Genomic DNA, 143,001 nt, shown 5'->3' with positions numbered 1-143,001 from the left:
CGGTCCGTCAGGAAGCTGGTGATCCACTGACAGATCGAGGATGGTATGGAGAGCTGGGTCAGTTTGGCTGTGAGAAGACCAGGCATGATGGTATTGAAGGCCGAACTGAAGTCCACAAAGAGGATCCTTGCATAAGTCCCTGGTCTGTCGAGATGTTGCAGGATATAATGCAGTCCCATGTTGACTGCATCATCCACAGACCTGTTTGCTCTGTAAGCAAACTGAAAGGGATCCAGCAGGGGTCCAGTGATGTCCTTCAGGTGGGCCAGCACCAGTCTTTCAAACGACTTCATGACCACAGACGTGAGAGCGACAGGTCTGTAGTCATTAAGTCCAGTGATTTTGGGTTTTTTGGGGACAGGAATGATAGTGGAGCGTTTGAAGCAGCAGGGAACTTCACACTGCTCCAATGATCTGTTGAAGATCTGCGTGAAGACCGGGGCCAGTTGGTCAGCGCAGGCTTTTAAACAAGCAGATGAGATGCCGTCTGGGCCTGAGGCTTTCCTAGTCTTCTGTTTTTTGAAGACTCGGCTCACGTCCTCCACACAGACCTTAAGCTCAGGTTGGATGGCAGGAGGGGGGAGTGACAATTGGAGAACAGGAGGTGATGCTGAATGTGTGAAGTGCAGATCAGACCGGGTGTGTGGTGTGAATGAGGGCTTTTCAAACCGGCAGTAAAATGAATTTAAATCGTCAGCCAGGTGTTGATTGTCCACAGATCGAGGGGATGGTGACTTGTAGTTGGTAATGTTCCTCAGGCCATTCCAGACTGATGATGGGTCGTTGGATGAAAACTGGTTTTTCAGTTTATCAGAGTAGTTCCTTTTAGCAACTCTGATCTCCTTTGTCAATCTGTTTCTGGCCTGGTTATACAAGATTTTATCCCCACTTCTGTAAGCATCCTCTTTGGCATGACGAAGGTGTTTGAGTTTCCCAGTAAACCATGGTTTATCATTAGTGAATGATAAGAATGTCCTGGTAGGAATGCATGTATCCTCACAGAAACTTATATATGATGTTACAGTATCTGTGAGCTCATCCAGATCATTGGTAGCAGCTTCAAAAACAGTCCAATCAGTGCAATCAAAGCAGGCCTGTAGATTCTGCTCTGCTTCATTAGTCCATCTTTTCACAGTCCTTATTCCAGGTTTAGCTGATTTCAGTTTCTGCCTGTAGGTCGGTATGAGATGAACCAAACAGTGATCGGAGAGCCCCAAAGCTGCCCGTGGGACGGAGTGATATGCATTTCTTATTGTGGTGTAACAGTGGTCCAGTATATTACTGTCTCTGGTGGGACATGTAACGTGCTGTCTGTATTTTGGTAGTTCACGGGAAAGATTTGCTTTGTTAAAATCCCCAAGAATGATTAAAAGAGAGTCTGGGTACCTTTGTTCCGTTTCAGATATTTGTTCAGCCAGCTGTTGTAGCGCCGCGCTCGCGCACGCGTCTGGAGGGATGTAAACATTCACGAGAATGAAAGAGGAAAATTCCCGAGGCGAGTAGAAGGGTTTACAGTTTATGAAATGTGCCTCTAAATTAGGAGAGCACATCTTCTTCAGTGTTGTTACATCTGAACACCAACTTTCGTTAATGTAGAAACACAATCCACCACCTCTCGTTTTCCCCGTTAGCTCAGCGATGCGATCCGCTCGGAACAGCTGGAAGCCCGGCAGATGTATTGCGTTGTCCGGTATGGCTTCACTCAGCCAGGTTTCAGTGAAGCACAAAGCAGCAGAGTTTAAAAAATCCTTGTTAGTGTGGGTGAGGAGAAGAAGTTCATCCGTTTTGTTAGGAAGGGATCGGAGATTCGCGAGATGAATGCTGGGGAGTGCAGTGCGCAGGCCGCGCTCGCGGAGTTTAACCAGCGCGCCGGCTCGCTTCCCGCGTTTGCGTCTGACTGCGCGTTTGAACAACACCGCTGCCCCTCCTACGAGAATGTCCAGCAAAACGTCCGAATAATCAAAAACTGTAGAAAAGGTTTCTGGTGTGTGTTTCCTAATGTCCAGTAGTTCGTCTTTGGTGAAACTGATAGGAAAAGAATGACTAAACGCAGAACAAACGAACAAAAACAACACAATAGCTGGAGAGCTCCACACCGAGGCAGCCATCCGCGGCGCCATCTTGGAATGTTCTGGAATGTACACAAATGTTCTACAAACATTTGTGTAAGAATGGGTCGCTCTTTTAGGAGCTCAGGGAATTCAAGCGTGGTACTGTGAAAGGTTGGCACCTGTCCAGTAAGTCCATTCATGAAATTGTTTCACTACTAAATATTCCATGGTCAACTGTTAGTGGTATTATAATAAAGTGGAAGCAATTGGGGACAACAGCAACTCAGCCACGAAGTGGTAGGCCACGTAACATCCCAGAGCAGGGTCAGCGCATGCTGAGGCTCACAGTGCGCAGAAGTCGCCAACTTTCTGCAGAGTCAACACCTACAGACCTCCAAACGTAGTGGTGTAAAACACATTGCCACTGGACTTTAGAGCAGTGGAGACGTGTTCTCTGGAGTGACGAATCACACTTCTCTGTCTGTCAATCCGATGGCTGAGTCTGGGTTTGGCGGTTGGCAAGAGAACGGTACTTGCCTGACTGCATTGTGCCAAGTGTAAAGTTTGGTGGAGGGGGGGTTATGGTGTGGGGTTGTTTTTCAGGTGTTGGGCTTGACCCCTTAATTCCAGTGAAAGGAACTCTTAATGCTTTAGCATACCAAGACATTTTGAAGCAACTCCATATTAAACCCTACGGATTAAGAATGGGATGTCATTAAAGTTCATTTGCATGTAAAGGCAGACATGCCCAAAACTTTTGGCAATATAGTGTGTGTTCAGTTTGTTTTTGTTTTTATTGTGTTTTTTCCCTGTTTTGCCTGCCTGTGTTCTCTAGTTAATTCTTGTTTAGTCTTGGTTGTTAATTAGTTCCACACACCTGTTTCCGTTGAGTTGATTACATTCCTGGTGTATTTGAGTCCTCAGTTTCCTTTGTCTTTTGTGGTTGTGTGTTAGTTTGCTCCTGCAATCTTCTCTATGTTCATTTGTGGAATAATAAAGATGTGTTTGTTTGGATTCTCCTGCTTTGTACAATTATTACAGCCACAGCGTGACAATTGGGTTAGTTTTAATATTTTTACCCAGGTGCTGGTTGTATATAAATAACCCAGAAATGTTTTTCTTTTTACCCAGCATTTTTTAGTGATGTTTAGAGAAAAAGTGTGGGAAAAAAATAAAATAAAAACCAAGATGATTATAAATGATTTTCACATTGATAAATAAATAAACATTATACAAAAATAAACATATAAAAAAACATTTAAAAAGAATAGTAAAACTTACTAAATAAGTACAGTACTATAACAGCACGTAATGATAAATATATTTACCAAACAATATTTAGACATATTAATAATATTAATTTTTCACAGTATAAATTGGGTCTTTATACACAAAACTAAATGTCTTTTAAATTTTAGAATGGGGGTCTGTCGCAAGAGAATAATCATGTTTGGCATCTAAAAGATTGAAAACTCCTGTTTAACTGCCAGCAACATCACTAAACTATAATTTGAAAATTGACTGTGGTGTCCTCTGTCATCTTTATGATGACGTTGCTCAGCTGGGCAGCGACACACTTCTATGTGAAGAGAGTGAACAGCATAGGGCCGAGTACAGAGCCTTGAGGTGCACCTCTGTTAATTACGAGGGTGCTGGAAGAGTGTTTTCTGATCATGTTGGGATCTACCATGAGGAATCTCAGTATCCCGTTACACAGTGCAGGAGGTTATGTAGCCCCAGGTTATGCAGCTTGGTTATTAGTTTTGAGGGCATGAATTTTAAATGCCAAATTGTAAACTATAATAAGTAATCAGGCATAACTGTTCTTTTTTTCCAAATGGGTTAGAATTTAGTGAATGGTAAATGAAATAGCATCCTATGTGGATGTATGTGTGCTCTACACAACCTGCAGTGGTTCAAAGGATTCTGGTTTGGTGCTCAGGATGTGTTTCTTAATAAACACTTCATGAGAACCGGTGTGAGAGCTGCTGGTCTGCAGTCATTGAGACAAGAGACTGTGGCTTTCTGTGAACAGGGATGATTGTGGTGGACTTTAAGGAGAAAAGGAACTAGTCAGTGTGAGGGGAAATATTGAGCTAACAAACTCACATGATCAGAAATTCCAGGCTCTTACAACACTTACCAGGAAGAGACTGACTTCTTATTTCTCCTTTCTGTCATACTGACTTTGTCTCGGCAAAAGCAGTAAAGAATCTGCGATCAACAAAGAGGAAAAACTTTTAAGATTTGAAACGTTTGCTTCTTAACAGACAGCAGATTTTTGAGATTCTCGTGGTTATTAATTTTTGAGACCTTGATTCAGAAAGTAAAAGTATTGTTGGAGCTCAAACAGAAAATGGCTTCACTATCTGAAGATAATTTTTCTTGTCGCGTGTGTAACGAAATCTTCAAGGCTCCTGTTCTATTATCATGTAGTCACAGTTTCAGTGTCTTCAGCAGTTCTGGAGAATCAAGAAAACTCAGGAGTGTCCTGTCTGCAGGAGAAGATCCTCAAGAGATGATCCTCCATGTAATCTTGTGTTAAAAAACTTGTGTGAGTCATTCCTGAAGGAGAGAAATGAGAGGCGTTCATTAGGGTCTGAGGAGATCTGCAGTTTACACAGCGAGAAACTCAAACTCTTCTGTCTGGAAGACAAACAGCCTGTGTGTTTAGTGTGCAGAGATTCACAGAAACACATCAATCACACATTCAGACCCATCGGTGAGGTGGTTTCATCATATAAGGTAAGACGGATTTACAGATGAGGATAAACACTTGTTTAAGCTTATGTATTACATATAATTGTCACAAACTGCTCTGAGACTAGAAAGTTTAGATCAAAATGCAGCTTTTAATAAGATGGGGTGATCAAGACGCATAATCAACTGAACAGTCAAAACCCAGGTAGCCCCCCCCCCCCCCCCCATAAAGGAGCGGCTTCCAGACACTCCAACAATACTCCAGGAGGGAGGTGGAGCGGAGGCGGACTTGGTGGTGGGATGGAGGTCCAGGCCAGTGGAGTGGAAGAGGGCCTGGAGACTGAGGCTGTGCAGGCGGCCAGGGCGGAGCAGAGAGTTCGGGGGGCCAGGGCGGACCAGACAGTTCAGGGGACCAGGGTGGATCAGACAATTCAGGGAGCCAGGGTGGACAAGGCAGTTCAGGTGACCAGGATGGACCAGGCAATTCAGGTGGCCAGGGTGGACCAGACAGTTCAGGTGGCCAGGGTGGACCAGACAGTTCAGGGGACCAGGGCGGACCAGACAGTTCAGGTGGCCAGGGTGGACCAGGCAGTTCAGGGGGCCAGACCAGACAGTTCAGGTGGCCAGGGTGGACCAGACAGTTCAGGCGACCATGGCGGCGTGGCCTCCATGGTCCCATCAGGTCCCTTTCTTGGGGGCAGCTATGGGGTTATGAGCTGGAGCAGACACCGGCTCAGAAACAGACACCGGCTCAGGAGGAACAGACAACGGCTTAGGAGGAACAGACAACGGCTCAGGAACAGACACCGGGGTGGCCATCTTGTCCGAGGGCTCATGCGAGGTGGCGTCCATCTTGTCCGGAGTCTCTGGCTCGGCGGTAGCCATCTTGTCCGGAATCTCTGGCTCAGCAGACGTGATGTGAACAGTCTCTGGCTCGGCAGCCATGATGTGAACAGTCTCTGGCTCGGCAGACGTGACGTGAACAGTCTCTGGCTCGGCAGACATGACGTGAACATTCTCTGGCTCGGCAGACATGACGTGAACATTCTCTTGTGCGGCAGGCACGACGTGAACAGTATCTTGTGCAGCCGGCACGATGTGAACAGTCTCTTGTGCGGCAGGCACGACGTGAACAGTTTCCGGTGCGGCATGCACAACATGTACAGTCTCTTGTGCGGCAGGCACACCGTGTACAGTCTCTTGTGCGGCAGGCACGACATGAACAGTCTCTGGTTCAGTGGCCATGACGTGATGCGTAGGCTCGGCAGGACTGACGTGAAGTGCAGGCTCGGCAGGACTGACGTGAAGTGCAGGCTCGGCAGGATTGACTTGAAGTGCAGGCTCGGCAGAACTGACGTGAAGTGCAGGCTCGGCAGTACTGACGTAAAGCAGCTCAAGCTTGGCAGGACTGACGTGAAGCAGCTCAGGCTAGGCAGGACTGACGTGGAACGCAGGCTTGGCAGGGCTGACGTGGAAGGCAGGCTCAGCAGGGCTGACGTGGAGTGCAGGCTCGGCAGGGACTTTGACGGAACGAGACTCTGGAACTGTGCTTTTGGCAGGACAAGACCCCATTTGGCCGATCTTCTTGGCCATCCGTGCTGACTTGAGCGGTGGGTCCATCACGCTGGACATTAATCTGGAACGTCCAGAGACCGATCCGGTGATGGGCTTGATGGGTGGCATGATGTGAAGATTCTCAGGCTTAAGGCCTGTTCACACCGGGATGAATTTCGCGCACGATATTCGCCGACGTTTAATGCTTCGTGATTAAACAAAGGGCGCCAATGTGAGTGTCCATCCACATTCCAGAGGCAGTAATCCAAATGGGTAATCCAGAGGCAGGCAGGGGACAAGGCAAATGGGTAATCCAGAAGCAGGCAGAGAGTCCAAAAAAACAAAATATAGGGTACCAAAGAAATGCTCAGAGATGCAATGCAACAACATACAAAACTACGCAGTGATTGAATGTGAAAACCAGGTTTATAAAGGGTGAGCTAAACAAGGTCATGACAAACAGGTGAATGTGATCAGTGATGATGAGTCCGGGCAGTGAGTATGGGAAATGTAGTTGTGAGGGAAAAACAAAAAACTGAAGTGGAGTGCCCTCTGGTGGCTCTAAAGGGCACTCCAGCTGATGACCGTGAAGGATTTGATGGCGAACCAAACACAAATGATTCTTCCAGGTGATTCGTTCAAACATAATTCCACACAAAACTCAACATTCCAGACCCCAAAAACACCAGTCTAATCTAGGGCCATAAATGGAGTGGGCTCCACCCAGTTCTAAAGCTTCGATAGATGTGCCCAACTAAAGGAGAACGTCGTCAACGTTAGATAGTTTGGAAAAGACTGATTGGTTCAGAGTTAGCATGGCTCAAAACCCAACAAGATAACCGCAGAGGTTGTTTGAACCATGACAAATGATTTAAAACAGACCTCCTCCTTTTTAAGGACCTTGGAACGACCTCATGGAGGAAATCTCTTAAAACCACAGAGACTGAGACTTTACATATAAAATTACACTAAAAAATTACATCCCAAAACAATTCTTGACGGACTTATAATCAAACATTGTTCAACTACATAATCCTATATTGTATCTACAACCTCTGTATGTGTCTATTATGCTTAGATCACTATTAGATGTTTGAATGAAAGTGTGTCTTGATTCCTATCAGTACGATCATATGTTCTTATTTCAGAAGATGGCTTGATTGAAATCTGTGTAAAATGTTTCGTGTCCTTATAATAGGAATCATGTCTAAACTGTACCTTCTGAAATCTCTGCTAGAGCTGGAGAGTAAGGAGATCACAGATAACGCATTATTTATGATGAGAGGTGAAGAAAATGCCTCCTCTCAAATAAAGACAGTACCTAATTGGTCAGAACTCATCCAAAAGGCTGGACAAACAGCTGAGTTTAAAATCGTAGGACCCGAACAAAGCCAGAGTTTTAGTTGGGTTGGAAGTGTTTGGTTGAGTTGAATTTGTTTGCTAGAGCAGCTTTACAGAAGTCATGGAGAAGCCATGACTGGCAATCGGACAGACTTACCATGTAGACCAGCAGACAAAAGAACCCAAAATCAAGATCAGAAGAACATGGGTTAAACAGCTTCATTCAAGCCATCTATAACTACTCTTGTCTCACTTTTCTTTCTGTTTCTTCGCTTTATTTTATTTTCCGTTGAGAGTCTCAATTCTAAGTTAAGTTTAGCTGCAACGTTTCGTTTAAACGATTCGACTGTAAAGCCCGCTCTCCAAATTTTTTGTTCCTTCCAACTTTTCATCCATCGCCAACACACCACGTGATTGGCCGCCCAAGACATCTATCCAGGCACGAGGAGCCGCCAGCCAATAAACTAACCCGGGAAAACCCTTTTACGCGGACAAAAGGAATCCCCAAAGGAACGCAAAGACAAGCAAGTAGCCTCCAGACTCTTAACTGAACTGATGCTTTGATATAACATTTAATAACCCCGCCTAAGAAACGATAGAAGGGTTAAATTAATGATTGATGGTTCGTTCAGGTCATGTCTTATAAGTGCATAGAAACTTGGGATTTCATCATCTCACTCTTAAAACTCGTTCTTTCCTCAGTCTCTTTCTTTCTGCAACTCGTATGAATGTGTGTGTGTGCGTCTGATTGTGTTAGATATTAGTTAAAATAATCAATAAAGTCTTCTTTGTATGTTAAAGATAATTGTTCTTGTGTTATGTGCTCACGAATTTAATGTCTTAAACTGCTGATCTAAGCTACCTTGCTTATATATAGTGTTTCACTATAGTTATTTATATCCGTTTTAGAGCTGATAGTTATAGCCCGTTCAAATGAACGCTGGACGAGTCATTTGCTCGGCCGTTTAAGTGATTCATTTAAGATTCCCTATAAATTAATTAATAATTCCTTTTGAGCCAAATTGACCTGTTTGACCCTACATGTTTACTACAACCATTACAATAAGATCATATTAAAGAAATCTCTGGTGTCTTATAGATTTTCTCTTTAAATTCCAGGAGGAGCTCAATACAGCACTGAAGTCCTTACAAGAGAAACTTCAACACAATAAAAACATTAAAGAAAAGTTCACAAGAAAGAAAACCGTTCGACACATCAAGGTGTGGATTGATTCTTTTGAAATATTTACAAATTTGATTAGAACAACTGAATTGATTTGTCTGACATAGTTGCATGTTCCGTTGTTGACTGAAACACACACACACTCAACCATTTGTGTATAAAGATGATCAAGCGTGGAAACCTCTGTCAGCTGGTTGTTTAGCAGTGGATGGGCAGAAATGCACATATACAAAATCACAGTTAGAGAAAAATGTATTAATTTAAACAATGTAATAATTTAGTGCAGAAACAGTGAGCTCATTGAAGTAATGAATCCACCCAAACTAATTAGGTGAATTCATTACTTCAATGAGCTCACTGTTTCTGCACTAAATTATTACATTGTTTAAATTAATACATTTTTCGCTAACTGTGATTTTGTATATGTGCGTTTCTGAAATACATAACTTCCACAGTTACCTCTGATAACAGATCACTCTAAATTGTAATGTGGCATTTTTTGTAAAGCTGCCTTTAAACAATGAGTATTGTGAAAAGCGCTATACAGATAAATGTGAATTGAATTGAATGCAGATAATATGATTAATATTCATGAGCGCAACAAACTTTTAGCGCAACAGACACTGAGCTGCTGACATTTTGCTTCTACCTGAGGATTTGATTGATAATGTGTATTTTCACACTACAGACATAGAACATCTACTACTACAGTACTAGTACTTCAGAAAGTTAAAGTTGTAGTTAACTAACCCACATTTCCCCACTCACTTTTCATGCTGCTCCAGAATCAGTTGCGTCTTTGAGATGATTGAAGTGAATGTGATGTGATTTCAGTCTCAAGCTGAGCACACAGAGCGTCAGATTAAACAGCAATTTGAGAAGCTTCATCATTTTCTCAGAGATGAAGAAGAAGCTACAATCACTGCACTGAGGAAGGAAGAGGAGCAGAAGAAGCAGATGATGAAGAAGAAGCAGGAGGAGATGGACAGACACATCTCAGCTCTTTCACACACAATCAAAGACATGGAGGAGATGATGAAAGCCAATGATGTCTGCTTTCTGAAGGTCTGATTTTACATTATTGATTGATTGATTGATTGATTGATTGATTGATTGATTGAGTTCTTGATGATAAATGGTGTGTTTGTTCTGCAGGAGTTTCCAGTCTCAATGGAAAGGTGAGTGATCTGCTGGTGTCTCTGGTCTCTCTGGTTCTGATCCACTGCAGTTCTGACTCCTGAATGTTTTTCCAGAGTCCAGAACTCACATCCGGATCCACAGATGGCTTCTGGAGCTTTGATTCATGTGCCACAATACTTGGGCAACCTGCCGTTCAGAGTCTGGAAGAAGATGCAGTACATTATCCAAAACAGTGAGTCTGCAGAAGATCTGTGCTGTTACACACTGGAAATCACACATGGCTGGGCAGGTTTTTCATGACATGTTTTTCAAAAAAGAATGTTTATTCTTTCTTCATCTCCTCAAGTCCAGAACAAACTCAACAGAGTAAAAGTGAAAAGATACTTGAGGCTCCACTTGTTATTCTTGTGCTGATTGAACACGAAAGAGTGAATACAGAAGATTACAGTTTAGCACTCACTCGGAAGAGCAAGCTAACTAAACAAACAGCCCATCTATAATAATATAGTCCCCTCTTATGGCCATTATGTGAACTGCACTCTAATATAAAGTATTGTAGTAAGGATACCACATTTCCTTCTCCCTCCCCCATTTTGATGGTAGTATATTACTAAATATACTAAAATACCCACCAGAAGTAACTTTACTATTTAAGAAATAAGAGGAAATTATTTTATTACCTAATTATTATTCCCAATAACATTTTAGAAAAGAACAGTTTTTTTCAAGACATAAGAATGCAATAGCTTATCAGAAACATTCTGATAACTCATTGCAGCTATGTTTTCAGCTATTTAACATAGTCCAGGAGATGAATAGGAGTGTATCTTTCCCTTGTATAACGACGCAACTGTGGTACAGCTGGTGTGTCTAACTTGTCAGACGAGTAAAGCTTATCCTCAGCAACTGGCTCTGTTGTGTTCTGGCTTGAATTTACTACTTCGGTTACTGTCTCTGTTTCAGTAGAAAAGGGAATTTAGGGCAGCTGGGACCATTTGTCAGAGGGTACTGTTAACTGGGAGTCCTGAAACTTGTCCGTATGTCGAATTTGATCAACATAGCGCTTCAGGATTTGTCCTCTTCCAACAGCTACTGTATAGGAAACTGGACCCGAAGAAATTCACAATGACAGCAGGGATCCACTTGGGACCGTAACTGTAATGACGCAGTAACATGTCACCTCCAGTTGTGAAAACTCTTAAATTAGCATTTTTGTCATGAAACTCTCATTATTTTAGCTGCACTTTGGCTTTAATGTCTGGCAAGAGAAGATCAAAAGTAGATATCCGTTTCCTTGCCATGAACATATAGGCTGACGACACGCCTGTTGTAGCATGTGGGATGATCCGATAGTTAAACAAGTGACAATCTAGTTTCCAAGGTGTCCTCCTTCACTTTCTTCATGCCTTCTTTGAACATTTGGACAGCTCGCTCTGCTAATCCATTAGAAGAAGGGTGGAAGGGTGCAGATCTTACATGACGAATCCCATTGTTTTTCATGAATTTTTCAAATTCTGTGCTTGTGAAGCAGGAGCCATTGTCAAAAACTAAGATCTGAGGTAATCCGAAAACACTGAAGCAAGGTTTCTCTATGGTAGCTTGCGATATTGCTGAGTTAATGGGGTAAATGTCTATCCACTTAGAATGTGACGGAGAAATAGGAGCAAACAAAGGCTATGGCTCGAGAAAAAACCTCCTTCAGAACCAACCATGTCAAAAGGAATGGTATGATGAAACAGCCAGAGCCCGCAGCTTTGAAGAGGAGATGAGGTATTGGTACTTCTACCTACTTCAGAAAACAAGCTACTGGCCAAGTGGCAGGGCCCTTACCAGATTCAACAGAAGGTAGGCCCAGTCACCTATGAAGTCTACATTCCATTTAGAAGCAAGCCATTGCAAAAATTTCATGTTAATCTACTAAAATGATGGCATTCACAGCCTCCATCCTCTGTTTCTCCAACTGTCACCAATGAAAAAAGTCCAGAGCAAACCTTGTTCATCCGAGCGGTGGAAGATGAAGAGGAAGTAGAGGAACAATACTTCCCTGTTCCTCGCCAATCTGTTCAACTGGATTTGAGCCAACTGTCAGAACATAAGAAACAGCAATTACTGGACCTGATACCACGGGGTCTATTTAAAGAGACACCTGGTCTGACCAACAGGGTATCACATCACATTACCCTACACAGTTCTAAACCCATTCGCCAACCTGTTTACAGAATACCGAACGACTCTTGCCTGTCTCCAAAGAGAAGTTGGAAACCATGCAAGGTCTGGGGGTCTCAGAGCCATCTACCAGTGAGTGTGGGAGTCCACTCATCTTGGTGCCCAAGAAGGATGGCAGCCTTCATTTCTGCTTGGACTTTCAGAAGGTAAACAGCGTCAGTAAGTTTGACTCCTATCCCATGCCCAGGGTAGATTATCTTGTAGAACGACAGGGACAAGCTAAGCACATCAGCACCCTAGACCGATGTAAGGGCTATTGGCAGGTCCCATTGACCCCAGAGAGTCAGGAAGTGACAGCCTTCCGAACACCGTTTCCATTTCCGGGTAATACCTTTTGGACTCCCCAGAGCGCCGTCCACCTACCAACGAATGATGGATCAGCTCCTGTGGGGTACTGAGGGGTACGCAGCCGCCTATCTAGATGACATTGTCATCTATACCCTGTCATGGGAAGAACATCTGCTTCACCTGGAAGATGTTCTAGGGAGGATTAAAAGTGCAGGTCTCACCTTTCGCCCTAACAAGTGCTTTTTGGCCAAGCGAGAAACACAGTACCTGGAATTTGTTCTGGTTCATGGAGTGATTCAGCCTCAAATCAGCAAAATTGAGGCTATTAAGTCTGCTGGAAGGCCACAGACTAAGAAACAAGTGCGGTCCTTCATTGGTCTCAGTGGGTGGCATAGGCGGTTTATAACAAACTTTTCTGCACGGGCTGCTGCACTGACTACCCTTACCAAAAAGGACAAACAAGGTTGTGTGGACTGATGAATGTGAACTTTCTTTTCAGGGCTTAAAAGACACTCTCTGCAGAGACCATACTGCAGATTCCTCATTTTGAACAGGATTTTACTGTAAAAAACAATTCTTCCAAGTACGGTATTGGAGCCATTTTGTTGCAGGGAGAGTCAGGACAACTAAGACCGGTAGCTTACATTAGTAGGAAGCTCCTTCTCCGTAAGTCTAGATAATCTACGGTGGAGAAGGAGTGTTTGGCTATCAAATTGCCCCTGGACTTTATTGTTTATTGACTTTATTGTTTTAATACTGATGATTTTGGCATACAGCTCATGAAAACCCAAAATTCCTATCTCAAAAAATTTGCATATTTCATCCGACCAATAAAAGAAGTGTTTTTAATACAAAAAAAGTCAACCTTCAAATAATCATGTTCAGTTATGGACTCAATACTTGGTCGGGAATCCTTTTGCAGAAATGACTGCTTCAATGCGGCGTGGCATGGAGGGAATCAGACTGTGGCACTGCTGAGGTGTTATGGAGGCCCAGGATGCTTCGATAGCGGCCTTAAGCTCATCCAGAGTGTTGGGTCTTGCGTCTCTCAGCTTTCTCTTCACAATATCCCACAGATTCTCTATGGGCTTCAGGTCAGGAGATTTGGCAGGCCAATTGAGCACAGTAATACCATGGTAAGTAAACCATTTACCAGTGGTTTTGGCACTGTGAGCAGGTGCCAGATCGTGCTGAAAAATTAAATCTTCATCTCCATAAAGCTTTTCAGTAGATGGCAGCATGAAGTGCTCCAAAATCTCCTGATAGCTAGCTGCATTGACCCTGCCCTTGATAAAACACAGTGGACCAACACCAGCAGCTGACTGTGGGTACTTGACACTGGACTTCATGCATTTTGGCATTTCCTTCTCCCCAGTCTACCTCCAGACTCTGGCACCTTGATTTCCGAATGACATGCAAAATTTGCTTTCATCCGAAAAAAGTACTTTGGACCACTGAGCAACAGTCCAGTGCTGCTTCTCTGTAGCCCAGGTCAGGCGCTTCTGCCGCTGTTTCTGGTTCAAAAGTGGCTTGACCTGGGGAATGCGGCACCTGTAGCCCATTTCCTGCACACGCCTGTGCACGGTGGCTCTGGATGTTTCTACTCCAGACTCAGTCCACTGCTTCCGCAGGTCCCCCAAGGTCTGGAATCTGTCCTTCTCCACAATCTTCCTCAGGGTCCGGTCACCTCTTCTCGTTGTGCAGCGTTTTTTGCCACACTTTTTCCTTCCCACAGACTTCCCACTGAGGTGCCTTGATACAGCACTCTGGGAACAGCCTATTTGTTCAGAAATTTCTTTCTGTGTCTTACCCTCTTGCTTGAGGGTGTCAATGATGGCCTTCTGGACAGCAGTCAGGTCGGCAGTCTTACCCATGATTGCGGTTTTGAGTAATGAAACAGGCTGGGAGTTTTTAAAAGCCTCAGGAATCTTTTGCAGGTGTTTAGAGTTAATTAAGTCAAGTCAAGTCAAATATATTTATATAGCGCTTTTCACAATACAGATTGTATCAAAGCTGCTTCACAGTATCAATCAAAACAACTTAACAATGTTTGTTTATTACTGGAAAAAAAAGACATCCAAGTTTGGTAGAGCTGATCAATGGTATGATTGGTCAATTAATTTGAATATCCCCAACTGAGCAAGCCAAAGGCAACAGTGGCAAGGAACCGAAAAACTCCATCCAGTGACCTAATGGTGTCCTAACACCCCATCAAATGACCCAATGGAGAAAAAAAACCTTGGGAGAACCCAGGCTCAGTCGGGGGGCCAATTCTCCTCTGGCGTTTATGAACTAGAGGCCGAATTTACAGTAACTGTAAGATAAAAAATTTATATGAATGCCTGGCTAAATAGATGCGTCTTCAGTCTAGTTTTAAACTGGGAGAGAGAGTCTGAGCTACGAACAATATCAGGAAGGCTATTCCAGAGCTTCGGAGCTAAATGTGAAAATGCTCTGCCTCCTTTGGTGGATCTGGATATCCTAGGAATGACCAGAAGCCTCGAATCTAGTGATCTTAAAGAGCGCGATGGATTGTAAGGCGATAGAAGATCCGTTAAATAGACTGGAGCTAAACCATTTAGAGCTTTATAATTCAAAAGCAATACCTTGTATTTAATACGGAACTTTATAGGTAACCAATGAAGTGATGATAAAATCGGTGTTATATGATCATATTTTCTTGATCTAGTAAGAACTCTAGCGGCTGCATTTTGGACTAACTGTAGCTTGTTTATTGAAGATGCAGGACAACCAGCTAATAAAGCATTACAGTAATCTAGTCTCGAGGTCATGAATGCATGAACTAACTTTTCTGCATCACAGACTGATAGCATATTACGTAGCTTAGCAATGTTTCTAAGGTGGAAAAAGGCTGTTTTTGTAACATATGAAATATGCTTTTCAAAAGACAGGTTGCGGTCTAGTATAACACCCAGGTCTTTTACTGTAGCGGATAAAGTAACAGGGCATCCTACTATGTTAAAGTCGTGCTGTGAAGGGTTTTGTGGACGGTTTTTAGAACCGATAAGTATTACCTCTGTCTTGTCTGGATTTAATAAAAGAAAATTACCCGTCATCCAATCTTTTATATCATTAACACAATCTGTCAATTTGGATAATTTAGCGTATTCATCTGGCCGTGATGAAATATATATTTGAGTGTCATCAGCATAACAATGGAAACTAATTCCATGTTTCCTTAGAATATTACCAAGTGGCAGCATATATATTGAGAATAATAAAGGGCCTAACACAGATCCCTGTGGCACTCCATAGTTTGCCGAAGTTATAATCGATTTTTCTCCATTTAAGTAGACGAAATGGTAGCGGTCAGATAAGTATGACCTGAACCAGCTTAATGCTTGTCCTTGAACACCAGTGTAATTTTGTAGTCGATCTAAGAGTATTGTGTGATCTATAGTATCGAACGCAGCACTAAGATCAAGAAAAACTAATACTGAGATACAGCCTTGGTCCGAAGCTAAAAGTAAATCATTTGTGATTCTAACAAGCGCAGTTTCAGTGTTATGATGTGGCCTGAATCCAGACTGAAACTGTTCATAGATGTCGTTTTCTTGCAAGAAACAGCCGAGTTGAGCGGACACAACTTTTTCTAATATTTTTGACATAAATGGAAGATTCGAAATGGGTCTGTAATTTGCTAGGTTATTTGGATCTAATTGTGGTTTCTTAATAAGAGGTTTTATAACTGCCAGCTTGAACGTTCTTGGAACATGACCTAAAGATAAAGATGAGTTAATAATATTGAGAAGAGGCTCTTCCACTACAGGTAACACTTCTTTCAGTAGTTCGGTTGGTATAGGATCTAATAAACATGTTGTTTTAGATGAAGTGATAAGTTTATTTAACTCTTTTTGTTCTATGGTTGTAAAGCATTGTAATTGTTCTTGCGGGGTGATAATTGCAGCTGAATTATAAGGCGCGAGCAGAGATCGAACGTTTACGATTTTGATTCTGATGCTTTCAATTTTCTCGGTGAAGAAGTTCATGAAATCATTACTACTAAATTGTAACGAGGTATTTTGTTCAGACGACGTCTGTTTATTTGTTAGTCTAGCCACGGTATTAAATAAAAACCTTGGATTATTTCGGTTGTTTTCTATTAATTTGCTGAGGTGCTCCGCCCTGGCCGTTTTAAGGGCCTTTTTATAACGTGACATACTGTCTTTCCACGCGATTCTAAAGACCTCTAAATTATTTTTGTTCCATTTACGCTCTAAATTACGGGTTTCTCTCTTTAAAACATACGTAGTATTATTGTACCATGGTGCTATACTTTTTTCTCTGACCTTTTTTAATCTAATGGGTGCAACAATATCCAATGTTCTAGAGAGAATGGAGCTCATAGTGCTAGTTAGTTCGTCTAGTTCATCTGTTTGTTTGGGTTCAGGCAGCAGCTGGGACAGATCAGATAAGCTATTTGAGAAATGATCTATGGTGGATGGACGAATTGTTCTACCTGGTCGATAACGTGGCGCAGCATGACATATTATAGCAGTGCGTAATATGCAAGTTACCAAGTAGTGGTCAGTGACATCATCACTTTGCGGTACAATATCTATATCGGTTGGATCGGTTCCATATGATATAATTAAATCGAGTGTATGATTAAGATGATGAGTTGGTCCGGTGACGTTTTGCTTGACCCCGAAGGAGTTTAATAAATCTGTAAACGCAACCCCTAACGCATCATTTAAATTATCTACGTGTATGTTAAAATCTCCAACAATTAATGCTTTATCGACGTTGACCAAAAGATCTGATAGAAAGTCAGCAAACTCTTTTAGGAAATTGGCGTATGGCCCTAAATTAGTTGATTCAGATGATTAGGTTAATAGCTCGTTTAGAGACCCTTTTTCATGATATGCTAATTTTTTGAGATAGGAATTTTGGGTTTTCATGAGCTGTATGCCAAAATCATCAGTATTAAAACAATAAAAGACCTGAAATATTTCAGTTGGTGTGCAATGAATCTAAAATATATGAAAGTTCAATTTTTATCATTACATTATGGAAAATAATGAACTTTATCACAATATGCTAATTCTTTTAGAAGGACCTGTATATATATATATATATATATATATATATATATATATATATATATATATATATATATGTGTGTGTTCATTTTTCACCTTTTTGGGATCCACTGAACCTTTGTTCAGCTTGTTTAAAATTGTTCCCTTGGAATGCACTCTTCCATTTCTTACAGATGCAAATAATGCACTTTCTTTTGAAGGAATTCACATTTGTCCCTTTTTAGACGCAACTCAGCATCTCATAGCCGAGTGAGCACGGCATCTAAGGTTTGCAACTGCTTTTCATCAGTTACCCCAATGACCAATATGTCATCAAGATAGACTGCAACATGAGTTAATCCCTGCAGCAACCCTTCCATGGTCCTTTGAAATTTCGCTGGCGCAGAAGCCACTCCAAATGGAAGACGATTGTATGCCTTTGTGGGTGTTAATGGTGAGTTACTGCTTGGAGTTTCCGCCCATTATTATCTGGTGGTAGACATGACTTTGAAGCTTTGAAAAAGACGAGCACCCAGACAAGGTTGTGAAGAGGTCTTCCGCACGTGGAATGGGATATTATTCCAAAGGCGGAGTCTGGTTTATAGTGAGTTTATAATCTCCGCATAATCTAATGGAACCATCAGGCTTGAGGATAAGACAGGCGTTGCCCACTCTGAGTACTTCACAAGGGTGATTATGTTTTCGTTCAGCAGTCTGTTCATTTCCGCATCAACCTTAGATATAAGGAAAATGCAAAATAGTCTAATAACGTGTATTGTCGCTGTCATCATTGAGAGTTTCTAATTTCTCCCTAAAAAAATTCATGACGCTGCAGTACTTCTTTCAATTTCGGTTTAAGCGTATCCTCATTTTCCTTTATTCTCACATTTTATTTTTGCAGTGCCTGAGGAGCGATTGGAGGTTAAAGTGCTTTGTTCAAGTGATAGAGGAAGAGAGCGCTGTTCATTCACTCTGATTTAAAAGTATTTAAAACAAATACAAACACATTAAGACTCAGTTTAATGAACATGATCAGAGTTTTTACAGATACAGTTTTTCATCTCAACAGCTCTGATTGTTTGATTGTGATTTTAACTTTATGAGACAAATATTTGAATCACACATTTAATGTTTGTCGCTGATGCCATTAATAAACACTGATAATAAAAATGAGTGTGACACTAAAAACACTGACAGTGATTAGAGGAAAATGTCTGATGTGTTTGATTAATAGGATGAGCGTTATAATTTATAACAATCTGTGTTTGTTTCACTCGTGATCATTATATGAAAATCAGAATAAAAGCATCTGTTGATTGTGTCTCATCAGCTCCTGTGATTCTGGATCCAAACACGGCTCATCCACGTCTTGTCCTGTCTGATGATCTGACCAGTGTGAGAGACAGCGGGAACAAACAACCTCTTCCTGATAATCCAGAGAGATTTGATGAGCATTACTGTGTTCTGGGTTCAGAGGGTTTTAACTCAGGAACACACAGCTGGGATGTGGAGGTCAAAAAGAGTCGATACTGGAGTCTTGGAGTAACTACAGCATCAAACCAGAGGAAGGGAGGTGTTTTCTTTAACACTGATGTCTGGAGTGTGAATTATGATCCGTATGGACAGTCGCGTGGTGTTCATGTTGAACAGGATCTTGAGCGTGTGAGAGTTGATCTGGACTACGACAGAGGAAGGGTGTCATTCTTTGATCCTGTAACTAACACACATCTACACACATTCACAACCACCTTCACTGACACTGTCTTTCCATTCTTCTGGTGTTGGATTGACTCTCTGAGGATCTCACCAGTCAATAGTCAGTAAATGTTAATCCTCTGGATTGACATCTTGCACAGTCTTAATTTTTCCAGTATTTGTATGTGTAAAACTTCTCAGAAATGCTCTTAAAGGGATTGTTTATTCAAAAATGAAAAATCATTTACTAGTATGTTGTTCCAATCCTGTATGAGTTTCTCTCTTCTGTTGAACATAAAAAAAGATTTTTTGAAGAATGTGGATAACTAAGTTATTTTATTTTATTTATTTCATGCTATTTTTTGGGACCAATTATAAAGCATCATGAAGTGCTCATCACACATGTTCCTCCAATAGTGTTTCTGAAGTTTGATTGGTGAATGTTTGGAGTGAGAATCCAGATGAAAAAGAAACTCAAATATAAGAGGTTTCATTTGTTTCATATGTTTTGATCACTACATCATTCCCAGACTTCCATTTCTGTGATTTAAGAGTTTCATAGCATTAGTATAATTTTAAAATGTGTTAATAATAAAGAACAAAAAGATATGTCCATACTTTTGCCTGTATGTTTCATTTAAATATATTTCATTTATTCCACTTGCAGTAAGTGACAGACAGTGTCAGTGATGTTGAGCTGGTGCGTCCCCATTTCTCTGGATGTGAGGAACAGATAGAGGAAAGAACAGGATGTCTGACGGAGAGCAGGGCGACGGAGGCGGGGAATTGTCCGGAAGGATCAGAGGGACGTTAAGCAAACAGTCGCTTTGAGTGATGGGCGGCAGGAAGTGTGGGCGTCGGTCTCTCCTCTTTTGCACCTCCCATTTACATACTGGCTCCACCCTGAAGCCACGCCCACCAGAATCATTCCAGTGTCGTTCTGTGGTTTGTTCCCTCTTCCTGTCTGTTATTTCTAAACTCTGTATCCACTGGCTGAGTACTGATGCCTCGTTTCTGATTTTTACGTGTTTATTTTTGTTTTTTCTCGTCATCTTCGGCGTCTGTCCCCTCCAAACTTCTTCAAACAAGTACTCTTCCTTTTCAGTCCTAATTCCCACGTCTCTGCCACGGGTCCTCGCTGTAGCATTTAGCCTCCCCTCATGATGCCAGTGCTGAGTGCAGACTGTTTGCGGCTGTTTATTCATGGATGTCACATCTTTTTGAGGTTTTGCACATGAAATTTTGGGTAATTGCCTGTCTCGTGTCTGAATGCATTCAAGTCCGTTAAAGGGTGAGTTTCGGTGAGATCCACCTGTTAACGGGTCAGAACGGTCAACAGATTGACCCGATATGTTTCGGGTCGTGTTTAAGACTGAACGTAGGCGACGATGGGGTGGTAAACTAGCAGACAGACCCGTCAGACCCACCGTACGGAAGAGCGGAGCAGGCTGGAGGTTAACCATGTGACGCTTCCCACCGTTCACGCTAGTTTCATCCATGCTGGAGTCTGGAGGAAGAGTAGAAATCAACATTTTCAACTCCACAAAATCCATGTTCACAGATTAAAACTATTTAGATTCAAATAAATAAGGGTTCTCCTTCACACCAAAAACACTATTATTTTTATTATTATATTTATATATTTGTTAACCCAAATGATGTGTTCAGTCTGTTGGGTCATTTCATTGGTGTTACGTGTATGTTTAGTGTGGTTTTGTTTTCACTGTGTTGTATCCCTGTTTTGCCTGCCTGTGTTCCCTAGTTAGTTTCATTGGTTGTTAATTAGCTCCACACACCTGTTTCTGTTCAGTTGATTACCTTCCCGGTGTATTTAAATCCTCAGTTTCCTTTGTTTCATTGTCCAGTATTGTCTTTGCTTTATGTGGTTGTGTGTTAGTTTGCTCCTGCGATCTTACTTTGTAGAATAATAAAGAATTGATTGTTTGGATTCTCCTGCATTGTGTGATTATTACAGCCACAGCATGACAATTGGGTTATTTTAAAATTTTTACCGATGTGCTGGTAGTATATGAATAAGCCTAAAAATGGTTGTTTTTAACAGCATTTTTTAGAGTGATGTTTAGACAAAAAGTGGAAAAAATGTTAAACAAAAAATAAAAACTAATATTATTATAAAGGAGTTACACTTTGATAAATAAATAAACATTAGACTAAAATGAACATAAATAAAACAAATTGTAAAACTTACTAAATAAATGAGTACAGTACTATAACAGTACGTAATGATGAATATATTTACCAAAAAAATATTGAGAAAATAATATAAATGTTTCACAGTATAAATTGGGCCGTGACATACAAAACGTATGTCTTTTAAATTTTAGGGATGGGATGGGGGGGATGGGGGGTTGGGGGGGATGGGGGGTTGGGGGGGGGGGTCTGTCGCATGAGGATGATCATGTTTGGCATCTAAAATATTGAAAACCTCTGGGTCAAACTATAAGCAACATCCATAAAATATCATTTAAACATAGATTTGTTATTAAATAAACTTTCTGATTATCGAAGAAGGAAAGGACTTTTCTAAGATTGACTTTAGTTGCAATTATAAAAAAGCACCATGGTATTTCAATGTTTTTTTGGGGGTGCATATAGTACCATGTTAAAGCCATTTTTAGACTCTGATGGTAATAATGTAAAAACAATGATATATAAATATGGTAACAACACAGTACTCTGGTATATATTAAAGTAAACAGTATTACCATGCACTTTTAGTAAAGTGGTGTGACATTTCTGAATTAAATTGTTCTGGAAGCAACATCATTAATGATGACAAGAATAAAGCAGGTTCAAACAGTAAACCGAGACACAGCATGAGATGAGAATGAGAATTAAATCAAGATATAAATAGTTTAGTTTAGAAAGAGAAGCTAAATGAGAATCAAACATCTACCTGATGATGATGATGATGAGGTCAGATTTACACACAGATCAGCATGAAGACCCACTTACAGTCTGACGGCTTCATCTCTTAACAAACACACTCTGCATCTGTTGCCATGGAGTCCTGCAAGACCAATCAGCATCTCTCAATCTCCCTTCTCTCTCTGTCTCCCTTTCATGTCGTGCCCTTCACCAGCATGAAGCATGTGCAGCTCGCCTCTCTGTCTGTCCATCAATTATGAAACAGACGGCAGGACAGAAGCTCTGACCAACACAGTGAACTCACTCAAAATCCACATGATTACCGACTGACATCCACATGATCTCAGTCAAGAAACAGATTAAAGATAACAGAGATAATTTAAAACAGTCACTGCCCACCATTTTCTTTTACATTTATTATTTTTTATTGTATTTTATTTCCAACATTACACTCATTCGTTTTTTTTTTTTTTTTTACCATTTTAATCTTCCTTGCATTGACAATCTTCATTCATCCATACCTGCAAGGGAGAGACTTTCAATTACCAGCTAGGTGGTGACTCAGTGACTTTCTCTGATACTGTTGGCTTACCTGATTCATTCCTTGGGTTTGCACATTTCAATAAAGAACTTTTGAATCTGCTGTCTCCTCTTCTGATAGTGACAGATGACCAGAACCAAATCAAAATGGACTCAGCTGGAGTTATTCTTGAACCCGAGTCTTTCCTCAGCACAATATATCAAAATGGCAGGAAGATAGATGTGTATGTGGAGGAATTCCTGAAGTACTGTTACCTGAGAGTTTGGGATGATCGTATCCTGATCAACTGCTTCTAAGATGGATTAGATAAAAATGACTGCATGCAAACTGCTGTGAGCAAAAAACTGATGTGTGAAACAATTTTTGGACCTCATTCTGTGGTGGTGTGGTGCATCGTATACAGTTGAATCTTTGGTTTCATCATTTTGAGACTACAGTGTGCTCCCTTGTCTCCCCCCGTCCAGAGTCTCCAGCCGCTATGGCCGCTTTGCAAGAGTATCCCACTATTCCCCAATCCAGGAAACATCTCCACAGCCTTTCCCCGGGCCCGGAAGGCTGTGTCCAACAGTGCGGATCTTACATAGAAATTAGCGGATCCTCCCCTCATGTCTGTTAGGGTGGCCCTGAGAAATCACTCCACTCTTCAGGTTACACCTACAGAGTCCGTTACAGAAAAAGAGATTCAAGAGTCCGTTCCATAAAAAGAAATTCCATGAGTCCACAGCCTGCTTTGAGGTCAGAAATGAGCTATAAACCCTCTATGGGAAGACAGATATGAGTTCACTGGTGTGGTAACTGTGCTGGCCAACTGCAAAGACTGCCGGTAGGTAAATGAGTGGGGAAATGACGTTGGAAGAGACTCAGAGCACAACATGGTTTGTGAAGGCCTGCATGCTGTTACAGACAGTCCGTGGAGAGGACTGAACCTCAGTCTCTTCCCAAGGCCGACGATACAGTGAAAACTGAGGTTGAGTAGAGGGCATGGGAGCTCTCACCTGATTTCTTCGATAGGAGTGCTCTGTGTTGTAAGCAGCTGGCAACCACTTGTTCACCACGTTCCAGGAATACGGACTCACGGCACTAGAGGCTCTGTCACAGAAATCCTGGCAGCATATGATGGATCACCTCTCTGTGGCTCCTCTGCAGCATGAGGCATCATTGGCTGACTGATCGGTCTACGTTGTGCAGCTGTGAGATCATAGTCCTCGAGTTAGGCGGGAGGGTGAACATGGCATTGAGGTCTGCCACCATCTGCATTTACCCCTTCTGGTTGCATATTAGAACTGATCCACTTTATCTAAGAGCAATGGCCAATATCCGGCTCAAAGGACCAATTTTGTTATGCAGTTGAACTAGAATTATATTATAAGGTGATTCTAATATCTCTAGCCTTCTTCTTGGTGAATGTGCTAGCTTAGCTTTAACACTGTTTATTCTGACTATGTCCATAACAGCGGACAAATACCAAATTGACTCGAAATCAAATAGTAAGGATGGCCCGATACCATTTTTTTTCAAACCGATACGAGTACGAGTATTTACATTTGTGTACTTGCCGATATCGAGTACCGATACCGATATTTCTACCGCAAAAGTAACTATAGGCTCCCAGAAAAGAAGACAGAAGACTATTTTAGAACACAGGTTAGAAGACTGTTTTTATTTTCTTCTCTGATTGTTTTAACAAGTCTAAAAATAAATAATAATGAGTAAAATAATAAATGTATTAACACACAAACCAATGTTAATTTAACATAAAAGCAAGCAGTTACTGCGTGCATGGTCTGACATGACTGAATGCGCCCAAAGTGCGCTCCCTTAATAGTCTAATTCCTAAAAAGCTGACAGTTCATCGCGATCTCACACATCTGTTATTATCAATGAAGCTGACTGCACAATGAATCTTTCATAATATCCACACTTTGTTTGTTATAATTAGAGGATTTGCCAGCATACAGAATTCAGCACTGAACAAAAAAGTTTTGAGCAGTGAGGGGAGTCTATCTTAAATGCTTCTGATTAGCCATTGCGTTCAAGAAATCAACACACATGTCTGTGATTGGCTACATCGCTCAACGCTGCAAACATGTTATGAATAGAAACTCTGGCCTGTAAATCGTTTCTATTTTGTTTTAGTTGTTCTTCTTGCTTTTCTGCAACAGATGAATGAAAATCTATTAGTTTTAATATGTTGTATTCATAGATATGTCTAGTTTGCGGGAGTCCCGCGAATCGTTTTATTCTCCCGGAACCCGCACACACAGAGTGAGTGCATTACCGCCCGCGCCCGCACTTGCGCTCGGCCATCAGATCTAGTGCCTCGCCGCATTCTTTTGCGTTTGGAGTGCACGTCCCTATGCCTCAGTTCACCTCGACAAAGCACTCGCGGCGGCCAGTTTCGTTTCGCAAAATGTACGTGGTATCGGGGCGTGGTATCGGCGAATTTTTATGAGTACGAGTACGAGTATATGAGGACAGTATCGACCCGATCTCCGATGCCAGTATCGGTATCAGGCCATCCCTATCAAATAGTATGATTAATAAGGATTGTCTACTGATCAAAATGGGTACTCACAATCAGTAAAAGATGCACACTATAATTAAAGTTATTTCTCCAGGTCCCATGCAAGTCTCTCTGTTGCTTCATCCGGCTGTGTCAGGGCGATGATTGACGTGCGCTAAGCCCCGCCTTTCCAACACCTAATGGAAAATTCCAGTGTCGGCTCCAGCCCCTGAACCCGCTCCAGTGTCGGCTCCAGTCCCCGAGTCCACTCCAGTGTCGGCTCCAGTCCCCGAGTCCACTCCAGTGTCGGCTCCAGCCCCTGAACCCGCTCCAGTGTCGGCTCCAGCCCCCGAGTCCACTCCAGTGTTGGCTCCAGTCACAGTTCCCTCGTTACGGCCTTGCTGGTCGCCCTTGAACTCTCTGTGGTCTTTTTGTCTCATTTGGTCTGCCGAAATCGACACTCCAGACGTCAGCAAGTCAGTCTAGCAGGCTATGCCCATCTCTCAGCAAGCACTCCAGACGTTCTCAAGCCAGCCAATCCTCTAGAAGCCTGGATGTAATTCAATTTCCATGTCCGCACAGCTTTCAAAGTATACTCAACCACGGTTGACCGCGGATGGCAGAGTTCAACACATACGCAGTACTATTGTTGTGACTCTTCTGTCTTTGCGTATGAGCTATTGAACGTGCACAGTCCGCCTAAACCTCATAACTCGAGCGGATCCTCAAACTGTTGCCAAAACCTCATACAGTAGCTCCACTCGTAAATGAAGTCCAATATGCATTTTTGGAGACAATCTCTGCTTATTTGCAGTGCAAGGTTAAATAAATCTAATATTATAGTAATACAATATAATAGGGCTGTAACGATACACCAAACCCACGATTCGATTCGTATCACGATTTTTGACCCACGATTCGATTCGTATCGCGATTCTATCACGGGGGCGGGGCTTGAGGGGGCGGGGCTTGTGGTGAAAAAAAGAGATTTTGAGAGAAGAAAAAAAATACCGGTATTTTTATTAAATAACATTAGGAAAAACCTGTATAATCTAAACACCAAAGAACAATAATAACTATGCAAATTATTATACTATACGGCAGTGTAGGCTGCTGCTTTTGGGCTGTGTTCTGTACTCCAACTAAATTGATTTCGGGATGGTGCCGTAATATGCATCTGCATGTTGGACGTGTTGCCGGTCAATTGAGGATTAATTTAATGCACTTTCTGAGAATTTATATTTCAAGTTTTGGCTGCAAATTTCACGTCCATAATGCTGAAATTGCCAAATTTTAAATAATTTATCCTCAACTAGTTTTGTGGTGTAGGTCTACGTAGGCTATTTTATAATGTTAACTTCAAATAATACTAATAGTAATTTAAAGATGTGGTAGTTCTCATGGGCCTGAGGGGAGGGGAGGGGGGGAGGAGGGGGGGGGGATCCCCCCTTTAGATGATTCTCATGGGGGGGATTTTTTCCAAACAAAATTATTACATTTATCTTGCCTAAATGTTTGCGCTCATTGCATTTTTACAATGGGGTAATAGCCTATTGTTGTTAAGAATTTACACATCACAAGGAAGCTTGATTTAAATTGTTTAATTAAATTGAAAAAAGTAGCACAAATAAATACAATAGAATAAAGATACAAATAAAGACAATTAAAGAGAAAAGTTTTTGAATAGGTCTAACACTAGTATTTATATACAGATACTGAATAAAGTAATCAAATGGAAAATAACACTGGGTAGTATTTTAGTCCTGAATAAATTAAATACATAGGCTATTAATCCTGATTCCTTTAACTTAAAGCCATCTTTTGTTGTTTTGACAACAAAATTAATGACAGACACATATGGCTGCCGTCACTTTAAGAGCTAGTGCACGGATCCTGTGTTCATTATACTGGCATGCGTTTTATGTTTATTAAAGACAAAACCGACTATAGCCTATTTAGAGTATAGCCTACTCACAAAGACCGAAATTGACAATTTTGCGTGTTAAAGCAATATAATCCGCGAAAAATAGTTACTAGCCAGCTGTTTTTGAGGCGGATTTTCTATGAATGTGCGCATAGAAAATAATCTCAGAGAGCGCGCGAGCACTGATTAGTTTAAAATCGCTTGAATGTTTAAACTGGTAAGACTTAAAAAGACTTCAGTCACGATGCACTGCTGGCCCGATTGTGCAAGTGAATATTCCGTCATGTCCCGACCTTACAGTCTATGGTCCCGACTCCAAAACGCGAGTGTGTATTATCGCCGCAGCGCTTGATGCCTGCCTTGCACAAAACATTATGAGAAGAGATAGAAGACGCGCGGCACCGCTGAACACTCACGCTGTTTGTGAAATTGCGTCTGGAAGATAGTTGTTAAAAGAATGATTTTATTTTATTATCTGTGTGGATTACGATTGCGGGAATTTCCCACATTATAAATGGGAGACCTGCGGGAATGATTAGAATTATGCGCTATACCCGCGCCGAAATTCGAGCCCTGGTTCTGGACAGGAAGGATAACTCTGGGAGTTGGAAGGGGTGTGATCGCGATTCTGCCTTCTCACATCGCGATACAGGATCGTGGACCTGAGTATCGCGATTTCGATTTTATATCGCGTATCGTTACAGCCCTACAATATAAGTACAGTGTTTTCTTTAATCAAAACACTATGTGTGTAAAGGCTAATCTTTTATGTATTTGAGTGGTGGAGAAGACTGTCTTAGGTTGCCTATTTGCTGTCTAGTCTTAGCCAATACAGCCTGTGTGTAACACTTAGGCTAGTCTTTTATAACACAATCTTTTTGCTAAATATATTAAAAGACAGTAAAAACAGAGTGCCCACATGCTACAATAACCTTTGTAACTTGTAAGTTGATAAAAACTTAATGCGAAGCACTTGCTGCCTCAGATGCAACCCCTCTAATGACGGACAAAACACAAATCTCTGACATCCGCTGCATGGTGAAAAAACTCCATTTAAGCCTGATTTTTGGTCAGTGAAAAAGGTAATATTTTGACACCTACAAGTGTCTAATAATAAATAAAGCCACAATACTAATTTTGCTAAGTTAAAAACTATATGACATTCTATCTAAATTGTAGCCTATTAATATTATTTTATTTAAGAATCTATCTAAAATGTATATAATTTCTTATTTGAAATTCTAAATGATATTGCTGTATAAATGTTTATATTTTATTGCAATTGTAGTTTAATCAAGTAACAGGACAAACTGAAATTCCATGAAAATAAATATGAATGTCCAATATGATTATAAAAATCCAATAAAATCCAATAGGAAATTCCAATAGGATTCTTTGATAATGGTGACAACAAGGTTTAATCATTTTCAAAAAATGAATAGTAGCTACTAACCTGCCATTTTCACTGGTTTCAAAACACCACGCTGGATATGAAGTGAACTGCCATGGTGACATATCCTCGGATAAACCCCTGCGATCATCCCATCATCCAACAGCTAATGCCAACACACAATGCCTTGCTGAGCGCGGGCATTTCACTCAAGTTGGAAACGTCAGTCGACGTAACATATCTCAGCCGTACTTTTTGAATTCATGATTGATTGACTACCAAATTAAAATCTTCAACGGAATGGTCAAATAACGTTATTGAAGGCTTAATAGTAATTTCAAACAAGCGAATAATCAACATTACACTCATTAGATAAGAGTTGCAGGTTAATCGCATACACTGCGTATCATACTGCAGTTAGTCGTGGTCGCTGCAGTTCGTCTCCGCGCCGCGGGGTGTCGCTGTGACGCATCCACTCCTCCACGTGTGCGGAAGTGCGTCAGTGGTCCGTGTGACCAGAGGACTGTAGAGCTCACGGTAAGAGTTAATTTATGTCTCATAACTATCATAAACACACAAAACAACATTGAAGTTGAAAAAATCCGATTTGGCGCGTGAACATACGCGTTTATAAACTCACTAGGTTTGTTATAAACACACACACACGTAACAGATCAGAAGCTCAAAGTCACATGGAGGTTAAAACACACAGATTTACACAACCGCAGTTAAAACATGAAAAACAGACAGACGCAAATATACGCGCACAGAATGAGCGATGGATTTATAAAGGCTCATTGTCTGTCAGACTGTCAACAGTCATTCATAACAACACTCACATTATCTCACATTGAATAACATACTTGCTTCTTATTTCTACATTATGTTTGTCGAAAACACGCTAAATTGATATTATGTAAAAAATAGCAAATAGCATTTTTCAACGTTTAGTGCCTCTATATATGTGTGTGTGTGTTTTGCGCAATTATAATATTAGATATTATACAAATATTAGCCTATAATATAAACTCTAAAATGTGTAGGCTGTACAATACCTGTCAAAAGTTTGGAAATATTGTTTTCAATGTTTTTGAAAGAGTCCAAAACTCTCCATGGCTGCATTTATTTGATAACAAATACTGTAATATTGTGTAATATTATTATTTCTATTTAAAATAACTGTTTTCTATGTGAATATATGTTAAAGTGTAATTTATTCCTGTGATCAAAGCTGAATTTTCAGCATCATTACTCCAGTCTTCAGTGTCACAGGATCCTTCAGAAATCAGTATAATATGATGATCTTCTGCTCAAGAAACATTTATGATTATTATCAGAAGTAGTTGTGATTTAATGTTTATGCAGAAATGGTGATGCTTTTTTAGGATTCTTTGATGAATATAAAGTATTTTTTTGCATTTACAATTTATTTAAAATGAATTTTTTTTAGTATTTGTAACATTATAAATGTCATCACTGTCAATTTTGTTAAATATAATGCGTCCTTGATGAATAAAAGTATTCATTTCTCTCTCTCTTTTTAAATTTTACCACAAATTTCTGAATGGTATCACAGTTTCCATAAAAATATGAAGCAGCAAAACTGTTTCAACACTAATAATAATAATAATCATAAATGTTTCTTAAGCATCATTTCATCATATTAGAATGATTTCTGAAGGATCATGTGACACTGAAGACTGGAGTAATGATGCTGAAAATACAGAAACAAGCTATATTCACACAGAAAACAGTTCTATCTCTAAAGTGATATGTTGTATGATGTTGAATGTGTGTGTTTTCAGATGGCGTTCAGGCTCCTGGTGCGGAGAGTGTGTGGAGTGTCTGTGCGAGATCTCCAGCGTCTGCCGGCCAGTGTGTCGTTCTCCTCGTGTCTGTTCCCGTCTCCTGCGCTCCTCTCCCGCTCGATCCCATCTCTCCCGCTCCTCTCGTCCCGCAGGAGTGTGTCGTTCTCCTCGTGTCTGATCCCGTCTCCTGCGCTCCTCTCCCGCTCGCTCCCGTCTCTCCCGCTCCTCTCGTCCCGCAGGAGTGTGTCGTTCAGCGTGCAGGACCACGACGACTTCACCGAGAGGGTCATCAACAGCCAGCTGCCTGTCCTCATAGACTTCCACGCACAGTACGTACACACACACACACACACACACACACACACACTCACTCTGACGGAGAGAGAGATCATCTGTAATTCAAGGACTGCAGACGTAAACGAGTCGATGAGTTACTATGATATTATAAGTGTTAGGATCGATATTAACGCTGCTTTTGGAAAGAGTTTTTCATAGATGTGTCTGCTGAATTAATATTATTATTATTATAATACGGCTGTTTCAGCTGGTAAATGGTGATAAATAAATATTATTAAATTAATATTAGGCAAGGCAAGTTTATTTATATTGCACACTTCATACACAACGGTATTTCAAAGTGCTTTACATGGAGAACGAATTAAAATAATCACAATAAATGCATAAGAAATAAAAATTATCATGCATAATAAATAAAAATAACAATCGTATTTAACTTAAATCAATAAATTTCAATGTTATTAATATTAAAGTAATATTATCAGTTGTTAGCTTCAGTCTGCAAATGGTATATTGCAAATATGATTAAAGGTATTAATATTAGATACAATTAATATTATTAAAGAAGTTTCATTCAGTAAACCATAGTTTATATTAATAATAATATTATTAGTAATATCACTTTATTGAAATGTATATTATTTAACGGTAGTTACAGTAGGTAAACTGTAATTAATATAATATTATTAAAGTTACTTATTTAAAAAGATGATTATTAAATGGACGTTTCAGTCGGGAAACCGTAATTAAAATGTTTGATTTTGTAAAAAATAATTCTGAAGAAAGACGAACATAAATTGTGATGAAGACTGTGTAAGCCCGGCTAGATCGATATATCTACATCATTAAGTGTGCGTGAATGTTTGACTATTCTTTTTAACTCTTTACTGAAAATAATGTTATAGTCGATTAGAATAAAATCAAATGTTAACAATTTATTATGTCAGGTAAATGTATCATACCAATTGCATAATCAGATAAAGATAATAGATACAAACATCAAATGCTCTAGAATAAAGAGAGAAGATGCAATACCTTGACATTATAAAATACCTGATGTGGAGTGTTTTGCGTACACTTCGCATCACGGGCTAGTCTGGGTTACAGAATCGGGTAACACTTTATTTCGATAGTCCACTTCAGACATTCTTCTAACTATAAGTAACTTTGCAGCTACATGTCAACTAACTGTCATTGGAGTATTAGTAGACTGTCTGCTTAATATCTGCTAACACTAGATTTTGTTGATTCTACTGACTATAAGTATCAAGGGAAATTATGTAGGTTAGGATTGTTTAGGCGAGGCTTGCGTCTCGAATGCTGTTAATTTGCTTTGTTCTCTCAGAGAATTGCGCTATCTTCCAGTTCTTCCAGTTTCTCCAGACTTACAGCACAAATATTTTAAATGAAATTCAGTAATTTAATATTATTTAAAGATAGTTTCAGTCTGTAAATTGTAAGTAAAACTAATGTTACAAATAATACTTAATGAACTTTAATATTATTAAACAGAATTTTCAGTCTGTAAACACTAATTAATATTTTCTTATTAATTAATATCATTGAAAATATTTTTTCTATTAAAGCAAACTGCAGTTAAACTAATGATCTACAGTATATTAGTGGTGGAAGAATATGTTTTTTTTTTCAAATTATTTTATAATTAAATTGTTTTTAGTTTTGTCTATACTTTAAAAAAAAAACTATACTTTTAAAAAAATTTGTCCTGTATTATTTCTAAAATACATTCATCATTTTTTACTAACAGTGACACTATGATGTATTAAATATACATTTTTATGTCACGGCAACTGGGTTTGTTCAGATTATAAAATGTCATGTGGTGCGACTCACCAAAAACATATTTATTGTGAATTAATAATTTATGATATTTTAGATTAAAAAAAGGAATACTTAAAGACAATAGTTGAAATATTTTTTTCCTTGAAGAATGTAGAAAACTGTGAGAAACTTTTAAAAACGAATGCGCAGTCACACGTCAAACTGTACGGAAAATATCTTTCTATTTTTTACACCATGTTTACACCACATGACATCAAATCAAAACTTTTCTTTAAAAGGGTTTAAAGGTTTCTAGAAATGGTGTGTGTGTTCAGATCGGTGTTGATAGTGTGTGTTTGACGCCTCACTGACAGGTTTGTGTTTATTCAGTGATCATGTCAGCTGATCTCAGGTCAGTTTCTGCAAGCCTCAGTCTGATGATAGTTCTCTGAGTTGTAAATATGAAGTGTGTGTGGTAGGAAGCGTCAGGTAATCTGATTGCTGGTGTGTGTGTGTGTTGTAGGTGGTGCGGCCCCTGTAAAATCCTCGGCCCTCGGCTGGAGAAGGCCATCGCCAAACAGAAGGGCAGAGTCACAATGGCCAAAGTGGACATCGATGAACACACAGACCTCGCCATCGAGTACGGGGTACGACACGCGGTTATTAACACACATTAATTCACACAGATCCGGGCGATTAATATGCTGTGCAGTACTTGGTAGCCCTGTCCGCATAAATGAATTAGAAATAAACATATATTTATATATTTATTATAATAAACTTGTAGGCTATTGCAGTATATTAAATCGTTTTTTGACCTAATTATTTTGCACTGAAAAGACACACTCGAGTCTGTCGGCTCTGACAGCGTTGCATCACGTGCACCTGCGCAATATAGCCTATGATTTCCGAAAATAGTACTATGTCAACTAGTGATGTCAGCACAAGAACTGTTGAGGAATATGCAACATAATTTAGGCAATTGTTTTGTCATAATGTTATGATAACTGACAGACACTATCATTTCTGTGCATGTCCTCGCACAGCTGAAGCTCAGCTTCGCGGCTGAGACACAAATAGACTATTAATTTAAAGCTTTTACTCTTAAACACACAAGGCACTTCCACTTTAATGAAAAATTGCTTCCAGCGTGGTCTGGGTGTGTCTGGGGGATGCTACCGTCGTTGCGTGCGGGTGCGCCTGCAGCTAACTTATAAAACGATTATTTCTAATTGGCATATTTCAATGTTTTATGCCAATTCTTATATGTTCATTCATAAAGCAACTCAAAACAGACGGGGCAACTAAACGCAGACAAGTTAGCTTACCGTTTTTAGGTGATATGCCATGTTTGATGTCGAGCTGTGATATGCAAACTTTGCCTTCGACTTTTTTTCTATTTTCTATTTTCATAAAATACTGCCACACTCCCTATGTCTTTGACATGGTAGATTACTCTGACATTAAATTAAACGCTAAATTCAGCAAACCACCATGGATGATGCAGACCAATGCCTTAGTAGTTCTTTCTTCAATCTGTCTCCAGTGGGTTGGGCTAATCCAAAAAAGTGAAAACAAGGAGGGTGTTCTGAAGACAGACTGTTACCTGTGAAAAAGGGGTGGTCTGAAAACACCCCCATTAGCAATTAGTGATGAAATGAATGTAACGAAATGAATGCGGCAAAAGGCGACCAATCAGAATTTTAGTCGAGCCAGAACGTATCGACCAATTAGTCGACTGGGAGATTACAGCCCTATTTATTTTATATTTTATTTCCACCCACTAGATTTTTAACTGTTTTTTTTATTTCCAACAATACACTTACTAGATTTTTATTACTGTTTTCCTTTTTTATTTTTTTATTTCTAAAATTTCACTCATTAGATTTTTTTACCGTTTTATTCTATTTTATTTCCAACATTACACTCACTAGATTTTTTTTCACTGTTTTGTTTTATATTATATTTCCAACACTAACTACACACACTAGATTTTATTCTATCATATTCCCAGGACTACAGTCAGTTGAATTGCTGGTGTATCGCATATATCATATATACTGCATATTAGGGCTTGGTATTGACACAAATTTCACAATTCGATTAGATTTCGATTCACAAGCTTGCAATTCGATTTGATTAAATATTGATTATTTTGGATATCAGGTACAATACATGGCAAATTTTTTCAAGGAAAATAGGGATACTCCACTTTTTTTGGAAATAGGCTCATTTTACAACTCCCCCAGAGTTAAACTGTTGAGTTTTACCGATTTTGAATCCATTCAGCCGATCTCCGGTTCTGGCAGTACCACTTTTAGCATAGCTTAGCATACATCATTGAACTGGACAAGACAAAAAATGAGCAAAGAGTTTTGATATTTTTCCTATTTAAAACTTGACTCTTCTGTAGTTACATCGTGCACTAAGACCGACGGAAAATGTAAAGTTGCGATTTTCTAGGCTGATATGGCTAGGAACTATACTCTCATTCCTGCGTAATAATCAAGAAACAGCAGGCGCAATGATATGACGCAGCGCCTGAAAATAGTCCCCTGCTCGGTAACTTCCAACGTGACCGGGACTCATGGTACGTCAGTAAAGTTTCTTGATTATTACGCAGGAATGAGAGTATAGTTCCTAGCCATATCAGCCTAGTTAATCGCAACTTTACATTTTCCGTCGGTCTTAGTGCACGATGTAACTACAGAAGAGTCAAGTTTTAAATAGGAAAAATATCGAAACTCTTTGCTCATTTTTTTTTTTTTTGAGAAATGCTAATGGTCTTGTCCACTTCAATGATGTATGCTAAGCTATGCTAAAAGTGGCACAGCCAGAACCGGAGATCGGCTGAATGGATTCAAAAACGGTAAAACTTTCCCTCCCCCTTAAAGAGTATCACTTTAACTTAATGCTGTAAACTATGGGAGTCAGTTGTAGCCTATATGATTCATTAGCCTACTATAATATTGAAGGTAAAAATTTACTGATTTATAGCTATACAAAAACTTAAATTACAATTTTATTTATTTTTATAATAAGAAAGTTATATGAAATATAAACATTTAAATGGTGGCTGTCAGAAAAACTTGCCAGATTTATCCAAACATGCATTAAATATTGAAGAACATTACAAATTGTGATGAATATGGTGCATATATTCAGCAAAATGCTCCTCTCTAGAGATTATTTTTCTAGCTGGTCACATATGTTTTTTTTTAGGTAAATGTGACGTAACATGACATTGTTTACAAGCGGTTTTACTGACGTCTTTCCAAGGTTGAAACACTGATTGAGCGATTCCATGAGACATGATACGGATTTCGATGAGTTGTTCTCTATCTTTTAAAGTAACACTATGTAGTCTTTCAACCTTCATAATATATTTCCAAGACCCTTGTGATGGTACATCGACTTACAATAGGTTAAACGACACGTCTGCCATAGCTTGGTCTGTATCGCTTTTACTGGCACTATGTAACTTCGGGTTTCGGGTAGTAACCGGAGCACAAAAAGAACTACAAAATTCGACTGCTTTACGGCATACATAGTTTTTCTTCGTTTGTGATGTCTTTCATAAAATCATGCATCATACTCCACCTTGTCTGTGGCCATTGTTGATTCCAAAGCCGGTGCTGGATGAACAGCGAGCGTGCGCGTGCGACGGTAGGCTAAATTATTTACGACAGCGGTAATGGACAATTCCGCTTCCAACCTGTAGGGCGACCGCAGAAGAAAAGTTCCTTGGTGTTGTTTTAACACATTTTTTATGTCAGTAACTGGTGTTAAGGCGGAAGAGGAGATCATGTGCTGCTGCTTCTCTTGAGCTGAGCTGCGCGGGCCAGAGCGATCTCACGCCACAGCGCCAAAACCGTATTTATGTTTTTGAGTTTTGTAAGAAAATGGACGTAATTTTAAATCTGAGACTTTATTTCATATCAATAGTAACAAAGCACAAAGATTATTGCGTTTATTGGATGGGATGCGCGCTACAATGACTACGTTTACATGCAGCCAATTTTCGGGTTATGTCCGGGTTAAGGTCACTATTCGGGTTTCTGAAACATTAGGGATAACCCGTTTACATGCGTGAGCAGAGAGAGTTTCTCCTGTATACATGGAATTGCAATATCCCGATGTAAACGGCGACGCACGGTTAGCGTCTGGACGTACGGACCACCTTAAGACACAATATGCGTCATTTCCGATTCTTCTTCCTGTATCCAAAGACAACAACAACAGCAGCAGCACGCGGATAATGAATAGTTCGGGCAGATAGCGATCGCCTTTGTTTGCGCTTTGGTGCTGGTACTGACCTCGCTCCAAATGTACGCTGTGCTGCGTCTCGCCATGTTTACTTCCGGTATACTGCACGCGGGTTTTTGTATGCGCCGAGAAGTTCCTCTACTCAAAAGACCAAGATTCCTTGCGAATAGAACATGCGCAGAACACAAATCATTATGGGGATATGCCGATACGCGTTACATGACCAAAAATTCGGGTTAGAAAAGGGGGTACCCCAGGTATCATATCCTGGTTTTTAAAATCCAGGATATGAGCATATTCGGGTTTTTGCCGGTGTTTACATGGCCGTGCGTGACCGGGTTATTCCTAATATCCCGGTTTTGAACGGGTTATTGGCTGCATGTAAACGTAGTCAGTGTTTCATTCATTCATCAAATAAAAACAGGATGACTAATCGATTCTTGGGATTTAAGAATCGCTATCGGTTCGTAAAAATGAGAATCGAATAATATCAAGAAATCAATATTTTTTACCCAGCCCTACTGCATATAGTTTTCTTTTATTTATTTAGATATAAATATATACTCCTTGTATATTAATATTACTAAAAATAACACTAGTATGAGACTGGCAGCTCAGAGAAAAAAAAAACACACGCACTTTCATTACTAACATTGCAAACAAAATGATGTGTAAGTATTTTATTTCAGCGAGTGCCAAGGCAGTTTAACTCTAGTTCAAGTTAAACTAACTAAATCTTATACGCGAATACAAATTAATAAAAACATAGCAAATGACAAAATCACACAACCAAAATGACTAAAACTTGAACTAAAATGAAATCAGAAAATCAAAATATTAAAGGGTTAGTTCACCCAAAAATGAAAATGATGTCATTAATGACTGTGTCATCTTAAACTGTGTTCCGAAGATAAACGGAGGTCTTACGGGCTTGGAGCGACATGAGGGTGAGTCATTAATGACATCATTTTCATTTTTGGGTGAACTAACCCTTTAATATAAACTATAATAGTCTCAATGATACACAAATAACAGTGTTTCTTAGAGACCACAGGAATAAAATCTATATAGATTCATTTTTTTTTCACATGATAACTTTCTGATATATAGAAATACGCTTCATTTCTCTACAGTGTTTTTCCAGATGTCTTTTATTATTTCTCTGGCATATTTGATTCTGATTGGTCAAAAAGGAAAATAAATGAATCTCAACCGTACACGGGAATGATTCCTCCGATTGTTATGGGATGCTGATTGTTTCTGATGTGCTGTATAGGTGTCGGCCGTTCCCACGGTGATCGCCATGCGGGGCGGTGATGTCATCGACCAGTTTGTGGGCATCAAAGATGAAGACCAGCTGGATTCCTTTGTGCAGAAGCTGATTGGACAGTGAAGCTGTCAATCACGCTCCTCTAGCCCCGCCTACCTCCCTCTGGAAACTCCATTACATCTGATTACAAACACGGACAACTGCTGCAACCCGGACCGTCTCCGCCTCACCATCTCTCCTGCTTTCATTAACTGTGTCTGTGTCGTCACGTGCGTTTTAGAGGGAAGTGCTTTAACCGTGTTTACCGCGGTACAAGTGTAGTAAAGTGTTGTCGGAGAACTGATCGACTCATCCGGGACACACGAGGCCGACCTTCCTGCGTTTCACACCTGAAGGCCTACTAATGTGAAAGTGTGTGATGATTACAGACGTGTGTGTGTTCGTCTCCGTTTGCTTTTTTTTTTTTGGATATGACTGTGAATGCATGGGATTGATGATGGTTTTGTTTAGACTTTAACTCAAATAAACTGTAATATAACCAACTTGTCAAGTGAAATTATGAACTCGGACTGTTTGGCTGGTGTTGAATATATATATATATATATATAAACAGTTTTCAGGTTCATTAATCTAATTGTGTGTCTCCGGAAAATAGTGATCTATGACATTATATGCTGAATATCAAAGTCTTTTGTGTCTGTTTGTTAATGAGGGATTTGTGGACACATTAATGTATCAAGATTTGTGGAGTTAAAGTTGTAGTTTTGAAGTAAAAAGATTAGACCTTTGGGGTAAGTTGAGCCACACAGAATTAGCACAAAGCGGCATGTTGTTATTTGTTAAATTGAATAATTATTGCAATTAAAGTAACACTATGTGGTTTGTCAACCTTCATAATATATTTCCAAGACCCTTGTGATGATACATCGACTTACAATAGGTTGAATGACACGTCTGCCATAGCTTGGTCTGTATCGCTTTTACTGGCACTGTAACTTCGGGTTTCGGGTAGTAACCGGAGCACAAAAAGAACTACAAAATTCGACTGCTTTACGGCATACATAGTTTTTCTTCTTTTGTGATGTCTTTCATAAAATCATGCATCATACTCCACCTTGTCTGTGGCCATTGTTGATTCCAATGATTTGCTGGATGAACAGCGAGCGTGCGCGTGCGACGGTAGGCTAAATTATTTACGACAGCGGTAATGGACAATTCCGCTTCCAACCTGTAGGGCGACCGCAGAGGAAAAGTTCCTTGGTGTTGTTTTAATGGGGTTATTATTTAATATTTCCATAAATTAGATGTAAATTTTAGACATCTTCGCTTTTTACTGTTTCTATTATGACATATCTTCAGTTAAAATATGGGCAATTAAATAAGTAAATAAGCCTGTATAAAAGTCATAGAATAATTTTACCTTTCAGATTAATATCTTTTAACATAACTAAATTGTCAAAATAACAATTATATAATTTATACATCTGTAAAAGTTCATTAAAATGTGTATATATATATATATATATATATATATATATATGAGATAACGGTCTACATGATCACCGTATTACGGTCTGTGTTTGTGAATCTCTCCAGAGAGGCCGGTCTTGTTTTAGTTCAGCCAGAGGCTCTTTTTGACGGAAGGATTCATAACCCAAATAACTCCCGTCGGAATAATTCATATGTCTGTCATCTAAAGCCGCGTGCATGGAACAGGTTAGCTGCTACAGTCAGTCGCAAATACCCTTTCTCTCTCTAATAGCAGTGCAGTGATGATGCAATTCACCAGGTATGTTTGAGCTCATAACGGTCTGTCAGCAGCTGCCGTTACATCATCATCATCATCATCTGCAGCTTTTTCATGACTCCAACTCCATCCAGACCCTGATGTTTATTTTCTAGGGCTCTTAAAAGTGACTTTTATATCCTGCTAAGACAGCTCTCTCTCTCTCTCTCTCTCTCTCTCATGACGTCATCTGCGCTGCGGTTCTTCAATCTCGCCGCATGATGTCATCCAGCAGAACTCCAGCCAACCAATGACAGCCTGCCATTACCTGACCGCACATGACATCATCACCTCACATCATCAGCCACGAGCACTTCCTCTCAAAAGAGCTCAGTTATTTTAGGAGCCTATCATTGAGATACTGTTATAGATTTTAATTCATATTTTAAGTATTTGCTATAATTAATATATAATTTTAAATGTCTTGTAAATAAAAGTTATTTATTTATTTCAGTTGTGTAGTTATTTTAGTTAGCACATATCGCGCCTAAAAAAAAATTAAAAAACGATAAAAAAAGACTTACACATGCAACATATAATATCTTGTTTTTATCTTTAGATTCTGAGGCGAAACATTTTATACTACATTAAGTCTCCATAGCATGAGCTTAGAAGAGCTGATTAACCCGACGCTTTTGAGTAGAAAGTCCTGGTTAAAGTCGACTTTTATATTTATTGTTTAATCTTTTTATTTTGAGGTAAAACAATTAATACTAAATTAAGTCTCCATTAGGTCTCCATGCGCTCAGAGCTGAATAACCCGACGCTTTTGTGTGGAAAGTGCTGTATAGATCTCCAGTATCCTGGAAGACTGAAGTGACTCGAGGCAAATGAGCTGCTGATACGCGTTGTTTGCGTTACTGAGACGCGTTGTCCGCGAGCGACAAACAACAGGGGAGAAGAGAAGAAAGAGTGACGGAATAGAGAGAGAAACTCAACAACTCTTCCGCTCCGAAACAATAGACCACACCTCCACCCCTCTCTCTCTCTCTCTCTCTCTCTCTCTCTCTCTGACCATATAAGGCAAAAACACAGAGCATGAAGAGAATTCCTCCGCGCTCTCGTGTCTTTCACACGCAGTCACTTTTCCCTTTCTCAAGTTTAATGATTCTCTCTCTCTCTCTCTCTCTCTCTCTCTCTCTCTCTCTCTCTCTCTCTCTCTCTCTCTCTCTCTCTCTCTCTCTCTCAGGCTGTTTGCCTTGAAAGTAAAAGTGTGCTTATTTGCGTTTTTCTTGCTATGCTACATACCTCAGATGCTGAACTCAACATTTTACTATAATATTATATTTTGACAAGTCGTAGGCCTACTCAACACTTGCACAACTTTACTACAGTTCTTCTCATAGGCTACTTGTGTCAAAGCTGTCCAGCTAGTCTTCAAGTGTGCAGGAGAGAGAGGGAATAAGGAACAACAGCAGCCAATGAAATATAGAGTTGCTGCAGTGAGGAGGACAATAGGATTTTGCCATTGGCTTTCGGATTATTGCAGAAAATAAAATCTGTGACCAACAAAAGTTTATGGTATTTGTTTTTTATTATTTAAAAATCGTCAAACCGATTAATCCTGATTAATCACGATTAGCATAAAAGTGTGTGTGTGTGTGTATATAGCCTATATATATTAAATATATTATTTATTTTAAAATATTTAAATGTATTATGCGTTTAATTAAATTATTGGTTGATTGATTGATTTAAATACAAAATATCATAAGATCTTTCTCAATATTGATGACAAAAATATATATAAATGATCTATAAATAAAATAAATAATGTTAGCTAAGTGAAGTGTGTGTGTGTGTGTGTGTGTGTGTGTGTGTGTGTGTGTGTGTGTGTGTGTGTGTGTGTGTGTGTGTGTGTGTGTGTGTGTGTGTACATTTATGGTTAAAAAATAACGGGCAGTTGTGACTGCCAGAAATCTACCGTAAAAAATACGGTTGCAACATTTCTGGTTTTACAGACTTAGTTAAATTTACAGTAAAAAAAGTATTTCATTATCTGATATAATGTTATTTTACCGACCTGTGCAGTATTTATATCTGTTTTGTATCATTGATACACTGACAACCACCAATCACAGCAGCGATGAGAGTCACATGATGAACTATAGCTTATCACAAGGACACATGAAAATTAAACAACATTAAAAGTAACATAAAATCCTGATGTACATAGAAAAAAACTATGAAGAAACAGTAATTTCAACAAAAATACATCAAATATGAAGTGTCAAGGAGGGAATCGTAGGAATGTCAATTTACGGGTTTTCTCTGTAAATTATACAACGACTTGTTCTTTTTCACTTCCAAAAACTTAACGGTATTTTACTGTAAAATTACAATGTACAGTTAGATCTATCACAGTTATTCATATAGTAAGGAAACTTTCTGTAAACCAATTAACAGTTTTTCACAGTATAGCATTTTTACGGTTAAAATCACAATCATTTTTTTACAGTGAGTGTGTGTGTGTGTGTGTGAGTAAGTGTGTCTGTGCGTGCTAGTGAGAGTGTGTGTATGTGTGAGTGTGTGTGTGCAAAACACTAAATTCCTCTAATCTAGTCTGTGTTTACAGTTAAGATATTGTTTGCATATGCATTATTTGTCATTTAAACACTCTTTAAATCTGATAGACGCTGAAGCGCACACGTTTGTCTCTTCGCTGTGTGTGATGTGTGTGTGTTTTCACTGTGAGGGAGGCAGACAAGGCCAAATTTCACAAGAAAGGGAACTTCTCGAAAACATTCCCGACGCGAGTGAGTCAACAAGCGTCCGGACGACCGGTGCTTCTTGCGTTCTGATTGGAGGAGAGCGGGCGGGAGAACACACACACACATGTGCACACACACACACACACACACACAGATCAGGATGCGTCGGCCTGCTCTCGCTGGCTGCAGTTTTTAATTATTCTGAGGTTTTCTTTGGAGCCACTTAAGGACAAACACAGAAACACACACACACACACACACACACACACACACACACACACACACACACACACACACACACACACACACACACACACACACACACACACACACACACACACAGAGAAAGGATCATGGGAGTGCCGTTAACAGTTCTGACACACAAATAACTTGCGTTACAACAAACATTAAAACTCATCTAGTTTCTCACAAATAAAGAAAAGCACAAAGGTTGCAAACACATTGCAGACGTTGCATGAATGCATTCACAGGGAAACACACCCAGCGGCCGGGACACACCCAGACCGGGCGGCACACACACACACACACTGCAGGAGAGGGAGAGAGAGAGAGAGAGAGAGAGAGAGAGAGAGAGGGAGAGAGGTCAGAAGTGACCTTATTTGGTAATCTGTCTCTCTCTCTCTCTGTCTGTCTCTCTGCATCTGGTATCGCTCAGCGTGTTTGTGTGTATGTGTGAATGTGTGTGAGTGACTGTTTATGAGTGTAAGTGTGTGAGAGTGTGTGACTGTGTCTGTGTCTGTGTGTGTGGCTGTGTGTGTGTGTGTGTGTGTGTGTGTGTGTGTGTGTGTGTGTGTGTGCGTGTGTGCGTGTGTTTGTATGCATGTGTGACTGTGTGTGAGTGACTGTTTGTGTGTGTAAGTGTGTGATTAAGTGAGTGTGTGTGAGAGTGTGTGTGCGTGTGACTGTGTGTGTGTGTGTGTGTGTGTGTGTGTGTGTGTGTGTGTGTGTGTGTGTGTGTGTGTGTGTGTGTGCGTGTGTGCGTGTGTTTGTATGCATGTGTGACTGTGTGTGAGTGACTGTTTGTGTGTGTAAGTGTGTGATTAAGTGAGTGTGTGTGAGAGTGTGTGTGCGTGTGACTGTGTGTGTGTGTGTGTGTGTGTGTGTGTGTGTGTGTGTGTGTGTGTGTGTGTGTGTGTGTGTGTGTGTGTGTGTGATACAGACCTTTGACATTGCGTTCGAAATTCCCAGTTGGCCAATCAGCAGAGAGACTCTGGATTGATTTCCCGAGTGAGAGAGTCAGTGATGATTCAGAGCGACTGAGGCTCTTCCACAAACATTCCTCCGTGCTGATAAAGACTCCCGGCAGGTCCTGCGTCCCTTTCCCTGGACATCATCCCGCATTCCTCAGATACTTCAGTGAAGCGGGTCTCTCCTCCCGCGTGCCATCATCCATGCATGCGTTTTTACACCGCTCTGATTCTTGCATGACAATCTCTCCTGTAAACACACAACTGTATTTGCTTGTATTCAATTTGTATTCAAAGCAACTTACATGAGAAATATTTCAATGGCTCATATACTGTACAACAGTTGTGTTGTATATTGCTAATGCAATATATGCAAATGCAATAATGCAAAAAATAAACAAATTAGACAATGATATTAAAAACACACAAAATATATAATAGAGCGGATAACCGGTCGATGCTTTCACATATATTTATTTTTGTACATATATGAAGAGATGTGCAGATATCATTCAGGTTTTATGTGTTTGCGTGCTTTGATACTTTTACTTTTCATGTTTGGGATGTTTTGAATGTATTTTGATTTGTTTTTGAGTTTCCACAGCACTGAGATGGCAAGAAATCATGTTTAAATATTCAGATATAACAAAAAAATGAATATCATGATAATAAAACAGACACACACACTCACACATATAGCCTATATATATGTAAATATATTATATAGCCTATATAAATAGTAAATATATACATATTCAGAAATTAATACAATAAAATTAATAACATGCTATTAAAACAAATACATATTAAATATATAATATATATTTATGTTATATTTATATTACATAAGATGTATGATAGATAGAGAGATCTGTGATAAGACAAAAATAAACTTTTAAAATAGTAAAATAAACTGTATACACATAAATATTTGAATGGAGATAGTAAAATAAACGCTTCATATTGTGGAATGCATGTCAACAATGCCACCCATTATTTATTAAAAGAAAGTTTTTGTGAAGAAATTTCCTGATTCCAGACATTCCTTTATTTGTGTGTGTGTGTGTAAACACGGTCCGGCGACTTATATGGTCACAAAAGCCCAAAGTCGCGCACATACCTCAATCATTAAACACACATACGGGCCCCTGCGGCTCCAACTATTTCAAGTTCACCCTCTGACGCGAACTTTGCAGCTTCGTCACGCCCGCACGCCGCTGTGATTGGCCGAAGCCCCTCGAGAATGCAGAGCGAGCGGGCTGTGATTGGACGAGGGGCGGTTACGCGCAGCACAGGCCACACCCCCTACCGGGACCGCACCCCGAACCATTACAGCAGGACGGAGTTCAACTACCCAGTGGAGGGAGGGAAGAAAAAGAAAGGAGGAAAAGAAAAAAGAGCAAACTTGTGCGCAGTTGCTGTGGATTGAAAATTGAAGTTTGGAGCGCAGCGACACGAATCCACACTGAATCCCTGGAGTTTTTGAAAACCGTCCTCCCGAACGTCTGCATCTGATTAGCAGGTAAACCCTCCTAACGGTAACGGTATGATTGTTAACGTTCGCATCGGTACGCTCACTGACGCGACCTGATTTCACTGCACTTGCAAACTTCAGAGCTAGAGATCATAACGCTTCGTGAAATCATTTCGTGCGAATCGGAGCTGATAACCTGTGACGCGTCAGATCAGATCAGCCACAACATAGTGAGGTGAGTTTCAGGAAGTGCTCGTGCTCACCGGCTCGCGCGGGCCTTAACGGGGTCTCCGGGCACGCGGAAATGCGTTAATGTGACAGAAAACAGCTATTGTTTAGTGCAGCGATGCGAAGTGAGCTTGATGCAACTCATAGTGACGAGAGACGTTTCACGGGCGCTCATTACGTCATCGCTCGCGTTAAACTGGGCCGAGTGGTGCGTTTTCCCTTCCCGCACGAGCTTCAGGACAACGCTGAATTAACGAATTATTACCGGGGTGGGAACATTAAGGTGCACACGGGTGGTCCTGAACGGTTTCTGACACTTTTTAGGGGGTTCTGGGCAAGTGGCGGTTACAAATAGGTTACGCGGAGCGCGCGCGCTCTCAAAGTTCGATGAGCGTATTTGCGTATTTACTGTATTTGCGTGCACGCGCTCGCTATCTAAAACTGTATAATATTCATCAAAGTCTGCAAGAAACGTACATTAGACAGTTTATATTGTATAATATATTTTTTTATATTTGTAAAGCGCGCACACGGTCGTCCGTGGGAGCGCGCTGCGCGAGCTCGTGCTGTTTAGGCCGACTTTGCAGTAGTGTCAACTCTTAAGTTTGAAAAATAAATTGGTTTGTGTTGTACTTTATGGAATGTTGTATGTAACATAGCATAACGGACTTTAACATTATTCATTATAACTTACCATAGATGTACATATTTATGGTTTACACGACGACGCCAAGAAAATGAACAGGATGTTCATGAAGACCTGAAGTTAGTCATTGAGTGATTGACAGTTGGCGTCAGCTTAATGTTCATGTACTGATTTGCTTTTGATTTAGTTGTGGTGTAGTTTAAATAACACAAACCTGCATATATTAACATAGACTAACCAGTTTCACTTTCTTAGAGGACGTTTGCTGTGTGTGTGTGTGTGACCTGGTTTCCTGTTAGGGAGTGTGTCTAGGACGCTGTGACCCATTAAAAGCACATGCTGGTCTTATTCTGCATTTTGTTTTAGTTGTTCTCGTTTTTTAACCCTGACATGTTGTTATGTTTGGGAATACTACTACTCCACAGTACTAGTGTATGCAAGCCCTGTCAAAAGATCATATTTACTAGATGAACGTAATTGCGAATGGGAAACCATTTTCCAGTGAGAATATGACGGACACAATGGATGCAACTACGGTACCATCTTGAAAAGTGTTTTGAACGCACCTGATGTTGTAATATAACATCTTCCCAGCTTCCCAAGAGGACTTAAACACACCATACGCATGCAATACCTGGCCATGTTTTCCAAAATGTACAATATACAGCCAGAGGCAATAACTTTCACCATATTTATCTCTCTTTATGACTCATTATTGCATCAAACACTCATAGATTAGAACATCTTGAAATACAAATAAGCTTAAACATGCTAAATATTAAATAAGCTAATAGCTATACTGCACTGGAATCATTGTAACACGACAAACTAAAACTTTTTAGCTTTATTGTGTGCTTTCAGTGCAGAATAAAGCAATAAGCAATGCAAAGCCAAGCCATGCATTGCAGTGATTTAACCGTGTGCTGAGGGTCTTAGTCCCACTGCAAAGTGCGGTAAAATCATGGTCAATTGAGTCACTTGTTGCTTATCTTTCATAAAATAAATCGTTGCATTCATTAGTAACACTATTGTATTGAACTACGCCTCTGTAGGCTGTTGAGTTTTGTGTGAATCTTTCACCGCCATCTTTCTGCAAACCCTCAGGAGACTCGCGAGTTAAACAACCGTGTTTCCTGAGAAATGTCCCAGCTTGCACGGAATGTTCCTTAGCTAACGTCCTGGCTAGTAATGAACAAACGCTCTTCCAGTAACATTAATAAAACGTCTGTTCAACGTTATCTGGTCTTATATAACGTTCTCAAAATGTCACGCAAAAACATTATCTATACATTCATGGAACGTTTTTTGTTGTTGCCTGACACGTTTTATTTGGAATTTTGTTAGGGATGCACAGACATGAAAATTTTGGCCGATACCGATAATTCTTTATATTTGAAAGCCGATAACCGATATATTGGCCAATAAATATTAATCCAAATTTTTATATTATTTTTGAGAGCCTGATTACAAAAACAAAAGTCTCACCATTACAATTCATGTCCCAAGCAAACAATTATGTTTATATTATTATTTTATAAGCCGATATAACAGACTTGCTCTGCTCATGTTCCACTGAACTGCATTTTCCTTTTTTTAAAGTGATTCCAATCATATTTCAAGCAATTTAAACTCATTATGTTGAACAGTGCGGATCTGAAGAGTCTCAGCTGAAGGAAATAATACATCATTTATCAGCTTTATTATATCGCCCAAATCTTCTTATCAGGACGAAAACGGTAACATTAAAAATGAGCATATATCGGCCGATACCGATATGGTGGCCGATATATCGTGCACCCCTATAGTGCAAAAAAAATGTCGATGTTTTAATCAAAGTTAATATAAATTGTGTTCTAGCTTAAAATATTGCTTTATATTAGGGTCAGGGTTTGTAAATACTTGCTTTTAATGGTATTCCTATGCGGATATGGTGGCCCATATATAGTGCATTCTTAAATTTGTTTTAGAATGTTCAAAAACAACATTCCGATAATGTTTGCAAAATGGAATGTTCGCATAACGTTCGAGTCGCCAAGAAACAAAGCATATTTAAAACGCTTTGAACGTTCAGAGATCAATCCGAAATGATGTTTTCATAACTTAATGGGAGCGTTACGTTCTTAAAAGGTGTTTTTGTTGGCTTTGCCGGGATCAGCGGAGGGAAAATGGCCGACGGCGGATAGATGTTAATCCACAGGCACAATAGTGGGATGAGAACAGGTGTGGACTTGCAGGATTTTATCCAGCTTCAGGTGTTGTTTACCCTGTGTTCAGAGCCCGTGGCATTGTGGGTAAAGTATGCGAGTGGTTTGATGGAGTGAGGTCATGTTCAGGTGCGAGGTCCGATGATGAGTGAACGTCTCGCCTGTATGATGTCATCCACCTGATTCATATCATTTCCTCTGATCTTATCCTAAATTCCTCTGTGTTTTCTGTCAGCATTTGAACTCTGGGAGTTACAATCCCATTGTTTCTCTCCATAGAGCGTTGTTGTTTTATGGGATTACATCATTTGCAGTGCTTCATGGGAAGCTTCTTCTTGCTCAGAAGAACACATAGGAAGATTTTTTAGAAGAATGTCAGTTATGTTTAATATTTATTTGGCTATTTATTATGATTTGTTTTTAGAAATAAGATCATGCCTGTTTCTGTGTGGTCTTTGCTGATTATGTTGAATAATTTGATTATTTTATTAACCATTACATTCAGTATAATCATATATTTTATATTTATTTATTTATTTATTATTATTATATATGTATTTTATTAGTAGTAAATAGATAATATTAATTTAGAAATAAATTTATAAGTAAATTATTGATAAATGATTGAAATATTATATATTAATAAACCAATTAAACTATAAATATATTAGATGAATAAGATGTAATTTAAATGTATTTAAAAAAATGTTTAATTTTAAAATAAATGAATGGACATTTATTATTAATAAACAAATGACTTCAGTGGAATATCTGTTTATTATACATATCGTTTATGGTTAGTTATGATTATTTTTTTAGAGATATCAGAGATATCTGTTTTTGTTTTGTCTTTGCTGATTAGACTCTTCTGTCTGTTTCAGATTTTGACAAAATTATGAATTATGTTTAATATAATAATAAATGTTATTTGTTATTGATTTATATTATGTATTATAATTTTTTATTATTAAATACTATTAATAAAAAAAAAAAAATTTATGTAATAAATAATTATACATTTATTTAAAATCAATAATAAATAATTTAAAACGTGTTTACAATTAAATAATAAAAATAAATAAATTAATAAATAATGTACATTTATTATTAACTAAATTGAACGCAAAAGAATATAACTTGAAGAATGTTTTTTGTCCATGGATCGAGACGAGGGTGATGAGTAAATTATGGCAGATGATTATTTTAGGTGCGATATCATATTCTCGTATTTTGTCTTGTTTTTCAAATCCGTCTGGTTTTTCTACATTTCCCACCGCTGTCGTTTCCAGGCTTTCGGGAGTGTCCACACAATTCCTTTTCCTTTTTTGGTTTTCTTTTCTGTCCTATCGAGCGGCCCCTCCCATAATGCACCTGCGTAGTTGGAGGACGCAACAATGGCAGGAAATGAGCTGATATCCAGACAAACAAAGCTCTCCACGTCCTGGTTGTTTGCTGAGCGCATTAACATGTGAAGAAACGTCTAGTTTCTCCTTCACCCGTGTCGTTCAGCGCATGATTTGCTGCATGACTGCATTATGATGCACTGCACTCTCATTCCCCCTGCTGCTTGGCTGAGTGCCAGGCTCATGATGTCACTTCCTGTTGCAGATGGGCCAGGGTCCGTTTAGAGCTCGTAGACTTTGAGCTTTGATTTGATTGGGTGTGGCGTCATCAAACGCAGATAAGCAGAGTGAGATAAGATGCAAAAGCAGCCAATGAAAGCGACATGATTTACAGATAAAGACGCTCATAAATATTTACTTACTCCAGTCAGAGATTAATCGTCTCCTGATGTTATAAAGCTGAAATCTTATTCAACAGTCAGTGCTGATAAACACATGGATATATTTCAGGTCATTATTACTGCTAAATAAACCCCACAGTGTAATAATCCAGCTAACCCGACCAAAATTTACTTATTTAATTAATTAATGTGCAAATAAAAAATATTGATTCGATTTATTTGTTTTTTTGGTTGTAATTTTTTTTAAATAATTTCAAATATATGTATTGTTGTGTAATATATTTATATGTATTATTGTTGTTATTAATTAAATATACTTATTAATAAATTGAATTAATTATAAACACTATTTTATTCTTAAATAAATAAATGTTCATGTATTATTCATATGTATGGATATAAAACATTTTAATGTTGAAATAAAAATAATGATTTGATTATTTAATTTAATTCTTTTATTTTTTAATTATAAATGCGTAGATTTATTTACATTCTTATAAAATAATAAATTAATGCAAATTTACCATTATTATTAAATGCATGTGTTTATAAACTAGATTAGTTTTTTTATCTATTATCAGTATTTTAATATGCATTTTTATATTTATTATTTAGTGTATGCATTATATTTATTGTATTATTATAAAAAATGTAATGGATATATTTACGTATTAATTATGCATTAAACTATAAATAGTTTATTCATTGTATATTATTTTATCAACTGTATTTTTAGATTAAATTCATTAATACTTAATAAATTAATCTGCACATAAAATATTGATTTGATTATTTTATTTAATATAATGCACATGTATTAGGCTATGTATTATGAATATGTACTTTTATATATATTATTTATTTAGAATTATCAGCAATCAGTGGACGTTAATGTCTATCTGCACATTATAAAAAAATATTATTGTATTAATTATAATGCATTTGTAAATGTATTATTATACATATGTATATGTATTATATTGTTGTAATTATATCTTCATAAATCTCAGCGATCAGTGTCATTAATGTCTGTGTGTGTCTTGGCTGGTCACTCTTTCAGGCGGGCAGGAGTTCAGTGTCAGGCTCTTCTTGTCATTTCCTTTTTCTTTGTTTACGGTTTCCTCTCTCTCTCTCTCTCTCTCTCTCTCTCTCTCTCTCTCTCTCTCTTTATCTCTCTCTCTCTCTCTCTCTCTCTCTCTCTCTCTCTCTCTCTCTCTGAGAAGCCTAATGTTCAGTTGTTTGTGTAAGAATGGATTCATGAACCAGTGACACAGAGTTGTGATTCATGAGGTCCAGGAAGGACAATATTTGGAAATCAATCCCCTCATTTGCAGATTTCAGTGGAAGAGTCATAATAAAGTCCGATATAAAACACTTTATTACCCGGCGCTCGCATGTATCATGAAGTCGTAAGTGCTCAGTCATAAATGTACCACAGAAGGCGTGTTTACAGCTGTAATGACGTGAAGGACATGAGGTGTGGCTGAGATGAGCAGCTCTCGTCTGATTGGCTGCAACACACACACACACACACACACACACACACACACACACACACACACACACACACGCACGCACGGAAAGCGGAACATTCCGTTATATTTTAACTGGCGACTGGAGCATTTGCGTGTTTTTCCTCGGAGACCTTCAGTCAGAACGCAGACACAAATGTGGTCTGGATTAGACGTGTGTGTGTGTTGCATCACTTTTGCATCTTTGTTCTAAATCATGATTAATCGCGCATTAAAGCTTCCAAAAAGAGTCTTTTTTATTTATTTCTTTGTCTGATGTCAAAAAACAACAAAAACCACCTGTTTATTTGCACAGAACGGTTTATTGTCCGTGTTCTTGTGCTTTAACGAATCCAGAAACAAATGATTATTTTAAACGGTTATATTTTACCCCCAAAATTAAAAATTAGCATGAAGAACTGAAGGTCTGTTAAGATGTTTTGCGTCGTGATGTTATTTTCGTGACACATTTAAACCTCCAAGTTCTTGAGACTATGATCTGAAAAAAATATGATTTAAATGAAGTATTGACACATTATGACTTTAAATCATGGTGATTTAAATGAAGTATTGACACATTATGACTTTAAATCATGGTGATTTAAATGAAGTATTGACACATTATGACTTTAAATCATGGTGATTTAAATGAATTGTTGCACAGTATTGTTTTGCTGTAAGAGTGAAATATTATCGTCATGAGAATAATCCCACAAAACGTCCATTAAACAATAATGTATTTTTTTGTTATAATTTAGTGTTTTTTCATTTGTTTGTGGGGTGAAATGTAATATTTGCTAGTTTCACTGACTGGATTCATATTCTTGAAGGGATTATATAGTGAATCTGTGAACGATCGCATGAAATGGTTGGTTTGCAGGAGCTAAAGAAAGAGTCTTTGCTCTGAAACGATTGTATTGAAGGAAGTCTTGAGAGACGGATGGGTAAAAATAGATTGACCGAAGCGCCAGGAGACTCAAGTGTGTCAGACGGATCTGTGTCAAACTGCTCTCGTCAGGGAGAGTTGAGCTCAGATTTTCCCCCTTGTGTGATTCGATCACACTGCCTTTATCAGATCTGATCTCATGAGGAACTTTACAATCATTTCACGAGCTTGAGAATGTGCTTTAACTGTCTTTAAAACATTTATTTACTTAGATAAATGTACTATTGACACACATGCACCTGAGTTAACAAATTGTGCATTAGAAAAGTTCAGGATTGCAATGATTGATCAAATTATGTGTTTTCCCTTTAAATATTTCTGCTTCAAGCTGTGTAAATTGTAAATTGTGTAACGGGACAGCCCAAAAAACTACAAGAGTTTAAATTGAATTAAATGGCAGATGTAGAGTATTGTGTAAAATAACAATATGCGGGACTTATTTTTATTGTAAACAAGTCTGAAATTACAAAAGGACTCTTATTCTGAAATGTCAATTAAAAAAAGATTAGGTCGATAAAATGTGCATTTTTTTCAACTAGATAAAACGTATATACGCCGACAAGTAAACATTGTCATAATTCATCAACAGAAGGTCATAGAGCTGCACGATTGTGGATATTTGTGTTGAGTATATTCATCAGTCGGACCGTGTGTCTTCTGAGAATAAGGGTTGCAGAAATGAAAGGAATATGGCAAGAAACGTGTGGAATAACTCCAGCGCTCTCTGATAAAGAAACGCAGATGGGTGGTCGAGCAGAAGAGGGACTAATGACTGTATTTACCAGATGAACGACAACACATGTTGTAATTGTGGAAAACATTAACCTTGAAAACTCAAGTCTAGCATTAAAGAGTAACGGCATAAGCAGATCATAATTACGTGTTTATCCAGTGGACAGTTTAGTTCAGAAGCATCACTTACACAGCTGGTTTATGAGGAATAAAACTACATTTCCCATCATTCTCGGAGGCAGCAGGATCAGTTGCATAGCTAATGTTCATCCTTTAATGTTCATTTTGATGCATTAGTGCAACGACACACGGTTGAAAGGTTCTTTAGGGAACCAGAAATTGTGCAAAATGCCATCACCTCAAACTCTTTTTCAGAACCGTAGAACCTTTAGAACTCTCTCTTTTAGAACTCTCCTTTAGAACTCTCCTTTAGAACTCTCCTTTAGAACTCTTCTTTAGAACTCTTCTTGACAACTCTCCTTTAGAACTCTCCTTTAGAACTCTTCTTTAGAACTCTCCTTTAGAACTCTCCTTTAGAACTCTTCTTTAGAACTCTTCTTGACAACTCTCCTTTAGAACTCTCCTTTAGAACTCTTCTTTAGAACTCTTCTTGACAACTCTCCTTTAGAACTCTCCTTTAGAACTCTTCTTTAGAACTCTTCTTTACAACTCTCCTTTAGAACTCTCCTTTAGAACTCTCCTTTAGAACTCTCCTTTAGAACTCTCCTTTAGAACTCTTCTTTAGAACTCTTCTTGACAACTCTCCTTTAGAACTCTCCTTTGGAACTCTTCTTTAGAACTCTTCTTGACAACTCTCCTTTAGAACTCTCCTTTAGAACTCTTCTTTAGAACTCTTCTTTACAACTCTCCTTTAGAACTCTCCTTTAGAACTCTCCTTTAGAACTCTTCTTTAGAACTCTTCTTGACAACTCTCCTTTAGAACTCTTCTTTAGAACTCTTCTTTACAACTCTCCTTTAGAACTCTCCTTTAGAACTCTCCTTTAGAACTCTCCTTTAGAACTCTCCTTTAGAACTCTTCTTTAGAACTCTTCTTTAGAACTCTCCTTTAGAACTCTCCTTTAGAACTCTTCTTTAGAATTCTTCTTTAGAACTCTCCTTTAGAACTCTCTTCCAGAACTCTCCTTTAGAGCTCTCTTTCAGAACTCTCTTTTAGAACTCTCCTTTAGAGCTCTATTTCAGAGCTCTCTCTTTTAGAACTCTCCTTTAGAACTCTCTTTTACCCCTTTTCCACTAAAAAAGAACTGGTTCGGAACTGGTGCTGGTTCAAAGTTGGTTCGGAGTTTGTTCAACTTGCGAACCTTCTCAGAACCGGTTTGTTTTTCCACTGACTAGAGCGCCCAGCGAACGATGTCGTTACGTCACTGTGTATGTCGCTATACGTCTCAGCTAGAAACGCTTGCAAGTACAACATTACTTTGGGATTATCTCTAACTCGTGTACCAAGAAGGCTTTAAAAACAATTGAAATATGTAAGTCTTTTAATCTTTTCCTTTGATATATAATCTTTTCTGATTATTTATGTACCCCCATCTTGTGTCTTTTTTTCTTTCCGTTTATTTGTTTCTATATTGTGACTGTTTTCTTCTTTGCTTACATAATGTTTTCATTAAAAATAAATTAAAAATAAAAAAAAGCTAGAAACGCTTGCGCCAACTTCAAGCATAACAATTACAATGGCGGACTACATCGTGTTTCTGCAAATGTTTCTCCTCGCTTTGCGGTCAGAAAAGATGTTTAGAACACATCTAAACCCGCCCGTAACCCCCGCCGTAAGCATGACGTGGTAAAATAACAGTTCTCTGGTTCTAGTCCAGCAAAGAGTTGGTGCCGCTTTGGAACCAGTTTTCCTGGCCGAGAACCGGTTCTTTGGCTGTCGAAACACAAAGAACTGGTTCACAAGTAGGCACCGGCTCCGAACCGGCTCTTAAAATGCTTTGGTGGAAAAGGGGTATTTTAGAACTCTCCTTTAGAGCTCTCTTTCAGAGGTCTCTCTTTTAGAACTCTCCTTTAGAGCTCTCTTTCAGAGGTCTCTCTTTTAGAACTCTCCTTTAGAACTCTCCTTTAGAACTCTCCTTCGGTACTCTCCTTCAGAACTCTCTTTTAGAACTCTCTTTTAGAACTCTCGTTTAGAACTCTCGTTTAGAACTCTCGTTTAGAACTCTCGTTTAGAACTCTCGTTTAGAACTCTCGTTTAGAACTCTCGTTTAGAACTCTCGTTTAGAACTCTCGTTTAGAACTCTCGTTTAGAACTCTCGTTTAGAACTCTCGTTTAGAACTCTCGTTTAGAACTCTCGTTTAGAACTCTCGTTTAGAACTCTCGTTTAGAACTCTTTTTTAGGACTCTCTTTTAGAACTCTTTTGTTAGAACTTTTAGAACTCTCTTTTAGAGCTCTCTTTCAGAACTCTCTTTTAGAATTATTTTTAGGACTCTGTTAGAACTCTCCTTCAGAACTCTCTTTAGAACTCTCTTTAGAACTCTCTTTTAGAACTCTCTTTTAGAACTCTCTTTTAGAACTCTCTTTTAGAACTCTCTTTTAGAACTCTCTTTTAGAACTGTCTTTTAGAACTCTTTTTAGGACTCTTTCAGAACTTTCTTTAGTCTCTGAGCTGGCGAGCGGCTGTGTAAGGTCGGCGTGTTTGAGGGTTTGTTGATGTGTTTGGGGTCATGAGAACATCCCAGCGGTCGCCTCACTCTCTGTCTGCCGTTTGGGAGCTAATGGACTGTTGCAGATGTGTTTTCTCAAGGGTTTTACACACACACACACACACACACACACACACACACACACACACACACACACACACACACACACACACACACACACACACACACACACACACACACACACACACACAAACTCTACCATTGCAAGTGCGGTTGGAACCAATGATTATCCAGTAATGCTGTATTAACCAAGCATTCCCATTAATTAACTAGTATTTGGCTATTTTGAGACCAAATGGCTGGTCAACAGATGTTTTCCCAAACCTACAGCCGTTGTTAATGGATAATGCAGAAAGTTTCAGATGAGTTCTATGTAGAATCCTAGGGTTCTTGACTTGTTTTAGAGAACACTTTCTGTCATTAAAGGTTCTAAATAAGGAGAAATGTCTTAAATGTCGTCATTTACCCACCCTTGTGTTGAACAGACCTGTATGAACTTCTTTCTTCTTTCTGTATGAACACAAAAGAAGATATTGAAGAATGTCGGTAACCAAATATGTGATGGACCCCATTGACTTATAGTATTCGCCCCCAACCCCCCATTCTATGGTATTGAAGTCAAGGGGCCCTCAACCTTTTGGTGACCAATATTAATTTTTGGGTGAACTTTCCCTTTAAATGATTGCATAATGCTTTCATGTTTAATGGGCTATTTTCTAACAATTGTTTTCTAGTGATAAAGTAGTATGTCTAGATGTTTATTTCATAAAATGAAACAAAAGTAGTTCATTGAAACTAAATCCATAAATGATAGACCTGCATGATGTTCCATCTAATGCCAATATTTTTTTAAATAATTCATTATATTAAATGGAATTTAGATTTAATATTTCACACAATATTACTGAAAAGCAGCGCTTATATAATTACTGTGTTTTGATATAGGAAAAATATTGTTCAATTATGTATAATTTTCTTTATTTATTGAAGTCTTATGTATGATTATTTTATTTTCTACTCCCCTTAGGTTTGCAACTAAAATAGCTTGTGCTGCTGCTATTATGGCATGAATGAATCAATGAATGTTGGAGAACAAGAAAACAACAATGCGTTATTATCTGATCAGGCGTTGGCAAGCTGGCTGTTGATGCAGATTGTCTCAGAATTAATAAATATTGTCTTGTTTACTATTCAGTATTGGCTTTATATAAGTCTCTGCTCTGTAGATATCAGCATTGCTCATAGTTCTGTCAAATTACCAACTCAACATACGATTGTCTGCCATTACTAACACATCGAATCATCTATTTTAAATCTGGATCAGCCAAAGTCGTCCCATGTGGGAATCCGTGTCTGGCTCAGGGTGTGGAAGAGCGTCAAACACTAAAATAACTCCCCATCCTGACAGAATCAATGGAGTGTGCAGATCTGTATTACTAACCACCCAAACCAGTTCCCGGGCGCGGGGAAATGCCACGAGTCCCTCTATCAGAGCAACCTTTTTGCTGCTCAGTTTTAAACCTGGAAATAATTGGGGAAATTTGTGATTCCCATGTTGGGAACATCTAGAAATGTCTAAAGCTAGATTGGCTTTGATCTGTTCAGCTGTAAAAGATTTAATTAGCTAGAAATCGCTTTTTGTCAATGTTAATCTTCATAAAATGTGTTTTGCCCACCATTGGCAGTGTGTTTGGGAAGCTTGTTTGTATTATTTTTTAGTAGGGGTGTGTCACGATTCGATACATATCACGATACTGAACTCACGATATGATATTATTGTGATATTCCAAGACATATGATAGAAGGTTAACAAAAAATTTACTTTTGATTAAAATGCTAAATTTGGTGTTGCATTGTGTGTGTAAATGAATAGGCTTGGACTTGGTGCTGGAAACCCAAAGCACAGGACAATAGAGACACCAGAATAACAATATTCATGATTCTCAAGCTGAGAATACTGAATTATTTTAGACTAATATGCATTAGTATACATTTATATGCATACTATATTAGTATATATTATATGCATTTATATGAACTATATCTAGTCAGCGAAAGAGTAATATAGGCCACTTGTTACTGGTAACATCAGACATTTGGCATTATCAGGCCCACAAATATTCCCTCATTGTATTATTATACATTATATTCAACATTATATATAGTAGTTTAATTTAGTACTGACACTAAAACTCTGAAAACTTTTTTCTCACAGTAATTTATATTTTGGGTGAACTATCCACAATACAAACTGTCACTATCTACGATACATATTGATGCATTTTTGTATTGTGATATATTGTTACACCACTAATTTTTAGTCAGTTTCAATCTTGTTCCCGCCACTTTTGCTCAAACTTTCTTGTTCATCTCCACTATAAACCCAGCTAACAAAAAATGTGTTTTAAGAATGTTTTGTTGGGAAGGTGTTTTCTGGACTGTCCATTGAAGCCACACACACACATTGTTTGGGGTTGTGTGTGTTGGTGTGATCTGGTCAGACCTGTTGTGTCCCACCCTCTCCTGTAGCTCGGGCGCTGCAAGATTCAGTGGCGCGTGGGAACCGCTGTCGGCCATCTTGTGCCTGTTTGGGCTTGCAGTGTTGGAGTTTAGTTGAACTCAGTGATTTGTTTGTGTCCTTGAGCGACCGCTCTAACCACACACCTGCGTGAGTTCACCTGCCTTACCAGTTCCTTCGCGCCAAGAGTGTGTGTAAACACTGCCAGATCCAAACCACTTGGCTCTATGATTGATTATTTATTGTGAATTTTGATGTTTCAACCTGTTAACCGTCACACTGCTTTTTGAGCATAGATCTGAACTTAAACAGTACTTCATGAAAGCTTTGAAAAACAGACTTTTTTTAATATGAAGACACTCAACAAATTATTACGGAAGTAAAAGCATTTAAAACAAAATGATAGTGCACATGTTAAAGAAGATTACTGTAAAGCAAATGTTCTGAATTAAATTTTATAGGCCTATAAAATACATATTTTTCAAAATAATTTGGACTCTAAAATCACTATAAATTAAGTCGGGTTTCAACTTTGAAGTCAATATTAAAAAAAAAAAATAGCCTGTCTTAAAGGTTTTAAAGTTCAGTTTCTATGATAACACCACATTTTCACAGGATGAATTTTGAGTGTTCAAGCTTTCAAATGACGATTACTAAAATATGTGAGGGGAAAAAAACATTAGAATATCGTAGATTTATGCCCCGTAAAGTAACTATGCCTGTCGAGATTGTTGATCAAGCATATGATCGTGGTTATTCAATCTAATCACAATAATTATGCAATTTAAATTTATAAAAGAATATATAGAAAAAAAACTATTATGAAGTACACAAAGATTGTCTTTCATGAGGTTTGTGGGTTTAATCAGACTATATTATATTAGGCCTATATTATATTATATTGGCCTGTTTAATTGATTTTTCTTATTATATTATATAGAATTCCAAGTAAAAGCCAAAAAGTAATTTTTCCAGAACCTTTACTTTTGGTGTTCCTCAGCGGTGGCTTGATCTTCGCATGACTCTAGAACACATAAAATCGCATCTTTTCCTTCAGCATTTGACTAAATCCTCAATACATCTAATTCCCCTCCCTGTGCTCTTCTAAACAATATTTGAAATGTCAAAGTTTACCATTTTTAATGGCTTTGCCTCCTTAGGATGATTCGTTTTCTTGTTTTATTAGTAGGTTTGGATATGGAATAAATGGAAGTCAAAGTTGGAAATGAGTAAATTATTTGGGAAGGGGTTTTTCTCTGATTTACTTTTTTAATTGTTCTATAGTAACTAATTCTGCACAATTATATGTTTAGTTGCATTGTTTTATTAGCTTTTAGCCTTCGTTGATCTGAACAGGCTTGTGACCCGCCGGAGACCCGCTGCTCTTTGACACGAAGTTAAAACAAGCACGCTGTTGTCCAAACACTCCTCTGAATAGTATAATTAACAATGTGTATGGCTGAACCGCATTTAAAACAAAACATCCCACGTACTATATCAGCGCGAGTGTGTGTGTTCGAGACGCTTAGCTGTAATTACAGACGGCGGTGTCAGTTCATGTGTCCGCCAGGAGCGAGACGTTCGGTGTGTTTTACGAGCTGCTGCTGACCTAACCTGTGTTTGGACGAGCTCTACAGACCCAGCATTCCTGAGCGAGTATGTAAGACGTGCAGGAAACTGCCCCGTTGTAGATCTGTTTCTCGTCCGCTCGCGGTGTTAGCTTTAGCTCACTAGAGTCTCTTCAGCTGCTGTTTATTTAAGATGTTAAACGCTGATAGCAGAGATCCTCTCCACTCTTGTGAATGTAATGGCCCTAGCAACCACCCCAACACCCTAGCAACCACATAGCAACATTCAGAACACACTAGCAACGGCGTAGCGACAACCTGGCATTGTAAACAAGCCTTGCATTTTCTTCAGAAAATGGGAAATCTGGTGGGCTAAAATATTTGCTATGCAATGGCACAACCGTAGTTACATTAATAACAAAAATTCTACAAAGTTATCTGATTTTTCTGAACCATTATAACACATCTTTGTATTTAGAATAGAATGCACAAACAATTTGCTGAGAAAATAAACTGGAAAAGCTTCTTCAGGCGTATGATGTAATTGTCTATTTTTGCTGTTTCTTGTTTATTCCGCTGGTCAGGGTGTGAAATAAACACTTTACATTATTAAACATGCTAATTATTAAAGTACACACACACACACTCTCTCACTCACTCGCACGCACACACACACACACTCTCACTCTCTCTCTCTCACATTCTATCACACACACACACACAAACTCTCCCTCCCACACACGCACACACACTCATGCTTATATGTGAAATAAACACTTTACATTATTAAACATGCTTATTATTAAAGTACACACACACTCTCTCACTCGCACACACACTCACTCGCACGCACGCACACTCTCTCACTCGCACGCACACACACACACGCACACACACTCTATCACACAGTCTCACACACACATACTTCTGTAATGTGTGTGTGTGTGTGTGTATGTGTGTCAAAGGTCGTTTCTATGCCCTGTAACACCCTGCTCTCCTCTCTCTCCTCCAGAAACCATGTCGGACGCAGACAAGTTCCTGTACGTGGACCGTAACCCGGTCAGCAACCCTCTGGCTCAGGCCGACTGGGCCACCAAGAAGCTGGTGTGGGTGCCGTCGGAGCGGCTGGGGTTCGAGCCGGGCTCTGTGAAGGAGGAGCACGGGGACGAGGTGGTGGTGGAGCTCGCAGACTCGGGGAAGAAGGTGCGGGTCAACAAGGATGACATCCAGAAGATGAACCCGCCCAAGTTCAGTAAGGTGGAGGACATGGCGGAGCTCACCTGCCTGAACGAGGCGTCCGTGCTGCACAACCTCAAGGAGAGATACTACTCCGGACTCATATACGTGAGTCTAACACACACACAAAGTGATCGGGTCTCAATTTTAGCACAGGAAACATTATTTATACATCGTTTATGAAGAGTTTTCTCTGAAACTCTTTTAAATGTTACTACAGTAGTCAACATTTGAGGTGGATCAAAAAAGTTCATCAAAGTCATCCTAAGACACTATGGTTATTGTTCAATATTCATGTATAACTTTGATGAAAGGTTTTGATCCACTTCAAATGTTGACTACTGTAGATTTACTGTAGATGTTCTGAGAACGTTCAAAAGTAACGTTCCTTTAACATTTGCAAAATGGAATGTTCACGAAACGAAGAATGAACATTTTTTTTTTTGATACTGGAAGTTTTGAATGTTCTGAGATTGTTCAGAAATATTGTTTTTGTAATGTAATGGTAATATTAGGAAAAACGTTCTTGATATAATAATATAATATAAAAATATATTTTGTTATCTGGGGATTCTGTAAAGCCTGACATGAAATAGTAGCCGAAAAAAAGAAAAAATATATATAAGTTTTTGTTGAGTGTCATATTTTATACACCAGGGTTGTATGGCTCATATAAGTATGATACATTGAGAATATGGAGGAAAAAACAGCCCTTTTTTTTTTCAGAGACCCAAACTGAGAAAAAATATGCAATTTTGTGCAGATACCGATATTTATATGGAAAAAAGTATGAAATTCTGCTTGTAATGTGTATTAATGAGATCTTTATAACAGTATAGCACAAGCATATACTTGCATAAAATGCATATACATATCAGTCATCTGCCAATAATATCTTAGTGAGATTATATTTGAATGCTTAGTTTTATGATCAAAGCTCTAGTTTTAAAACATAAAATTCAATATAATGATGATTTTCCCATAAAATGATGTCTGGATAATCTAGAAAACCAGCAGTCTTCATAGAGTTAATACGAGAATTAGGTCCTGCAATTGAATTTCACGTAATTCCACTGTCCCACCAGTTTGATGGTTTTCCCGGGTAAAACAGGAGCTCGTTCAGTCTTCAGTGTTTTTGTGGGTCAGAGGTTTGTTTTTGAGAAATGTTAAGATATTCAAGAGCCTTGAATATAGATAACGGGGTCTCACTGACTCGATCGCTGAAACTGTTCAGTGCCGTTTCTCCAAACAGGAAGCTTTAGGAACAATGTGCTCCTGGGGGACAGGAAATGATGCGTTCGGGAGGGGAGAGCAGGTTTGCGTTAAAGATGATTGAGAAAGAAAGAAAAAAAACCCTTTGAGAACAGTCTCTACTAGACAGTCATATAATCTGGTTAAGAGAAGTCCGGCTTGTGTGATCCGGGTTTGGGTTCACACTGGTTTCAGTTCTTGAATCTGAATCTAACAGGTCTGTGATTTGCTTCCGAAGCCGGTTTGAGTCATAAATGCGAGCACTAGCACGACAACCACATATATTTTTTGAAGTGCAGCAATTTAGTTGCATTAACAGAAAATAAAAAAGGTTTTGTTTTGGGAAAAGCTCAATCTGATTACGCTAACTAGATTAACACACATGAGGACAACTAACATGCCAGCGATGGAAAGTCCTCACTTCACCTTTTTGCTGAACAAATGAAACCTCCTCACATGCTCTTTCTGCAGTGAGGATTATATTATATTATATTACATTACACTATATTTCAATAAAGCCCGACAGACTTTGTTGACTTGCATTTTCTCAATTGTTTGGTGAAATGTGTTTAGTGATGATTACAGAACTGATATTTAATAATGTTCTGAAGGCCAGAGTTCATGCGATCTTGCTCATCAGGTGCGGTTTGCTTATGCAAATCAGGCCAGATTAGTTTCATACTGACTGAAAACTGTAGTGGAACCCAGACCTGATGTGGACACGCGTTCATTTCACTTCAGAAAACACTATAAACGTAGATTCATCTGACGGTTTGGGACTCAAATAAAGCAGCTGTGTGATATTACTGTTTTTTACACAGTTTTTACTTTATTTTGAGACGTTTGAAGGCCAGTGTGGATGATGTTTGTGTGTGTGTGAGAGCTCATCATGACTGAGGTCTGTGTGTGCCGCAGACGTACTCGGGTCTGTTCTGTGTGGTCATCAACCCGTACAAGAACCTGCCCATCTACTCCGAGGAGATCGTGGACATGTACAAGGGCAAGAAACGCCACGAGATGCCGCCGCACATCTACGCCATCACTGACACGGCCTACAGGAGCATGATGCAGGGTAACACACACACACTTACTCACCCGCTTACACACACACACAGTGTGGTTCGCCATCTTTGTGGGCTTATTAGTTTTTATACTGTACAAACTCTATACTCTGTCTCCTTACACTAATCCTACCCAACACACACACACACACACACACACACACACACACACACACACACACACACACACACACACACACACACACACACACACACACACACACACACACACACACACGCACGCACGCACGTCCTACAGGATGTAGCTTCTTACTCGAACTTCAGTCAGTTCCTCTTCCTGTCATTCAAATAGTCAAAACAGTCACACAATAAAGTGAAATCATTAGTCAGCGCAGACAAAACAAAAAATGTTTACATCATTAATTTAGACTAATTATATTATTCCCTGAAATGTAAATAGATTTTATCAGCTGATTTGAGATGTTTTCTCTGCTGTCGGAACAATAAACAGATTTGAATGCTGAAATACAACAACATAAAAATGTTAATAAAAATCCATGGTGTAAAGATGCCTTTTTTAAAATTTATATTTATGAACACACGAGACACCAAAAGTGAGTGACTTTTTGAATAAATATGAGAAGAAAAAAACCTTTATAATATTTCTTTAAATTTGGATGTTGTGTGGATTCTAATTGATTAATACAAATAAATAACAATAAAAATGAAGAAATATTTGAATAAAATGTATTTAAAACTACACTACAACAGTTATATGAATTTCATTATTTTACTCAATTTACTTCAATTTCATTTATATTTACTTTATAAATTAGTTTTACTTAATTAATGCTCAAATTTGAATTTGAATTTCACTTCTACATCCTGTTTTCTTACATCAATTCAAATCCTTTGAAAAAATTAATATTTACAAATACGTAAGAAAAAGTTTTGTCCCGAATCATATGAGGCAAATAGTTGTTGATCCAAAAATATTTACAATTAAAGCAGAATTCACACGCTGAATCAAAATTAAAAGAAAAATAAGGCTTAAAGCTCCAATAGAAGAAGCAAACTTTCTTTCTTGTCTGTTGTGCGTATTCAATTTTACTCATAAAAATAACCATTGAGTTAAAAGTAGTATCCAAATTTGAATCTAATTCTAGATCCTGAAGAAGAGTTGGAAAACAACAGTTTCTTTACGTTTGTCTGGTGTGCAGATTCATAAAGTAGTTAAAAGTAGCATTAATCATCCAATTAATCTTCCAAATTTGATTTGCAATTCTTTGTTTGTTCAGAAATGCGACTAAAGTCCAGATGAGAATAAAGATCCTGAAACTGAACTGCATCTTGATGTGATTGTGACTGTTGCTCAATAATGCAGTGTTTGTCCCGCTGTGTTCCCCCCCGTCAGGGGTCTCGACCCACACTCATTACTGAGCTCTGCAGGCGCTCGTGTGGAGGCTTTACAAGACATGTGTCTCATTACTGCTCACAGTTCATGTTTAAAGTTGAACAAGGCTGCATTTATTTGAACAAACATACAGTAAAAACGCTGAAATGTTATTATTATTTAAAACAGCTGTTTATATTTGAATATTTGTTCAAGTGTATTCTATTCCAGCGATCAAAGCTGAAATTTCAGCATCATTACTCCAGTCTTCAGTGTCACATGATCCTTTATTTAATGTGACACTGCTGAATAAAAGCATTCATTTCTTTAAATAAACTTACTGACCCCAAATCTTTGAATGCCAGTGTAGTAATTACATCATTAATTTAGCATATTTATTCCCTGAAATGTAAATAGTAACAAAATTTCACCACGTTATTTGTAGATGACATTTAAAAAAAAGCATATTTATAAACGAGTGAGAAAAACTCCTGTGCCATATTATATATTATTAATAGTTGCGTTTATTGAGTCAAAAGTAAGTTTTTTACAAATAAAGTGGCATCAAATGAAAAGAAATGGATCCCTGAAAATTTTGCTTTATCAAGAGTTTTATTAATCTTTATTTAATAGGCCGTTTAATCTCTAAAAATGTGTGTTTTGTCATATAGTAAAGTTATTTTGGTACATTTTTTGGAAAGGCGGCTCCTTCTCCAGTCACAGGATCTTGCCAGATCTTGACTTCCTGTTTTGTGGTCTGAGCACTTCCTGCTGCAGAAGCTCAGAAGGGTTTGATAGAGGCGCGTTTTTCCATCAGGAGCAATTTATAGCTTCATTCAACTGACCAACATTACCAATGACTGACACACACTGACAGGAACAACATTACAGCCAAACTTCAGCTTGTTCAGTTTATCCACATATCATGTGTCATCATCAGTTCATGTTCTTCTTCTGCAGAAATGCCATGCTTCCTAATGATATCTCCTAAGGGTAGCATATGTACAGAGTGAACAGCAGCGGTCCTAGTACTGAGCCTTGTGGTACTCCATACTGAACTTGTGATCGATAAGACATCTCTTAAAATTAATATTTCTTGTCAAATAATCAAAATACATAAAATGATACTGCTTTTCTAATAAAAACAAGATTGAAATCAATAAAAGTATTCTAAAATATGAATAATATGTGTATGTATAATATAAAAAATATACTACTAAATCATTTCCTGCCAAATAACATTACTTAAAATACGCCATTTAAATTTATTTATTTATTTATAAAGCACTATTCCAACAACGGTTAGTTGTACCAAAGTGCTGTACAAAAAATTCTAAAATATGAAATAAAAAAATATACAGAATAAACAACACCTAAATCTAAATCCCTCTACACCTAAATAGGACATTTGGAATAGGTAAAATTTCAAAAGGCTTTAAAAGAGCCTATAGTCGGAGCGGACCTAATATAAAGTGGTAGCGTATTCCATAGCTTTGGGGCAGCTATTGCAAAGGCCCTATCACCCCGTTGCTTGTATTTTGTGCGTGGTACAAACAGCACCATTCCTTTCTCAGCAGATCTTAATGATCTAGAGGGCTTATGGACCCACAAGAAGTTCAGAAAGATAATTTTTTTTACAAATATTTGAAAAAAAAAAAATATATATATATATTTGTATCTAATAATATATATGTATAATTATAAAATGTATATAAAAATGAAATAAAAAAAACATTTAAGTTCAAACATATATAAAATAAAATCTAAAAGTATTACTTCCTGCCACATTTCCTCACTCAAAATACCTAAAACTCATTCTGCATTTAAAAAAAATCATAAAGAAAATCAATGAAATAAAGTAAAATAGATTTGAAACTATTAATAAAAGTGTGAAAAAAGTGAACAATACAAGTATACATAAAATACAAAAAATATATTTTCCTGTCAAATAATCTGTTTCACTCAAAATACATAAAACGAGAGAAATGAAGTGCTTAGCGAATGTGTTTGCACTGTGTAAATTATTTGTTCTTCTCCTCCAACAGACCGCGAGGACCAATCGATTCTCTGCACGTGAGTCACATGGTCTCGCATGTCTTCTATGATTATGATTTGCCCATGAAAGCTGTGCTTGATGTCTCACACGTGTGTGTTTGTCTATGTGTGTTCAGGGGTGAATCTGGAGCCGGAAAGACAGAAAACACCAAGAAGGTCATCCAGTATCTGGCTCACGTGGCCTCGTCTCACAAGACCAAGAAAGACCAGGTTAGTTCCTTCCGTCTCGGGCAGAAGTGGAGTAAAGGCGGAGTTTCCTCCTTTACCGTTCATGCGTTCTCCACCATGATCTCTCATCTGGGTTCACATCATCAGATCAGATCAGATCTGGCTGGTTTTGATGATGGCAGGGAGTTTGAAGCAGATCACAAACATCATCCTCCATTAGGTCCCGAAGCGCCCAGTCCAGTTTAATCAGTGATGACGTCACTTCCTCATCGTCGTGACGTCACTTCCTCATCCTAATGTCAGTCAGAGGCATTCGCTTCAACTGAGCCAAAGACCGCTGGACACTAGTGGTGCCTAACCTTCTGGAAATTACACCATTTACAATTAAAATTAAGCTAGTTAAAATGTATACATAGACATATATTGGTACAAACTAATTGGCCCATATTTCTGCCTATGGTTTCAGTCAGATTTACAACCTTTTATTTATTTATTTTTAGTGTAACAAATATTAATGTTATATATATAATTAAATAACATATACATTTATTTATTTTATAATTAAATATAATTATTTTTGGATTTATATTTTTTGTATGCATATGTTTTGCACATTATAATATACATTAAATAGGAAAAATTGTAATAAAATATAGGTTGTTTATTCATTTATTTATTTTATACATTTTTTTTGTGAGCCTGTTGGGCCGTATTTATGCATATCATTTCAATCAGATTTAAATTTATTTATTTTTAACATGCATTATTTTTTCACATTTTATAATACATTAACTATACATACATTAAATAATACATTTATTGATAAATTTGATAATTAAATGTATTTATTTTTGTTTGTTTTAACATACCTTTTTTGCATATTGTAATATACATTACATATGAAAGGAAGATAAATTGATTAATTCAATTATTTTTGCAAGCCTTGTTAGGCCATATTTCTGTATATAGTATTTTTTATATATCATATTTAAAACCATTTATTTATTTACTCATTGTAATATATTGAATATAAAAAACAATTTATCTTTTAATTTATTATTTATATTATACTTTTTTTTGCAAGCCATTTGAAATGCATTTCAGCATATTCAATCAGATTTAATACCTTATAACATAATTATTTTTTCATATTGGAATATACATAAAATAAAGTTTTAGATTTTGTAACCGGGTTGCAGATTTTAAAAAAGTGTCTCTAGTCTGCAGCCGATTTAGATCTGGCGTGGCTTCATTAACCGTGTTGAAGTATTGAGCTCGACTAGCGCAGGTTTGCCAATACGCTTGTCCTCATTTGTTCCCTGTTCATGGAAGAATAATCAATCCAGAGTGTTTTGGGAAAAACAAATGATGTTCATTCGGTGTGTTTTTCTGGGATTCTAATGTTTCTGATCAGTCATCCTGGAATGGATCTGGACAGAGACCCGGTGTGTGTGTAAGTTGAAGGTTTGAGTATTTTCTCTTTGTACCAACAGAGCATCTCCATCCTGTCACATGTGAGTCTCATCATCTCTCCATCTCCGTCTTATTCCCATCTCCCATCCCGTATCCCTAATCTCCCTGCTGCTGGGTGAACCAATGAAGCCGAAACACAGACGCACGACCCTGAGAACCAGTCAGTCTCATCACAATAGTGTCTGGCAGAAAGAAAACCAGATAATTTTGAGAACTTAGTGGTGAATGCACTTGATTTAAGTGCAAATAATATCTCAGTGTCGTCCGTCTGAATCCCGTGCTGCGTCTGTGTGTGTGTTTCTGCGCTCGTGGGATCTGGGTTTGAGAACTTGTGTGTGTGTGTGTGTGTGTGTGTGTGTGTGTGTGTGTGTGTGTGTGTGTGTGTGTGTGTGTGTGTGTGTGTGTGTGTGTGTGTGTGTGTGAGCGAACACACACACACACACCTCCTGCGGCGGGACTCATGAGGTCAGCGATGTTGGGAAACACAAACCTCATGCTGCTGGAATGTTTTTTGTGGGTTTAACGAGACTTGCTTTACAAGAGCATGTGAAACGCTTTACAGGGAGATCTCATGCTTACATGAGTGCAACAAGACGATTCTCCTGGTTAGTGTAACTTGAAGACACAGTACTAGTTAAACATTTGTGCAATGGAAGATATATTATAAACTGGAGATTAATGTGGGCGTATTTTAGTCCATGTAAATGATATGGTCATCAGAGCTAATGGTTTAGGCTCCGCCCCCTAGGAGGAGGGTCATCTAGAGTGATGTTGTTGATGGGGTAGGAGTTTAGTCAATGCAAATGAGATGGTTACATCAGAGCTTATGGATTAGGCTCCGCCCACTGGAAGTCCATCCACCTAGAAACATAGACTTTGCTGAAATGGACAATTTATGTATAATTATGTATAATTAACAGAAGCATATATATAAATATTTTTATTTGATAAATTCATCTAAGAATGTCACATTCCTTTAAAGTCTAGAGAATGCCATTTTAATTTTCATTATGGCTGAAGTTTTAGTAATTTTGTTGTTTTTGTTACCACCAGATATGCTATTATTATTATTATTAATATTCTGAATTTGTTTTTATGTAAAAAAAAAACAATTTCACTTTATTTTTGGTTGAAGTTTTAGTAGCTTTTTTGTGTTTCGTCACCACAAAATTTATTATAGTTTTTATTCATATTTTAATACTAATCCAGGTAAGAGTTGTGCGTTGAAAGTGAATGTGTGTGTGTGTGTTGTGTTCAGAGGTGACGGGCCGCTCACTCGGTGTTGTTTGGGATTGGGGATCAGACCGCGCTTCATCTGTGTGTTTGTTTCAGCTGGTTTGTGTGCGAACAGCTTGCGATGTTGCGCTGAGGAGCTCTTCTTCACCGTGATTGGTTGTTTTGAAGTCACATGTCTGATGATGGCTGTGTTTGAGCACAGGGCGAGCTGGAGAAGCAGTTGCTGCAGGCCAATCCCATCCTCGAAGCCTTCGGCAACGCCAAGACCGTCAAGAACGACAACTCCTCTCGATTCGTAAGACCCGCTTAGCACTTACACATTACAGCGGTTGATTCAGCAACTCAAACATACACAACTGTTTACATGAATAAATTAATAGACTGATTGGAAACTCTCGAATTATGCTAATTATCTGGCAACATTCAGAGACATCCTAGCAAGCGTACTAGAAACATGTTAGCAAAGGTGTGAAATCATGCTAGCGCTGTGTAAAATATGTGAGCAACGGGTTAAATGATACTAGCAATGTGTTAAATCTTACTAAAATAATGCTAGCAACATGTTAAATCATGCTAGCAACGTGTTAGCAATGTGCTTAATCATCATTCTAACAAATATATTAAATCATGTTCGCAACATGTTAAAGCATGCTATCAATATGTTAAAACATGTTATGAATATGTTAAATGAATGTCTTTTTTTTTTGCTAGCACTGTGTAAAATATGTGCGTAACTTGTTAAATCATGCTAGTAATGTGTAAAATATGTGCGGTACGTGTTAAAATCATGCTAGCAATGTGTTAAATCTTACTAGAATCATGTTATAAAACGTGGTAAATCATGCTAGCAACGTGTTAAATCATACTTGAAGCATGTTAGCAATGTGCTTAATCATCATTCTAACAAATATGTTAAATCATGTCAGCAACATGTTAAAAATTGCTATCAACATCTTAAATTGTGCTAGCAATGTGTTAAATCTTACTAGAATCATGTTAACAACATGTTAAATATATGATACAACATGCTAGCATTGTACTTAATCATGTTAGCTACATGTTAAATCTTGTAAAAAGCATTTGCCTATTAAATGTTTATTAATTGACATTGTGATGTTTGAATTATTCAACTTAAAACAGTCAATACATGTGATTTATCTTCTGTCTCTTCTGTGTTTCAGGGCAAGTTCATCAGAATCAACTTTGACGTTAACGGCTACATCGTTGGAGCCAACATTGAAACTTGTATCTTTATGTGGTCGTTAATATGATGGTGAAAGTAACGATGGGTTATTTGCATGGCAAAGTACTAAATCATGCTAGCAACGTGTTAAATCATACTAGAAGCTTGTTAGCAATGCGCTAAATCATAATTTTAACAAATAAGTTCAATCATGTTAGCAACACGTATAAACATGCTATAAATGTGCTAAATCATATTAGCAATATGATACAGCATGCTAGCATTGTACTAAATCATGCTAGCAACGTGTTAAATCATACTAGAAGCTTGTTAGCAATGCGTTAAATCATGCTAGCAACATGTTAAACTTGTTAGGAATGTAGTAATTTGCTCATTAATATGATGATGATGTTTTAAACCTGAAAAAAATTGCTGCTTTACGCTGGAAATTAAGTCATGGTGAAAGTAACGATGGCTTATTTGCATATTTATGAGGTTGATAACATTAGCACGACTTGCTTTTAATGATCTGAAACTAAAAAGGGCTAACGATAGTTTCTGTGACTGTATATAGAGCATGAATAATTAATGAGGCCAGAGCTGAGACGCGTTCTGATTGGCTGTTAGCATTGTAGCGCTGCATGGAGTCGCAGGACAGCTCTTCATCGAACACTGGTGTGTCAGTCCTTGACTAGAGCGTCAGACCTGTTGGAAAAGTCCCGCGCGATCCGTCAAGCCAAAGAAGAGCGAGCCTTCCACATGTTCTACTACATGCTGACCGGCGCCGGAGACAAACTGCGCTGTGAGTGTGTGTGTGTGTTTCACGAGTCTGATCTCAGCTCTTCAGCACGAGACTCAGTCTCTGTTTCTGTTTCTCTGCCCATCAGCTGAACTGTGTCTTGAGGGCTACAATAAGTACCGGTTCCTGTCCAACGGGAACGTGACGATCCCGGGACAGCAGGACCGAGACATGTACCTGGAGACCATGGAGGCCATGAGGATCATGAGCATTGCGGAGGAGGAGCAGATCGGTGAGTGTGTGTGTGTGTGTGCGTATAGAGAGGGTAATCGAATCGAATGCTGGAATCAGATACTTGTTATAAAATGTAAATTTCTATTCGTCTTATCTATTCCTTTGTGAGCATTTCAATATGACGTTAAACCATTCAGGTGTGAGACGACTCGTGCGCTGCAAACACATCTAAAGTTTGCTCACAGAAAATGTGATTTTAAACCAGTCAAGCGCGGGACGTGTGTAACTTTTGGGCAACTCTTACAGTGACAGCAACTGCCGTCTTGATAATAAATAACACTAATCAAACGACAAGAAAATTCACTCGTTCTTGACTGAATAACTTTTGTAACTATATTTGTAATGTATATTTTATTTATAAATTGCAGTTATTTTATACTTGAATAACTGAAAATATTAAAACACTCTTTATTTCACTCGTATCTATATCAGGGTGTCCTTAAAAAGTCTTAAATTAGATTAAAAAAATTAAAGGCCATAAAAAGTCTTATTTTTACTTATGAAAGGTCTGAAATTTTCGATGGCAATTTGACTTAGACATATCTAAATGTTTTCCAAATTAAAACTATCTAATTAGCGTACTTTTTTTTAAATTATTCGTTCTTTGTTTATTTGCTCATTCATGTGACATTTCGCGTCACATTCGCGCCAGCATTACGTCTGTCTCCTGCTCGCGAAACAGCAGGAGAGGAGAAGAAAGCTGGTTAATTTCAGTTAAATTGTAAGTTCATTCTTTATGTGCGTAAGTGGTGTGCGATGTGTATTGTATATTATGATATTGTAATCATTGTTTTACTTTAAAGGGTTAGTTCACCCAAAAATGAAAATTAAGTCATTAATTACTCACCCCCATGCTGTACCAACCCCGTAAGACCTTCGTTCATCTTCGGAACACAAATGAAGATATTTTTGATTAAATCTGAGAGGTGGATCACTGCTACATAGGCTGCCAGAGGGAATGAAACTTGACGGCCCAGAAAGTCATTAAAGAAAATGTTTAAATATTCCATGTGCCTACAGTGGCTCAACTATAAGTTTATCAAGCGACGAGAATACTTTTTTTCCGAAAAAAAAACATAATAACGACTTTATTCGACTATTCCTTTTCATTCCTTGTGGGCCTGAGACGAGAGTTCAAGAGATTTCCACGACGCATGCGCGAGAACTGAACAAGAAGTATTAGAAGAAGAACGTTCTCTTCTCAGTTCTCGCGCATGCGTCGTGGAAATCTCTTGAACTCTCGTCTCAGGCCCACAAGGAATGAAAAGGAATAGTCGAATAAAGTCGTTATTATGTTTTTTTTTCGGAAAAAAAGTATTCTCGTCGCTTGATAAACTTATAGTTGAGCCACTGTAGGCACATGGAATATTTAAACATTTTCTTTAATGACTTTCTGGGCCGTCAAGTTTCATTCCCTCTGGCAGCCTATGTAGCAGTGATCCAGCTCTCAGATTTAATCAAAAATATCTTCATTTGTGTTCCGAAGATGAACGAAGGTCTTACGGGGTTGGTACAGCATGGGGGTGAGTAATTAATGACTTAATTTTCATTTTTGGGTGAACTAACCCTTTAATGTTAACTATGTACGAGGGCGCACTGCGAGCTGACATCGCATTTGTCTCTCATGCTTGATTTCACTGTGTGATATGTCAGTGCAGTTATAGGTATGTTCCCTTATAGACGTAGGGCCTATAAAGTTTTTGTATTTTATATATCATATGTTGTTATCATACAATATAACATCAGCAAGAGGGCTGTTTTCCCTTGCACAATAGCAAATATGATATTTATTTTATATAACAGTTAAATTAACATTGTGAGTTACGTTTTATGAACAATATTGTCAATATTGTTTGTTTTCCCTTTATTTCGCTGACGAGAATTTCAAAATGAAACCATAGCAGAGTCTCAATGCAACAACAGCGATGATTTATTGACTGAAATCCGCGTTTTTTTACAGTCTATGGTTTTGAGCGAATCATTTTAACGATTCAATGAACAATCACTTGCACTTCTTGAATGAATCGGCCGTTTGAACAAATCGGTTGAATGAATGACTCCCTGAGACGTGGACTTGCCCCCGCCAACTGGCGGTATTAGTTTCCCATTTAAAGTACCTTGTAATTAAAAATGTTACAATTAGAAATCAGTTCATCATATTTAAATATTGAATTAAGAATTGAAGAATTGAAAGAATTTAATATATCATAGCTCTATTAATGCAATTGTAAATGTGTAAATATAGTGTAAATATATTAATGCCAGTTCTGATGCTGCTTCTGTGTCTCCTCTGCACTGCAAAGATGGATTTTGATTTAATGATTTAATTTAACTGGTAACAGAGGTATTGTGTTATTATTCTAATATAATTTAATTTGAATGTTAGAATTTGACATAAAAGGTGATGCATAGCTCTAAGTAAAAAAAAAAGTCCATATATGGGTGAAAATGCCCCTGGAACTCAATTTAAGGTTGCAAATATTGGCCTTTAATTAAAAAATGTTAATTTCTTTCACTGCTGTGAACTGACATCTGCATAGAATATGAAAAATATGAATATCTTTGTGAGTCAGCTGTCAACAACAGGCTTAAACCAGCCATGGTACACAAACATAATCAGTAAAATATCATCTAATTATCATCAACGAAACTTTGAAAATATTGAGACATATTTTTGTCAATATTGCACGCCCCCTAATGTACGGTATTAATTTTGATTTCTTCAGGTCTTAAAAAGGTCTTAAAAAGCCTTAAATTTGACCTTATAAAGTGTGCAGATACCCTGTATATTGAGTTGTTGCCATTCTTATTTTTTATTTGCTCTTTTTTAATTACTGAGTGTTTACTAGTCTTTAATAATGATTGAAATGTATATTATTTATACTAGTTATTTTTCTATGGTAGCCTATTTTTAAACCACAGGCCTTGTGTGTAAGTGTTCTTTAGCTTGTTGATTTTTGTTTATGATATTCAGCTACTATTAAATATTTTGCAATAATATTAAATGTGAAAGATATTTTAAATCTTTTTTTTATTTTATTACCTTGTTGGAATCAAAATTAGGAATCAATAAGAATCGGAATCGATAAGAATCGGAATAGTTAAAATTCAAACAAATCCCAACGAAGTGTGTAGTATCATGTGCCTGCAGTGTGTTTAACCCTATGGGGACTAAGCTCATTTTGGTCTGTTTTCTCTATTTTTACATTTGGGCTTATAAACTATATGTAATTGAGATGGAACACTATGTGTTTGGTATCTATGAATTCAGAAGACCCTAAGCTAACATAAGCACGCATGTAATATGCTTATAAAGGAAGTATGAGTGAAAATCAGGCCCACACGGAATACACGCCCTCAGACTTCCGCAGAAACCTCCGCAGATTTCCGCAGATTGTAGTAGTGCCCGACCATCATTGACAAGTAGCCTACAACTTGCGCGTGTGCGATTGTGAGGGGTAGTAGGCTGTGCTGATTGAGGTTTCATTTTTTTTTTATGAGAAAGTGAATGTTTAAAATGTCTAAAATAAAACTGAATGCGGAGGAATTAGGGAAACGTCACTTGTCTACAAAAATCACTGCACAGGACAGAGCAAAATAATTTGCGAACGCTTTTTATGAGAATGGGGGAGTTATTTTTTGTAAAGACTGTCAACACTGTGTTGATTACCTGAGGTGACAGACGGCACTGGAGCATCTCAAATCCGCTCGCCAAAAGAACAGAAAGGGAAAATGAGCGGCGTAGGTTTGTGTACTATACATACTCAAGTACGCGCTCATCTCCGCTTTCATCGTCAGATACACTCAGAAACCCGTCAAAATAAAAGTTCTATTTGCATTTGTATTGTGAACCTCAAATAAAAGTTAAGTGAATATTTTGTAATGTTTTCATTTCTAATACTCTAAGATCTTTTTAACAAATTTAAAATAGTTCCACAGATTTTTCCAAAAATGCAACAACAAAAAAAGCTAAAAAAAGTCATATATATATATATATATTGCTATAAACAATAATATATTTTATTGTATATATATATATATATATATATATATATATATATATACACAATTATTAAAACCATTCCGCATAATTCTGCAGATTTTTCCAAAAATTCAGCACAGAAATCACAAACAAAGTCCGCAGATTGCGTGTGGCCCTGGTGAAAATGTACAATAAACTAGAGAATTTCAAAAACGGAAATTCGATTTTTGGCATTTATTTCTGAAAATCACACAATAGTGAACAGTTTTTGAACAAAAATATATTTGTCAAAGCCTTTGCTTGACAGACATGTGTAATTGTTATATAAAATGAGTAAAGAACAATGAAAAATGTTACTTTATTTACAAATAGTCCCAGGCGTTTTTCTTAGGAATGCTTAGAATTTTCTAAGCAATGCTTTCTCCTCGTCACTCTCCAGTAATTGTTCCAGAGCTTGTTCCACCGTAAATCGTTTACTGCTAGCCATCATAAAAGTGCTAAAACAATAAATAATGCTATAATTGAATGTGTGTGTGTATATATATATATATATATATATATATATTATAATTGTTCGGTATCTCTCTCATATCTCTGTGCGCTCTTTTGGGCGGTACCGCCCAATCCGTCCCCAGAGGGTTAAGGGAGTGTAATGTGTGTGTGTGTGTGTGTCGCCCCCTGCAGGTCTGCTGAAGGTCATGTCGTCTGTGCTCCAGCTGGGGAACATGTCCTTCAAGAAGGAGCGGCACTCGGACCAGGCCTCCATGCCTGATGATACAGGTGATCGTCACACACACACACGTCTGGTTTAGCACTAACTCAGTGGTTTCACATGGTCTCTGGAAGGTCAAAAATGGTCATTAGATGGTTAATTAGCTCAACCTCCAGCGAATAGCAGGCCAAGGTTGATCTAGTAGAGTTATGCTATTATAGTCTTTAATAAAGTTTCGAATTAGTTTTTATTTTGATCATTTTAAGTCTTTAGATTGTATCTCTAATCGACTCTACCTTTACGTCTTCAGCGCTCAGAAGGTGTCAGAATCTTGTTGTGTGTTTTTGTAGTTTAAATGTATTTGCAGTTAGTTCCCAAGGCATCATTTCTCTTTTTTAATAAAAAGTTGTGTACAGTACATTTATTTTGTCATTTTAGTGAAGTTAGAGTTTTATTCGTTTAGATATTCGTTTTTATTTTTGTATTTTTACTATTTTATTTTTGGTCTTTATTAATATTTTGAATTAATGATTATTTTTATATTTTACACAAATAAATGAATAGTTGTAGTTTTTGTTAATAATAATAACAGCACTGCCTGGTAGATCATGTTAGTCAAGCAGGTTACAGAAGGTAACCCAGTAACCGACTGTCATCAGATTGAATATCTCTAATCGTCTCTCTCTCCGCTTCTCCAGCCGCGCAGAAGGTGTGTCATTTGATGGGCATGAACGTGACCGATTTCACGCGCGCCATCCTCTCGCCCCGGATCAAAGTGGGCCGTGATTACGTGCAGAAGGCCCAGACGCAGGAGCAGGCTGAGTTCGCGGTGGAGGCTCTGGCCAAAGCCACGTACGAGAGGATGTTTCGCTGGCTGGTGATGCGCATCAACAAAGCCCTGGATAAGACCAAGCGTCAGGGCGCCTCCTTCATCGGCATCCTGGACATCGCCGGCTTCGAGATCTTCGACGTACGGATTGATTGTTCATGTTAGATTTTATATTAAAGGTGCAGTGTGTAATCTTTAGCGGCATCTAGTGGTGAGGTTGCAAATTGCACCCAACAGAAGTTACGGTGGCCGACAGGAAGTGATGTCGTCGTCTGAGACAGCAGAGAGTAGCCAGTTTAGCAATGAGGTTTCTTTACAAAGATAAATTAAGAAATTAGGCTTACTTAATAATTCTGTAAAACGATGTTATTGCGAATATTATTGTTACTTGTTCATCATTGTGTCAGTATTCGCTGACTTTAGCTAGATCTTTTGCACGAAGAACAGAATAGTGGCGAAACGCGTTTGTCCGTTCAGGGCCACTGTAGAAACATGTCGATTCAAGGAGAATCGGTGTGTAGAGAGAAACTGCTTAATATAAGGTAATAAAAACATAACGGTTCATTATGTAAGGTCTTTATACTATACTTAAAACATAGTTATGTATATGATATTGCTATACATAACTATCAACATATATTCTATCAACAGATATAAATATTACACAATGCACCTTTAAAGATGACATCTTAAAACCTGAAGAAAAACATATCGTTTAGCTTTTCGTATTCATATTTCTTTAACATATACATAAGAAAATGGGTCTAAAAATACACACATTTTGTAAATGAAGTCACATCATATGTCAGCCTTAAATGAAAAAAAAACATTCAAACATGGTTTTCTCATAAAGGAATTTAACATTTTCCTATAAATGTATCTGGTTATGATTGTTATGAATGAATTAAACTATTCAATTTATCATTATTAAAATGAAAATAATTTAAATAACTTTAAATTTATATTGTGGCCTAAGAGTTCATACACCTAAAAATGTGATGTAATTTCCTTCTCAAAGGTTTACATGTAATTACACACGTAATTAATTTAGCAGATGCTTTTATCCATAGCGGCTCACGAATGAGGAATAGAACAAAGCAATGTATCTCGTCTACAGTGGGATTAACCATCATTCCTGTGTGTGTGTGTGTGTGTGTGTGTGTGTGTGTGTGTGTGTGTGTGTGTTCGTCTCCGCAGCTGAACTCGTTCGAGCAGATGTGCATTAACTACACCAACGAGAAGCTCCAGCAGCTGTTCAACCACACAATGTTCATCCTGGAGCAGGAGGAGTACCAGCGCGAGGGCATCGAGTGGAGCTTCATCGACTTCGGCCTCGACCTGCAGCCCTGCATCGACCTCATCGAGAAACCCGTGAGTGTCTCTCAACCAATCACACGCCTCCTAGAACAGTCACCTGACATCTAATGGGGCTGTTTCCATGTTTAAGATTAGGAAACTTGGGAATCTAGATGCCTGTTAGTGTCTCTGCACCAATCACACGACTCCTAGAACGATCACATGACTTTCAATAGACCTGTTTTTTATTGGGAATCGAACTTGGAAAGCCATTACTTTAAAAATACTGAATGCTAGTTTGATTTCCATGATGTCCTCGTTATCTTCTGTTGATGAAGATAGACGGGTAGTAGGTGGTTTTACTTGGTTTTAGCAGGTCAGAAATGGCCTTTAGCTGCTCCACGGTGATTAGCTGGACTACCAGCCAATGGAGCCAGGGTTTACCTGGTAGATCATCTTAGAAAAACTGTTTAGAGCAGGAAAACCACAACCGTTATTATTTCTCAATGGCTCCACCAATCATGTGACTTCTAAAACGATCACGTGACCTTTAATAGAGCTATTTTCATCATCCCAAAACTTGGGATCCATTATTTTAAAAGTCCTGAAATCATTTGCATTATGTCTTTATGATTTTCTGTTGATGTAGGTAGAAAGTTGGTTTTACATGGTTTCCAAAAGGACAAAAATGAAAATGAAAGCATTTTGAGAGGTGTTTTTACAGTTCAGAGCCACCGTACAAGCGAACGCCAAAATCCAGAACTGTTCAGGGTCAATTGATTCACGGGAATTGGTGGTCTCCTTTTTAATATCTGGCTCCAGTATTGTCCACTGACATCCTGAAGTAAACTTTGAATCGCTCGGGATAATCCCCGCAGCTCCTTGATAATGAGGTGGAATTCGCAATCTCAGGATTGGATGGACCCAACATTTCCTTTCTTTTCTCTTTTTAAGAAGAGAGAGGACAACAAAATCATCCTCACTGCTTGAAGACTCCATTTTGTATTGTTTAGCAAATTTTTTCCCAAACAAATTAATTAATACGCATCGGACTCAGTGTGCAAGGTTCTACGAATTTTTAGGATGACGAATAGAATAAAATTTTGGACCTTTATTATTTGTTAACATCTTGACCAATCACGCGACTCTTAGAATGATCACGTGACCTTTACTGGAGCTGTTTTCATGTGTGGATAGATATTATTCAGATCCAGATGTTTACCATTTACAATTGGGATTCGAGAACTTGGATATCCGTTATTTTAAAAACACTAAATCCTGAATGATGTCCTAATGATCTTCTGTTGCTTCTTTCTGTGAGTGTAACCCCGTGTTGCGTGTTTTCCAGACGAGTCCTCCAGGAATCCTGGCTCTGCTGGACGAGGAGTGCTGGTTCCCCAAAGCCACGGACAAGAGCTTCGTGGAGAAAGTCCTGCAGGAACAGGGGACGCATCCCAAATTCCACAAACCCAAGAAACTGAAGGACGAGGCCGATTTCTGCATCATCCACTACGCTGGAAAGGTGCTGATGTTCTCACCGGCTGATCCCATGTGCGGTTTCAAGCGCGATCGGGAACATTAACCGTCTGTGATTGTGTTTCTCAGGTGGACTACAAGGCGGACGAGTGGCTGATGAAGAACATGGACCCGCTGAACGATAACGTGGCCACGCTTCTCAATCAGTCCACAGACAAGTTCGTTTCAGAGCTGTGGAAGGACGGTGAGTCGATAATCACATTCAATACGCTCTTCAATGAGTGTTAGAGGATTAATTCACTTCAGTTAGTTCAAAATTTCCTGATAATTTACTCAGACCCACGTCATCCAGGATGTTCATGTCTTTGTTTCTTCAGTCGAAAAGAAAAGAAGGTTTTTGAGGAAAACATTCTAGGATTTCAATGGGTTTCAAACTCGGCTTCAAAGTCTCGACACGATCCCAGCTGAGGAATAAGAGTCTTATCTAGACTAACCATCAGCCATTTTATAAAAAATAAATAAACCTTTATATACTTTTTAACCACAAATGCTCCTCTTCCACTAGCTGTGATGAGCCACACATTACGTAACCACATTGAAAGGTCACGCATGTTTCCGTGTTCCAACTACAAAATCGTCCGACATCATTGTTTTACCTTTTATTTTATTTATTTTTTGAAAACGGCGTTTGACTTGATCTTTGCATGTTGGCTTTGTAAACTCTAGGTCGGTTCTTCCGCCTACGTCACGCGTGACCTTTCAGCGTGATTACGTAATGTGTGGCGCATCACAGCTAGTGCAAGACGAGCATTTGTGGTTAAAAAGTATATAAATGTTTATTTTTGTTTATAAAATGGCAAATGTTTTGTCTAGATAAGACCCTTATTCCTCGGCTGGGATCGTGTCGAGACTTTGAAGCTGCACTGAAACTGACATTAGGACCTTCAAACTGTTGGACCCCATTGAAGTCACTATATGGAGAAAAATCCAGTAATGTTTTCCTCAAAAACCTTGACAATGTTGACGTGAAGGCGAACAGTGAATGATGCTTTTAGATCTGGCCACCTTTTACATGGCAAAATCGGTGGAACTCACTGGATTTGTTCTCTTCTGCTCGTATCGTCTGGTGTTTGTTCCTCTGTTTTCATCCATTCATCCGTGCGTGCCTTTTTTCTTGTCCTCCTGGACCTCTGTACACACCGTCTCCCGTCTGTCCGTCTCTCAGAGGTCCAGAACTGTCAGAGAGCTTATTTCTATAAGCGTTTTCCATTCCTTCATTTAGAGCCAGGTGACGTCTCTTGATTTTTCTCTCTCTCCCGTGACTTTCTTTTCCTCTTCCATCCATCCATCAGCTGTCCTGTGTGACTGTGTTTCTCCAAGGTGTTGATAATGTTTTTTTTCTCTGATATTTCTGCTGTCTCTCCTCTCTGTGTAATAGTGTGCTTTGGCGCCCCCGCTGTTGGTCTGTGGTACTGCAGAAATGGGTATAAACTGCATGGGTTTGGTTCTGTTCTCACTCGTGAAACATGACCACAGTATGCAGTTACACACACACACAGACACACACACACACACACACACACACACACACACACACACACATACGGGGTTCAAAAATTCACTTCAGCCAAACCTGACAATGGTGGGTTTATAAAAAATTTGGAAACTCATTTTTGCTTTGATAGACAATATAATTATTCTGTTAAATAATAAATATTTAGCTGTTTTTCCACTTCTACATTACTTATGTCAGTATTATAAACTAGCCTGACTCACAAAAACATGTAATGTCATGTCCAATGCAAAAAATGCAAGTTTTCTGCTTAATATATTTGCTTCAAATAGAAAACAAATGGAGACTGTATCAAATAATTACTTTTCATTTCTTATGTTTTCCATCTAAACAGAATTTAAAAACACAAGACATTCCTGCCCGTGTAATTTGATTTTAATTCATTTGTTTTGCTCTTGATTAAAAAAAAAAAGTACCAGACTGTCATTCCTACATTGTCAAATTTAAACCATGTACTGCTTATTAAAAAGCAGTACATGAAACATTTCAGCGAACTGAAAACATTTGTTTTACTTGCACTTTTTTGTGCTCGTTGAGCCTCATTCATGAAACACGAGGAGAATGAATTGTTCGTAATTGTTCTGAAGTTTGTGTCATTCAGTTCAACTGGTGTTTTCATGAACGAGGTTAGTGTTTATTTTGGACCCATGAACACACACACACACACACACACACACACACACACACACACACACACACACACACACACACACACACACACACACACGTACGTACGTGTCACCTGCACTGCATTGAGTTGGATCCATTTTCCTGTGTGTGTTTCCCCTCCACTCTTCACCAGCATCGTGTGTCTCTGTGGTTTTGTCACCAGTGCTGACGTGTGTTTGACCCACTGAACCGTGGGAAGTTTTCACATCATCATGACCCGACTGCATGCTGGAGATGAAGCGTTGTGCAGCGCAGTGACCCTGTCTCTCTCTCCCTCTCTCTCTCGTCTCAGTGGACCGTATCGTGGGCCTGGATAAAGTGGCCGGGATGTCGGAGCTGCCGGGAGCGTTTAAGACCCGTAAGGGAATGTTCCGGACGGTCGGGCAGCTCTATAAGGAGCAACTGTCCAAACTCATGGCCACCCTCAGAAACACCAACCCCAACTTCGTCCGCTGCATCATTCCCAACCACGAGAAAAAGGTACGAAAAGATTGTGAACAAAGATGATTATTTAAATGTTCCGTGCAAGGAGCTTAACCCTTTCACACGTAAGTTTAAAATATTCTAACTGACCCCCCAGCGTGAGTTTTTCAAGGCGACCGTTATTTAGAACTTGTCACAATGAATGATGATCTGCTTTTATGTCATTTTCCCTTTTTTATTAAAAATATTCACAAATGTATTAGCTATAGCATGAAACACTGATATTCCGATTGTCAAAGATGTGCAAGTGGATGTGTTTTGTTGTTTAAACACCTTTATAACGATCGCGTTAGTTGATCTGTATGCGCGATGGGCGGCGCCATGTTAGTTTGTTTCACAGTTCAGAGAATCGGATCTGTTGGATTTACACGTCAATTCCTCCACTTCTCACGAAATGCATGAAAGTAAGTGGCCGGTGAACTGGGAGAAGAATAGGGTCAAATGTAAAGCTACTTACACAATGTGTATCTGATATGAATAAAACCTGTCGTCTTATTATAATGTAAAGGATTATTATTGCCGCTTCCATAGACATCAGTGTGTATGTTACAAACTCAAAATTATTGTTTTGCTAGTACTTGTAAATGTCTGAAACCTAAAATAAACATTATGTGGTTGAAAACACTCAATAGTTGTGATACATGACAGCACTGAGTGGGTCCTTCTCTGGCTCAACGCCAGCAAACGTGCGAAAGCACGTTTGAATTTAGCAGTTGATCACGTGATGCACTGACCGTTCTAATCACACCGGTGTGATCGTACGCTCCAGGGACCAGCCAAGACTGATCACACCGGTGTGATTGTACGTGTGAAAGGGTTAAAGTGTTTGAAATACTTGAATTTAAGTCCTGGAAAACAGCCATACTTATAAATAGGTACTTGAAAAGTGCTTGAATTATTGAAAAACAATTTAATCTTATCGATAAAACAATCTTTTCACACAAAATTAACGCTGTAGCCTGTCTGATATAGATATAGAGCCATTCTCCATGGCTATGACCGTAATATTCCTTAAATCCAAGTATATGATACAGCTTTCATTTTATTAGGTCAAGCATATATTCATGAGAAAAAAAAATCAGTTTGAAAAAGACAAGCAATGTCATAGTATCCTTTCAATGTTTAAAGTTACCACAGTCATTGCATTTGCTGCACTTAGTTTGTACCGTTTTGTTTTATTGTTTTTTTATTTATTTATCTATTTACCTTTTCTTTTTAGGGTAATAAAGATATTGTTTGATTAGTGAGATCTCTGATTATAGTCCTTAAAAACCAAAAAGGTAGTGCTTGACTGTCTTTGGTTCACTGCAGGTTTAAGGAGAAAATACTCAGCAATTGTGTGACTTATGAATTTACACATGGTCTGTCAACACATAGACATATAAACAACATTTAAAAGCTGGATTTTCACCACAGGGAACTTTAACAATAAAATAGCAGAATGTCTAATAAAGCTGTTCTCGAGTATGATACAGTGACTGACTACATGTTAACCAGAAGTCCAAAAAGTTGCTAGATTAGTCGGTAGGCGCTTTTGGGTTTAAAAAGGCGCTAAATCTAACGGCAAAGTCGGTGCCTTCAAGTTGGCAACACCGGCTTGTGGACCAACTAAGTACTGCAAAAAAGTACTATTACGTCAACTACTTTGCTTTAGTGTATGCATAACTGAAGTGTTTAGGCTTAATGTGTCCCGAATTAATCGTAAACGTGTCTGTTTTGTGTCTCAGGCGGGTAAGCTGGACCCTCACCTGGTTCTGGATCAGCTGCGGTGTAACGGTGTGCTGGAGGGCATCCGAATCTGCAGACAGGGATTCCCCAACCGCATCGTCTTCCAGGAGTTCAGACAGAGGTATCTGTATATGTAGCATCTGTTACAAACTAAATCTAGCTGAATTAGTTCTTACTAATTGAACTCAAGAACAAGACCTGATTTTGTTTTTTCACTGGTGTTAATGGTGGTTTGTGTTTTTTCACTCAGGTATGAAATCCTCACGCCCAACGCCATTCCCAAGGGCTTCATGGACGGCAAACAGGCTTGTGTGCTGATGGTGAGACCAATTTTGTAATTGAAATAAACCTTTTTAAAGGCGTCCGGTGTGACTCTTAGCACATGGTTTCTGAAACTGTGGTTTGCAAACCCCTGGTGGTAGGGGAGGGAACTGCATGGAGTTAGTGGAAAGTGAATTAATCAAAACTTAAAAATGTAAAATGAATAAATTGTTTTTAAATATAAGCTCTTTATCCATGTCTCAGATCAAAGCGCTGGAGCTGGATCCAAACCTGTACCGGATCGGACAGAGCAAGGTGTTTTTCCGTGCTGGAGTCCTGGCTCACCTTGAGGAAGAGCGAGACATGAAGATCACCGACGTCATCATCAACTTCCAGGCCTGGTGCCGTGGATACGTCGCCCGCAAGTGAGCCTTGCGACACACATAATACTGCTTAGTTAGATGAAACTTGTTTTACACAATATTTACTCAAAAATGAAAACAAAACAAGTGCTCAATCCAATGACAAAATGATTGGCTGATTAGTTTTTGCTTGTTAGAGGGATGTCTCTATGTGATGATCCATAAAACAGCGATATTGATTGATTAGATATTGATTCACGAGTTTCGAATATTCGATTAGTTGATTTAATTATAGAATATCGAAATTGTTGTGCGATTATTGTCTAAAAAAATCCCCATGTTTTTGGTGCTGATGCGATGGTGTCACGTAACCAGAGGGTTATGTAACGCACCAAAAAGCTGTCACAAAGAACCGGCAAAAGTAATGATTATGAATGTCAAATATACCAAGGAGACATTTTAATTGTTTATTAATAAACTAGTGTTTTCTGTGTCAATGTCGGTTGACGATTCGAAATTCACTTTAAAGAAAGGCTTTCTACAAAACAAAACTTATTTTAAGTGGTCAAAATCATGTCTGACCCACTCCATATGTCTCCCGATATATTGCGCATCTTATGATTTTATCTGAGTCATTCACGGTTCACTTTTCATAAAATCAACATTGATGAAATGAATATATAACATTATTATTTATTATTTTCATATAAATATGAAACTAAATGCGTTTTCTTTAATGAGTACAATGCGTATATTAGCCTACAGTACGAACAGGTTTTACCGGTGAGCATTTGGGGGAGAGGTGCGATTTTCGAATAATAATCTAATAATTCCCAGCGATTATCGAATATTATTTTTGCTTGAAATGTCCATCCCTAATATTGATGTCATGTGATTTTGAACTGTACGTGTGTGTGTTGCGCAGGGCGTTTGCTAAGAGACAGCAGCAGCTGACGGCCATGAGAGTGATCCAGAGGAACTGCGCAGCCTACCTGAAGCTCAGGAACTGGCAGTGGTGGAGACTCTTCACCAAGGTTAACACACACGCACACACACAGATGTTCAGATGTGCCTGATGTGTGTTCTGTACTGATGCCCTGTGTGTGTTTCAGGTGAAGCCGCTGCTGCAGGTGAGCCGACAGGAAGAGGAGATGCAGGCCAAAGACGACGAGCTGCACAAGGTTCGGGAGAAGCAGCAGTTCGCTGAGCAGCAGCTGCAGGAGCTCGAGGTCAAGCAGAAGCAGGTGTGAAGCGCATTAACAGTCTATTCTAAGGGGTTTTCTTTTTTATTACATTTATTTTATAGACTAACTGAATGAATCAGCAATTTTTTTCTTTAATGATTCAATAACTTACTCATAACTTGTTGTATTACTGAATGAATCAGCATTTGAACAAATCTCTTGAATAAATGATTCAATGACTCACTCATAACGTTTGATTACGAAATGAATCAGTATTTTGAACAGATCTCGTGAATTAATGATTCAATAACTTACTCATAACATGTTTTATTACTGAATGAATCAGCATTTGAACAAATCTCTTAAATAAATGATTCAATGACTCACTCATAACGTTTAATTACTGAATGAATCAGTATTTTGAACAGATCTCGTAAATCCATGATTCAATGACTCACTCATAACTTGTTTTATTACTGAATGAATCAGAATTTGAACAAATCTTTTGAATGGATGATTCAATGACTCACTCATAACGTTTCATGACTGAATGAATCAGCATTTTGAACAGATCTCCTGAATTAATGATTCAATGACTAACTCAAATACGTCTCTTGTTTCATTACAGAGTGAATTGGCGGTTTTGAACAAATCTCTTGAATTAATGATTCAATAACTCACTCATCAATACTTCACTTTTTTCGTTACATTTCGCAATTTTTTCATCAATGAATCATGCATCTCTAGTATATAGTTACTGAATGTGGTATAATGATGTGTCGGTTCCAGTGGTAATATGAGCGCTGTGCCTGTGTCTCCAGCTGAGTGCGGAGAAGATGGCGCTGCAGGAGCAGCTGCAGGCGGAGATGGATCTGTGTGCCGAGGCCGACGAGATGAGGAACCGCCTGGTGGCCAAGAAGCAGGAGCTGGAGGAGATCCTACACGACCTGGAGGCTCGCGTGGAGGAAGAGGAGGAGCGAGCCAATCACCTGCAGACGGAGAAGAAGAAGATGCAGCAGAACATCGCGGTAAAGACCCCTTTTCAGTTCCTGAACATGGTGACGGCGGAACGATTCCTCTGGCCGCTTCACTAACGTTCATTAGCAAGTTTTTTTAGCTTGTTTTTTAACAATGACTGGAGAAAATCCGATTTTATCTTAATGTGTAAGGTCACTCACTGTCCTTATTATAACTGACAGAACCAGATTGGCCCGACCCGGGAAGATCTGACAGGATTAACGTTACCTCGGTTGAGTGGCCTGACATCTACACCTACCTGATAGAGAAACCGAGCATAAAGAGAAACTTAGGGCGTATAAATCTTTAGATGCCTATAATTCTATTTGCTGAATGGTCACGTACAAGACTTGTGTGATACGACCCAAAAGTTCTACCTAGCCAGCGCCAAGGCCAGAAGACGACCATGTGAAGAGTGACATTACAGTGCAATTTGAAAGCTGTGAATATTTTCGAGAAATAAAAATTCCAGATAGAGCAAATTATGGAAGCTTGTTTCCACCACAGAATGAAAAATAAAAAAGGTAATTGCGACTTTTTATCTCACAATTTTGACTTTATTTCTCACAATTGCGAGTTTACATCTCGCAATTCTGACTTTATTTCTCAGAATTGCGTGAAATAAAGTTGCAATTGCGTGTTATAAAGTCAGGATTGTGAGATATAAAGTCAAAATTGAGAGAGGTAAACAAGCAATTGTGAGAAAAAAAGTCAGAATTGTGAGATAAAAAGTCGCAATTATTATCATTTAGTTATTTATTTAGTGGCGGAAACAAGCTTCCATAGCAAATACATTTTTTAACTTTATGCATTTGATTATTTTTTCTTACCAGCTTCTTCAAAAAGTCACCAATAATTACAATTGTTTAGAAAACATTAATACGATAAAAAGTTTAATTGGAGCCTGTACTCCGTCGATTTTGACTCCCAAAAACAACAAAATTAAGTTTTTAAGATCCTCATGTAGCTGAATCTGTGCTGGTTTGTATTGGCTGCCTGCAGTTGTCCCTTGTTATGCCTTCAGCTAATGCCGTGACGTCGGCTCAAACAGGGTCTATTCGTTCAGGTCATATGACGTCACTGTAGCTATGCGCCGCCATCTTGACGACCGACATCTCAGTAATGCCTGCAATATGTTGTGCAGTTTGCTGCAATAACAGCCGAAAGAGGAACCCCGAACTGGTATTTTATTCTATACAAAAAGAAAAGGATAGAAGAAATGTCGTATTGTATGAATGTCTCATATTGTATCATGTCTCATCTTTCTGTACGCACACACCCGATCCGAAGCGTGCAGCCATTGACCCCTATACAGCGCGCGAGTAATGAATTGAGCTCTGCTTCGTGTCTGAATGGACAAATACACACAACATTATGTTTAAATGTCGTTTGGAGGGTATTCACATAAAATATCTCGGTTGTGTCTTAAACGGAGTTGTCATCCAGTCTCTTTGGACGAGGAAAACAAAACATGCAAATGGAAATTATCGCGGCCGGAAAATTATCGAGCTAATTTTTTTTATTGTGCGATTAATTGATTTATTGACTATCGCGACAGGCCTAATCCAGATTAATGACAGCTAGCCGTGAGCCGTGGCTAACAGCTGGCAAGCTATCAGCTGTTAGCCACTTAGCTAGCTAACAACTCGCTACCTAGTCAGAGCAAACTACCACCAAAATCATACATTTGAATTTTTTTTATAATACCAACATTTCCCATGATTAACTATAAATCCTTGGTGGCGAGGTGCCGCACTTTTACGTCTTTTACTCATCCAGCAACAGCATATTGATACGCGTCTGTACTCTTTGAAAGCCTTCAAGCGATCCCCACTATATGGGGAGGGGTTATGTACAAGATAAATATATATATATATCATGGAAGGCAAATTGGAGCAAATAAGGATCGGAGCCTAAAATTAAAATTGTATCCATGTATCTCTGTCTTTCTCTCTCATTCAAATGGGCAGTTTGGGCGGCCATACCGGGCGAGATCAGTCGTCAATATGGCGGCATTCCATTTCTAGTGACGTAGGTGGCATCTATGAATAGAGCGTTGTACTCTTAGGAACGGGCTCAGGTGTGTGTCTGCGATTGGCTGAGTGATGAATGTGTGTGTTTTGGTCCGACAGGATCTGGAGCAACAGCTGGACGAGGAGGAAGCAGCCCGACAGAAGCTGCAGCTGGAGAAGGTCACGATGGAGGCCAAGCTCAAGAAAACTGAGGATGAGGTGATGATCCTGGACGACCAGAACAACAAGCTGTCCAAGGTCTGTCTCCACACACATACACGCTGGTTTAGATGTTGTGTTCAAACGCTGGTGGTTTTCCTCACTGTTGTGTGTGTGTGTGCTGCTCCTGCAGGAGAAGAAGCTTCTGGAGGAGCGAGTCTCTGAGTTCACCACTAACCTGGCCGAGGAGGAGGAGAAGTCCAAGAGCTTGCAGAAGCTGAAGAACAAGCACGAGGCCATGATCACAGACCTGGAGGGTGAGTGCAGAAACTCAGATCAGAAACGCAGATCGAAAACTGTTATGCTTTATCCTGCTGTGAATGATCAGGGCAATCAAATCAGCATTTACCATTTATTGTACTTTTTACATTTATTCATTGATCCAAAGTGAGTTACAAATGAGAAATACAACAAAATATAGTATAATGCAAATAATTCAAAATGCATAAGTCAAGTAAAATATAGCATAATGCACATCATTCATTATGTATGTCAAGAAGAATATAGCATAATGTGTATAATTCATAATGTATAGTTGATCATATGTTAGTTTATAGTGTGCATTAGTTACACATAGATGCTATGAACAGTTAGTAAGTTACACATAGATGCTATGTTACACATAGATGCTATGAAGAAAATCAAGCACTGACTAATTGATACAGGATAAGTTGTGCTGAGTTAACTGTATGGGCTCTGTGTGTGTGTGTTAGACCGTCTGCGTCGCGAGGAGAAGCAGCGTCAGGAGCTGGAGAAGAACCGCAGGAAGCTGGAGGGCGACTCCACTGAGCTGACGGATCAGATCGCAGAACTACAGGCCCAGATCGCTGAACTCAGAGCGCAGCTCGCCAAGAAGGAGGAGGAGCTTCAGGAGGCGCTGGCCAGGTGTGTGTCTGTGTTTGTGTCAGCTGACCTGCAGGAGCCAATCACGATCAGGAACCGCTGCATTCCTGGGGTGTGTTTCCCGAAAGCAACTACAGTCGCAAGTTCTGTCGTTACCAGCATTGTTCGACGAGTCGTGTTTCCCGAAAACATAGTTCTAACACACATTCGCAAACAGCATCGCAAAGTTGTGTGTTTGAAACGACAGATCTTGAAGCTGTGGTTAGAAGCAGAGTTTCTTGTTTGCATGACATGTGGACTCAATAAACCCTTATCTTGAGCAAAATAAGCATTCAGTACAGTCTTTTATTTAGAATACATGTAAATGTCATTTACGTCTTTTAGTTTGTCAAGAGATTTAAAGCGGGTTTTTTTTAAGAGTGCACATGTGCGAACACGCTCTAGTACGCAAGAACGAGTCTATGATTGAATCTGGAAATAAAGCAAAATAGTCCTCAGATGGCATGTCTGTAATTTATAGCAAAACATCTAGCATTGATTCAATCTCAAACAGATTCTTTAAAAGTAGTTATTACTCCACCACCTCCGTGACATCATTAACCAACATGGTTGAACAACTAATTTACGACAGTACGGTTTCGAGAAACAGTCGTTACTAGCTAGTTGATTTCTTCAACGATGCATCGTACTGCGGTAGTGAAGCAGCGAGTTACAGCGTTGTACGGGAAACACACCCCTGATCTCTGAGTCAAGCATGCCGCCAAAGCGTCTCGATCGCCCCCGGTGGCAGGTCCCAGTATAGCTCATAAACCCACAGGCTCGATTGCCCCCCCGTTGGCTGGTCCCAGTACAGCTCATAAACACAGAAACTCGATCACCCCCCCGGTGCCATGTCCCAGTATAGCTCATAAACCCAGAGGCTCGATCACCCCCCCGGTGCCATGTCCCAGTACAGCTCATAAACCCAGAGACTCGATCACCCCCCCGGTGCCATGTCCCAGTGTAGCTCATAAACCCAGAGGCTCGATCGCCCTCCTGGTGGCTGTTCCCAGTATAGCTCATAAACCCAGAGGCTCGATCACCCCCTGGTGGCTGGTCCCAGTACAGCTCATAAACCCAGAGGCTCGATCGCCCCCTGGTGGCTGGTCCCAGTGTAGCTCATAAACCCAGAGGCTCGATCGCCCCCCGGTGGCTGGTCCCAGTGTAGCTCATAAACCCAGAGGCTCGATCGCCCCCCGGTGGCTGGTCCCATTATAGCTCATAAACCCAGAGGCTCGATCGCCTCCCGGTGGCTGGTCCCAGTACAGCTCATAAACCCAGAGGCTCGATCGCCCCCCGGTGGCTGGTCCCAGTATAGCTCATAAACCCAGAGGCTCGATCGCCCCCCGGTGGCTGGTCCCAGTGTAGCTCATAAACCCAGAACCTCGATCGCCCCCCGGTGGCTGGTCCAAGTACAGCTCATAAACCCAGAACCTCGATCGCCCCCCGGTGGCTGGTCCAAGTACAGCTCATAAACCCAGAGGCTCGATCGCCCCCCCGTGGCTGGTCCAAGTACAGCTCATAAACCCCGAGGCTCGATCGCCCCCCGGTGGCTGGTCCCAGTACAGCTCATAAACCCAGAGGCTCGATTCCCCCCCGGTGGCTGGTTCCAGTACAGCTCATAAACCCAGAGGCTCGATCGCCCCCCGGTGGCTGGTCCCAGTACAGCTCAGAAACCCAGAGGCTCGATCGCCCCCCTGGTGGCTGGTCTCAGTATACCTCATAAACCCAGACACTCAATTGCCTAAATGAAGGCGACAACAGACTTTTTTTAGGGTCTTTTCGGGAGGAGATTGGAGCTTCAACTTTAATTTCTACATGTCCATAACTGTTTATTTCACACAACACAATGAGTTGCTGTGAAATAAACCTTGTAGTAACCGTGTGTGTATGTGAGGGGCGGAACCTTAATATCCACAAAATAATGTCTACTTCATGTTCACTACTGAAGAATCAGGTCCCAAATCAGCACAATATGTCAGTGCCATATTAGGACTTTGGCGGCTTCACTTTTCACCAATGGAAGAGAGTGAAGTGTCGTCCATCTTTTTTCCCAGTCTTTGATCTGACTGTTACTGACTGTTTCACACCAGGATCGAGGAGGAAGCGGCGCAGAAGAATCTGGCGCAGAAGAAGATCCGCGAGCTGGAGGCTCAGCTGAGTGAACTTCAGGAGGACCTGGAGCTGGAGCGAAATGCTCGAACCAAAGCTGAGAAACACCGGCGGGACCTGGGAGAGGAGCTGGAGGCCCTGAAGACTGAGCTGGAGGACACACTCGACTCCACGGCCGCGCAGCAGGAGCTCAGGTACACACACACACACGCTCTCTCTCATACACACTCCCACACACACACACACACACCTGTGTTCTCACAGAGAAGGTTTCAGCATTTCTCCAGATTTGTAACGAGAAGCAGTCAAAATGATAAGCTTGAATGGTTTTACACGCGTAAGTGAAAAATAAATAAAAATAACATTTCGACATGGTAGCAATTTTAAAAATAACATTTCGTATTTTTACTATTATAGCATATAATAATTACAATATTATTGAAATATTTTATTCTATTAAATATTCTGTTTACTGTACCATTACATTTAGGTCTTTGTTTTTTCATAATTAGTTAAAAAAATTATATAACAAATTATTTAATTCTATTATATTTTATTAGATATTATTTAACAGTACACTTTTGCATTGCAATTCTTAATTTTTTATAATTAGCTAAAATAATAGTGATATGAAAATATCAATTTTATTTTATAAAAAATAATTGTATTATTATTAATACATTTCATCATTTTTGTTTTACCTGGAGTTAAATGGTGATAACATGAAAATATTAATTTTATTTATATTTTAAATTATTATATTTTTTTATTTTATTAGATATTCATTTTTAATTTAACAGTATAATTTCATTGCAATTCTTCATTTTTATTTTAGTAATAGTAATATGGAAATAATAACTTAATTTTATTTTTATTACTATATTTGTATTTTATTAGATGCAGAACTACTTCTTAGTGTAACAGTACAATTGTATTACAATTCTAGATTTTTATAATTAGTTAAAAAATATAATAATAATAAAATTACTATTATTTTATTATTTTAATTATTATTATTTATCTTAAATTAATAACATGAAAATAATAGCTCAATTTGATTATTATTATTGTATTTTTATATTTGATCATATATTCATTATTTATTTAACATTATGATTTCATTCCATTTTTATCATTACAATTAAAATAATATGATAATAAATTAATTTTCTTATTCTTATTTGATTAATGTATTTTTTTTACTTTATTAGATATTAATTTTTTGTATAACAATACAACTGCATTACAGTTCTTAATTTTATAAGTCTATTTAAAATGTTCGAAGTACAGTTCAAATAGTCAATAATAATATGAAAATAATAATTCAAAATAGCTGATTTAAAAACAGTGGAAAAGTAATGTCCATTTTTACAGTAAGTGTAAGGACCATTTGATATTCTCAGTTGTTTCTTGTAAAGTTTTGAACACCCTTAAAAACAAATATTTAAATTGTCATCAGAGTGTGGTTGAATATGGCTAAACACTCGAGCTGACGTTCATCACACGTGTGTGTGTGTGTGTGTGTGTGTGTGTGTGCGTGTGTGTGTGTGTGTTTGGTGCAGGACGAAGCGTGAGACTGAAGTGGCTCATCTGAAGAAGACTCTGGAGGACGAGGCTAAGGTTCACGAGCAGCTTGTGGCTGAGATGCGGCAGAAACACAGTCAGGCCTTCGACGAGCTCAACGAGCAGCTGGAGCAGGTCAAACGGGTGAGACACACACTCACACAGACCCGAGATCAGCCACGCGTGCGGTTCAGTGTCCTCAGTCTCTGTCTCTCTCTCCGGTCTCTGTGGACAGAACAAGGTGTCGGTGGAGAAGACGAAGCAGGCTCTGGAGTCTGAGAGGAACGAGCTGCAGATCGAGCTGCAGGCGCTCATGCAGGGTAAAGGAGAGTCCGAGCACCGCAGGAAGAAAGCAGAGACACAGGTGCAGGAGCTGCAGGTCAAACACGCCGAGAGCGAGAGACACCGGCTCGAACTGGCAGAGAGAGTCAACAAGATGCAGGTGCGCAACAACAACACCACCAATACACTGCAGAATCACTCACACTTTCACATATTCACATCATGCTGGAGTTTTAAACACGTTAGAATATACTAGTGAACAACAGATTTAACTCAACATGAATAAATGCAAAACAAAAAACACTATTACATTATTTATATATTTCAGTGATTTCCAATCTGCCACATAAAAAAAATGCTTTGGTAAATATGAATTGGCATAAAATGTTGAAATTCTGAGAAAATCATGAGATGAAAAGTCAAAATTATAAGATAAATTTTTTTATGTCATAATTTGACTTCACAAATGTAATTGTGAGTTGATATCATTATTATAATTTTGATTTTTATTTCTCATGTCTTAATTTAAATTTCCTGTAGTAAGTTCGTCTTTGAATTTCATAATTTTAATTTAGTATGTCACAATTTCAACTATTTGTCATAATTTTGATGTATGCATCTTGACTGTCATAATTTCAACTTTTTGTCATAATTTTGACTTTGCATATAGTACCACATAAATTTTTATGTCATAACTTCTACTTTGTATGTCATAGTTATGATTTACCGAAGCATGATTTTTGTAGCAAAAATGGGCTTCCATACTTTGGTCACCTGTGAAATATTGTCTGGAAGTACCTTGGATAATCTAAGTTATTATTTCAACAATTTAACGACACATTCGCATGTCCGTGGTCCTCTGATAATGGTCACATGACAAAAAATATTTCACCTTTATTTACTGAGTGTTTTATTTCGACCACTTTTTTTACACTCTATATCTGATGATATTCCATTTGAACTTGTATGTAAGTGGCTATTGTAATATTAATGCTCATGCTCATGCTCCTGTTCAGATGGAGCTGGATAACGTCAACAGTCTCCTGAGTGAAGCCGAAGGGAAGTCCATCAAAGCCACAAAGGACTGGTCCACCGTAGAGTCGCAGCTGCAGGACGTGCAGGTACACACGAGGGAATGACACTGAGGGATCATGCAGATGTGTGGGTGTCGCTCACCTGAGTGTGTGTGTGTCTGCAGGAAGTGCTTCAGGAGGAGACGCGTCAGAAGCTGTCTCTGAACACACGTCTGCGTCAGCTGGAGGACGAGCAGAACAGCCTGAAGGAGCAGCTGGAGGAGGAGGAGGCGGCCAAGAGGAACCTGGAGAAACAGCTCAGCACCTTCCAGGCGCAGGTACACACACACACACACACACACACACACACACACACACACACGGAACTCTAGCGCTCTACACAATTTTATAGTTGGTTTGATGAACTATTTTAGAACAGAACACATCAACAACATTAGCTTTGTTCATTTGAGTCTGTTCTGTTCATAAAGTGGTCTGAATGATTCATTAGTGGTCTGAATCAAATGTTTTTATCCCTCTCCAGTTAACAAATGTGATTATGGAAATTCATTCATAATTCTATAGTGAATATAGAATTTGATTTGTTGTATAGTTTAGCATTTGAGTCTGTTCTGTTCATAAAGTGGTCTGAATGATTCATTAGTGGTCTGAATCAAACGTTTTTATCCCTCTCCAGTGAACAAATATGATTATGGAAATTCATTCATAGTTCTATAGTGAATATAGAATTTGATTTGTTGTATATTTTATAATTTGAGTCGGTTCTGTTCATAAAGTGGTCTGAATGATTCATTAGTGGTCTGAATCAAACGTTTTTATCCCTCTCCAGTGAACAAATATGATTATGGAAATTCATTCATAATTCTATAGTGAATATAGAATTTGATTTGTTGTATAGTTTAGCATTTGAGTCTGTTCTGTTCATAAAGTGGTCTGAATGATTCATTAGTGGTCTGAATCAAACGTTTTTATCCCTCTCCAGTGAACAAATATGATTATGGAAATTCATTCATAGTTCTATAGTGAATATAGAATTTGATTTGTTGTATATTTTAGCATTTGAGTCGGTTCTGTTCATAAAGTGGTCTGAATGATTCATTAGTGGTCTGAATCAAACGTTTTTATCCCTCTCCAGTGAACAAATGTGATTATGGAAATTCATTCATAGTTCTATAGTGAATATAGAATTTGATTTGTTGTATATTTTATAATTTGAGTCGGTTCTGTTCATAAAGTGGTCTGAATGATTCATTAGTGGTCTGAATCAAACGTTTTTATCCCTCTCCAGTGAACAAATGTGATTATGGAAATTCATTCATAGTTCTATAGTGAATATAGAATTTGATTGGTTGTATATTTTAACATTTGAGTTTTCTGTTCATAAAGTGGTCTGAATGATTCATTAGTGGTCTGAATCAAACGTTTTTATCCCTCTCCAGTGAACAAATATGATTATGGAAATTCATTCGTAGTTCTATAGTGAATGTAGAATTTTCACTATAGAATTTGATTTGTTGTAGATTTGTCCATTTGAGTCGGTTCTGTTCATAAAGTGGTCTTGATTTCATTAATTGTCTGATTTTTCGTGAACACAAATGATTGTGGAAATTCGTTCATGAGAATGTGATTGCGAACTGCAACACATTTATTCAGATATATCATTAATAGACATTTTTAATGAAGCTTCATGTCAAGCTTATAGAATAGCTTTATTTTTCATAATTGTGCAATGAAAAAATAGTGTTTAATTAGATAATTTTCTTTATCTTAATGTTATTATGATTATTTTTAATTTCTACTCTTTTCAAGCTGCTAATAAAAACAAAATAGCGTACTGTTAAGTCTACACTGTGTCATGCATGCTATTGTTTTTCAACTTTTTTAATGGTACACTTATAATAGTCAAGTCCTCATTTTAGAAATAAATAGACTAAATTTGTATAAAACTTATCTTATCTTCTGGCTGTTGTCAGATGCATGTGATGCATGAATATGAGTCTCGTTCCACACTGACTCTGAGTGTGTGTGTGCAGCTGGTGGACATGAAGAAGAAGATGGAGCTGGAGTCGGGGTGTCTGGAGAGCGCTGAGGAGGCGAGGAAGCGTGTTCAGCGAGACCTGGAGAGTGTGACGCAGCGCCTGGACGAGAGATGCTCCGCCTACGACAAGCTGGACAAGACCAAGACCCGCTTACAGCAGGAGCTGGACGACATGCTGGTGGACCAGGACCACCTCCGGCAGATCGTCTCCAACCTGGAGAAGAAGCAGAAGAAGTTCGACCAGGTGAGCGTCCAGGAGACATCAGTCCAGCACTGAAACTACTACTAATCTATGTCTTCCTTATTTTAATTCTTCTTTATAGTTGGAATAAAGTCATCTTTAAACAACATGGCCATTTTAATATAGGCCTACGGGTTTTTTCTAGTTGAGCTTTTTTAATATATATATATATATTTTTTCACTTTTATTTATGAATTTTAGTTTTGGTAGTTTCAGTTTTAGGTATGTCATTTTTAAAATATTTTATTATGTATTTTTAATAATAAAAAACAAACAAAAAAAACTAATCTTAAAACGACATGTCTTTTTTATGTATATATTTTATGAATACATTTCCTTGTTAAAAATAGTTTTTGTTGCTTTTAAAAAAAAATATTTCGTTTTAGGGATGTCATTTTTAAAATATTTTATTAGGTATTTTGAGTATTTTTTTATGCTTTTTTAATCTTAATAAAATAATATCTAAAAACAACATGGGCATTTTAAAAATAAATCTAATCATGTTGAGCTTAAGTAATTTTGTTCATTTTTTGTTGTTTTTATTTGCATTTAAATATATATTTTATTTACTTTTTTTAGGATATTACTTAGTTATTTTTCTATGGTATTTTGAGTATTTGGATATTTTTTATACTTTTTTATTTCTTTAAAAATGGAATCTTGAATCTTAAAATGACATGGACACTTAAAAAAAAGAATAATAATTATGTTTTCTTTTGAATGTATATTTGTCTAGTTATGTTGAGCTTTTTAAGTAATTTTTTTGTTGGTTTAGTTTTTAATTTAAAAAAAATGTTTTTAGTTTCAGGAATGCCATTTTTCATAAACTATTTTTTAAATATTTTTGTCAGGTATTGTGAGTAAAAAATACATATTTTTTTAAATTCTTTTAAAAAATCTTAAAATGACAGGGGTTTTTACTACACATTTAAAAAATATTCTTTTTTTTTTTTGTAGTTATACCAATGTTTTTATATATATAAATTAGTTTTAAATTAGTTTTAGGGATGTAATTTTTTTATATTTTATCAGTTAAAAATCCTTATCCAGTAAATCCCGAATGGCAGGAAAAGTCATTCAATCTGGGAATAGTCCTTTAGCCCGTCATCAAACAGCACCAGCTGAATATGAGCAGGAGTGGCTGACGGGCTGGTGTTTTGCAGATGCTGGCGGAGGAGAAGTCCATCTCCTCCCGATACGCAGAGGAGCGCGACCGTGCCGAGGCCGAGGCCCGTGAGAAGGAGACCCGTGTGTTAGCACTGGCCCGAGAGCTGGAGGCCCTCACCGACCTGAAGGAGGAGCAGGACCGGACCAACAAACTGCTCCGCGCGGAGATGGAGGACCTGGTGTCCTCGAAGGACGACGTGGGCAAGAGCGTAAGTCGCCTGAAACTGTGCTGTGCCTCAATTCACCTACTTACACTACGCTCTGAAACTGTGCACTCTTTTGTGAAGAATAAGTGCATACTTTTGAGTGTGTTGCAGAAGAGTAGACAAGCTTTGGGACAGACTATAACGTCATACAATAGTGTCTTTAATGGTTGCTCTCTGTCACTTAGTTACACGCAAACTGACCTGTCAATATTCTTGTCAAAGATAAAATCCTCCAGATTTCATTTAATTTCCTAGCAACTCGGAGAGAAATGTTGATCTACAGTCGCGGGTCTTTCATGCAGAATCTCCTCATATTAATGCATAACGATGCATTTAAAAGTTAATGGCCAAACGGATCTTTATAAAAGTCCACATTGTTATTGCAGATTAAATATAACACGGATAACATTAAATAAATATATATATTTTTTTATCAGGTTAAACTTTGATAGGTCACTAAAACCTTTTATCTAAACCTCTACTTAACCATCAGTCGTGCAATTTTTTGATGTTTTTTAACACTTTTTACTTGTGTTTGTAGTTCCTCTTCCAAAGCACAGTGTATTGTGGGTAATATAAGCTGTTATAGGGAACACGGATCCACACTTTGAATATCCACCGGGAATAGTAGACCATCCGGGGACTTCTGGCATACTCTTTTCAACACACTATGCTTTGGGTCACACTTATTCTAATCTCACACGCTGTTTAGTGTGGATAGTGTAGACATTGAGACGCAGGGCTCGAGTTCATTAGTGTGACGGTTTCTCTCTCTCTCTCTCTCTCTCTCTCTCTCTCTCTCTCTCTCTCTCTCTCTCTCTCTCTCTCTCTCTCTCTCTCTCTCTCTCTCTCTCTCTCTCAGGTCCACGATCTGGAGAAGTCGAAGCGCTCGATGGAGCAGCAGCTGGAGGAGATGAAGACTCAGCTGGAGGAGCTGGAGGACGAGCTTCAGGCCACTGAAGACGCCAAGCTGCGGCTGGAGGTCAACATGCAGGCCATGAAGGCCCAGTACGAGCGAGACCTGCAGGGCCGAGACGAGCTGGGAGAGGAGAAGAAGAGGCAGCTCGTCAAACAGGTGCAGAGCAACACACACTCCACTGATCGAACATACGGCTCGCGCTTATCATCGTTTCATTGGTTATTTGATGTTCAATTAATCTGTCGATTATTGACTCCATTAATCGGATTAAAAAGCCACTTTATATGTATATACAAACACATACAAACACATACATTGAAAAAGTTCATTTCAAAACGTATACACTCACCGACCAATTTGGCTACTAATTTTGAAGTTACTGGCCATTCAGAACTTCTACTTGCCAATAAGAAAAAGAAAAGAAATGAACCAGATTAACTACGTTTTATATATATATATATATATATATATATATATATATATATATATATATGGCTTACACGAACTTCCCCAGCAAAGTGAAAACACGCCAAATTGGCTGTGATTTGAAGGCGTTATCCGCCACAGTTGATTTCAGACCCTGATCGTATATGTATAAATTTGACATTTTAATCCGATTAAGGGAATTAATCAACATGTGTAAATGATTTTAGGATTAATCTATTGATTATTTCCTCGATTAATCAGATTAAATTGCCACTTTTTATTTGCTGTGTTTATATATCTATAAACTGTATATGTATTGGAATAATCAAAATAATCAACATGTATAAAAAATAGCTCAATTAATCTGTTGACTATTTCCCCTAATAATCTCTTTAAAAGCCACTTTGTTTATAAATATTTATAAACTTTTTTTTTTTTTACTTTTTTACACATTTATGTTGATTTGTTTCTTTGATTAATCGGATTTTAAAGCCACTTTTGAAGTAGCTAGTGTGAATGTATATATCTTTATACTGCATTTGTATAAATTGGCTTTTTAATACGATTAATCGAGGAAGTAATCAACATGTATAAACAAGATGATGATGATTAATCTGTTGATTTTCGATTAATTGGATGAAAAAGCAGTTGTGTATAAATAAGTATATGTATGTATAAGAATATGTGTAGTTGTTGCAGTGGTTGATGTTGTTGTTGTGTGTGTGTTTTGAGGTGCGTGAGATGGAGATGGAGCTGGAGGACGAGCGTAAGCAGCGTACGCTAGCGATGGCGGCGCGTAAGAAGATGGAGCTGGACCTGAAGGAGCTGGAGGCCGCCATCGACCAGGCCAACAAGAGCCGCGACGAGGCGCTCAAGCAGCTCAAGAAAGTGCAGGTCCGTCCACACACACACACACACACACACACACACACACACACACACACACACACACACACACACTCCTGTGTGACCAACAAGATGAGCCGAACAACTCTTCAAAATACTCACACTTAGCCTTTTGTGCGCAAAAACTGTGGTGAGGCAAATTAAGTGTTCACCAGTTATTAAATAAATAACAATAATCATTGAAAAAACCATCCCAAAACATTAAATACGCACTGTTTGAAAAGTATAAACACAAGTCATAAGAGCTTAGTAATAATACAGGTATTGATTTGATTCAGATTTTTTTATTACACACGGTATTTTTTTATTTATTATATACTGTATTATGTTAATATTTTTATATTGTTTTTCATTTGAATTTAGTAATTTGGTTATGCATTTGTCACTTTTATAAGTTCTTCAATTTAATATCCATGAAAATGAGAAATGTTGACTTTTATTAACCACATTTATCATTTTAATTTAGTTTAAGTACTAAAATAACTCAAACTGAAATAAGTAAAATAAAATAAAAATACTAAAAATTTAACAAATTAAAATGGAAATATAAAAATAAAACAAAAATTAAAAAGATACTAAAAACGTAACAAATTAAAATGGAAATATAAAAGTAAAAAAAATAAAAAAAAATCTAAAAATGTAACTAATTAAATAGGAAAATATCAAAATAAAAAAAATTCTAAATATTAAAAAACTATAATAGTACTAAATACTAATAATGAAATACAGCATAACATCTTAATTACTCATATTTTAAGGATGAATTAATGTACATACTAGCGTCACATTCTGCCTCATTGACTTCCATTGTAAGTGCTTTAATACGAGTTATTTTAACACATTGTCTGTAGTACTGTATGTTACGCCACAAAACACTCCTTAACCAGTCTACAAGCGGATCTGAGTGATGATGTGTGCTGTTGCGTTTCAGGCTCAGATGAAGGACCTGCTGCGGGAGCTGGACGACACGCGCCTGTCCCGCGAGGAGATTTTGGCCCAGAGCAAAGAGAACGAGAAGAAAGTGAAGAGCATGGAGGCCGAGATGATCCAGCTGCAGGAGGTCAGTGTCTGTCTCTCTCTCTCTCTCTCTCTCTCTCTCCTCATCGCTCATCACATCGGGTCACGCGTCAGTCTGACGTCTCTCGATGCGTTTGCAGGAACTGGCGGCCGCCGAGCGAGCCAAGAGACAAGCGCAGCAGGAGAGAGACGAACTGCAGGATGAGATCAACAGCCAGGCCGCCAAAGGGTGAGAAAACATTTAGATCACATCATTATCACTTTAGTATGTGATGATGATTTACATATTTTTAGGGGAGGAAATACTACTGAAAATCTTCCATTGTTATCAAGAACACAGACTTTTGTATTCGATGTGTCAATTAGGGCTGGGCGATATATCGCACGATATTGTTATGCGCATCTCGTCAGTAAAGCCGGTTCCTTGATTAGTAGTAAATCGACTTCACCTGCTTTCAGATGGAGCGGCATTTACTACACAGCACAAACTCCAGTGTTAAATTAACACTCAAGAGTGTTAAAGTTAATGAGATAATTAAGTGATTAATTTAGTGATGTTTGAGCATTATTGAAGACACCTGATGTTAACAAGCAGAATCATTGAAGGAGAAAAACACAAATTGTAAGCAACCGTTATGGCGGTAAGTGTTTGGTTTAGTTGGGCTCTTAACCTATATACATTAACTTAAAAATTGTTTTTCTGCTGTTATTTAATTATAACAGTCAAATGAACAAAGAAAAGTGTGATCTGATAGTGTTGGTTGTGTTCTGGCATAATCATGCTGTGATCTGAAAATGAATCTTATTGAGATAGTTTGGTTTATCTTAATGGCAACAACTTTGTGATTCTACAGCATATATGAATATAGTTATGTTTCTTATAATCCAAAATATTTAATAAACATTGTTCTGATCAAAACACTTTCAAATAAATGTATTTAGAAACACAGTCATCAATAATCAGCCTGTGAATCTCAACAATGGTGACCATAATAAAGCATGTTGCAGTGGCTGCCACCAATCACAACTCATTAATGGCTCCCATCATGCATTGCGATATGAATAAATTATGATCTGAATTTTCAATGTAATTTACTTTTCCTAATTGAATATTCTGCTCGTCACCATTGTTGAGATGCATAGACTGAATCTTGAAATCTGTCTGTGCCTAAAACAAAGATTTTTTTTTTTTTTGAAAAAAAACTTTTAAGAAATCCTTTATATTATAGCTAAAATTCTGGATATTTGTGCAGAATCACAGTTATGCTGAAACCAACAGCATAAATCTAAAACATAAAGTTCAAATGATGATTGTCATAATATAACCAACACCATCAGATCACTTTTTTTTTCTTTCTTCATCTGGCAGTTATAACTCAGATACATCAGCCAAACAAAATCTAAAGTTAATAATATAAGGTTCAAGAGCCCAACTAGAGCAAACACTGATCGCCATAACGGTGGCTTACAATTTGAGATTTTCTCCTTCAGTGATTCTGCTTGTTAACATCAGGTGTCTTCAATAATGCTCAATCATCACTCAATTAATCACTTAATTATCTCATTAAGTTCAACACTCTTGAGTGTGGATTCATATCCCAGGAGTGTTAATTTAACACTGGATTTTTTGCTGTGTACAAAGAGCCGTAGTTAACTGACAAGCTGAGCCATATCGCATTAATTATCGCTGGAGATACGACCGCGATATTAATGCGATATGGCTCAGCTTGTCAGTTAACTACGGCTCTTAGTAGTAAATGCCGCTCCATCTGAAAGCAGGTGAAGGCGATTTACTACTAATCAAGGAACCGGCTTTACTGACGAGATGCGCATAACAATATTGTGCGATATATCGCCCAGCCCTAGTGTCAATTATAATAAAACACATTTATAATAAATAAATTGAAACTTTTTTTTTATATGCCCATCTGTTGTATTATTTTTTGGACTAAAACACTTGAAACTATTATTCGGAACGAAGACATTAATAATCTTCCAGTGTTTTGATTGATATTTCTATTTGATTTCCCTAATGGGAAGATATATAATATTGATGTGTGTGTGTGATCAGCGCTCTGGGCTCAGAGGAGAGGAGGCGTCTGGAGGCTCGTATCGCTCAGCTGGAGGAGGAGCTGGAGGAGGAGCAGAATAACACAGAGCTGGTGAACGATCGGCTGAAGAGATCCCTGCTGCAGGTCTGACACACTCCCGATATTCACTACACCTGTTCTCTGTCCACGAAATGTCTATGAATATCTCTCTTGTTTGTCTGTAGACGGACAAAAGATTTACAAAACGTGTTCTGTGTCTACGAAATGTCTACGAATATTGCTCCCGTCAACGATATTCGACAACGAAATGTTGACGAATATCTCTCTCGTTTGTCTGTAGACGGACGAAAGATAGAAAACGTGTTCTGTGTCTACGAAATGTCTACGAATATCTCTCTCGTTTGTCTGTAGACGGACGAAAGATAAAAAAACGTGTTGTGTCAACGAAATGTTGACGAATATCTCTCGTTTGTCTGTAGACGGACGAAAGATAAACGTGTTCTGTGTCTATGAAATGTCTACGAATATCGCTCCCGTTTGTCTGTAGACGGACAAAAGATAAACGTGTTCTGTGTCTACGAAATGTCTACGAATGTCTCTCTCGTTTGTCTGTAGACGGACGAAAGATAAAAAAACATGTTGTGCAACGAAATGTTGACGAATATCTCTCTCGTTTGTCTGTAGACGGACGAAAGATAAAAAACGTGTTCTGTCAACGAAATGTTGACGAATATCGCTCCCGTTTGTCTGTAGACGGACGAAAGATAAATGTGTTCTGTGTCTACGAAATGTCTACGAATATCGCTCCCGTTTGTCTGTAGACGGACGAAAGATAAACGTGTTCTGTGTCTACGAAATGTCTACGAATATCTCTCTCGTTTGTCTGTAGACGGACGAAAGATAAAAAACGTGTTCTGTCAACGAAATGTTGACGAATATCTTTCGTTTTTCTGTAGACGGACGAAAGATAGAAAACGTGTTCTTTGTCTACGAAATGTCTACGAATATCGTTCCCGTTTGTCTGTAGACGGACGAAAGATAAACGTGTTCTGTGTCTACGAAATGTTGACGAATATCGCTCCCGTTTGTCTGTAGACGTACGAAAGATAAACGTGTTCTGTGTCTACGAAATGTCTACGAATATCTCTCTCGTTTGTCTGTAGACGGACGAAAGATAAAAAACATGTTCTGTGTCAACGAAATGTTGACGAATATCTCTCTTGTTTGTCTGTAGACGGACGAAAGATAAACGTGTTCTGTGTCTAAGAAATGTCTACGAATATCGCTCCCGTTTGTCTGTAGACGTACGAAAGATAAACGTGTTCTGTGTCTACGAAATGTCTACGAATATCTCTCTCGTTTGTCTGTAGACGGACAAAAGATAAAAAACGTGTTCTGTGTCAACAAAATGTTGACAAATATCTTTCTCATTTGTCTGTAGACAATGAAAGATAGAAAACGTGTTCTGTGTCTACGAAATGTCTACGAATATCGTTCCCGTTTGTCTGTAGACGGACGAAAGATGAACGTGTTCTGTGTCTAAGAAATGTCTACGAATATCGCTCCCGTTTGTCTGTAGACGGACGAAAGATAAACGTGTTCTGTGTCTATGAAATGTCTACGAATATCTCTCTCGTTTGTCTGTAGACGGACAAAAGATAAAAAACGTGTTCTGTGTCAACAAAATGTTGACAAATATCTTTCTCATTTGTCTGTAGACTATGAAAGATAGAAAACGTGTTCTGTGTCTACGAAATGTCTACGAATATCGTTCCCGTTTGTCTGTAGACGGACGAAAGATAAATGTGTTCTGTGTCTACGAAATGTCTACGAATATCTCTCTCGTTTGTCTGTAGACGGACGAAAGATAAAAAACCTGTTCTGTGTCAACGAAATGTTGACGAATATCTCTCTCGTTTGTCTGTAGACGGACGAAAGATAAAAAAAACGTGTTCTGTTGCCGAAATGTTGACGAATATCTCTCGTTTGTCTGTAGACGGACGAAAGATAAACGTGTTCTGTGTCTACGAAATGTCTACGAATATCGTTCCTGTTTGTCTGTAGACAGACGAAAGATAAACGTGTTCTGTGTCTATGAATATCTCTCTCATTTGTCTGTAGATGGACCAAAGATTAACAAAACATGTTCTGTGTCTACGAAATGTTATGAATATCGCTCTTGTTTGTCTGTAGACAGACCCGAGAGTTAAAAAAAACAACGTGTTCTGTGTCTACGAAATGTTACGAATACGTCTCGTTTGTCTGTAGATGGACAAATACGTGTTCTGTGTCTATGAAATGTCTACGAATATCTCTAGTTTGTCTGTAGACGGAAACAGGTTAAAAAAGGTGTTCTATGTCTACGAAATGTCTACAAAAATCGCTCTCGTTTGTCTGTAGACGGACCAGATAAACGTGGAGCTGACAGCCGAGCGCAGCACCACACAGCGTCTGGAAGGTGCTCGATCACAGATGGAGCGGCAGAACAAGGAGCTGAAGCTCAAACTGACTGAACTGGAGGGAGCCGTGAAGAGCAAGTACAAGGCCACCATCGCAGCCCTGGAGGCCAAGATCGGTCAGCTGGAGGAGCAGCTCGACATCGAGACCAAGTGAGGGGAAAACTGAGCTTTTTTATTACAATACACATACAAATCAACAAGACTATTAGACTGTGTCATACAAGATATATCAATTATATACAAACTTATTAAATGGTTAGTTCCAGTCCTTGATTCTAATTGGTCAATAGCTGCGTTTTATTCATGATAAAACACTGCTATGACCGCTTCACCCTACGGTTCGATGTGAGAGATTGAGTAAGCGAAAGTACCTGCAGTAGATGTGGCATCTTCCTTCAGGTCAGTCCTATATTCGTAATAAACAATCAGTTTGAGTGTCCGCTGCAATATCTTGTCCTTTTAACAGTTAAGTGGTTTTCCGTACCCTGACACGGTTGTCATTGGTCAGTTGCGTCATGTTTCTCACTGTTCACAACAAGTTTTTCCTTTCAATATAAAAGTCTTCACTACTGACTGACTCGCTCATAAAGACAGTCTTTGCCGCTATCTAATGGTGAAATAATCTAACGTAACTTCTGCTGCTGTTCACGCTCAGGAACTATTTTTTCCAGTGGAAGGAAGGCTTTTAGTGATTTTACATCATGAAAGTTGCATTGATACATATTTTTTGGGCTTTAATATTTGTATTGTGTGGTAACCGTTTTATAAAAGCAATACGGTACTCGAGGCTAGTGCTGTATTGTGAATAAGTCACGACTGACTCCGCTTCGCATCGTGCCGAACAACACCCTTCAGCCGTGACTTATTCACCACACAGCACAGCCTCGAGTACCTTATTGCTTACTTATACATGCATGTCTACAAATAAAAATGTATACAATTAAAAATGCATCTATTTCTAATGACAGTAAAAGCACTGGACTGATTCTGTATGATGTGTGTGTTTAGAGAGCGGCAGCAGGCGTCCAAACTGGTGCGTCGTACAGAGAAGAAGCTGAAGGAGGTGATTCTGCAGGTGGACGATGAGAGACGCAACACTGAGCAGTTTAAAGACCAGGTGACGCTCTCTACTTCTCTGTGCACGTTTGAGCAGATAGTGAGGAGGGTTTGAAATTAACATTTTCTCTCACCAGGCAATTTGGCTTCTACATTTTTAAGTTACCGGCCATTCAGAACTTCTACTAGCCAAAAAGCAAAAACAGATCAACTACGTTACAGCTTTTTATATATTTATATATATATATATACAGGTGCTGGTCATATAATTAGAATATCATCAAAAAGTTGATTTATTTCAGTAATTCCATTCAAAAAGTGAAACTTGGATATTATATTCATTCATTACACACAGACTGATATATTTCAAGTGTTCATTCCTTTTAATTTTGATGATTATAACTGACAACTAATGAAAACCCCAAAATCAGTATCTCAGAAAATTAGAATATTGTGAAAAGGTTCAATATTGAAGACACCTGTTGCCACACTCTAATCAGCTAATTCACTCAAAACACCTGCAAAGGCCTTTAAATAGTCTCTCAGTCTAGTTCTGTAGGCTACACAATCATGGGGAAGACTGCTGACTTGACAGCTGTCCAAAAGACGACCATTGACATCTTGCACAAGGAGGGCAAGACACAAAAGGTCATTGCTAAAGAGGCTGGCTGTTCACAGAGCTCTGTGTCCAAGCACATTAATAGAGAGGTGAAGGGAAGGAAAAGATGTGGTAGAAAAAAGTGTACAAGCAATAGGGATAACCGCACCCTGGAGAGGATTGTGAAACAAAACCCATTCAAAAAGTATATATAGTATATATTATTATTTAATTCAGGATTTCATACATTCATTTCTTATTCAAACAAAATCCTGTCATCCAGTCATCTCCTCCCTTCCTTCATCCTCATCACCACAAATGTGTTTTTGGTGGACAGATCAATACAGTACACAGAACATCAAAGAACATGTAGGATGTTGGAAAATAACAATGTCTTTTCTGTATACCAAATGCTTTTTAATCTTAGCTATTGCTTCAATGCAAATGAACAAGCGCGCTGTTATTTTTTGCGTAGTGTAAAAATATGAGCAGATGCTGCACAATACGCTGTATTTAATATATCACAATGACTCACGAGTTGAGTATTTGTGCTAAATCTGCCCAGATTTGTCTTACATGAACTTCTCCAGCAAAGTGAGTAAACATTATAGGTAACACGCCAAATTGTCCAGTGACTGGACAGCGTTACCCGCCACAGTTGATTTTTACCCGCATTTGGCGGGTGTTAATTTCAAAGCCTGCTTGTGACGCTGTGTCTGGTTGTGATTGTCTGCAGTCGGACAAGTTGAACAGCCGCTTGAAGCAGCTGAAGCGTCAGCTGGAGGAGTCAGAGGAGGAGGCGCAGCGAGCGAACGCTAACCGCAGGAAACTGCAGAGAGAGCTGGAGGATGCCACCGAATCAGCTGACGCCATGAACCGCGAGGTCAACAGTCTGAAGAGCAAACTCAGGTGCGCAAGAATCACAAATCAACACTGTTGAAATGTACTGAGAAATTTTATCTCAGAATTATTGCACGTTCTGATCAGGGTTAAACTAAAACCATAAACCATAATCACGGTTATTTGAGATGACCGCAATGATTGTGAAGTTTAAATTTCAATCACCTTTTGCCATCCAAATATGCAGGTAATTATGCATAATTTACTGTTATTACCACAGTAAGTACATGTAACATATTTAACAAGGCCACTCTAGAATAAAGTGTTAACTTTATGTAATTTTCACTTTAATAAAGTAAATCAAATGGGCCTAAGTAAAAAAGGCTTAAGGCCATTGCACACTGAGTCTGAAATTCGCATCCGAAATTTCCGCACGTTAAAAAAAAAATCGACCTCACGTTATGTCAATCACGCTTGCACACTGCCTCCGAAACTTTCGTCCATCATAAATAAATTCAGATCGGGTTCGATTTTCTGCGTTTTTCGCATCCACAGCCAGCATTTTGAGAGTTTTTTTGACAATTCAGAGCCAGCGTACAAGCGAACGACAAAATGGCTCCAGTATCGCTAGGAAAGCATCAAACTGTTCCACTGACATTCTTACATTTTGAATCGCTCAGGATAATTTCACAACTCCTTGACAAGGAGCTGAAACTCTCCTTCCTCTCCACTCAATCTCAGGATTGGATGGACCCAATATTTCCTCTTTCTTTTTCTCTTTTTAAGAAGAGAGAGGGCAACAAAATCATCCTAAATGGACGAATCCATTTAGTATTTTTTCCGTTTTTTTCCGCAAAGGTTTAATAAATACGCATCTGACTCAGTGTGAAGGTTTGTGTGCGTGACGAATTTTTAGGCTGACGAACACCAAAAAACGCATAACTCAAAATTTCGCACTCCGTGTGCAATGGCCTTTACACTGTAAGTGACATGAACAGAATAAAATCATTAATTGCAGCAAACTCAGATCCGCAAAAACACCACAGCTGCACCATAACGGTTACACTCATCATTTTGCTCAATATTTGAATTGCGATTATTAATCCGTCAATTTGAGAAATTATACATTTCATCAGAATTCTAGCACGTTCACATCATTATTGAAAACGACATAAAGAATTCTATTGTTCTTTTTTTTTATCTGAGCTTGTTTACGCCATGGAATAAAACATGGAAGCGACTTTTTATCTGCAATTCTGACTTTATATCACGCAATTGCAAGAAAGAAAATCTTGAGTTTGAGAAGTCGCAGTGGGATAAAATAAAAAAATAAGTTGCTATAACCTTTTAAAAAAATGTATTACGTGGTGTAAACAAGCTTCCGTAATTTTTCTATACTTTTTCTTTTTAGATTACGCAATATAAATAAAAACAGCTTTCAGGATAAGTCACCAGTGGGCCAATATCCCAGAGGCTTGCATATGTGATCAAATGCATATCTGACATTGACGTGTGTTTGTTATGTCCAGGCGTGGCGATTTACCCTTCACCATGCGTCGCATCGTCAGCCGCTCAGGAATCGAAAGCGATGAAGACCCAGAGGCCAAGAGCGAAACCCCCGAACCCAAACCAGAGTGAAAGAAGCCGACCCGCTGCAGCGTTCCCTCACACACAGACACACACGCACACACACACACAAGCCTTGGACGACAACGTCCAGGAAAACTCAGAGATTCCTTCTCGTCTTTTTTATTATCATTATTTTAGTGCCATAGTGTATTAAAAAAACACACACAATGGTTCTCTTGACAATCACACTCAACAGCTTCACTCGCACTGAGGACCAAATTCGTGTTTTCATGTCATTGTCTAGAATAGAAAAGAGCGGAATGTTATTTTTTGTAAGGACACATTCCCTCAATGATAGTCCCGATTCTGGATCTATTTTTCTAACTGAAGTAAAAGAAAAAAAAATATGAGTAAAAAAAAAGTGAAGAAAGAACTTATTTGAAGGGGACCAAAGCAACGTTGCTTTCTACACAACTGTATTTTATTCGTAAGTTTTTATAATGGTATAAGGATGAACATAGCGCTTGCGCTTCTGCTGGTAAATACGAGATTGTGATGATAATTACAGATAGTATCATACAGTTACGCTTTTTGGGCTTTACACACAAATAAGGCATTTAGTAATTCAAACCAGCACGGAAAATATTAGAGATTGTCACCATATATGCACATGAAATGGGGAAAGATTTGTATCTGTTTGTTCTGAGCAATAAAAGGTGTGTTTTTTTTCGCACTGTTGCTGCAGATTGAAGGAATAAAGACAGAGTAGGCAATGCACGAACTCATTTAGACTATGCACTATCGCCTTAAATCTACTATTTGGATATTTTCTGATCCTCTTTTCCTTCAAGTATATGTGTCTTTATTAATGTTCAGGGCATGAAGGGCGGATGGGTTGACGGTTTTTCTCACACACACACACTGTAAACTCTGAGCACGGCTTTGCAGGGCGGGAATCCTGCGTTTGGCGGGAGTTTTTGAATTATGGAACGGTTTCCGTGGCTACCTCTGATCATGTTTAAAACTCTCTGACATCATATTTGATTATTCCGCGATCTGTATTTGCTTTCTCTTTCTGGGTTTCTCTCAGAAAGGCAGAGATTATTCTGATGAGGATTTTAAGGGGTCGGTGATCTCACTCCTCGAAGCTCGTGCTCAGTTTCTGCTTTTCCGCTCACACTGCTGGGAAGTGAGAGAAATGTACTATTGTTGATTATGTATGGATACGTAGAGCATTTTTCTCTCTCATTCTCATTGTCTCCCAATAATGACTTTGTGATGTTGTGTTATGTTCTCTCTCTGCAGCTCCTAAATGATATCTGGAGAGATTTGTCATAAATCGTTATAATGATATGCAATAAAATGGCTTTTCCAAAACCGCTTTAGCAAGTGTATGTCTCTTGACTTGATATTTTTTTTCATTCTAGCTACAAAACAGGTCCATAAACTGAATTTAAATAGTAAAATGGACTGCTCAACCCACTGATTTCAACAATTTACTGTACCACATAATAGATGTAGCCCTATAAAGTAAGGAACATATTTTTCGCGCCTCTAGAGCGCGTCGCTGCATTGTTGCTAGGCAGATTAAGCCATTTTGCAAAACATGTGAACGGAACCTAATTTAAATCAATATTAAATATTTATGTTCACCATGAATCACGTTGTAGCATTTTAATAAATTACTGATGAAAATGGTTTCTGTGCGAAAGGACAGTTGTCACACGGTAGCCTATACCTGTACCTTAGCACCCGTCCCGCTTTGCGTTGTAGCCTACCGCACGTCGCATATTGAGAAAATGTCCCGCATTTTCATCACTCTGTTGCAAACGTGCATGCGTTATTTTGCCTTTTTAAGAAAGAATTTTATTTATTATTTTTGCGGTATAATTTTTCACCTATATTTAACAGCACTTTGTCAGAAGTAGGCATAGATGTAAACACTAGATGTCGCCTTGGCTACAGCAGTTTATTGGAACGAATGCGTTAATACGCTTATTTCACGCAGCCGTTATTTTGAAATCGAGACTCCAGTGGGAAGAAAACCGGAAGTGTCGCCTTTAGAGTCGCGAATGCTATGGCGTATTGTTGTGTTTAATGTAGAAATTAGTTATTCTAAAAATGTACATACATTTCTTTCATACTTTAGACTATACACAGTGAAATTAATTTATAAACATTTTTTTTTCAGAAAGTAAAAAAGAAGCAGGAACGAACTATATACATATCCTATATTGGATATTAACATCCAATAGTGTAAATCGCGGCAGCAGCTTCAGGTTGGTAGTCCAAGGCATTGTTGTTTATCTTTACTTCCGGGGTTCTTCCCACCGGAGCCTCGCTTTCGATTTCAAAATAACGGCTTAGTGAAATAAGCGTATAGAGCCGCCATCTTGAAACAGGGGAACCCATCATCAGCAAATATAGGAAAAGGTCTAACGGAAATAAAATCACCATAAATCGTCATGAATGCGATTTTCTAGTTGTTTTGGTTCGCTCCAACGGCCAGACATGTTATTATAGAGTACAGAGAATTTTTTTTAAAATTACAAAATTTCACAATCTTGTGAAATGTAATCCCTTGCTGTCTGGTTTTTAGATTACGTTTGTGTAAACATCCATACCCAGCACAAAAGTCTGGCATCATCCATGAATTCAGCGTTACCTAGCTACTATGACAAGACCCCTGTTCCAAGATGGCGGCGGTTTTAATGCATACTTAGAACCCCAAGGTGACATCTAGTGTTTATATCTATGATAAGTAGGCTACAAATACAACAGCCGTTTTTTAAATCCTATCCAATGGTTGAAAGGAAAAGAGTAGGCTACTAAGGTCATTCTGTTGTGGTTGTGACGCTAAATCAAAATTTCAGAAATCCCTGTCAGAAAACAAATGGATAATTCGCTCAATTTAAATGTAACAGAATTTATCAACTTGTTGCCTGCTGTGGTTATTTTAATTCACATCCTTTCTAAGTATGAACGTTTTTGGTTAAATATATTAATATAAGACTGTCAATGATTTCATGTTGTTTTATATTTTGTTTGTTTATTATTTATTTTGTTGGATTTTACTTGGACTTGGTCAGATCTGTTTCAAAAATAGTTATCTGCATGATGCCTGCTGCCTGCCTCAGTGATGTTGAATTTAAATGTCATGTAGGCTAAAGTAAAGACATAACAAAGTAATGGTGTTTTCTGGAAGGGACTAAAGAACAAATCATTTTTATCAGCTGAAAGGCAGAATACACATGTTTTTATTAAGTTAGATAAACATTACAGTTTCAGGTTATGTGGTAACACCCATGTCCTTCACAAACTTATAATCGTCCCACATTTGGTTTGTTTGATGGTTGTCACCGTACGAAGAGTATTATGTTCATATGAATTAAATGGCACAGCCTGTTCTGACAGACAATATACATAATAAAAACAGTGTTCCTGAGTTCTGCCACGAGAGCGCGCATTGGTCGCCTAAATGCAGGCAGATCGAGCCGTTTGAGCTTTACATTGAAGCGAATTTATAAATATGTGTTTTTGATTGTGTTTCTGAGGTCATTTTTATTTTCTTAAAAGAGAGAACATTATTTCTCAACTGTTACATTCGGGCACTGTTTTGCAACCGCTAGCTGGTAAAGGGCCAATCAGATTCAGTGTATGACACACCTTCATCAGGCACCGCCCCTTATTCTTTTAATACATACCTGAGAAGCGCGTGCACAGACAGTCTGACAGTGCAACTGAACCGAATGATGCCCGGTGTGTGATCGCCGCATCTTCTGTTTCTCTTCCTTATTATTATTATTTTATTAGGCTACTTTTTATTTCTAAGCTTAGTAATTACCCATCTGGGAATATTTTTCACCTTTGCAGCAACATTAATTGGAAACCCTATTTCCCAGAATGGTGAACACCCAAAGCGGAACATAGAATAGAAGAGGTGAGCTGATCTTTATAACTCAGTATAAGCTTTTACTTTTTCTGGCTTAAAACATCACTCAGTCAGAACCAAATGAACGTGCAACTCACGTGGGAAGCGCGCGCACGGTGCACACACACTGATAGAATAATAAACATCGCGTGTGTGTGTTGAGAGAAAAAGTCAGGTGATGTTAGTTTCTGTGAAATTAAATAGATGCGGTCAGTAATTCATTTTCTCAGATCACTGGTGTTTTCAGAAGCTGAGCTGCTCTTAAGGACAACTTACTGATCATCCCAAACAACATGGAGTTCTTGCTGGTAAGTCTGTGTGTTTTATTGCTTTTTGCAAACCTGTTATACATTAGTCAAAAGTTAAGATACTGAATAATTTCTTATAATCTTAAAAAAACAAAATCATTGCATTCCCTTAGAAACTTTTGCATTTGTTCGCAAAAGCATCAATGTAGTTTTTCTTACACATCTTTATTTCCATTACAAGAGTTTTGCTAGAGAACGCAGAGTTTCTCATGGGAACGCAAGAGTTTTAAGAGCGAACGAAAAGTTTCTCAGGGGAACGCAAGAGTTTTAAGAAAGTTTCTCAGATGAATGAAAAGTTTCTCAGGGGAACGCAAGATTTTTCTAAGCGAATGAAAGGTTTCTCAGAGGAATGCAATAGTTTTAAGAGCGAACAAAGTTTATCAAAGGAACGCAATAGTTTTAAGAGCGAATAAAAAGTTTATTAGAGGAACGCAAGAGTTTTCTAAGCGAATGAAAGGTTTCTCAGATGTACGAAAAGTTTCTCAGGGGAACGCAAAGTTTCTCAGGGGAACGCAAGAGTTTTAAGAAAGTTTCCCAGATGAACGCAAAGTTTATAAGGGGAACGCAATAGTTTTGAGAGCAAACAAAAAGTTTATCAGATGGACGCAAAGTTTCTTAGGGGAACGCAAGAGTTTTAAGAAAGTTTATCAGATGAACGAAAAGTTTCTCAGGGGAACGCAAGAGTTTTCTAAGCGAATGAAAGGTTTCTCAGATGAACGCAAAGTTTATAAGGGGAACACAATAGTTTTGAGAGCGAACAAAAAGTTTATCAGATGAACGCAAAGTTTCTCAGGGGAACGCAAGAGTTTTAAGAAAGTTTATCAGATGAACAAAAAGTTTCTCAGGGGAACGCAAGAGTTTTGAGAGCGAACGCAAAGTTTCTTGGATGAACAAAGTTTTTCAGATGAACGCAAGAGTTTTCTAAGCGAATGAAAGGTTTCTCAGATGAACGCAAAGTTTATAAGGGGAACGCAAGAGATTTGTAAGCGAATAAAAAGTTTCTCAGATGAACGAAAAGTTTCTCAGGGGAACGCAATAGTTTTAAGAGCAAATAAAAAGTTTATCAGATGAATGAAAAATTTCTCACGGGAACGCAATAGTTTTAAGAGCGAACAAAGTTTATCAGAGGAACGCAATAGTTTTAAGGGCGAATAAAAAGTTTATCAGAGGAACGCAAGAGTTTTCTAAGCGAATGAAAGGTTTTTCAGATGAACGAAAAGTTTCTCAGGGGAACGTAAGAGTTTTCTAAGCGAATGAAAGGTTTCTCAGATGAACGAAAAGTTTCTCAGGGGAACGCAAGAGTTTTCTAAGCGAATGAAAGGTTTCTCAGATGAACGAAAAGTTTCTCAGGGGAACGCAAAGTTTCTCAGGGGAACGCAAGAGTTTTAAGAAAGTTTCCCAGATGAACGCAATAGTTTTAAGGGCGAATAAAAAGTTTATCAGAGGAACGCAATCGTTTTAAGGGCGAATAAAAAGTTTATCAGAGGAACGCAAGAGTTTTCTAAGCGAATGAAAGGTTTCTCAGATGAACGAAAAGTTTCTCAGGGGAACGCAAAGTTTCTCAGGGGAACGTAAGAGTTTTCTAAGCGAAATGAAAGGTTTCTCAGATGAACGAAAAGTTTCTCAGGGGAACGCAAAGTTTCTCAGGGGAACGCAAGAGTTTTAAGAAAGTTTCCCAGATGAACGCAAAGTTTATAAGGGGAACGCAATAGTTTTGAGAGCGAAAAAAAAGTTTATCAGGGGAACGCAAAGTTTCTCAGGGGAACGCAAGAGTTTTAAGAAAGTTTCCCAGATGAACGCAAAGTTTTAAGAAGAGTTTTAAGAAAGTTTATCAGATGAACGAAAAGTTTCTCAGGGGAATGCAATAGTTTTGAGAGCGAACGCTAGGTTTCTTGGATAAACAAAGTTTTTCAGATGAACGCAAGAGTTTTCTAAGCGAATAAAAAGTTTCTCAGATGAACGAAAAGTTTATCAGGGGAACGCAAGAGTTTTCTAAGCGAATGAAAGGTTTCTCAGATGTACAAAAAGTTTCTCAGGGGAACGCAAAGTTTCTCAGGGGAACGCAAGAGTTTTAAGAAAGTTTCCCAGATGAACGCAAAGTTTATAAGGGGAACGCAATAGTTTTGAGAGCGAACAAAAAGTTTATCAGATGAACGAAAAGTTTCTCAGGGGAACGCAAAGTTTATAAGGGGAACGCAATAGTTTTGAAAGCGAACAAAAAGTTTATCAGATGAACGCAAAGTTTCTCAGGGGAACGCAAGAGTTTTAAGAAAGTTTCTCAGATGAACGCAAAGTTTATAAGGGGAACGCCATAGTTTTGAAAGCGAACAAAAAGTTTATCAGATGAACGCAAAGTTTCTCAGGGGAACGCAAGAGTTTTAAGAAAGTTTCTCAGATGAACGCAAAGTTTATAAGGGGAACGCCATAGTTTTGAAAGCGAACAAAAAGTTTATCAGATGAACGCAAAGTTTCTCAGGGGAACGCAAGAGTTTTAAGAAAGTTTCTCAGATGAACGCAAAGTTTATCAGATGAACGCAATAGTTTTGAAAGCGAACAAAAAGTTTATCAGATGAACGCAAAGTTTCTCAGGGGAACGCAAGAGTTTTAAGAAAGTTTCTCAGATGAACGCAAAGTTTATAAGGGGAACGCAATAGTTTTGAGAGCGAACAAAAAGTTTATCAGATGAACGAAAAGTTTCTCAGGGGAACGCAAAGTTTATAAGGGGAACGCAATAGTTTTGAAAGCGAACAAAAAGTTTATCAGATGAACGCAAAGTTTCTCAGGGGAACGCAAGAGTTTTAAGAAAGTTTCTCAGATGAACGCAAAGTTTATCAGATGAACGCAATAGTTTTGAAAGCGAACAAAAAGTTTATCAGATGAACGAAAAGTTTCTCAGGGGAACGCAAGAGTTTTAAGAAAGTTTCTCAGATGAACGAAAAGTTTCTCAGGGGAACGCAAGAGTTTTAAGAACGTTTCTCAGATGAACGAAAAGTTTCTCAGGGGAACGCAAGAGTTTTAAGAAAGTTTCTCAGATGAACGAAAAGTTTCTCAGGGGAACGCAAGAGTTTTAAGAAAGTTTCTCAGATGAACGAAAAGTTTCTCAGGGGAACGCAACAGTTTTAAGAGCAATTGAAAAGTTTTTCAGATATAGGCAAAGTTCATTTTCTGATGAATGCAAGAGATTTGTAAGCGAATGAAAAGTTTATCAGATTAACAAAACATTTCTCAGATGAACGAAAAGTTTCTCTGAAAACAAAGTTTTGAGAGCAAATGCAAAGTTTATCAGAGGAACGCTTTAGCTCTTAAAACTCTTGCGTTTATCTGACAACCTTTGCATTTGCTCTCAAAACTATTTTGTTAACCTCAGAAACTTTGCGAGTGAACGAAAAGTTTCTCAGATGAATGCAAAGTTTTAAGAGCAAACGCAAAGTTTCTCAATGTATCATTTTGTCTGTTCTGCAGTTTCCCTCTGAACTCTGACCTCTGACTTGATCCGGTCACATCAGCTTGCCCTGTTTCTACAGGGTCATATCAGTCATGTTATCTGGTTCGTGATATGGCAGATACTTAGCTCTGATGCCATATCACAGAGGCTGGAGGACTGTCAATGAATATTTAGTGCATTTGATCATATAGTGTGATTGTAACATGCAGTTAAAGGCCTGAACAGGCTGATTATAACATGATTATATATGATTTGTTGTTGTTTACTTCAAGCGTTTGCAGAAGTGAAGCAGACTCGCCAATTTCTTTTTAATCCATTGAATGGGTGGGATTTAGCCAAGCCTCTTGTTTTTTTTGCATTCTGGTTGGTCCGTGTGAAGCGGTCCTCTGAAAAGTGGCGGGCGGGGTTTGGTTAAACGTAGACTGAAACACAGGCGGGAAGCTTCAGTTAAAGTCCAGCAGAACTGAATCTTGCATTCTGAGTCATGCAGAACTGAGTCATGCATTTCATATCATTGGTAGTTATTATTAGGTTTTTTAGTTCATATATATGTGTATATATATATATATATATATATAAGATCACTATATGTTATATAAAATATGTATTATTTTATTACTTCATTTCATAAAATTTAACACTTAAACGGAGAAATGTTGACTAGCTGATTTTATTTATATTCAATTTTATTTTTATTTCAAGTTGCAAAAAAAAATGCATGGCTTAAATTTAGTATAATTATTATAGTTTTTATTAATATTGTGAATTATTTTTAATTTTTTATATATCTTCCATTTTTACTTCCATTTTAGGTAGTTTTATCATTTTGTCTAAATGGGTCTATAAATAAAATGTCTATAAATATATATATATATATATATATATATATATATATATATATATATATAATATCTTGTGTTTTATGTTAGTTTTAGTTATTCTAGTACTTTATTTATGAAATTTAGAACTAAAATAAAGTGCCATGGAATAAGATCTACTTTAAATAAAACAAGCATTAACTGAAGTAAAATAAAATATAATACAACAAACTTATTTCAAGTAATGCATTTTATGGCTTTATGGGTTTAGATTTAGTTAACAATAACCCTATTTAAAAAAAAAGAAAAAAAAGAAAAAGAAGTTACATGCTGAACTCCATCTAAAATAATGTTGTGTAAACCAATATAATTGGAGCAGTTTTTGACTGTTTACGCCTGTTTGACCCTGATTCAGGCTCATCCGGCCCTGAATGCGTTCATGTGTGGCTCTCTGAGCGGGACGTGCTCCACACTGCTCTTCCAGCCCCTGGACCTGCTGAAGACGCGCCTGCAGACGCTCAAGCCCGGGTCAGTGCACACACGGGCCGGGGTCGAGGACCGCTTCAGTCTGGCCGAGGGAAGTGTGACTGAACTGTGTTCTGTGCTTCAGGTCGGGTCGGGTCGGCATGATCGAGGTGTTTGTGAGTGTCCTGCGAACGGAGAAGCTCCTGGGACTGTGGAGAGGCGTCTCACCTGTGAGTGTCACACTCATCCGAGACCATACCTCTGTTATGTTTGCTTGTGTGGTAATATACTAGGGCTGCACGATTAATCGCAATTTACATGTAATCACTTATCGCGATTTTGAAATCGCTAAGTCTGTGATTATTTGTAAAGTGCAGCTTGTCACTGATGATCGTCTCTGTAAACGCTGCTCACTCTGAAAGCACTGAGTTTGAGTCTCTTATAACGTGCGTTTGAAAAAGAAATGCCATCATATTTGGCATGTGTGTGTGAGACGCTCTCTGGTGTTCAGATGTACAGTATGTGTGTGTGTGTGTGTGTGTGTGATAGAGAGACGCCCTCTGGTTTTCAGATGGAGCAGCGTTTACTACAAACTGCGCATAAAATAATCAGAGCCTTTGCCAAATTCTGTGCGATTTCATTGCGATTAAACGTGCAGCTCTATTATACTCTCTGTTTCTCTCTCCACAGTCGTTTGTGCGCTGTATTCCAGGAGTCGGGATCTACTTCAGCACATATTTCACACTAAAGCAGCGTTTCTCCGCTGACGGGGCCCCGGGGCCCCTGCAATCAGTGCTGCTGGGAGCCGGAGCCAGATGTGTGGCCGGGGTCTGCATGCTGCCCGTCACCGTCATCAAAACACGCTTCGAGGTGTGTGTGCGTGTGTGTGTGTAGATAAATACAAATCAATACACTAGCATTCAAAATGTGCATTTTTTATTTTTAAAAATTATTTTTTATTCAGCAAGGTCTAAGCATCAAGTTGAAGACACTTATAATGTTACAAAAGATTGCAGTTTCAAATAAATGCTGTTCTTTTGAACTTTCTATTCGTCAAAGAATGCTGAAACATTTCCACAAAAATATGAACGGTTTTTAACATTGATGATAATAAATGTTTCTTGAGCATCTAATCATCATATTGGAATGATTTCTGGAGGATCATGTGACACTGGAGTAATGATGCTAAAAATACAGCTTTGATCACAGGAATACATGAGTTTACTCTATATTCACGTAGAAAACTACTATTTTAAATTGTAATAATATTTAAGTGTTTTACTGTATTTTGATCAAATAAATGCAGTTTTGTTTAGCAGAAGAGACTTCCTTAAAGAACATTCAAATATTTTGCTAACTCTTGAACACTAGTGTAGATCGGCCTCATGAGAGGGTGTGAAACCATGATGTGTGTGTGTGTCAGAGCGGCCGCTATCAGTACCGCAGTGTGTTAGGAGCGCTGCGGTCCGTGTGCCGGACGGAGGGACCCAAGGCCCTGTTCTCCGGTCTGACGGCCACACTGCTCAGAGACGCACCGTTCTCCGGGATATACGTCATGATCTACAGCCAGACCAAATACTCACTGCCACCAGGTCTGGACACACACTGACAGTGTGATTATATACTATAAATATGTGTTTGATGCAATAGGATTTTAGCAGCTTTAAAGGCTTCATTTTACCAATAAACATCTGGCTCATAATTATTTTACAGAAAGAAAGTTAGGATTTTTTTTTTTTTTTTTGCACTGGAACATTCGTGTAATGGGAGGAAAAATTATATTATTAGTTTGCTCACAAAACAAATTTTTGCAAGCAAACGCGACTTTCTCAAAGGAACGCAATAATTTTGTGAGAAAATGCCAAATTTCTTGCTGAACTCAAAAGTCTTACGAGTTTTTCAGAGGAACGCAAGTTTTGCGAAACTAATGCGACGTTTCTCAGGGGAACGCAAAAAAAAATTGTAAGCAAATGTAACGTTTTCTCAGAAGTATAAAGCAATGTAAAAGATAATTGCGACTTATCACGCAATTCTTTTTTTTTGTTGCAATTTCTAGTTTATATATCGCAATTCAGATTTCTTTTCTCAGAGTTGTGAGATATAAACAGGCAATTGTTGCAAAATATCTCGAAGGAAAATTTCTTAGGGAACTCAAAATTGTTACGAGTGAATGCAGTTTCTCGGAGTAACACAAGTTTTGCAAGCGAATGCAACACGTCTCAGGGGAACACCAACATTTTGCGAATTACCGCAAAGTTTCTCATAGGAAAGCAAAAATTTTGCGAGTACACAAAAAAGCAATACAGTTTTTCCTCCCGTCTCATATTTTTCCCATCCCCATTTTCTCAGTCTTGAGAGGTTCAGTGTGATAACAGGAATATTGCTCATGATGTGCAAAAGTTTCTCCATAAGAGATGAGAGAGCCGTTCAGTCATTCCTTCATTGTGACACAGCCTGCACTGATAAACTCTGTTTCTCTTTCAGAGATCAGTCAGTCGTCTTACGCTCCTCTGGCTAACTTCAGCTGTGGGCTTCTGGCCGGCGTCCTGGCCTCCGTCGTGACCCAGCCGGCCGATGTGGTGAAAACTCATGTTCAAGTGAGTCCAGACGTCTTCAGCAGGACGTCAGATGTGCTGCGATACATTTACAAGGTAACAGATGCTCGTGTCCCAGCATGCACCTCTCTCTGCTGCCTCAGACTGGCATCGGCTTCTATGAGAGGCTGTATGTTACTGTGATTTAACTATGATTGAGGGGTTTTATAGGCAAGATGCAAGGCAGGTATTACTGTAATATAGTGCATTAATAATCATTGTATTTGTCATTACAAGCTAGAACTGCATCTGATTGTGTTCATACAGGTTTCCCCAAACACCTTTTGGCGCTCAGACAGTTCTGTTTGAATCTTAAAAATTACACTCTACACATTTGAATCTGCGTTCCTCATAATTCCACAGATTCCAAAAATATAGAACAAAAGTCGGTAGATTCCGCTTGAATGTGAGATTTTTAAAATGAATTCACAGGCTTGTTGTCCACAGTTTAGTTCTGTTATTGTTAATAAAAACTACAACTTTTAACAAAATGTTTGTTTACTGAAATAAAATCAAATATAAACGTTAGATAAAAAAATACAACTAAATGAAAACTAGATAAATTGTCTTGTCAACTGACTGAAATAAAAACCATGATTTAAATTGTTATTAATTTTTTTTTTCAAATATACCATAACAAGTGAATGTGAACTCTTTCTAAATAAAAAAATAACTTTTTTCTGTATAAAATAAATATAACATTGGCTTTTTTTTTTGCATAGTTCCCTTAAAGTGATTACTTTGTAAGAAATAGTGTGCTGTAACTCCACTTCAACTAATATTTTTTTTTTAGTGCTGGACAATGATTAATCACATCCAAAATAAAAGTTTGTGTTTACCTAAAATAGATGTGGGTGTACTGTGTATAATTTTTGTGTAATTCATATATATATATATATATATATATATATATATATATATTATTTATTTAAGGTAAAAAAAATAAAACTTATTAAAATGACCAACATGCAAAACAACATGACTACAACTAAAATGTTCAAATAAAACGAGCTGAAGTAACGCCTGTGTCTGTCACTGCAGGATCGGGGGCTGGTGGGGTTTTTCCGCGGTGCGGTTCCTCGTGCTCTGAGGAGAACCCTGATGGCGTCGATGGCCTGGACGGTGTACGAGCAGCTGATGGCTCAGAGGGGCCTCACATCCTGAGAGCGATCACACATCACACTCTGATCGAGATCTTCACGTGTTTGACTCTGAGATCCTCCACGGTGAGGATCATGTGATCATCTCGAACTGCTTTGATTCTCAGTCACGGTGAACTGAAGTGAAAATCATCTTGAACACAGATATTGAGCTTTGAAACGCACTTTAATATGTCAGCTCAGCTTGTCTTGTCTGTTTTTTTTTATTTGTCTTTTAAATTAAGCTGCTTATAAAAATTTTATACAGTGTCGCGTCATGGGCTGCTTTAAGACGGTCATAATCTGTTTGATTTTATAGTATTATGTTGCAGGTTTTGATTAATAGGTTAACTTGATATGCTGTTTGAGTCAAATTATAATTATTAAATATTAAAGCCAACATGAAACAGAATTTGTTATCATTTTTTCTTCCCTACTGTGATGTATATCCAAGACAAGTGCAATGGCTTTCTGCGAGAACAAATGTAGGGCGGGGCATTTTCACTTTCCCTCCATTCACACAATCCCTCCTTATTCAAATCATTTGAATGCGGAATAAGATCAGGAAGAAATTAAAGGATCACAGGGGAGGGATGATCATGGTCTGCAAGGAAACGCTCAAGTCAAACGGCCCCTGTAATAACCGCGACAAAATTTTTTACGTTTCTAGTTGAAAATGGTATGCGTTTTGGGCGTTCGTTTACATGACAAAATAGTTTTGGGTTCCTGAAAATGCAAAGCGTATTGCGTGTTCAGTCTACAGTGTTTCATCGCCATCTATTGGCCTGGCAGCAGAATACAGCGTTTTTAGTCGTTTTTGCAGATCCGTGTTTTGAGAATGGCTGTACGCAAGAAACTCAAAAAAGTTCTCAGTTTTAAGCATATCATGTAAACGTACCCCCATTCAAAAGTGTCGGCCCAGATCCAGCCCAAATCGGGCACATGTGGAATGCATGTGTACCAGATGTGGGCCGGATCTGGTCCGACACTATGTTTCTGTCTGTCAATATGTTTCAACCTGTGAGGTAAATTGAGTTCTTTCAGCTCAATCAGTATTTTGCTGATATGAACGAGGGTCATCCGCAGAAACAAAGCCTTTCTGAACGAGGGGCGCTGATAAGACAGATGACCTCAAATGAGTCTCTTACGCAAATCCCTTCAAACGAGTCAAAGGAAACAAGACAACAGACATATGCTGATCTGGACAATCATTACATATATGACACGCAGAAAAAGTGTGATGCTTTACATTTGGCTCTGTGTTTGACAAATGCCACTGCGGTGATTTATATTCTTACCACTTGGATGTTTTATATAGTATAATGTTTCTTATATAATAATGTTACCAGAACATTTCCATTCAGTCTTTTCAAGTAAGTTTTTTTTTGTATGTTTCAAAATTGTGCCATAATGTTCCCCAAATATAGTTAGCCTACTGCTGTAAACAAAACAATTTGGCATTGGTAAAAGAGAATTGAAAGAGGATTTTTGTAGGAATTTAAAATAAAATGTTATTTTAATCAATATAATTCTGAATACATTAGTTAATAAATAATCTATTATATTAATACAAATATTTCAGAATATTTTTTCTTTAAAAAAATTATCTTTGTTGTTTTAATAAATAAACTATTAATAAAAGTAAAATATATTTTTTAAGATACAATTCAGAATATTTGTTATTTCATGTCTATTTTAATTATTTCTACCACAGATATACTGCTGCAACAATAATAATGGCATTGTGGAGGAAATAATAATATCATGTTATGTAAGTGAACATCTAGTTGTCTACGAAATACTTTATACCAGCTAGCTAAGTAGGTATTTTTAGTTCTTTAAATTTCCTGGGGGTTTTCAGAGGGTGCAGAATGACATTTTAACCCAGTTAAATCAACGAGGGACTTGATGATCGTGTTCTCGTTTCATCATAAACCTCAGAACATCAAATCACTGATTAGCCGGTACTAATAACACACACACAGCACACATTATTGTCCTCGTTTTCCGTCCATGTTCACTTTCACTGCTTCTCTTATTGATGTTTGTGCATGTCTCCATAAAGTAAACGTTCATTAAAAACATTCAAACATGTTTGTTTGCTGTGTAAACACTCATGACATCGACATTTAGGACAGTAACTTAGGCTAAGTCTCAAAGCAAACAGAAGTTGCGACAGAATGTACACAGAGTTCAACCGAAAAGTCACTCCGCGTCTCGCCATTGTCTTAATATGGTCTTTGTCTTAATATGGACAATCCATCCCGTGTGTCTTAATATGGTCACAGCAGTGCCGTCTAGTGTAGAGGACAGAAAACACAGCACAGCGACTCATAGAAACCACAACACTGAGAACAAGCGCCATCCTGAGGCGAGGAAAACACAATAGCCTACAGCAATACAGTCCAGGAAGAATTTCATTAGTCTGCTTAGATATTCACTTATTAAACACATACATATTATCCCTAAAGTCATTCTTCACCAAGTTTCCGATAACGTGAGAAGTTATTAGTGTAAAAGTTAATTAGCATGTTTCTGCACATGTTTATAACGCACACAATGTTTCGTGTCAGTGTTACTGGGACATTCTGAACTGAAAGACATCTCTAACATCTCGATTAACAGGTTTCTGAAAGCTCACTGCTTCTGCTATATCTTGATCATTAGTATGAATATATTTCAGATTTTAAGATTGTTTTTAGTTCATTATGTCCTCTGAGCATACCTATTTGAAATAATTATAGGCCTATATTAAAAAAATGCATTCAAAATGTCTGTTTTCTACTGATATAGGGCTATATAATTTATTGTAATATACTGTAGGCATATATATGACATAGATTCAGCTCATTCTAGAACATTCTCAGTTTTGTATAGCCAAGAAAACAGAACGTAATTAAAAATAAACACCATTGGGTTTGCTTGAATGAAAACAGTAGCCTATAAAATGCGTAGTTACTAATGTAGATCAGGTGACTTCACGGAAAGCAGAAAGTGTCCAAATCCACGCCTCTCAATCATGGATCGTTTGTTCCTTAGTCAACTAAATAGCAGAACGCGCTGTTGGTGGTGATTTTATCGATATTTTCGATTTTTCTTCTTTGGTTCATTTAGCGATATTTAAGTTTTCTGAGTGTTTCCGTTTCTCAAGAGCAAAGAACGTTGATGTTAAAATTCCAACTATTAATATTATATAATTAAAATTATGCTCAATGCTTCATGGGATGCTATTTTATTTGTAATCGTAGATTGTAACGTTGCGATTCACCTTGTTTGATTGGGTTGCTTCATGCTTTTTATTTTTTAGCAAAAACTTTTCTAAAAAAAAATCCCTACAGCAGGGGTGCTCAATCCTGCTAAGTGTCCTGCATAGTTTAACTACAACCCAGTTCGTTGTCGTTTATCAACACTTGCCTGGCAGTTTCTTGATTTTAGAAATATTTGACCTATAGGGAAGTGGTGCCCAAATCTGCTCCTGGAGGGTAAAAAAAAAAAAAAAAAAAAATCGGGCTGCTTTAACTGTGTGTTTGATTATCTTAATTATTTAATTATCTAATAAACTTTAAGACTGCTTCATTGTTACAGTGTTAAGTTGGGGTATTTGCTGTGCACTGAAAAAATTGTTCAGCACTGTATTACACTAACACATTATTACCATGTTTATACAACATTACGTGCAAACTTTCATTTTACTGGAACATTGTGTGCATTTCTCTAGCTTTGTTTCAAATCTCATCCAACCACATTCCCAAACATAAACTTTCCTAAAAGTTCAGCGCTTGTTCTGCTTTATAAAAAGGAAGATTATTTATATTATTTTAAAATTATTTTTCCACATAGTGCTTGTTTGCATTGGAAAAGATTAACCGTTATAGAAATTCAATCATAATTATTAATAGCATGTTAAAATTAATATGTTGGACTCTGCTTCTGTATTTGGATATAAAGCCTTTTTAAACATTCACTATGAGATTGGTATATAGTTGATATTTTCTATGTATATGATGAGTCGATCTATTTGACATCAGTGAGTCTCTCTCACGTTTGCTGCAGTCTCAATCATGATCCAGTTATGAGATTGTCATGTAACATGATTTATATTATTGTCTGGTGTACTTGGCGATGCTGCTGTAGTTCTATTAAAGTACAGAAATCAGTTTGCAGAGTTAAATCATAATCAGTTTATCTTTGTTAGCTTTGTTGTCTAAACACTGCAGTCATAAAAAAAAACACAGAAATGAAAAAGTTACAGTATGTCACACCCTGCAGAAAAACCTGTTTCTAAGTTATGTTACCAGGAAGATATATAAAGCCTTCAGTTGGAAGGAACTCTACTGTGGAGCTGCAGTACGTATTGTCTCTCTATTTGTGTGTTCATATAGAGTGAAATGGCAGCAGCCAGTTTCTCATGGGCTGAGGACCATTTCAGCTGTCCAGTGTGTCTGGATCTCCTGCAGGATCCAGTGACGATTCCCTGCGGACACAGTTACTGTAAGGAATGCATCTCAGATTGCTGGGATCAGGAGGATCAGAAGGGAGTCTACAGCTGCCCTCAGTGCAGAAAAACCTTCATACGAAGACCAGTTTTAAGTAAGAATGTGGTGTTTGCTGGGATGGTGGAGAAACTCAAGGAGACGAGACTCCAATCTGCTGCTCCTGCAGTTCCTCACACTGGATCTGGAGATGTGCAGTGCGACTCCTGCACTGGAAGAAAACAGAAAGCAGTGAAGTCGTGTCTGGAGTGTCGAAGCTCTTACTGTCAAATTCACCTTGAACAGCATGAGAGTCTCTTCAGAGGTAATAGACACAATCTGATGGACGCCACTGGACGACTGCAGGAGATGATGTGCACTCGACATGGTAAAATGCTGGAGATTTACTGCCGTACCGACCAGCGGTGTCTCTGTATGCTGTGTTTGGTGGATGAACACAGAAATCATGACACTGTATCAATTGAAGTGGCAAGAACAGAGAAACAGGTACTGATTTACTGGATCTCGTTAGCGACATGTTTCTCTCCTCATTTGTTTTGTGATTTTTCTCTCAATCAGGGAAACTTTTGTAATTGATTATGTCTTAGAAAGATAGACATTGTGTTTTTGATCAAATAAATGCAGACTTAAGTGACTAAAAATAAATAAGATACCTGTTTACAAAAACATTTATTCATTTATTTATCTGTTTTTTGCAGAAACATTTTGAGGAAACACAGAGAAACATCCAGAAAACAATCCAGCAGAGAAAGAAAGATCTAAAGCAGATGAGAGAGGCTGTGGAGTCTCATAAGGTTAGTTTGGAGAAGTTTGAGAAGTCTCCTTCACACTCTTAAAAATAAAAAATAAAGGTGCCAGGAAGAAACAAAGCTGTAGAGGGACTTTCGGTTCTGTGAAGAAGCCTTCAGTGAAAGGTTTATTAAAAATGATATGACTTATATGAATTATTAATAATCTGATTTTTGAAAAGCAACTAAAAGAGAAGGCTGCTTCTCTTTTAGCTGTTTAAAACAGCTTATTATAATGTTTAACTGGATGCAAATGTTTGTTTTTGTGATTAAAATACATTTAAAGGGTTAGTTCGCCCATTTAAGACATGAAGTTGTATGGAATCCTTACCAGCACTATAGTGCATACACACTGACCCACTCTGTAGTCACCTACCTGGTCAGAGTTCTGGCCGCTGGAAGTTTTTCAAGAAAGTACTCCCGGTTAGTTTCCGGGGCCTCGAGTTTTTACGTGAAAAAATTATTTGCGTTTCAAAGCTTGATTAATTTAACACACAAAAAACACGCCGGTCAAGATTCATACCTCAGTTTTAATCGGCACTATTTTCTTTCCATTTCTATCAATCCGCGCTGCTGTCAACATCAACAGTGCGCACGTTCCGATCAGCTGTTCCATAGTGTTTACACAATCGATTACGAAACAACGTAAAAAGTAGAAAATGAACGATGGTGCGAACTTGTAAATTTCCAGGCTGTGACCACAAGAATGTGCCGGGATCACCGTTCAGATTCCATCGTTTTCCTGTTTCGGATATAGCTACGAGACAGCTTTGGCTGGTTGCCATCGGCTACTCTGCGGGAGCTAAAATATCCAGAATCAAGGATTATCGTGTGTGCAGTGCTCACTTCAACGAAAAAGATTACATCCCCAACCAAGGAGGAAAAAGAAAAAAACTGATTTTAAAGAGTTTTGCTGTACCAGTACCACGGGTAAGCTCTATTTACTAACTTTATGATCCCATGTCTAAACTGTACGGTAAACAAGCTGATGTTTAGACTCCAGTGGAAAACACGTGAAAAGATGTCTAATGTAAAAACAGTATATAGGTACAATTTGCTGAGAAAACTATTTGATTGAACACACACACAAGTCCGACATCGGTAGCCTATACTCCGGTTCATAAAGGTATCCCTTTGGCGTTGTGCTAAAATTACTTTCATCCTCATCTGTTCCGTCTGACATTGTGCTAAAATTGGTTTCATCATCAGAAGTTTCGCAGTCAGACATGTTGTCAGCGAGTCGCGCTATCAACAGCTGATCGTAACGTGCGCATTGTTGACGTTGACAGCAGCGCGGATTGATAGAAATGGAAAGAAAATAGTGCAGATTAAAACTGAGGTATGAATTTTGACCGGCGTGTTTTTTGTGTGTTAAATTAATCAAGCTTTGAAACGCAAATAATTTTTTCACGTAAAAACGCACAGTTTTGAGGCCCCGGAAACTAACCGGGAGTACTTTCTTGAAAAACTTCCAGCGGCTTTTAAAACCACCGAAAATGAAGGAAAGTCAGTAGATCACTCAAGTCCCCCACACATAGAGGATCCAGAGGTCTGGATGCAGGTGCCACACAGTGCCCTGTCTCTGAGAAAGCAGGTCCTTCCCCAGAGGGATTCGCCAGGGAGGGACTGTCGCAAGGAGCATTAGATCGGGGAACCAGGTCCAGTTGGGCTAGTAAGGTGCAACTAGCAAGACCTGCTCCTCGTCCTCCCTGACCTTGCACAGTGTCTGTGCATGTAGGCTCACTTGGGGAAATGGATACTTGCATAGCCCAGATGTGTGCCAGCGCATCCTTGCCAAGGGTCCTCCCTAGAAAAATAACTGGCATTGGGACATTTCCGGAGAGGCAAACAGGTCTACCTGTGTGGCCCCGAAACATTTCCTATTCAGCTTGACTGTGTGGTGGTGGAGTCTCCATTCTCCCAGGAGTGCCTGAATTGTGAATGGCTCAGTTGTGACATGCAACGAAGCGTACACCACCCTGATGGTTGATGGTCCAGACCAGTACATGCTGGCCCTGTAGCAGCTGAAGAGGCACAGGGTGAGCCATTCTGCTTGCAACTCAAGGCAATTGATGTGCCACTGCACAGAGTTCTCAACGGGCCTGAAAATTACAACCCGACCGACCCGGCCCGTGGCTTTTAAAGCCCGGACCCGATGTAACCCGACACACCAACATGAATTATCTGCCCACACCCAGCCCGCGGGCCAACGCCGATTTTTTTCCTTTTTTTTTCTTTTTTTCCCTTTTTTTTCTCATACACGTATTATCATGACCAGCAGACGGGAATTCAAATCAAAGTTTAATGTTCACGTCTTTTAACAATAGCCTACAAACAATACAAACAACTGAAACAAACTTTAAATATATAAATAGGCTATATAGGCTACTAAATATGCCTCAAATAAAAATCTTCTGGACGACCCTGTTTTTTTGCTGTCATATTTCATCAGCACCTTGCATTTTGAGCATTGCACATAACCTGTAGAATTTCCATCAGAATCCAGCACCACTCCAAACACTTTCCAGACCTCTGATATTCCCACTCCTGTAGTAGCGACGGTGAATTCACCTACGGCAAGTTTACTTTTTCACCAACTCCATCTTCTTCTCCAGGCTAAAGGCGTGCACGCAGTGGCGTCAGGTCTGCCCCCGCGATGCACGTTGCACGCAGCAGCCAGACTTTCTTTACGGTGGACAGCAGCAATGATTAATAAATGTTTTTTTTTTTCACTGAGCGGAAAAGATTGAGCCCGAGGTCCGACCTGACCAGAGTCATTTGCTTATATTTTCGACCCGAACCCAGGGTTTGTCGGGCCGACCCGGCCCGTTGAGAGGTCTACCTGCAATCGAGGTCCTGTCCAGGAGTCCGAGGCAGCATGCCTGTTGCACATGGCACCCCAGCTGGAACATGCTTCTCCTGCCCATAGAAAAGCAAGGTCAGACCACGGGCTGAAGCTTTGACAGCAGGCAAGTGTGATTACCACCTGGTGCTTGCAGCATTGCCATGCCCATCTCGGGACTCAGTCATGTAGCCAGTGATGAACTGGTCTCTTATGAAGCAACCCAAGCAGTGTGACTACAGATGCAGAAATGCCACAGGAGCCTCTGAAATAGGTTCAGTGGAACCACTGTCCTGCCTCTAAACAAGATCAGGCAGTTCAGAACCTACTGAGCTTGTGTTCGTCTGTGAGACGCGCTGCATAGTTGACCTAATTCAACTACATACTAAGATGATGACCTAAATCTCATATCTGACAGTCCGAATGAACCAGCGAGATGGGCGGGAAGGTGAGTCTCGACCACAGCATCGAGAGGGTCACCTTCCTACAGTAGGTGCATGACACAAAAAATACCTCACCTCAGCGAGGCAGCGATTGTGACTGTCAGACGGAGACAGGAAATGACAGCATCCAGAAACACACAGTTGGATTGACATCTTTAAAAAGACGCAAAATCACACACATGCTTGCTCTTTTAGTGAAAGCTCTTTTAGTGCTGAAGCGCACAAGCAGATTTAGATTTAAGGAGATACCTGCAAGATTCAGGTAAAGCCTGCAGCGTGCTGGAATGCTTTTTTGTTGAAACGGAAACTTTCAGGCAAGATCCCACATCGTCAGTCGTTCTGATGTAACATTGAACGTGACTGATAGGGAACTTCTGTTTTATTCCGTTGGTAATGTGAATTGGTATGTTTTGTAAGGCAGCGAATAAATAGAGAGCTAAATATAGATGTTTCCTAATGATATCTCCCAAGTGTAGCATGTACATGGTGAAAAGCAACTGTCCTAGTACTGAGCCTTGGGGTACTCCATACTGTACTTGTGATCCAAATGACACCTCTTCATTTACTGCTACAAATTGATAATCAGATAAGTATCATTTAGCCATTACAATGTAATTATACTAATGTCAACATTATTTTGAGTCTTTTTAAAATAACCTTTTTTTACACTCCTTTTGCACAATCGGAAGTTTCTTCATGGAATGCTACACTCTGATGAAGAACCTTTTAAGGACCTTTATTTTTAAACAGAGTTTAACATTAGGGCGAATAGTCTAATCTATGTTTGTGTGAGGTGCCATTAAAGGCAGCTTGTAATGTCTGTCCTATAACAGCGCTCTGCACAGAGCACAGTAGAGGACAGTGAGAGGATCTTCACTGAGCTCATCCGCTCCATTGAGAAACGTCGCACTGAGGTAAAGCAGCTGATCAGAGATCAGGAACGAGTTGCAGTGAACCAAGCTGAAGAACGACTGGCACGACTGGAGCTGGAGCTTGATGATCTGAGATGGAAAGAGACTGAACTGAAACAGTTCTTAAACACAGATGATCATATTAATTTCCTTAAGGTAACATATATCTTTTTTTAACACAGGACTGAATACTTCAACAGGCTTCTCTAAATGCAGTTTATGTTTTTGTCTTTGTGTCTAGAGTTGCCCGTCTCTCTCTCTCTCTGGATCTACAGATGAGTTCACTGTCAGTGCTCGCCCCAATTTTGATGAAGTAGTGAAATCTGTCTCTCAACTCAGAGACAGACTGCAGCAGTTCTGCACAGACGAGATAGAAAGGTTATCTAAAACGGGTAAATACTGATTATTTAAATGGTAGTAGTTTAATTCTCATCATTGGAATTAAAGGGCTCGCACTGATGCACAGATGTTTTTTGGTCTTCATAGTGAAAACCATCCAAGTCATTGTCCCAAGTCATCAGTTTACGACAAGGAAGGAGTTCCTACAATGTGAGTTACAATGAAAACACACACAAACACTGGCGATCACTGGGAGATCCTCTACTGTGCTTATTAAACATGATGATCTAAACAGGGGTTCGTTCCAGAACCAGATAGGTTAAAGGGATAGTTCACCCAAAAATGAAAATTCTGTCAGTATTTACTCACCCTCATGTTGTTCCAATCCCGTAAAGTTATTAAAGACATCGTTAAATTAGTCCACGTGACTACAGTGGCTCAATCCTAAATTTATCAAACGACGAGAATACTTTTTGTGCACAAAACAAAACAAAAATAACGACTTTATTTCAACTATTCATTTCCTTCTCTGTGGGCCTCGAGTTCCTCGAGGACTATTTTAACAACGTCTTCAATAACTTTTCGGGGCTGGCAAGTGTCAATCCCTTAAGAAGCCTATGGAGGAGTGATCCAGCTCTCAGATTTAATCAAAAATATCTTAATTCGTGTTCCGAAGATGAACGAAGGTCTTACGGGGTTGGAACAACATGAGGGTGAGTAAATACTGACACAATTTTCATTTTTGGGTGAACTTACCCTTTAATAGGAGTGAGATGTAAACTTGGGTTTTTGTTTTTAGAAACGTTATGGGCATAGAGATGTGCCCTTTAAAATGGAGCGCAGCCATTAGTAAGAAATTTATTTCTGAAAACACTGATGAAAGTGAATCAAACCGAGCACTAAAACATACTTGTAGCCAATCAGCAGTAAGGGGCGTGTCTACTCATGATGGGGGAGGTGCCTTTGTTGCATAGCATGTTTATGAATTTGAGGACGGAATAATTAAGACCCTTTTTGGTAGATTTTGGTGATTTCACATATCAACAGTGTTTCTCAGTAATTGCTTACTGCACATTTAACTGTTTATTTTGGTGATTTCAAATTTCAAATATCAACAGTGTTTCTCAGAAATAGCTTTCTGCACCGGTTTCAATGTCATGTGCCGCTATACAGACTGATCTACTTGAAGCAGTGCTTGCTGGTTAGAACATTTGTCCTACTTGAGACGCGCTGACGCCACATAATGTGTGTGATGTATTCCATAAAAGTACCGCAAGAGAGATTCAAAGTGTTTAAATATACAATTTTTTAGGGTTTAAACAAACAGATCGTATGAAAATCTATGAATAGGATTGTACAAATTTGTACGAATTAGCCTCCAATTAACCGAAACATTAAAAAGTTGTGAATTGCTGTAAGATTGTGTTGTTTATTCCGACACCATCAGTTATGCCAAACCTCATAAATCTGTTATTAAGGTCAAAACTCTTTTCATGCAATCTTAATGTTAATGCATGCCATGTTTATCACAATAATACTGATAAAAATAGACCCCACTTTATTGGTATTTAAATAGTCGGCCTTAGCTATCATGTCGAACTAAGGCGCTTTTAATGCAGTACATTTTTGAATGAAAAGTGTTTCTGTTGCTGTCTATTTGACAAATTTAGCATGTAATTCACTTAATCTGTGATAAAGTATGCAAACACTTGCACGATCATCACTATGGGAAGCAGAAAGTAAATTGGCGTCACCATTTTCAAATCTTCTCCCACCTGGCGATCTGTTACATCCATCCGCAACTATTATTGCTGTTTTCTCACCGCTGTAGTTCTTGTTACGTGTTTATTTTGTTATTTAGAGGAAAGCGTGTAGCCATCTTAATGCCGCTCTCATTGGTGTGGCATTCGCTAACAGAATATCGCTCATCACATATTTTGAATTTCTTTTTACCCCTAAATGTATAACGTGCGACAGTATTGATGTAAAATGCTTTCGTGTGTCCCGTTACAGAGTTCAGATTTATCCTTTGAATGAAATGTGACTGTGTTCATGGAGAAGGATTAAAATCTTGAATTTCAGTGAATAAAACTTCACACTTCCTTGCAAAAAGATACCATAAAGCTTCAGAAGAGTTGAAATACAAAAGCGCTTGATCATGCTTCAGTTTTAGTGCCTTAGGAGTGAGAAGGTTTGATACCTTTTTTTTTTTTGCACATAATATTTTGCATAGATTTGTACAGTTAAATTCTTTTGTCATAAATTTGCAAGATGAAAAACATGTTTTTCATGTAAAATAAGAAATCATTTTTATCTGATTAATCAATTTATCAAAATAGTTGTTAGTTGCAGCCCTAAATTAAGTTCTGCTTAAAGTGAACTGAGGTTTCATTCATGATTGTACAAGTCAGAGAGACACTTCAAATTATAATTATTAAGAAATTATGATACTAATGCAGAGACCAATTGATATGTTAAAATATTTGTATAATGTCAAATGAGTGATTATGTGTTTATCTCCATCAGATTCTCGTCTGTTGACTCTGGATCTGAACTCAATGAATCATTGGCTCCGTCTGTTTGAGGGAAACACAGTGATCACTTACTCTGACACAAATCTGCCGTATCCTGATCATCCAGACAGATTTGATTGTTGGACCGAGGCGTTGTGTGTGGAGAGTGTGACTGGACGCTGTTACTGGGAGGTGGAGTGGACTGGTGAAGGGAAATTAGGAGTGGATATAGGAGTAACATATAAGAGCATCAGCAGGAAGGGAGATGGTCCTGAAAGTGCAGTTGGACGAAACATTCAGTCCTGGAGTTTGTTCTGCTCTCCAGACTACTGTTCATTCTGGCACAATAACATTGAGACGGTTCTTCCTGTAGTCAATGTCTCCAGTAGAATAGGAGTGTATGTGGATCAGAGCGCAGGGATTTTGTCCTTCTACAGCGTCTCAGACACAATGAGTCTCATCCACAGAGTCCAGGCCACATTCACTCAACCTCTCTACGCAGTGTTTGGATTAGATAGACAGACAGCGGTGAAACTGTCTAACCAATTAAATAATTCAGACATTCTACAGATTCTTAATCCAGATCTTCTAGGAGCTTTGTTATTTCGCAGAATGATGATGTGATGAGGCGTATTTACTAGTCCGAAATACCACTACTGAACAAGCTGGTATGCTAGTATTTTCAAAGGCTTTTCAGATCTGAAGTAGCCTCTGTATATCTAAAGCATTGTGTTTTGAAGTCTGTCTTTTCTCTTTTGCTGAGTCAGTTGTTTGATTAAAATAAATGGTTTCGTTTCTGCATTACTGGAACATTGTGTGCATATTTTTCTCTGATCACAGTTAAAGACATCTCTGACTTTGTCGGTTTCTGAAAGCTCAATGCTTCTTCTACTTCTAGATTATCAGTATGGTCTATTTTCATGCTGACTATATACTGTATAATAAAAGAAGAATAGAAAAAGACATATGTACACATTTGTACATATGTACACATTTAAAATGGTTTCTTCTGATAGGACTTATTATAATACTATAATATTGTATATAGGCTGCTACTTGATGTTAAGAGTTTTTTTTTTGATGATGCTAATAACAATCATTAAACGATGCATTTGTATCCAAACACTTTCAGTTCTGCTGATTCTGCACACATTTTTATTGAAGGTAGAATTTTACAGATTCATATAACATTTAATGTTGGATAATCATTATTAGGTTTCTTATTATCATATATTTTCTTTTATATATACAGGCCCGGTTCTTGGCATGTATAGAAAGTGAGCTGGCAGATATCCAGGGTGGTCTTTTTTTCTCTTTTATTTTTATTTTTATAGATATCAATAGATAGATATGGATAGATATCTATAGATGGATAGATGGATAATGCTGGGTTACACCAAAGTCCTTTAAAGATTATATAAAGTCTTTGGTTAGACCCTACTCTGAAGTACACCCTCAGAAAAAAAAAGTACAAAGCAGTCACTGGGGCAGGACCCTATGGTACAAAAGTGAAAAGGTACATATTTACCATACCCAGATGGCAAGCAACCATGGAAACAATGTTAAAACAATGTTAATGTGCCAATGTTAACCACATTGAATCAACATCACTTTTGCAGCCGCAATTAGTGTTCATAAAATGTTAAAATTTCATCATTGAATAAATGTTACAATGTGATGTTGGTTCAACATCATGTTTGCACTCTCTGTGAAACAATGAAACACAACAAATATAACAGCCTGAAATCAACTGCTATTAAAAGAAGACAATAAATATCTCAAGATCTCTGCAGAAGTTTTTTTTTTGAGAGGTTTAGATGAAAATATTTGGTCACCATTATGGTGATCAAGTCAAGTCAAGTCAAGTCACCTTTATTTATATAGCGCTTTTTACAATACAGATTGTATCAAAGCAGCTTCACAGTGATAACATGAAAATAATATAACAGAGTTTGTTTCTAAAAGAAAAATTGAGTCAACGTCCACCTTAAGTAAGGCAGATCAATAATATTATTGAATATTAAATGTCCCCAACTAAGCAAGCCAAAAGCCAAGGCAACAGTGGCAAGGAACCAAAACTCCATCAGGTGACAGAATGGAGAAAAAAACCTTGGGAGAAACCAGACTCAGTCGGAGGGCTAGTTCTCCTCTGGCCAACGAAGGAACTGTGCATGATTTATGATTCGGGCAGCATTACAAGTCAGATTGGATCAGAACATTTAGAATATTTATCCATTTCCATCTTTTGGAAGTCCAAGTAATCACGCCGGTGTTGAGACGAGTTGTTGAGGATCAGTGCCGTCCACCATAGAGGGTCCATACCGCCGGTGTTTAGTCGTCTCTTCACAGGCTTTGTGATTGGCGTATCTGAAGTCTCTGTGAAAGGCTGGATACAAACTGGAGCTGATGAACGCCGTTTTTCTCGGGACTCGCGTCCCGAGATAACAGCAGAAAGGCAAAAAGGGAAAATAATTAGCGTAGCTGCTGTTCATAATGATTTCCATAACACGGGCGTAAATGATAAAAAACATGAAGACAGTGATTCTTGCGTCCCAGAGTCACCCCCCTCCGTCCCCTACTCAACTCAGACCTGCTTACTGACCTCTACATCCCTCCTGCTGCTGAGACCCAACCACAATCTCACAATCTCTCCGCAACCCAACCATACGCGCCGACCCGTTTGACTAAGGCTGTCGAGCCCCACTGTCGTCGTTAAAGCAGGTTCAGTGGCAACGGTTCCGTATGGCATACTACCGCAAATACCGCAAACTACCGCAAAACACAATATCTACCCAACCACCCGTCATTCACGCAATATACACAGGAACGTAAAGACTGTAAATACTAGGGATGGGAATCGAAAACCGGTTCCACTCGAGAACCGGTTCTAAATTTTACGATCCATCGATATTGTATGCCCTCGACGTAAACGAGTCCTCTTATCGATGCTCCTGCTCTGAGTCAGCCATAGTATGTACAGACCGTGAACTCACAACTGTCCCTTTTGTCCTTTATCAAGCACCATAGCACCGCGTCCAAAGATAATCTTTGTCCTGCAAAGTCTTATTTGATCAGTGAGTAAAATTGTCTCTCTCTGGTAATGTAGATGAACCGCTGCGCTTGTGACAGGGCGCATGTTAAACTGATCGAGCAGAGAGAGAGAGAGAGAGAGAGCCCCGGTCGCGCGCACGCACTCTCTCTCTTCGGAGCAAGGCGAAAGTAGGCTTCACCGTCTCAAAACTAAGCGCTGTCTTCCTCTCTCCCTCGCACATATTAATCAAAATAAACGACACGATGGTAAGGTAGGGAGACTAAAGTTTTATGTGGAGCATTCGGAGATTTGTTTTTCCTGAATTGCCGCTGGGTGTGAATTGTGCTAAAATACGTTGCCTTATCTTCTCTGAAAAGTCTTCCGCACATTCAGCTGACATAATCACACTTCAAATAAACGAAAAAAAACGATCCAGTGATGAAATGTTTTCTGTGATGACACACATCTTGTGGGATGTCCCAACTGGCGGGATAATCACACAACGCGCACACGTCCGATAATGACACGTCCAATTCGCGAACTAATGACTCATTTGAACCGATTCGTTTTAATGAATGGTTAAAACAACTGATCTTTCCAACACTGAACTCACGGGACGTTTAATCGGTGTATAACTAACTAATCGGTAACACTTTACAATAAGGTTCCATTTATTACAGAAATTACATAAAAAGTACAGTTTGCTTAGTCAAGTGTAAGCATTAAAACGACTTGTTTTCCCCCCCGAAAAAGACTACTTTTTCCCACACAGTGCTATCAGGAATCGATAAGAGAATCGTTAAAGAATCGGATCGATAAGCAGAATCGTTAGTGGCATTGATATTGATAAAATCTTATCAATTCCCATCCCTAGTAAATACTATGCAACCTATACAAATAACCTACAGACTCTTCAAGTTTTATAATATTAAATGCATTTGATCTGATTCAGCAGTGGTATAAAAGGTAAGCATTATGTAAATGCTTGGCTAAAGAGATGCGTCTTTAATCTAGTTTTAAACTGGGACAGCGAGTCAGAGCCTCGAACAATATCAGGAAGGCTATTCCAGAGTTTTGGAGCTAAATGTGAGAACGCCCTTCCTCCTTTAGTGGACTTAGATATCCTAGGAATGACCAGAAGCCTCGAATTTAGTGATCTTAAAGAACGTGATGGATTGTAGGGCGATAGAAGGTCCATTAAATACACAGGAGCTAAACCATTTAGGGCTTTATAGGTCAGTAATAGTACTTTGTAATTGATACGGAACTTGATAGGTAACCAGTGTAGAGATGATAAAATTGGTGTTATATGATCATATTTTCTTGACCTAGTAAGAACTCTAGCAGCTGCATTTTGCACTAACTGTAGCTTGTTTATTGAGGATGCAGGACAGCCAGCTAATATAGCATTACAATAATCTAGTCTCGAGGTCATGAATGCATGAACTAACTTTTCTGCATCAGAAACAGATAGCATGTTGCGTAGCTTTGTAATGTTTCTAAGGTGGAAAAAGGCTGTTCTTGTAACATATGAAATATGATTTTCGAAAGCCAAGTTGCGGTCTAGTATAACACCCAGGTCTTTTACTGTAGTGGATAAAGTAACTGGACATCCTTCTATATTAAAGTTGTATTGTAAGTGAGTTTGTGGGTAGTTTTTTGGACCAATAAGTAATACCTCCGTTTTATCTGAATTTAGTAGCAGGAAATTACGCGTCATCCAGCATTTTATATCTTTGAGACACTCTGTCAAATTTGATAAGTTAGTGTTTTCATCTGGCCGTGATGAAATATATAATTGAGTGTCATCAGCATAACAGTGGAAATTAATTCCATGTTTTCTTATAATATTACCAAGTGGGAGCATATATATTGAGAATAGCAGAGGGCCTAACACCGATCCTTGCGGCACTCCATAGTCTACTGACGTTATCTTTGATTTTTCCCCATTTAAACAGACAAAATGATAACGGTCTGATAAGTACGATCTAAACCAGCTTAATGCCTGTCCCTGAACACCAGTGTAGTTTTGTAGTCGATCCAGGAGTATTTTATGATCGATAGTGTCGAACGCAGCGCTTAGATCGAGTAGAACTAGTATTGAGATACAGCCTTGGTCAGAAGCTAAAAGTAAATCATTTGTAATTTTAACTAGCGCAGTTTCTGTGCTATGATGCGGTCTGAATCCTGACTGGAATTTTTCATATATCTCATTTTCTTGCAAGAAAGAGCACAATTGAGCGGACACAATTTTTTCTAGTATTTTAGACATAAATGGAAGATTTGAAATGGGTCTGTAATTTGCTAAGTTATTTGGGTCTAAATTGCGGTTTCTTAATGAGAGGTTTTATTACTGCCAGCTTGAATATTCTTGGAACATGACCTAAAAATAAAGACGAGTTAATAATATTGAGAAGAGGCTCTTCCACTACAGGTAACACTTCTTTCAGTAGTTTAGTGGGTATTGGATCTAATAAACAGGTTGTTGGTTTCGATGCAATGATAAGTTTATTTAGCTCTTCCTGTCCTATAGTTGTAAAGCGGTGTAGTTGTTCCAGAGGGGCGATAATTGAGGCTGAATCATAAGACACCATAAAAGAGTGTACATTTACAATTGTGTTACGGATGCTTTCTATTTTCTCATTAAAGTAGTTCATAAAATCATTACTACTAAACTGTAACGGAATATTTTGCTCTGGTGATGTCTGTATATTTGTTAGTCTAGCCACGATGTTAAATAAAAACCTTGGATTATTTTGGTTATTTTCTATTAGTTTGTGGAGATGCTCAGCCCTGGCTGCTTTTAAAGCCTTTTTATAACGTGACATACTGTCTTTCCACGCGAATCTAAAGACCTCTAAATTAGTTTGTTTCCATTTACGCTCTAAGTTACGAGTTTCTCTCTTGATAACATGCGTAGCACTGTTGTACCAAGGTGCTTTAGTTTTCTCTCTAACCTTTTTTAATCGAATTGGTGCAACAATATCTAATGTACTAGAGAAAATGGTGCTCAAACTGCTAGTCATTTCCTCTAGTTCAGTGTTTCATTTAGTTCGACAGTCTGACTCTTGTAATTTTTTTGGGAGTTTGTGGTCTTTGTAACAGTGTTTACCAAAACACATATTTTTTGGCAAAGAAAGCCAAAAAAAAAAAAAAAAAGATGATCAGATGATATGGCTATGAACTTTTTTTTTCCTGAGAGTCCAGGAGCTAAATTTTGTTCCCTCAAAAGGAGTTCCTAGAACTAAAATTGTTTCCAGTTCCTGCTAAAAACAGAGCTAAAATTGGGTACTTCCACCATTAGTTCTAGGAACTATGAAAAGGTTCCTCTAGTGTGAAAGCTGTATAGTCTGAAGTGATTAACAGTTTGGATTTTCAGGAGGTCAATAATCAGTTTGCACTGCAATATTAAAATCTAAAAATGTATTTAGGGCCAGATTTACAAACAGCTATTTACTAAAGTCAGCACAATGATTTACTAAAGACACACTTTGAAATATTGGCGCAGAAAAGGCATGGAAAGGGTTCTTTTTGTGGCTGACCTTATTGCAAATGCATTTGTAGGAGTTTCACTTTTAGATGCAGTATTTATTGGAGGAAAATATTTAAATGAATCAAGCAAGGTGATTTACTAAGGTTTGCGCTTGTCAATTTACTGGGATTTGAGCCATTATTTATAGATATGTTGATATAATGATTCGGCTGTGTCCGTGTTCTTTTATGTCCAGTCATTCGATTATGAAACAGACCTTGGCATGTTTTCAGACATTTTTCAATTGTTGTTCAAATTTATATCTTATTTTAAAGTGAAACAGATGGTTATTATATTATACCTGTTACAGTTGCGTCATGTGCGCACTGATCAGGACA

The 143,001-nt window shown here is 38.4% G+C and overlaps 4 protein-coding genes, 1 long non-coding RNA gene and 1 pseudogene across 9 annotated transcripts; 5 read left to right on the top strand and 1 right to left on the bottom strand.

Moving 5' to 3' along the window:
• The first annotated feature begins 4,244 nt into the window (after positions 1 to 4,244).
• Positions 4,245 to 19,349, top strand: LOC143711122 (nuclear factor 7, brain-like; annotated as a pseudogene). The gene is made up of 6 exons (XR_013194746.1): positions 4,245 to 4,796; positions 8,766 to 8,867; positions 9,664 to 9,894; positions 9,985 to 10,007; positions 10,083 to 10,201; positions 18,856 to 19,349. The product of XR_013194746.1 is annotated as a nuclear factor 7, brain-like (transcript).
• Positions 18,529 to 28,919, bottom strand: LOC143711181 (uncharacterized). The gene is made up of 3 exons (XR_013194764.1): positions 28,531 to 28,919; positions 22,138 to 22,251; positions 18,529 to 20,727 (listed from the first exon to the last, which is right to left on the bottom strand). It is a non-coding gene; the product is annotated as an uncharacterized LOC143711181 (long non-coding RNA).
• A 12-nt stretch (positions 28,920 to 28,931) lies between these two features.
• Positions 28,932 to 39,003, top strand: txn2 (thioredoxin 2). 2 transcript variants are annotated; one of them, XM_077202512.1, is made up of 5 exons: positions 28,932 to 29,004; positions 30,273 to 30,400; positions 30,488 to 30,604; positions 32,878 to 33,001; positions 37,897 to 39,003. In XM_077202512.1, exons 2-5 carry the CDS (start codon positions 30,273 to 30,275, stop codon positions 38,011 to 38,013), a joined length of 486 nt encoding a protein of 161 aa, XP_077058627.1. In that variant the 5' UTR covers positions 28,932 to 29,004; the 3' UTR covers positions 38,014 to 39,003. The 2 variants fall into 2 exon arrangements, with proteins under 2 accessions (XP_077058627.1, XP_077058626.1); XM_077202511.1 differs by having other exon boundaries at positions 30,273 to 30,604.
• Positions 39,004 to 44,902: 5,899 nt separating this feature from the next.
• On the top strand, positions 44,903 to 112,448 carry myh9b (myosin, heavy chain 9b, non-muscle). Of its 3 annotated transcripts, XM_077202115.1 has the most exons (41): positions 44,914 to 45,117; positions 60,865 to 61,196; positions 63,255 to 63,411; positions 66,800 to 66,827; positions 66,926 to 67,019; positions 68,471 to 68,491; positions 69,889 to 69,981; positions 70,868 to 70,931; positions 71,573 to 71,671; positions 71,757 to 71,900; positions 76,569 to 76,664; positions 77,295 to 77,566; positions 78,623 to 78,796; positions 80,070 to 80,243; positions 80,327 to 80,441; positions 82,732 to 82,919; positions 84,650 to 84,771; positions 84,901 to 84,970; positions 85,176 to 85,336; positions 86,199 to 86,307; positions 86,386 to 86,517; positions 87,279 to 87,485; positions 89,607 to 89,744; positions 89,839 to 89,962; positions 90,419 to 90,590; positions 92,681 to 92,893; positions 94,262 to 94,406; positions 94,498 to 94,704; positions 95,561 to 95,665; positions 95,743 to 95,895; positions 97,612 to 97,860; positions 99,021 to 99,233; positions 100,093 to 100,305; positions 101,308 to 101,469; positions 102,413 to 102,541; positions 102,639 to 102,727; positions 104,570 to 104,693; positions 106,950 to 107,158; positions 108,017 to 108,125; positions 109,399 to 109,571; positions 111,032 to 112,448. In XM_077202115.1, the coding sequence occupies exons 2-41, from the start codon at positions 60,870 to 60,872 to the stop codon at positions 111,138 to 111,140; spliced, it is 5,883 nt and encodes a 1,960-aa protein (XP_077058230.1). In that variant the 5' UTR covers positions 44,914 to 45,117; positions 60,865 to 60,869; the 3' UTR covers positions 111,141 to 112,448. The 3 variants fall into 3 exon arrangements, with proteins under 3 accessions (XP_077058232.1, XP_077058231.1, XP_077058230.1); XM_077202117.1 differs by lacking the exon at positions 68,471 to 68,491 and having other exon boundaries at positions 44,903 to 45,117; positions 66,926 to 67,045; XM_077202116.1 differs by lacking the exon at positions 68,471 to 68,491 and having other exon boundaries at positions 44,906 to 45,117.
• Positions 112,449 to 114,793: 2,345 nt separating this feature from the next.
• On the top strand, positions 114,794 to 124,180 carry slc25a38a (solute carrier family 25 member 38a). The gene is made up of 8 exons (XM_077202497.1): positions 114,794 to 115,011; positions 115,250 to 115,310; positions 119,989 to 120,101; positions 120,184 to 120,268; positions 120,729 to 120,908; positions 121,462 to 121,630; positions 122,523 to 122,689; positions 123,674 to 124,180. Exons 2-8 carry the CDS (start codon positions 115,296 to 115,298, stop codon positions 123,794 to 123,796), a joined length of 852 nt encoding a protein of 283 aa, XP_077058612.1. The 5' UTR covers positions 114,794 to 115,011; positions 115,250 to 115,295; the 3' UTR covers positions 123,797 to 124,180.
• Positions 124,181 to 128,054: 3,874 nt separating this feature from the next.
• LOC143711102 (tripartite motif-containing protein 16-like) lies at positions 128,055 to 137,223 on the top strand. Its single transcript, XM_077202431.1, has 6 exons — positions 128,055 to 128,750; positions 128,963 to 129,058; positions 133,171 to 133,404; positions 133,490 to 133,640; positions 133,735 to 133,797; positions 136,114 to 137,223. The coding sequence occupies exons 1-6, from the start codon at positions 128,160 to 128,162 to the stop codon at positions 136,722 to 136,724; spliced, it is 1,746 nt and encodes a 581-aa protein (XP_077058546.1). The 5' UTR covers positions 128,055 to 128,159; the 3' UTR covers positions 136,725 to 137,223.
• Positions 137,224 to 143,001: the final 5,778 nt, after the last annotated feature.

This window comes from Siphateles boraxobius, unplaced genomic scaffold (assembly GCF_051911475.1).
Source record: "Siphateles boraxobius isolate OS27281-9 unplaced genomic scaffold, OSU_SipBor_1 49, whole genome shotgun sequence".
Taxonomy (NCBI): domain Eukaryota; kingdom Metazoa; phylum Chordata; class Actinopteri; order Cypriniformes; family Leuciscidae; genus Siphateles; species Siphateles boraxobius.
This window is presented reverse-complemented; position numbering and strand designations above follow the sequence as displayed.

Bases quoted from the DNA above. Each gene is read 5' to 3' on its own strand.
- LOC143711102 (XM_077202431.1), top strand. From the start codon at position 128,160: ATGGCAGCAGCCAGTTTCTCATGGGCTGAGGACCATTTCAGCTGTCCA. The intron at 133,405-133,489 runs GTAACATATATC...CTTTGTGTCTAG, and splicing joins ATCATATTAATTTCCTTAAG to AGTTGCCCGTCTCTCTCTCT. The intron at 133,798-136,113 runs GTGAGTTACAAT...TATCTCCATCAG, and splicing joins AAGGAAGGAGTTCCTACAAT to ATTCTCGTCTGTTGACTCTG.
- slc25a38a (XM_077202497.1), top strand. The intron at 120,102-120,183 runs GTCAGTGCACAC...TCTGTGCTTCAG, and splicing joins CTGCAGACGCTCAAGCCCGG to GTCGGGTCGGGTCGGCATGA. The intron at 122,690-123,673 runs GTAACAGATGCT...CTGTCACTGCAG, and splicing joins TGCTGCGATACATTTACAAG to GATCGGGGGCTGGTGGGGTT.
- txn2 (XM_077202511.1), top strand. From the start codon at position 30,273: ATGGCGTTCAGGCTCCTGGTGCGGAGAGTGTGTGGAGTGTCTGTGCGA. The intron at 30,605-32,877 runs GTACGTACACAC...TGTGTGTTGTAG, and splicing joins CTCATAGACTTCCACGCACA to GTGGTGCGGCCCCTGTAAAA. The intron at 33,002-37,896 runs GTACGACACGCG...TGTGCTGTATAG, and splicing joins ACCTCGCCATCGAGTACGGG to GTGTCGGCCGTTCCCACGGT.
- myh9b (XM_077202115.1), top strand. From the start codon at position 60,870: ATGTCGGACGCAGACAAGTTCCTGTACGTGGACCGTAACCCGGTCAGC. The intron at 86,308-86,385 runs GTTAACACACAC...TGTGTGTTTCAG, and splicing joins GGTGGAGACTCTTCACCAAG to GTGAAGCCGCTGCTGCAGGT. The intron at 94,407-94,497 runs GTGAGACACACA...CTCTGTGGACAG, and splicing joins AGCTGGAGCAGGTCAAACGG to AACAAGGTGTCGGTGGAGAA.